Below are 122,157 nucleotides of genomic sequence, written 5' to 3' on the forward strand. Positions count from 1 at the left end.
AGATAATGAGGTAATTTCTCTAAAAAGGATTGAGGTGAGAGTGGAATAATGGACCATCTTCATGCTGTATTCTCTGTGTCCTCAACTACATCAGTTCAGTTCACATGGCAGTGACAAATCACTAAACAGTGGATACTGATATTAAATGACAGCTTTATTATCTGACCACCACTCTGAAAAGTTGCTGGCAAATACATCCTTCCCGCAAAAGCACAGTAAATGCAAACCAGCCAACCATCACACTTTCTGTGTCAGTAATCAGTAAAATGTTAAAATCATTAACAAATGACACATGCCCAACAAGATCACAGTAAGTCAAGTGACACAGCTTGGGATTTATCAAGGTTACTTGACGCACCAGACAAAGGTGTGAACAAGGGCTGAATACTAGAGGTGAAATGAGTTGATGGTCTCAGTCACGGAAACTGCATTTCACTTAATGTGCTACCAGAAAGTGTATGTAAAATGTAGGTCCGTGGTGTGGGGGGGAGGGGAGAGTAAGGTCTCTAATGGGGGTAATCTATTTTGGCAATGCAAAGTATGGTTTGATTAATAAAATATAGTTGCTGGAGGTTAAATAACCTTGACTCTGTTCAGTGGTACACTCTAGGTCTGACGAACTTCCACTACTTAGGTAATTTTTTATTCATTTTTACCCCTTGGCTGAAATTCAAAAATTTTCTTACCAAATATAAACATGGGAGTACATCCATGATTATGGTCTGCAAATGTCTGACTGAGGAGGAAGCTTACTATTGTGCTAGCATTCCCCTTATCGAAAAATTAAGAGGCAAATTGCATTAGATGTTATTTATAGCTGTGGTTCTGTGATTATACCTCTATGTCAAAAGGTTATGTTTTCTAGAGGCTGGAATACAAAATTGTAGGCTAAGCTTCCAGAACAATACAAGAAAGTGATGCACCACGACAGTGCGTAATCACAGAATTGTAGTTCATAGTTCAAGTTTAATTGTTATTCAACCATACATGAATATAACCAAACGAAAGTGTTAATCCAGGGCCAAGCAGCTTGTTAAAGCTAACCAACCTTCTCATCTCCCAATCTCTTTTAAGTTTGTCTCCTCTCACCTTAACTTGTGCCCTTCAATTCAGGATTTCCCTATCCTCGGAAAAGGATGATTTATCATATCTATATGCTCATAATTTTATGAACCTCCATAAGGTCATCCCCTCAACCTCTTACATCCCCCTGAGAATAAGTTGAACTGATCCAAGCTCTCTGTAACTATAGCCCTCCATTTCGGCAGCATACTCTTCAGGGTGTAATCAGACAGACTTTTTTTTTCAAAAGCACAGGAGTTTATTCTTGTTATTATTGTTAAACAAAATTATCTTTAAAAAATATTTGGAATATCCTGAGAAGATGAAGAGAATATTCCCTTTCTTTACAAAGTGATTTTAATATAGAGAACCATGCCATATTCAGAGTATAATTCCAATAAGAAAGTGTAACAAAGTGGGAAATTTTTATTTAGAGATACAGCCACATTCCAAAGACATACTGAATAATTGGTCACATGGGCATAATTGGTTGGAGTAGGTTGTTGCAGTAGATGGGCCTTTAGGATCTTAAATGTGAAAAGAAAGATGGGGGGAGGTTGTAGAGTGAATTCCAGAATATTGACTACAAAATACTATTGATTTTTTAAGAACTCAGAGCTGCCCCACACCATATAGTCCTTATTGGATTAATATATTGCAGGCTACCATGAATCTGAGTTAACTTCTGCAGGCTGCCCTTTGATTGGAATTCAGACCTGTATGTGGCAATAACTCACTTTCCTACCATTCTTTCAACTGGATGTCTGAATAATTAAATCTATCCCTCTAGGAATAATCAAACAGGAAGTTGAATTTGCAATTTATTGAAACTGCAATAATTTAAGTAACTTCTAATGCGTACAAATTTATAGTCTGACAGTTTTTGTTTAAATTCCTTCCTTCCTCCAGTCATGTGCAGATCCAGATCTATTTGCACATTCCTCAATGGAAAACTTGTGAAACTAGACAGAGAAAGTTCTACAGCTGCTGGAAATCCAAGGCAACACACAAATGCTGGAGGAACTCAACAGGCCAGGCAGCATCTATGGAAAAGAGTAAACAGACAATGTTTCGGGCGGAGAGCCTTCATCAGGACTGGAAAAAAGAAAGATGACAAGTTAGAGCAAGAAGTGTGGGTGGGTGGGTGGGGGAGGAGGAAGAAGTGGGATTCCATCACCAACCACAACTTTTCCTCCTACACCCCCCCCCCCCCACCCAGGAATCACTCCTTACCTACACTCCAAACAGTCCTTCCACATGAGGCAACACTTCACCTGTGAGTCTGTTGGAGTCATCTACTATGTCTGGTGTGGCCTCTTGCTGTCAGTGAGACCCGACGTAGATTGGGAGACCATTTCACCAAGCAGTTATGCTCTGTCCATCAGAAAAAGCTGAAACTCCCAGTGGTCACACATTTTAATGCCACTTCCCATTCCTATTCCGGCATGTCAACCCAAGGGCTCCTCTACTGTCGCAATCAGGTTGGAGGAGCAACATCTTATATTCCATCTGGGCAGCCTCCAACTTGATAGCATGAACATGGATTTCTCTAACTTCTGGTAGTTGCCCGCCTTTGCCATTCCTACTCCCGTTTCCCTCTCTCACCTCATCTTACCTGCCCTTGGCTTCTCCTCCCCTTCCCTTTCTTCCATGATCTTCTACCATCTCCTATCAGATTCCCTCTTCTCCAGACATTATTTCTTTCACCAATTGACTTCCCAGCTTTTACCGCTCTCCCACTCCTGATTTCACCTATCACCTACCACCTTGTACTTCTTCCTCCCCTCCACCCACCCCCTTGTTCTAACTTCTCATCTTTTTTTTTTCCAGTCCTGATGAAGGGTCTTGATTGTTCAGTCTTTTCCATAGATGCTGCCAGGCCTGGTGAGTTCTTCCAGCATTTTGTGTGTAGCTTGTAATTCAACTTGAATAAAAATTGCAAACTGTCCTAGGTTCATCCGCAAGAAGTGCAGCTGGAAAATAATCAGTCTGTATAATTCATAGATATTTGATAAATAAAATTCAACAATCTTTGTAATGTTTCTCTAGCAGGATTAGCATAATATTATGTAAGATTTTGTTAATATATTGAAGTTACTTTCTGATAGATGCTCAAATGCATCTTATCTGAAGTCCAGCGAAATGCTGCAGTACCTGGAAAGATGGGAAGTACTGGAACAAAATTGTGCATGTGCTTGCAAATGCAGTTTTCTGCTGCTGGAGTGAACAAAGTTGGTGGAAAAAACGACATCTCTTGGTAATTTGTGGCGTTAATATGATTCTTGCCAGGCTACAGAATGGCTTTGATAGTGGTTTGACTGTTGGTTGTGTTTTTGTCAGGGAAATTCAATAATTCCTTCAAATTCTAAACCACCTTTCTTGGATTGGTGAACTAAAAATTTGGATCATAGTGAATTACTCAATTTGGTTCTTTTTCACTTTTTAATTCTGATTCAGCACAAAGCTTTGAAATAATTTCTGTGTGATGGCTTTCTGAGAGTGCAGAAAATATGCCCTTTCTCTCATTGCTATGCTGAATGCCAAAATATTCTTCACCTGCTTAACCAATTCAGAATTACATCTAGAAATGTAATTTGTATGGCTATGGTAAATACTAAAATTGTTAAATTAATTTTGTTTCAAGACAATATACAGAGATAAATTTTGATTTAAAATGTACAACTTCATGTCTTTCAACAAAGTTCTCAGAAAATTTTTCATAATACTGTACCATATTTTTTTTCTATTTACTTAAATAATGATTCATTAGGGTGTGTTTTTCTTCCACCAATGATAAAACAAATTGGTATATAACTGAATTGCAGTGAAACCTCTGCTAAGATTTTCTTTTGCTTTTAGCTTGCATAGATTCACAAAATAGCTATTGAGAGCTCTTTGATCTCATTGAATAGATGAGAAAATACCTAATGAAGATATGTGATGGCCTGCTAAGTCATTTTTCCTAACTTCACACTCAATTACTATTATGGGTTTATAGTAGTAATTATATTTATCATTGTAATGACAGGCAGGTTTCCAATTACAGTCTTGTCTTAATCATCAGTATCATAATTACTGGAGCAAATTCCATTGAAAAGGATAACACTTGCAAATTTTATTTTGTGGTTAGCCAGATCATTTTAAAAACCAGAATATCAACAATGTGATTCTTTGTCAATTTCTAATTTTGCAATGTTAGTAAACCAGCATGCTACTGTTCCAAATCAGTAAGCTGTTTGGTCAATTAATGGGTTTATCTCAAACACTTTTTTTGTGTGCTCTTTCCTTTCTTCCTTAATTCTTTCAGTATCCACAAATCTGTGACCTCTTTTTTTTTACATGCAACCAGTGTCTGACCCTCCATACTCTCTGGAGTTAAGAGTTCCAAACACTCCTTGCCCCTTGAGTGAAAAAATTTCTCTTTATTACAGTCCTAGATCCCAAACACCTTATTTTCAGATTTTGACCCTAATTTTAGACCCCTTAACTGATGGAAACATCTACTCAGTAATACATTCTAGGAGCTGTGTTTCAAAGCAAAATAATCAATTATTCATAACTACATGTAGAACTTATGAGACATAATTATTCAGTTCATCCCCGTGTGGTACAACATAGATTATTGGATGTTTTCTAAATAGTGTCTCTTGAATTAAATACTTAATTAGGATTAAAAGAAAGTTTTAAAACAACTGTTTAAAGCAGGATTCCCAACCTGTTTTATGCCATGGACCCTTACCATTAATTGAGAGGTCCATAAACCCCAGGTTGGGGACTCCTACTTTAAAGTATGTGTAGAATTTAAGAAAGCCAAATTCAAGAATAGACCTCTCTATGATCTGTGTAAGGTTATAGGTAATATATATATTCTGAAAGTGGCCCATATTTACCTACTCCTATTATGCCACTGGCATTTAGGGCAGCAATGAAGGTTCTCCATCTCTGGCAGTGTTCAGGGCTTCCTTCATCTTGTCAGGAATGATAGAAGATTAGTATGGCCCCTGCACTAGTTTTTCCTCCAAGAGGACTACAACCTTGTCATGATTTGAAGGCTTGTGTGCCTCTAGGACTCGGGGAGCTGTGTGAGCTGGAGTCAGGGCATTGTGCTTTGGCTCTTGGTAGGGTCACCAATACCAAACGGACCAAAGGGTAGAGGCCAGACTAAGAGAGATCCACTGGTCCTCCAGGTTCGGGGGTTCAGCTCAGGGCTGACAATCCTGACTGGTTAAACAAAGTTGTTACAGAAACGGCAATAAAGTAGCCTATGTTAAGTGGTTAACGTTCAGTGCAGTTGTAATAATGAACCCAATCATGTGCCTGAGAGGACATTAAACGTGGCTCAAATAAATTGCCAAAATCAAATGATCAAGCAAAGATTTTATACAGGCACTGTTCACAAAAAAACATTTGAACATAACAAGAAGTAATTATGAATCAAAAAGAAAATGAGCAGAAGTATCTTTTTAAAATGTTTTTCAACATTTAACATAAGAAAAAATTCTATTATTATTTGTGTGTTTTTTCTTATTGAATCATTCAGTGTCAGCAGCTCCAGTAACAACCACTGTAGTACAAATTACATCACACGAAGCATTTCATGTTCCTTATTTATTGCCAGTCTCCTTTTAGACATCCTGGAAATATAAAACTAGTCATAACTTGGACAGTGTCTACAACAGAGGTAGTCTGTATAATGCAATTCCAGTACAATTCATATGATTCCCAGGTGGATTTTCTGAGAAAAAAAATTTAAATTCACCTTATTTTTTGAATTGTTTTTATTTGGTTTGACACAGCGAGCCAATTATAAAGGGCACAAAATCTACTCTAACCAATGTGGAAATACTTCAGTTGGTACCATAGTGGCGGAGTGGAGATACGTCTGAAGATGTGGAATAAGTTCAGAGTTATTCATGACTAATGACTGTAATAGGAAGCTAATTTCAGTAATGATAAATATTAACATGATTGACCAAACAAAATGATAACCAAACAAAAGAAAATAAGGAGTAAGCCACCTGGCTCCTTATGCCTGCCCAACAATTCACTATGAACACTGCTGTTGTACCCCAGCCTATTCTGTGCCATTACCCCACAGTCTGACCTTTCAGAAATGTTTCTATTTCCTCTTTAAATATTTCCATTAATATAGTCTCTACAATCCTCTGGGCAAGAGATTCCAGAAATTCAGTACACTCTGTGAGAATTCCTATGCTGTTCAATTTCAAATAATTGCCCTGACTTTTAACTATCTCTGCTCATTCTAAACTTCTCCACAACATCTAGCTGTTATGGAATCTTGTATTTTTAATTAGATTGCCCCTCATTCCTCTAAACTCCAAAGAATACAGACCCACCTTTAGCCACATAATAGGTTAATACCTGGGCTCAGGGGTTCCCAACCTTTTTATGCCTTGGACCCCAACCATTAAATGAGGGGTATGTGGACCCGTGATTGGGAGCCCCTGCCTGGGATGAACCTCCTCAGGATGTCTCCAGTGCTAGTTTGCTGTTGTTTAAGTTAGGGGACTAAAGATGTGTGCAGTATCCTAGGTGTACTTTCACCAATACCTGGTACAAAACACACATTTCCCATTTCCAAAGACCATCAACCACTGCTTCTTCTATTCTACTCCCTGTTACACCGCTGGCGCTTAGGGCAGCAATGAAGGTCCTCCATCTCTGACGGTGTTCAGGGCTTCCTTCATCATGGCAGCAGCTTCCTCTTGGTTTTCACTACTGTCAGTGATGCAAGTCCCAGGTGGAAACTCAGGAATACCATCGCAATCAAATGGAGGAGGATTCTTCATTGACGTTTCCGTAACTGTTTTGTTTTACCATTCAGGGTTGTTAATCCTGAGAACCGCTGCGTACTTTTTGTGATTTGTGCACAAAAACAATCATCAGTACCCCCACACTAATCTATCCATTGAGATAATAGTCCTGCCTTTTGCTTGCTTTCACTGAAGAGATGGCCTCATAGTTTCTCACATTGAACTCATTTGCCAAATTATTGACTGCTGTATCTGTCTATAGTCTAGTTATCCTCATGCAATATGTCCTCTGCCTATTTGTGTGTCATTGGCAAACTTACACTTTGCCGTTTCCTACAGGAGATTGATATTGTAACAGTTACTTCAAGTCAAGTCCAGTCAAGCCAACTTTATTGTCATTTAACTGCATGCATGTATACTGTCAAATGAGACAACCAGGGTGTAAAGCACTGTAGTACACAGAGTACACAGAACACACAATGACATGAAAGTAACAATAAAATTTACAGATGAATTATGCATAAATAAAGTGCATAAATTTAATATTTTAAAGTACAGAACAGATTAACCAGTGACACTTTAAATGTGATGCGGCAGAGAGTTCAGAAGCCTAATGGCCTGAGGGAAGAAGCTGTTTCTCATTCTGACCGTTCTTGTTTTTATGCATCGAAAGTCAAAGAGGACATTGGATGGATGGGTGGGATCCTTGATAATACTTGAAAAACAAACCAAAACTGCTGAGTGAGGGAATTAACACTTCCAAGTCTAAAAAAAGTACATTCAATTCTTTATTACAAAACCGACAAAGACAAGCAATCAAAATTAGTGATATAAGCAAAGTTAGCATTACCAAATTAGCAGTCAACAAAAAAAAATTCATTCCCTGGCCCACTCCCTCTCTACCTAAACTAACAGCACTAAGGGTGAATACGTGACAACTCATTTACTTCTACCGTGCCCCAACCCATGTGACAAATTACCATAAAGCACGCAGCGCAAAATACAATACAGACAGAAAATAGATACATGGCTCCTTCTGTTACGTACGTAGCCCCCTCCTTTGTGAGAATTGCCAGATCACTGTTGGGTTGAGTCAAAAGGGGGCCCAAGACATGAGGGGGAGATGTGCAGGATGTCACGTTTCTCTCCCCCCCCCCACATAGCGATGTAAAGCTGCAGGACATGGCCATTGTCCCTTGGAGACAGATTTGTGGATTGAGATGCTCTGCTATGTGAATGCTCTCGGGCAAAGTGGGCTGGTTGAGGGAGAGATTGCATCACCCCCAACCTGATTGACATCTACGACCCTGCGAGTCAGAATAAAAGAGGGGCTGTAGGAACAACCCCTCAGACGCACCAGAAGAAACGTTAAGCGACCACATAACAACAGAAGGTCATCGGAAACCAAGCCACGTGCATTCAATTCTGAGGCTGGAATTGGTGGCTGAAACCATGGAAAATGGCTTTTTAGCTAACAACGGGGAAACCCGCTCCCCTGACTCAACGAATTGGCATCATAAAAGACTTGGGCAAGTTTAAACGCCTCCCTCTCTTAAACCCAGAACGCTGCAGCCTGAACGAGCTAATGACTTTTATATTTCCATCGGACAATACATTATCCCCTAGACAACGATAGAGTTATGTTTTATTGGTTATGATCATACCTGCGCTTTAGATTTAGTATTGACGACGTATATTATCTGTATGTTTGCATTAATCTTATTTTTGTGCCCCTTTATCAATAAATACTTTAAAAAATAGTACCATCAGACTTCAACGGACCTCTCTATCTTTGCTGGTAAGTGATCCAGTTACGGGAATTCATAACAAAGTTGGGGTTCTCGTCTCCAGATTTGACACCAAATTGGGAGGCCAGTGAATTGGGATTGTAAGTCCAAAACTTGGATCTGGTTACGCAGGTAGCCAGACGGGAAACCAACAAAGATGGACTTGGGTGAACTTATAGAAAACCCGACTCTGGAGGTGGCCTCCAAATCGGACTTGATAAAATTGGCGAAGGAGTTAAACCTTGCAGGGGTGAGGTTGTCAATGAAAAAGCGGGAGGTGTGAAGGGCAATAACTCAGTATTATATTGGGAAGAATGTGTTTACAGATGAGGTATTGGAAAATATCCCTGAAGAGGCACCCGCTAGTGGGACAGCTCAGTTAGAGTTGGAGAAATTAAAGTTGGAACATGCAATTAAGTTAAAGCAGCTGGAGGCAGCTGAGAGAGAGAAAGGGCCGAGAGAGAGAAAGAGAGGGAGCATGAAATGAAGTTAAAACAGCAGGAAGCAGATGAAAAAGAGAAACAGAGGAAACATGACTTGGAGATGGAGAAGTTACGGCAGGAGCCACGAGTTCCGGGGTCAGACCAAGAGGAGCGTTTCAATGTTAGTGGAGAATTGAGGCGAGTACCTCCGTTCGAGGAAATGGACGTCGATAGTTACTTCTTGCTTTTTGAAAAGGTGGCAGTGAATCAGAAGTGGCCCAAAGGTCAGTGGGTGGCGCTGTTACAAAGTGTGTTAAAGGGGAAGGCACAGCGGGCATATACGGCGTTGGCCATGGAGGAGGAGAGTTATGACAAAGTAAAGGCGGCCATTCTCCAGGGTTATGAGCTAGTACCTGAGGCATATAGACAAAAGTTTAGAAGTTTAAAGAAAGGGTGGAATCAGACGCATATCGAGTTTGCCTATGAGAAGGGTGTGCTCTTGGACCGGTGGTACACCGCAGAGAGAGTGGGAGAAGATTATGGGTGTCTCAGGGAGTTAATTCTGATTGAGGAATTTAAAGGGTGTGTTTTGGAGGATATCCGGACGTATCTGAATGAGAAGCCGGATAAGTCCATCTCAGAATTTGCTAGGTTCGCAGATGAATATGCCCTAACCCACAAGACAAAGTTTTCCTTGAATAAAAGTACCCAGAGAGACCGTGGGAACGATCGAGAAAGTCCGCCGGCTGAGGCAGAGGTCCCGCCTGGAGCTAGTGGTAAGGTCGAGGGGGAAAGGCTAAACGGCCAGAGATTTTCGGGCTTGACCTGTTTTAATTGTGGAAAAGTGGGACATATTGCATCTTGGTGTTTTGCTCCGAGGAAAGAGACAGGAAAAGGGAAAGCAGCAGTCCCTATCGGATGTGCTGTGGTAATCAGTAAATCGACAAGAGAGCCCTGGGTAGAAAGAGTACGAGAAGGGTCTGAGACTTGTCTGTCACACGGAACCGTGTCTGTGAGGGAGGGAGACACACCAGTTCCCGTACGGATCTGGAGAGACATGGGGGCTGAGCTGTCGTTGATCAGCAGTAAGGTACTAGAGTTTGGTCGCAAGACGAGAATGGTAGCTGTGAAGGGAATAAGTAAAGGAACAGAAATGGTGCCCTTATATAAGGTCATTATGGTTTGTGAACTGGTATCTGGACCAGTTGAAATAGGGGTGCGATCAGAATTCCCGAGGAAGGACGCAGACGTCCTTCTCAGTAACGATTTAGCAGGTGGTAAGGTTTAGTCAGCCATGATGCCAACACGCCGGCCGGTGAGCGTTGCGGCCCCACCCCTAGATTCCAAGATCTATCCCGCATGTGCAGTCACTCTCAGCATGTCGAGAGGGGCAGCTGAGAACGAGAGCAGTTTAAATCTGGCCAGTTACAATTTGGCCGAGACGTTTCTACCGACCCTATACCACAAGGGTTTAGAGGGTGGTAAAACGAAGAGTAGTAAAGTAAAAAAGGGTAAGGAAGCAGAGGTAGATCTGCCCTTAGCGAGGAGAAAGGTCCTAGAGGCTAGAAGTAAAGATGAGGAACCGCTAGAGCGGTTAAGAGGTCCAGAGTTGGACAGGGATGATCTGTCTGGTTTGGCAGAACTGTTTGAAGAAGTTGAAAATTCTAAAGGTTTTCCCGATAATGAAATGAGGGCAGTCCTAAAGGAAAAGGATGCCATTACCTCGAAGAAGTCTGCTGGGTTGGCAGATGAGGTTGTTTCAGCCCACGGGGTTGAGTTTACTCCGGAAGGGAGTTGCCCAGAGAGTACCTGGTAGGATCGGGGGAACTTAGAATTTGAAAACGGTATGGGTATTGAAAGCCTGGAAGAGACCAATGTCACGTTTGAGTGAGTCCAAGATGGGGATGCACATGGTACTGAACCTAGTAACGGAACTCAGAAAAAGTCTGAGGTATTTGATTCAGTGGAACGGGACGGCCGTCCTTTTGGGTCAGATAGACTTGGTTCAGTGAGAAAAGGGTTAACCTTGGTAACAGTGGGAAGTGAGAGTTCCCAGGTGTTTGTGCTCGAAGGTGTGTTCAAAGTTAATGCAGAGTTTAAGAATGGGGAGATAAGAATTATCATTGAAGGAAACGGGAAATCTGTAGTTCCCAAATCGAATGAAGAAATTTTAAGCCTTGCAGATCGCTTACGGATTAAGCTGGAATATGAAAGGGTCCCCCACGCTATTGTTATTCCAGCGTGTGGTGTAAAAGGGCAGAATTTGAAATGCTGCTTGAGCAAGGAAGTCGAACTGAAACCACACAGTCTGAAGGGGCCTGACGAGAGGGTTAGCCACCTGTGTAAAATTACAGAGGTGGGTGGAAATTCAGAAGATGGGCTAAATTTGGGACACGGTATTGATAAAATAATTCCTCTGGAACAGGCAGGCGAGGGTTTATCTCGCCACCTTACTGAAATTCCCTGGAAAAGAGGCTACGGTTAATGAGGACGCCATTTTTAAATAGCAAAGCCGGTTGTACGGGATTTTGACAAAGCCTGTGAATAATAAAGACAACCCCCCTTGGAAGCCTGACTGTTCAGTTTGAAAACGACCGAAAGACTAGTATTTACATAAACTTTTGTAGATGCACGTAAGCTAAGAGCACACCTCCTTAGTTTTGTTGCTGAAAAAAAATAATAAAATAGGTGGTTATTAAATTGAAGTTTGATGCTACAAGACGTTAGAACGGTACAAGATGTCAAGATATTAAAGAAAGTGACACTGTAATCGTTAACTGTTTAGATACTGAATTGAATGTATCACTGTATTACTCTGTAGAAGAAAAAACTTTGGTGCTGTGTTAGATTCTAACCCCCTGTAAGACTCTGGTATTATTTCGTTTTTTTTCCCGATGGTAAAAAAACGCGTTGAAGAAAGGGGGTGTTATGTCCGTCGCCCCCTCCTTTGTGAGAATTGCCAGATCACTGTTGGGTTGAGTCAAAAGGGGGCCCAAGACATGAGGGGGAGACGTGCAGGATGTCACGTTTCATCCCCCCCCCCCCCATAGCGATGTAAAGCTGCAGGACATGGCCATTGTCTATTGGAGACAGATTTGTGGATTGAGATGCTCTGCGACGTGAATGCCCTCAGGCAAAGTGGGCTGGTGGAGGGAGAGATTGCATCAGCCCCAACCTGATTGACATCTATGACCCTGTGAGTCAGGATAAAAGAGGGGCTGTAGGAACAACCCCTCAGACGCACCAGAAGAAACGTTAAGCGACCACGTAACAGCAGACGATCATCGGAAACCAAACCACGTGCGTTCAATTCCGTGGCTGGAATTGGTGGCTGAAACCATGGAAAACGGCTTTTTAGCTAACAACGGGGAAACCCGCTCCCCTGACTCAACGGATTGGCATCATAAGAGACTTGGGCAAGTTTAAATGCCTCCCTCTTTTAAACCCAAAATGCTGCAGCCTGAACGAGCTAATGACTTTTATATTTCCATCGGACAATACATTATCCCATAGGCAACGATAGAGTTATGTTTTATTGGTTATGATCATACCTGCGCTTTGGATTTAGTATTGACAACGTATATTATCTGTATGTTTGCATTAATCTTATTTCTGTGCCCCTTTATCAATAAATACTTTAAAAAATAGTACCATCAGACTTCAACGGACCTCTCTATCTTTGCTGGTAAGTGATCCAGTTACGGGAATTCGTAACACTACAAATATAAATAGTAAATAATTGAGAGCCAAGATCTGATCTTCAAGCACCTCACCAGTTACATCCTTCTAGCCTGTAAAAGGCCCCTTCATTTCCAAAGGCCTTAAGATTGAGCAAAGCAATCACAAGTATTAGAATGTTAGTAGCCTCCATTTCAGCTTCATTCCTATGCCTCAATTAACAAAGATCACATCCCTGTACATTCCAATTTTGTGCTTTATAACTTATATTTACTTTTGTTAAATTGCTGCCAGCTGATCTTACCTGTTATAGATTAAATATTCCCTCAGAAGTAACTCTTCTTTTGCCACCAGCATACTTTGCTTAGGTCAGAAGTTAGTCTTGACTCATAAATTTCAAGTTTCTGGTCCATGTTCTGAAAGTTCACTAATCCACTTGGGCTTATGCTGTGTAAGTACTGTCTGGAGCATCCTGCTTATTACACTGAGCATACCTGACCCTTTGAAACTGCTGGCTGAGCCCTTGTTGCAAGGCACCCACCTTTAGGGCTAGTTTGCTTATTTTTATAGTTTTTTTTTCCAGTCAAAATTTTAAATAATGAAACTGAGTAATATTAATTATTTTTATCTTATACTAATACAATTACAATTTTATGCTGAATGTTAGTCCATTAGATACAGGAGCACAATTTGGCAATTTGGTCTGTTCCACCATTCGATCATGGCCGATTTTTTTTTTTGTTTTGCACTCTCAATCCTATTATCTTGTATTCTTTCTGTAACCCTTAAACCCCTTTACCAATCTAGAACCTTTACATGTCTGCCTGCAGTATACCCCATGACTCAGTGAATTCCACAGATTCACCGCCCACCAGCTGAAGAAATTTCTCATCGTCTTTCTAAGGAGATGTCTCTTTGTTCTGAGGATGTATCCTTTGATCTTAGATTCTCCGAGTAATGGAAACACCCTGTTCACATCCACTCTACCCAGTCCTTTCAGTATTTGGTACGTTTCAATGCAATTCCCCCCTTTTCCTTCTGAACTCCAATAAGTACAGGCCCAAAGACATCAAGCGCTCCTCGTATGTAAAGCCTTTCATTCTTGTGAACCTTCTCTGGGCCCCCTCCAGGGTCAGCACACTTTTTTTTAGATACAATGTCCAAAATTGCTCACAATATTCGGAATGCAAACTGACCAATGCCTCAGCAGTACTGCCTTTCTTTTATTTTCTGACTTACTGCCTGTTACATAGCTGGCATTTATGGCAGCTATGAAGGTCCTCCAACTCTGGCAGTGTTCAAGGCTTCCTTCTTCGTGTCAGTAGCTTCCTCTCAGTTTTCACTACTGTCAGTCCCAGGTGGAGACTTGGGAATACCATTGCACTCAGATGTAGGACGATTCTTCATTGTTTGGCCAGTCAGAGTCATTAGCCCCTGAATCTTGAGGACCAGTGGACCACTCTTAGTCTGGCCTCTACCCTTTCACCTGTGTGCCATGGCTGACCCTGCCAACAGACAAAACATGAAGTCCTGACTCCAGTCAGCGTAGCTCTCCGGGTCATTGAGGCACACAAAACTCCGAACCACGGCAAGGTTGTGGTCCCCTTGGAGGTTTTATATTCTAGTTCTCTCAAATAAATGCTAACATTGCATTTTCCTTCCTTAGTACTAATTCAACCAGAAAGTTAACAAATCCTGAACTAGGATTCCTTAAGTCCCCGTGCACCTCTGATTTCTGGATTCTCTCCCAATTTAGAAATAGTTTACACCTTTAATCTTCCTAGGAAAGTGCATAACTCCACTATTCCCACTGCTGTATTTCTTTTGTCACCTCTTTGCTCACTCTTTTAACCTGTCCAAGTCCTTCTGCAAGATCCCTGTCAGTACTTTTGTCAGCATTATTGGCAGACTTCTTTTCTCCAAATACTTAGAGCATTTTAAAATCTGCCCCACTCTAGGTATGCAGTGGTGGAAGAAAGGCAGATAAAAGCAGAAAACACTCAGCGGGTCAAGCAGCATCTCTGGAAAGAGATGTCCCAGGCCTTTGGTCAGAACAGGGAAGGGGAGAAAGTGTAAGAGTGATGAGACCAAGTGACTTAAAAAGGCAGTCAAAAGTGCATTATCCTTCTTTGCCTTTCCTTATTGTTATACTAATTTGTTCAATATGTATGATGGATCTTTCTACAAAAGTGGTTTGCCACTGCCTTCTTCCGGGCAGTGTCTTTACAAGATGGATCACCCCATCAGAGGTTGTCTGCCTGGTGTCAGTGGCCGCACAACAGGATTTGTGACGTGCACCAACTGCTCATAAGATTGTTCGCCACCTTCTCCCATGGCTTCAACGGAGCCTGATCGGTTGGGGGGGGGGGGGTGCGAGGCAGACTAGTGGAGGGAAGGAGCACCTTACACCTCCTTTGTCAGAGACACATCTCCACCCTGGCACCCCATCATTATAGAAACATAAAAAACCTATAGCACAATACAGGCCCTTCGGCCCACAAAGTTGTGCTGAACATGTCCCTAACTTAGAAATTACTAGGCTTATGCATAACCCTCTATTTTTCTAAGGTCTATGTACCTATACAAAAGTCTATTAAAAGACCCTATCGTATCCACCTCCACACTGTCGCTGGTAGCTCATTCCACACACCCAGCACTCTGAGTAAAAAACTTACCCCTGACATCTCCTCTGTACCTACTCCCCAGCACCTTAAACCTGTGTCCTCTTGTGGCAATTATTTCAGCCCTGGCTATCCACACAATCAATGCCTCTCATCATCTTATACACCTCTACCAGGTCACCTCTCATCCTCAGTCGGTCCAAGGAGAAAAGGCCGAGTTCACTCAACCTTTTCTCATAAGGCATGCTCCCCAATCCAGGCAACATCCTTGTAAATCTCCTCTGCACCCTTTCTGTGGCTTCCACATCCTTCCTTTAGTGAGGTGACCAGAACTGAGTACAGTACTCCAAGTGGGGTCTGACCAGGGTCCTATATAGCTGTAACATTACCTCTTGGCTCCTAAATTCAATTCCATGATTAATGAAGTTCAATACACCATATGCCTTCTTTAACCCAGTCAACCTGCGCAGCTGCTTTGAGTGTCCTAAGGACTTGTACCCCAAGATCCCTCCGATCCTCCACACTGCCAGGAGCCTTACCATTAATACTATATTCTGCCATCATATTTGACCTACCAAAATGAACCACTTCACACTTACCTGGGTTGAACTCCATCTGCCACTTCTCAGCCCAGTTTTGCATCCTATCAATGTCCCACTGTAACTTCTGACAGCCCTCCACACTATCCACAACACCTCCAACCTTTGTGTCATCGGCATACTTACTAACCCATCCCTCCACTTCCTCAACCAGGTCATTTATAAAAATCATGAAGAGTAAGGGTCCCAGAAAAGATCCATGAGGCACTCCACTGGTCACCGACCTCCAAGCAGAATATGACTCGTCTACAACCATTCTGCCTTCTGTGGGCAAGCCAGTTCTGGATCCACAAAGCAATGTCCCCTTGGATCCCATGCCTCCTTACTTTTCCAATAAGCCTTGCATGGGGTACCTTATCAAATGCCTTGCTAAAATCCATATACACTACATTTACTGCTCTTCCTTCATCAATGTGTTTAGTCACATCCTCAAAAAAATTCAGTCAGGCTTGAAAGGCAGGATCTGCCCTTGACAAAGCTATGCTGACTATTTCTAATCATATTATACCTCTCCAAATGTTCATAAATCCTGCCTCTCAGGATCTTCTCCATCAACTTAACAACCACTGAAGTAAGACTCATCAGTCTATAATTTCCTTGGCTATCACTACTTCTTTTCTTGAATAATGGAACAACATCCGCAATCCTCCAATCCTCCAGAACCTCTCCTGTCCTAATTGATGATGCAAAGATCATCGCCAGAGGCTCAGCAATCTCATCCCACAGTAGCCTGGGGTACATCTCGTCTGGTCCCGGTGACTTATCCAACTTGATGCTTTCCAAAAGCTCCAGCACATCCTCTTTCTTAATATCTACATGCTGGAGCTTTTCAGTCCACTGCAAGTTATCACTACAATCACCAAGATCCTTTTCAACAGTGAATACTGAAGTAAGTATTAAAGTATATAGAAAGTATTATTTCTAATATACTAATAGAGAAAAACTGAGCCAAAATGATGACAAGCAGAAAGAATGAGTTGCATAACTTGTTAAATTCAAGTATTAAATGTACCCAGAAGGAAGTTGAGGTGTACCTCAGGCTTGTATTAGTGCTATTAAAAAGGACAGGAGGCGACAGCCAGTTAAGTTAGAGTGGGATCATTTTCTACACTGCAAACTAGAAATAGAAAGATTAGGCAGCATCTGCAGACATTTTTAACCAGACAAGATAACCTTTCATCAGAACTGGAAAAAAAAGGTTAACTAGATGAACAACACATTCAAAATGGTGGAGTAATCTGCAAGCTGAGCAGCATCTGTGGAGGCCAATAAACAGTTGATATTTCAGGTGGAAACTTCATCAGATCTAGGTCCAAAATATTAACTGTTTATTCTCCCCATATATACTGCTTGACTTTCTGAGCTCCTCCGGCATTTTGTGTCTGTTGCTCAAGATTTCCAGCATTTGCAGAATCCTTTGCACTGAACTAGATGATATAGGAGGCTCAATAAAGCCAGCTGGCTGAAGGTGCGCTGGACCCGTGGCACTGGGACCACTTCGGCGGTGGAAGGTTGTTTCCCCTCCCACCCAGGGGAGGCGCCAGAGCGGGGGGGATGTACCGGCCGGAAGGTGATCCGGATCTACATCCGGTGCGCTGGGAACGGCGCCGTGGAGTTGGGTGGCTGGCGGACATCTTGGAGCTGCGGCGGCTCTGTAACGGCAGCTCTTTTGATCCTGCGTTTGACACAGCCGGCTGAAGGGGTGAGTGTTTTCCATGCTGGCCACGGCACCTGCTGTCACACCGGGAAACCTTCCCTCTCCTTCAGTACCACTGCCCCCCCCCCCCCCCAAGTCTGCAGGCGGAAGCAGGGATCAGCTGGTTGTTTTCCTGGGGGGTTGCAGTGGAGGAGAGAGGCTACTGTACGGAGGAGGATAACGGGGAGACCACTGAACAAGGGGGCAGGGGGGCTATAACATTGGCGGAAGAGCGGGAGGGTTGCACTACTGGCGGGGGAAGGCTACCGTACTGGGTGAGGGGTGTAGAAGAAGCTACAGAACTGAGAGGGGGCTGGGGAGGCTACAGTCCTGAGGATGGGAGAGGAGCCAGGGGTTCTGGCAAGGTAGCTGCAGTACTGGGGAGGAGAGAGGAGCTAAAGGGTGCGGGGATCTGGGGACAGGCCATCACGAAAGGGGAAGAAGATCTGAGGGTCCGGACATGAGTGAGGGAAGAGAAGCTGGAAGTATTGGTAAAGGTGGTTTGGTGATGATGCAAGAAAGGAGTCTGAACCAATGGAGATTGAGAGCGGGGTACCAAGCAGTATTTGCCAAGTCTAGACATGGAGATGGGGAGAATTAGGTTAGAGGTTTTTAAGCAGGGTTCTGATTGTCATTGCCAAGCTAGGATCTAGTTTGACTGGAACATCTTTGCTGTTACTGAGTGAGGGGCTGCTAATTAGTTAATTAGATCTTTTTGTATACATTGTTTTTTTTTATTCTCAAAATAAACAAAGTGCCCCTCTCTAATTTTAAAGGTGAATATTTAAGTCCCCCTGCTTGAAAATCCTAATCCCCTTTAGGAATGAAACCTGTTTAAGTTTCTCCACAGTCACGTTTTAGCCCCCATTACAGGAAGGGTTGTAAGTTATCACTGCTTTGTGGGCAAGGTGCACAGTAAGTTCATGGCTGATTGATTGTTGGGGGTGGGGTTGTGAGGTAAATGTCAACGGCTCATTGGCTCTTCGTCATTGCAATTTAACTGATATTCAGACACAGGCGAAATTGAAATATATTGATACTTGGAAGCACAAGCTCTGTTGCTCCTGACTAGGTAGTTACTTAAATTTTATAGTCTGCTGTCTCTGCAAGCAGTATTGGATATTAGATTCAATTGGTGCTCATAGTATTCTGCTCTCCCTTGTTTTGGCAATGCATTTTGCTTCGCTTTCAGAAAACTTCTAAATCTTCATTGTGCACTTTTTTTTAAAAAGGCCGGAATTTTAAATGGTTACCATGCACCTTAAAATACTAACATTACTTGTTTATCATTTATTTTTAAAAGTAAAAAAGAATAACAAAGCAAAAGTAGTTTCTTGACTTGATATTATTGGCTGGCTAGTTTTAAAAAAAACTGGAAGAATTAAATTACATTATAGACATTATGAATGTTATATTATTTTATTAAGTGCAGAGGCTCTTACCACTGAGGTGCGGGGGCAGCTATAACAGGAGGTCATGGGTGAAAGGGGAATGTAAGGGGAAACTTTTTCACTCAGAGTGAGAGTGTGGAATGAAAGCACAAGTGGTACATGCGAGTTCAATTTCATTGTTTGAAAGAAGATTGGATAGGTACAATACCAGTAGGGGTATGGAGGGCTATGGTCCCCGTGCAGGTCGATGGGAGTAGGCTGTTTAAATGGTTCGGCATGGGCCAGATGGGCTGAAGGGCCTGTTTCTGTGCTGTATTTTTTCTATGACTTTAAGTAGATCATTCAGCTTGGTGTATGTTATTATTAATTCTGCTTCTGAGTCTCTTCCTAACTTCATCTTAATGCACGAAAATAACTGCTCTTTTCTCTCTTGAGCTATTATCCAACTTTTGTGCTTCTATTCGATGTGCTTCTGTTTCTTGGCTATATGGGGTTACTGTTTTCAACATTCTGCCCTGAAATTGCAGAATTTCCTTCAATGTCCTGCCAGGATTTTGGACTCTTTCCTTGAGTGCAAACATGCATTCTGTATCATTAAACAATTTCACAATTCTAAAGCTTTCAATTAGGTTTCCTCTCTTTTAGGCTTGGTAGTTAAACAAAATTTATAGTCTGCTGACTCTGCAAGCAGTATTGTGCTTCTAAACTCCTGCCTGATCGTTTTTGCACTTTCACTAGTGACTATGAAGTCATGATTACTTGAACACTACATAATATTGCATAAATACTATCTAACCAAGATTGCAACATGATCAAATTGGGAATTCTTTAAAAAAAGTTTCTTGTGCATTATTTTATAATTGTTATTTAAGTATAATAATGTGTAATTGGTACCTTTTGTGTAACTGCATCACTTCGAATCTGCATCTCAGAAGGTTATGTTCTTATTTCTCTGACAACTACTTTCTGCCTATCTGTAATGAACACATCTTCAATCAAGTGTTTCCAACCTGGGTTCCATGGACTCCTTGCTTAATGGTATTGGTCCATGGCATAAAAGTGGTTGGGAACCCTGCCTTGGATGGCATGCATCCACATAAATGTTACAGTAATCGCTCAGTCTGGAAGTCTTTGGAATTTCTCATTATGCTTTGCTTGTAGCTTCATATCCAAAGCATATTCCCTAATCCAAACCTATTTGTTTTCTAAATATCAGGAATATTTTCCTTTTGCAGTTGTTATCTTGATGCAAATATCTCATTTTCTACCCATCCTCTCCTGTTCTAAATATGAAATTTTTAATGAATAACCTTTATACACACGGAGTTCTCATTTCTTTGTATAACCATATAACAATCACAGCACGGAAACAGGCCATCTCGGTCCTCCTAGTCCATGCCGAACTCTTAATCTCACCTAGTCCCACCTACCCGCACTCAGCCCATAACCCTCCACTCCTTTCCTGTCCATATACCTATCCAATTTTACCTTAAATGACACAACTGAACTGGCCTCTACTACTTCTACTGGAAGCTCATTCCACACAGCTATCACTCTCTGTAAAGAAATACCGCCTCGTGTTTCCCTTAAACTTTTGCCCCCTAACTCTCAAATCATGTCCTCTTGATTGAATCTCCCCTACTCTCAATAGAAACAGCCTATTCACGTCAACTCTATCTATCCCTCTCAAAATTTTAAATATCTCGATCAAATCCCCCCTCAACCTTCTACGCTGCAATGAATAGAGACCTCAAGACCTCATAACTCATAGTTTGAGTTCCCTTGGCTATTTTGTACATTGATCTGCTGTTTTATTTTTTATTAATCATACTTTTAAATAATTTATGTTAATGTTCTGTGAACTTGCATTCTCTGACTATGCCCCCGTTATTTTTATTGTTGGTTTGACCTTTATTCTCTTCCTTTGTCTTTAACTTTAGAGATTTCTATTATTTCTTCCCCATCTCTCCACTCTTCCATTTGAAATTCAAGCTATAGCCTTAAGCTCATCATTTCTGTTAACAAGGTCCCATTCCAACCCAATGATGCAGACTCCTTTTATTCAGTGTAGTACCAGTGTACCATGAAATAGGATTTTTCTTTGCTAAATAACTCTCCGTTACACAGTCAGCCTCCTGACTTGACTATTTTCAGCCAGTTAAAACCAGTGGTGATTGAGCATTCTTTATGTTGATGTTATTTTGTAGTCTCTTATCTCACCTGATTCTCCCCACGTTTCTTCCTTAATTTGATCCTGTCAAAGACCACATTCATGGGTTTTCTCGTCTTTCATATTAATTTATTGAGACACAGTGCGGAACAGGCCATTCTGGCCCAACAAGCTGCCTCACCCAGCAACCCACCTGTTTAACGCTAGTCTAATCACAGGCCAATTAACTTACTAACCAGTACATCTTTGGACTGTGAGATGAAATTGAAGCACCCGGAGGGAACCCTCGCATTCCATGCGAAGGACGGACAGGCTCCTTACAGATGGCGTCAGAATTGAACTCCAAACTCTGATGCACTGGGCTGTAATAGAGTTACACTAATCACTGTGGTCACATTAAGAACACCTCTGTTTCTGAATTTTGATGTATACAAGAAAACTAAGTTATATGAACTAGCAATAACAATTATGTTCATGAAAATAGTTGCAAATTGTTAAAGAAATCCTTTAATTGGAAGGGTTGTCTGGTTGCAGAACAAGTTTCACAATGGGTCATACAGCTTAAAGCTGATTAATCAGTAACCTTGTTTTCCTATTTGGAATGCCCGTGTTGCTGGCTCAGCAGGAAATAAACAGTTTTTTTTCTTTTTCAGGAAACCTTGTTCCACACTCACCATGACTGATTCTAAATATTTCACAACAACCAAGAAAGGTAGCTATTTTTTATGTTTTAAAAAAATTGTGGCAACTGTAAAATTGTTGAAGAACTGTGAGTAAACTAACAACTTTTCAACTTACTGTATTTGTTGCAAAAATCAATGTGATTTTCAAATGAGTGAATTAGAATTCTTTGTGTTGTTATACCTTCTAAATATCCAAATTCTATTTTCTCTTGTCCCCTTTTGTTTGGAATGCTTCTCGCACTTAAGTGCAGGTACTTTTACTCATGGGAACTTGCTTTCCTTTACAGCACTGGTGCTTAGGGCAGTGGTGAAGGTCCTCCATCTCTGATGGTGTTCAGGGCTTCCTTCATCATGTCAGTAGCTTCCTGTTGGTTTTCACTACTGTAAGTCATGCAAGTCCCGGGTGGAGACTCAGGAATACCGTTGCACCCAGTGGTAGTAAGATTCTTTATTTCTATTTCCGGAAAAATTTTGTTTCACCTGTCAGGGTTGTTTAGCCCTGAGCTGGACCAGAGGACCACTCTTAGTCTGGCCTCTACACTTTGACCTGTTTGGCATGGGTGACCCTACCAAGAACCAAAGCATAAAGCTCAGACTCCAGCCAACTTAGCTCTCTGGGCCATTGAGGCATACAAGCCTCTAAACCATGATGAGGATGTGGTCCTATTGAAGGAAAAAATTGCGTGTTATCCTTGCACAGGGGCCATGCTGATCGCCTCTTGTGTTGCTCCCAATTTTAGTACGTATACTTCTGATGTGAGCACATGGAAAGGAGTGATAAAAGTTTTATGCTGTCTTCCACTATCAGCTTCTGACATCTTAAGTTCATAACTATTGAACATTAGGTTCAGAAATGGATTATCAGCCCTATATGTTAGCCTGTTCTGCTGGTGACTTAGATAATGGCTGTTCTTCTGCTTTATTTCCAAGTTACTTATCCTTGCAAGATTCTTTATAAAACCTTAGCAAAAATCCTTATTGACTAAAAAATCTTCAGAGTGAGATCATTCTACATTTGCAGTCGCCTTCATGTTCATTTGTGCTTCTTGATTTTACTGATATGATTTAAGCTTACATTTTAAAATTCTGTCTCCATATTTTGGACTTCACATCAGAGGAAATATTTTCTCTCAATGCATTATATTTAATTCCTTTTTAAATTTAGACACCTCTGTCAGGTCCCCTTTTAACTGAGCACAAGACACCCTTTCAAGTTTATGCACGTCATATATATATATACACACACTTATTCAACCATTGGATTAAAAAGTCATTTTAGTGATCCAAGTGTTTGCGATTGCCAAATTATTTGGAAAATTTGCAAGTCTTTGCTTTTGGTAGACAAACATAATGTTCAGAATGAAAGTCATTATTAGAATGAGTTAGCCATTGTTTCATTTAAAAGGTAATTGCTGGGCATTTTTAAAACTATTAATCAATTATAAGATCTCAGAGTCTGTGTTGAGCATTCACATTTGTAATCTTTGTAAGAAAAGCTACACTTTTTAAAGAAGTTTTTAAGACCAAAATTGTACACAGTACTTCAAATGCAACCAACCAAAGTTACAGCTCCAATGTAACTTCCTTACTCCTATGCTTAATGTCCCTGATCAATGAAGCATCCCATATGCCTTCCTTACCACTCTGCCAACTTTCAGGGAGCTGTGGACTCGGACTTCAGGATCCTCTGTACATCAGTGCTGTGCATCAGTACAGTTCTGCCAGTGGCTATATATGTTCCGCTTACATTTGACCTCCCAAGCTACTTCACCTGATTTTTTTCCATCTATATCTGTATCTGATTTATATTGTACTGCATCCCTTGGCAACCTTCACTGTCCACATCTCCAACAATCTGAGTGGTTTGCAAATATATCCATCAACATTTGTTTTTAATCTGACTGAAGGAACCATCACCATTTGTTTTTAATCTGACTGAAGTATTTAATGTGTTCCTTTGGTTAAAGTTCTCGTCTCTAATCCACCTTTGATCTTATGTCTATGCCCTTTTGTTTTTGACCATCCCACCATGGCAAATTTATCTTACCAACACTTTATCCAGAAAAGAGTATTAATTGTAGCTAATAATAAAGGTTTTAAGTGAAATTTTGTAAATCTAAAAGGTTGGAGAAAGTTATTTTGATATTGCATATGCCTTTGGGCTGAGGGTGATGTGTTTGTAATGGCAAAGTTAGATTTGTATCTGGAAGCATCAGTCTCATTGTAGTAATAAAAAAGTCATTTTCTCCTCTTGACAATAGTCCGTTATTTTAAAGTCAAAAGTTTGAACCAGTGTCAGTTTTGGTATTGAATGCTGCAACATAGTTTACATAAGAATTTAATCCCAGTAGTTCCAGATTGAAGCCTTCTGATACTCTTACATCTGGAATACATCTGACCAGTTTCTGCAAATCTCATTTCCTGATGTATAAAGCATTTTTAATTAAAGATCATTTTAATATGACGACTGATAAAATTATAATTAACGGGTGAATTCTATTGAAATGTTTTTAGGCAGTGTGTATCCAGTTATGAATATAAATCTTACATTTTGTAAACATGAAAATGAGGTTCACTGTTAATTCCTGCAAGTTGTTTGCATACACAATAAAAACTTTTGTTTACGTACATACATAAGAACATACAAAATAGGAGCAGGAGTAAGCTATCCGGCCCATTGAGCCTGCCCTGTCATTCGTTAAGATCATGGCTGATCTGTCCGTAAACTCAGCTCCATCTACCTGCCTTTTCCCCATAACCCTTAATTCCCCTACTATGTAAAAATCTAACTAACTGTATCTTAAATATATTTAGTGAAGAAGCCTCAACTGCTTCCCTGGGCAGAGAATTCCACAGATTCACCACTCCCTGGGAAAAACAGTTTCTCCTCAACTCCGTCCTAAGTCTTCTCCCCTGAATCTTAAGGCAATGTCTCCTAGTTCTAGTCTCACCCATCAATGGAAACAACTTTCCTACTTCCATCTTATCTATCCCTTTCAAAATTATGTATGTTTCTATAAGATCCCCTCTCATTCTTCTGAATGTTAAGTGAGTATAGTCCCAGGAGGCTCAATCTCACCTCATAGATTAACCCCTTCATCCCTGGATTCAATCAACCTGGTGGACCTCCTCTGCATTGCCTCCAAAGCTAGTACGTCCTTCCTCAAGTATGGAGACCAGAACTGCACACAGTACTCCAGGTGCCGCCTCACCGGTACCCTGTATAGTTGCAGCATGACCTCCCTGCTCTTGAATTCAATCCCTCTAGCAATGGAGGCCAACATTCTTTTTGCCTTCTTAAAATCCTGTTGTACCTGCAAGCCAACTTTTTGCGATTCATGAACAAGCACTGCCAAGTCCCTCTGCACAACAGCATGCTGCAATCTTTCAGCATTTAAATAATAATCTGCTCTTCTATTATTCCTTCCAAAGTGGATGATCTTACAACCAGTGTTGTATTCTGTCTGCCAGACCTTGGCCAACTCACTTCAGCTATCTATATCCTTCTGCAGACTCTCCACATCCTCTGTACAATTTACTTTTCCACTCAGTTTAGTGTCATCAGCAAATTTTGCTACGCTACTCTCAGTGCCCGCCCCCCCCTTCCAAATTGTCAATGTAAATGGTAAACAGCTGCAGGCCCAGCACCGACCCCTGCAGCACCCCACTCACCACTGACTGCCAACCAGAGAAACACCCATTTTTACCAACTCTCTGCCTTCTATAGGTTAACCAATCCACTATCCATGCCAATACACTTCCTCTGACTCCATGCATCCATATCTTATTTATAAGTCTTTTGTGTGGCACCTTATCGAACACCTTCTGGAAATCCAAGTACATGGCATCCACCTGTTCCCCTCTATCCACTGCACTCATTATGTCCTCAAAGAACTCCAGTAAGTTTATCAAACAGGACCTGCCCTTTCTGAATTCGTGCTGCATCTGTCTAATGGAACCACTCCTTTCTAAATATTTCACTGTTTCTTCCTTAATGACAGCTTCAGGCATTTTCCTGACTACAGATACTAAGCTAACTGGCCTATATTTGCCTGTCTTTTGCCTACATCCTTTTTTAAAAAGTGGCGTGACATTTGCTGTCTTCCAATCTGCCAGGACCTGCCCAGAGTCTAGAGAGTTTTAATAAATGATTACCAATGCATCTACTATAACCTCCATCAATTCTCTCAGCACCCTGGGATGCATCCCATCAGGACCAGGGAACTCATCTACCTTCAGGCTCTCTAGTTTGCTCATTACTATCTCCTTAGTGACAGTGGTTTTATTGAGGTCCTCACCTCCCATTTCATCCATAACATCCTTCTTTGGCATATTAAATGTGTCCTCCACCATGAAGGCCGACACAAAATAGTTGTTCAATGTCTCAGCCATTTCCTTATCACCCAATAACAATTTCCCCTTCTCATCTTCCAAGGGACCTACATTGATTTTAGCTGATGTTCCAAAGGGCTTTACAGCTAATACTGCTTTTGAAGGGGTAGGCACAGTCGAAGTGGTGGAAATATGGCAGCCCCATCGATTTTTTGAATTAGTGGTTGAAGTATAAATACTTTTCAAGAAATCTTTATTACTTTTCCTGGGTCTTATACATATGTCTTGGAGAGCATACCGACTTATTTGCTATCATTTGAATATTGGCACCTTTTCTGTTAGTATTCCACTGACATGGCTGTCTTGAATCTCGCAAGCTTTTGATTTAACTGCTAACTTGTTGCATATCAGTATTGAATTCATGGATTGGTGTATATTTTTCAGGTTCCTTTTCCCACCAAATAGTCTTCTAATATCTATCTCAGAAGTTTATTTATCGTTTTAGCATTACAATGAAAGGTTTACAAGATGGTGTCGGAAAGATGGAGAGTGATCTACAGATTGTCCTGGTACTCTGGTTTTTGCATGCTCTGCCTGCTTTGTGTATTGTAGTACAGCTCTGATTCACAATGTCAACTCTTGACTGGCTGATGGGTACAGAGGTGATATATCTGTTGGCCTGTTTCTTCATAGCAATGGTTTTTGTTTGCGGTTTCCTTCCTCCTCGACTGCTGACAACTTTTCTGCTGTTTACTAGTACTAGTCTTGCAAGAATCAATGGTCAAAGTAAATTCATTATTGAAGCACATATATGTCACCATATAGTATCCTGAGATTCATTTATTTGCAGGGCATTCACAGTAAATACAAAGAAGCACAATAGAGTCAATGAAAACGCACACGAACAAATGTGTATCAGCAAACTGTGCAAGTACAAAAGAAAAGTAGTAGTAATAATATTCATAATAAATAAATAAGCATGAGTTGTAGAGTCCTTAAAAGTACGTCCTTAAGTTGTCCATAGGTTGTGGAATCAGTTCATTGTTGGGGTGATTGAAGTTATCCATGCTGATTCAGGAGCTTGATGGTTGAGGAGTAATAACTCTTCCTGAACCTGGTGGTATGGGACTTGAGGCTCCTACACCACCTCTTCGGCAGCAATGAAAAGAGAGCCCAGCCTGGATGGTGGGGGGCCCTTGATGATGGATGCTGCTTTCCTTTGACAGCACTCCTTGTAAATGTGCTGAATGGTGGGGAAGATTTTACCTGTGATGTAATGGGCTGTGTCTACTACTTTCCTGTTCAAAGTAATTGGTGTTTCCATACCAGGCCGTGATGCAACCCTTCGGTATACTCTATAGAAGTTTGTCAAAATTTTAGATGATGTGCCAAATCTGCAAAAACTACAAAGAAAGTAGAGGTGATGCAGTGCCTTCTGTAATAGTACATTTGTGCTGGACTGAGGACAGATCCTCTGAAATGCTAGTACCGAGGAACTTAAAAGTTGCTAACTGTTTTCAGCTCTGATCCCCTGATGAGGACTGGCTCATGGACCTCAGGTTTCCTCCTCCTGTAGTTAATAATCAGCTTTTTGGTTTTGCTGACATTGAGTTGGTTTTTGTTGTGGTGCCGTTCAGCCAGAATTTCAGTTTTCCTCCTCTATGCTTATTTATCACCACCTTTGATTCAGCAATTCGTCATCAAACTTAAATATGGCATTGGAGCTATCCTTAACCACACAGTCATAAGTGTAAAGCAAGTAGCTAAGCACGCAGCTTTGTGCTGCACCTGTGCTAATGGAGATTGTGGAGGAGATGTTGTTGCCAATCCGAACTAACTGGGATCTACAAGGAAGGAAATTGAGCATCCAGTTGCATGACAAGATTTTGAGGCCAATGTCTCGAAATACATTGACTAGTTTTGATGGATAATTGTTTGGAATACAGAGTTGTAGTCAATGAAGAATGAAGCAGTCAATGAAGGATGGTCAATATTGGTGTTTTTAAGTTGCGTTTAGTTTTATAATTTGGTTTTATAAAGTCGGTGGCATGGTAGCTTAGTGGTTAGCACAATGCTTTACAGTACCAGTGACCTGCCACTGTCTGTAAGGAGATTGTAAATTCTTCTTGTCACTGTGTGTGTTTCCTCTCTCAGTCCAAAGACGTACTGGTTGGTAGCTTAATTGGTCATTGTAAATTGCCCCGTGATTAGACTAGGATTAAGTCAAGGGTTGCTGGTTGGGACAGCTCAGAGAGGGGACTTAAGGACTTATTCCGCATTGCATGTCAATAAATAAAATAATTAATCTCACAGTTGTTGCTCAAAACCAGACTGTGTTTTATTTTCTGTCGGCATAGATTTCCCATTTCAGCAAAACTTTTCTGGATATTGGCTTTGCTTTTCATCCTCTCAATATGAGTTTTACAAGAGAGTACAGTCTATGTTTACCCAGTCATGAAAGAAATGATATGCATGGCCTTGAGTCCTAACTGCTGATCCTATCACCTTTCACCGAGTGTACCCAATGATTGCTAGAACGGATCTAGCTGACCATTCAATTAAGCTGCTCTTCTGTGACCGTTTTCAGTTTCAGTGCATGTTGTCTGGAGATAAGGTTACTCCTTTTATATGGCACTTTTTCCATTGTAAAATGCTTAAACACTTGCTGAGCTATGATGAAGTGTCCAACTTGATTATTTTTTAAGAGTTTCCTTAAAACTGTTAGTTCCATTCCATTAAATTGTAAGGGGGTTGCTTGCCAAATTATTTTCATGACTCAGCTGTGGTTATATTTCCTTATGTACTTAGGCTAATCAACATCTTCACTTACCAGATGTTTATAATATTAAGGAACACAATGAAATTGCAATTGTAAAGTTAACTTTTACATAATTAGATTGTTGGGTTTAACTGTAGTGCACATACTGCTTTTAAATTTGTGAATTCCAGTTCTGTCACTGTTTATTTTCCCATGCTTTACTGTTATTTGGTTATGAACTATGGCAACATTAATCCCTTCAATAGTCTATATCTTATGACTATATTTGCAATTTATCTGCAAGCTTATAGTGCTTTTTATGCTGTAGGCCTACAAGTGTGTTTTTTTAAGAATGCAACCACCACCTCTAATGGGAAATCAAAATCTACCTAAGTGTGGAATTTTCATGATGGATCATAATAAGCAATTAATCATTTTTGGCTGAGAGGACATAAAATATACGAATTGGCTAGCAGTAACACTCCACAAGTAGAAGCAAGCAAATATTCTAATTGATGTTAAACACTAATGTTATAACTAACTCTGGTATCATGATTTTTTTGTGAATTACTGATTGGAATTATAAAATGGAAAGTGGATAGTTGGCAAGCACAATTCCATTTTAATTGTGGTATATTTTTTTCTTGAAATGGTTTAAATAGGTTGGCACAGACTGGATGGGCTAAAGGGCTTTTGTGCTGTACTTTTCTATAACTGTGAATTAAATAGTGCCATCTTTTATCAATTGTAGGAGAAATCTTTGAACTCAAAGCAGAACTCAATAGTGACAAGAAGGAGAAAAAGAAAGAAGCAGTGAAGAAAGTGATTGCATCAATGACCGTTGGCAAAGATGTCAGGTAGTACAATATTATGACTTTTAACAAATCAGCATTATAAAATTGAGCAGGAGAATGTAGATATGTTTTGAAATTTTGCACGTAAGGAAAACTTTTTCTAACAGTTCTTCTGATAAAAGTGTTATTGAATATTCTGCAGTTTTAAAGCTTTTAAGCACTAAAGTTATTCAGAATTGCAGGAATCCTCCTTAAAGCTTTATACCTAGCTGTGACATCTATGTATGTTTTTTGCTGTATGTGCTCTTTTGAGTTTTGTGAACACATACCAATCAAAATGGTAACTATAGTTCATGACTATTTATGAAATTTACGCATAAAAGTTTTTTTCTGTGCTGTAGATTTTATTGTGGCTTTCTTTCAGAGTGGTGGCAGAATTTTCAAGTCTCCTTTTATATTGTATTAGCAACTGGGGATGAGTTTGGCAAATTATTTCTTAATGCACTGGGTGTTTAACTGCAGATGGATGGGGTAGTAGAGTTAGAAATATATTCAGGAAAATAAGTGGCAATATGTAATGGAGGGTAAAAGTGCTGTATTATTATCTGTAAGCATTCCTTTGCTTTTGTTGGCTAACTGGCCTGTAATAGGCTTATTCCTAATCATTTCTTTTATCAAATACTATTTGTATTTTTGAATCTATATAAATGGAATAGGTAAATTTGACACTGGGACTAACTAATTTTCTTAAGTACTTTTTATTTTTATCAAATCCAATTTTTCTAATCTTTTATTGTGATGTTAGCAGCATATTCTTGACATGGACAGTAAGCATTTAATAATACAGAAAAATCCTTTACTCATTGTACAGTACCCCTTTGTAATAGGCCTCATCCTCTACTGAATATACTTTTATTATATGTCTAAGATTTTTAGGTTTCTTTTCAAATTGCCAGATATTCTGAAGAAAATGGCAACATTCTATAGAACTACAGGTAGTCCCCAAGTTACGAACATCCAACTTACGGACAACTTGTATTTACAAACCGAGGAAGGAGAACACTGTCCGCCATTTTAAGTCAGATCATGAAGCCGTCTGCCATTTTAAGTCAGATCGCGATGCTGTCCGCCATTTAAAGTCGTTGCTGTTGACACTGTGTTGAGTGTTTGACTTTGTATTTGGCTTAAATTTTTCTTAGTAAGATTCACCCTGACCCTGTCCTGAGTTCCCAAGTTCGATCCAGGAATATGGTGGAGGATCAAATACCCAAACCCAGCACAGCCCCCACTGGTCCCATTTAGCCTGTCTCAGTGCGGTGGTCCTTAGGACCCAGCAGACCTTGGGACCCACCACCCACAATGTTTCTGTTCCACTGACGGGAAGCGATCGTGATTGAAAATAAAGTGGAAATAATAAAGCGTTTGGAAAGAGGTGAAACGTCATCAGTCATTGGAAAAGTGTTAGGCTACAGTCTGTCAACGATCAAAACAATTTTAAAGGATAAAGTGAGAATAATGGAGCATGTGAAAGGCCCTGCCCCGATGAAAGCTACAGTTATTACTAAGTAACACAGTGGTTTAATTATTGGAATACATATGTTTCTTAAGTGTTTTATATGCATAGAAAGGTAAAATATATACTGAGACAAACGTTTGACTAACTGACGCTAAATAATACCGGATGTACTTGTTCCGACTTACTTACAAATCCGACTTAAAGACGGGCTCAGGAATGGAACTCGTAAGTAACCTGGGGACTGGCTGTATGTCTGATTAAAATGGCCCTCCACTATCTATCTATCAGACCCTCTTCGAACCTGCACGTGTACTATATCATCCCTTGGTCTAATGAATTTTACAGAGTGCATCCCAACCGTAATTTCACAAATACTGAAAAAGCAGTTTTTGTGATATTTTGTGTAGACATCAAAAATATGGTACTGATTATTTTTGATACTAAAAGTATGTTCAGCTCTGGAAAATATGGAAGAGTTTTGTGTATGTCGCTTCACTCTGCATTGTGACAAAATGCTTTAAATCCAATAAACAAAGTGAATAACTTTTGCCAATCAAAGAAAAAGATTGCAGTCTCAAATTAGATAAGTAAGCATGCTAAAGTAATTTGCATTCATATTTTGAAAGCCCTGTTCTCTGTTATTCTTTACTCATTAACATCCATGACTGTAATGCATTCAATGCAATCTAACTTAATCTTAGACATTTTTCAAAAATGATCAAATATGTTTACGTTATCATATTTCATATGATATAACCTTTCATTGAGCAAGAATTAGATACCCTTTCCATACTAACAACTGACAGGAAATTTGTTGTCATTTGATGGATCTGAATTCAGGGGGAGAAAATGAAGTAATTTAAATATGCACCTTGAACTTTGGACTGAAATTTATTGGAACATGTTTCAGTTCTGCACTGAATTACTTCTCAGTATAAGTGCCACAAAATTTGGAGATCATGCAGGATAAAAAAATATCTAAACCTGTTGGCCACTCTTTGCTGATTCTTGACCGACTGTCATTAGAGTCTTCATTGAGTCTGTTTGCAAAGTGCAAATTAGCTACTGTTCACTAGGAGTTATGCTGGGAACTCTGCCCTGGAAGCCAGGCCCTGTGAGAGCTGACACAAGGGAGGAGTGTGTTTACTTATGTAGAATGCTGGGAAATAATTGCAGTGGATCCAGATAAGCATTAGATGAATTAAGCATTTTGAATTAATACAATGTTTTTAAATGTTCTTAATTTGTTTTACTTTCCTCGTTTTTAAATTTGCAGTGATCTTAGTTTTATTTGTTTTGTGATATTGTTTTTTTTTAATACACTTCCAGAAACATTAGTTTTAGTAAGTTGCCTAACCCGGGGGCTATGGTTTAGTCAGCTATCAGTCTGTGATACAAAGGCCAGACTTATGAACACTCCCGGGGTCAGACACAGAGTGAATCTCCCTCCGTACCGTCCCATCACACACTCCCAGGGTCAGACACAGTGAATCTCCCTCCACACCATCCCATCACACACTCCTGGGGTCAGACACAGAGTGAATGAACAGCTCATACCTGCACTTTGGAGACTGCCTGGATGGATTTGCCAGCTGCTTCGAGTTGCGGGCATCTTCTGTAGCCCAGAATATTGGCTTGCAGCTGCTTTTCCAACTTGTGAACTGCCAAGGTTATGAACTGTTCACAGGAGTGAACCTTGCTTTAACCTACAGAGAATTGTGGGTAGGACGGATTCTTGTCTAATCATGTCACTGTATTGAGCACCCATTGCATTGCACCTTCATATTTAGGGTCAGGGTGATTTCTGGTAACAGGTTGACCATTTAGGTCAATAACCTTATTTACTATTGCTTAAGCCATTAAGTACATTTAGATTTCTGATGTATAGACATTTTTCAGATGATTGCATGAGGAACATTCTTGAAGTGTAGTCATATGAATGTACATACATTGCAAGAATATGTAGATTGTTCATTGAATAGATTTTTTATAAATTATTATAAAGTACACTTTTTTTTAACTTTGTCTTTTATTTTGTTCATTGTAGTGCCCTCTTTCCTGATGTTGTAAACTGTATGCAGACAGACAATTTGGAGTTGAAGAAGCTGGTGTATCTCTATCTAATGAACTATGCAAAGAGCCAACCAGATATGGCGATTATGGCTGTCAACACTTTTGTTAAGGTATGCACTTTGATAAAGTGTTAGATAATTTGACAAAATTCTTTTTGGGCCCGAAAGGTAAACAGTCTGGTGGATTGAGTGTTGAAGAAGGGTCTCAGCCCGAAATATCAAGTGTTTACTCTATTCCATAAATAATGCCTAACCTGCATGCATTACTTTAGATTTCCAGCATCTACAGATTTTCTTTTGTTTGTAAACAATCTTGCTACTGTTTGAAAAGAGATCTCAAAAGTAAAAAGGCAGTCAATTATTTTTCTAGATTCCATCTTCCATCTATCATGTCTGCCTGTTCGCTTAACCTGGCTGAAAAGTCTCCTCTTTCTCCCTCACCGAACTATTTGCAACACAGAATTGACAGCAACATGTCCCACACTGTGGTGTACTTCAAGAATGAAATTGCCTTGTGTAAAATTTATTTGGGTAATTGAAAAATGTGCAGTTATTCAAGGTCCCCCCCCCCCCCCCCAAGTATCATGCATTTTGCAGCAGAAGTTGAATCAAATTCTACCCCTGCTTGCTTGTATGAAAGTGAAAATGCATTGCTTCTAAAGATTGGGGGGAGCTTGATAGGGACAAAGCACCATTACAATGCTGCTGAATCTTATGACATTTACCCGGGTATCCATTAGATGTCGTGGAGTGTGGTGATTGTACCAGTATCTTTGCAACCAACTGTTCATGTGTTATTGATTGGATTCTCCACAAGGTCCTGCACAGTAATGGAAGTCTCTCAGCTAGCTGCTTTTGCCAAGTAATTCTTCTGGTTGGAGTTGGTACACAACACTTTTCCAGCTATGTGCAAGTGACTAACAAGCTCCTGGGGATTTGCAGAGAATTGGGACTGTGATGAATAAGTCGATGGGAGTGGAGTCAAGTTGACTGGGCTGTCAGGAAAAGAGCTAGAAAGGAGCGGCTTCCAGAAGGCACAGCTATGATACTTGTTAGTCCAGCTCCACGAGGCAGTGATGTGGGAGGGTGTGGGTTATGGTAAATAAAATAATTTGTCCTAACTTGTAATGAGGAGAAAACAATCCAGTAATCTGTGTAACATGTGTGCTCTGTCAATGTGAACAGACATTCATGTGAATACTGAAAAGACTCTTTCTCTAGTGTCATTATGCTATGGCACAGCATTGTGCAGTCCTGTAAGGTTATTTGGATTGCAGAAATCCAAAAATGCTGCTTTACTAGGAAAAAATCTTCCTGAAGCAAATGTCAAGTTAAATATTAGATGAAAGTAGATGTCAATTAGTTCAAATATGTTAGTGTTTTTACATGACTGTGCATTAATTTTCTATACCAATGATTCCCTGAATTTATTTTTCTTCATGTTCTGCATTTACTAGGTGCTTTTAGAAAATAACTATATGTGGACATCGTGATTATGCATAATCATGGCCTTCATACATTGTGTTCCATGGGCTTTTCACTGAATTAGCTATTTGGGTTCATTTTTCTTGCTGCCTGTGGCATTTAATAATAACTCTTAGAAGAGACCTAATTTCTTTTTAAACTGGTACCCATCAACTCTCTTCACCCAGTTATGTTGCTTTTACAGAGTCATTGTGAATTTAGCGTGTAAGAAGTCAAATGAATACTTGGTTATTCTTTCATTTCACACCTTAATGGCTTTGCAAAAATAGTCCTTTCAATGGCAAAAGTTTGTAGATGATGGAAATACGAAGCAACACACACAAATGCTGTAAGAACTCAGCAAGCCAGGCAGTATCCATGGAACTGAATAACCGTTGAACAATCCTGAAGAAAGGTCTCGACCTGAAATATCGACTGTTTATTTAATTCCATATAGATGCTGCCTGACCTGTTGAGTTCCTGCAGCATTTTGTGTGTATGTTTAGTTGTTTCCTTCTCTTGTCCCTGTCCTTCTGAAAGCAGTGGATGTTGATTTTGTACTGTTCCCCTCTACTTGCATATGATCCAAATGTTCTCCTCACCCAAATATGCTAATTTCAACTAATTTCAAAAAGATTTGTCAAATCACAGCTAGTAGTGGAGACTTTGTCAAATTTATCATCTACTCTCAATTGAAACAACACTTAACGCAGCCAGGATTTCTGGGATGTTAGGGGTCAAGGCATTTCAATAAATGTATGCATTTTCAAAGGCGCATTTGAAAATGTTCAATTCTCCTCCCAGTCATTTTGTGTTGAACTCTTTCCTTTATTAAAAAAGTGTTAGTGGTGTTTGTTTAACTTTAGGACTGTGAAGATCCCAATCCACTTATCAGAGCGCTGGCCGTAAGAACAATGGGCTGCATCCGTGTGGATAAAATTACTGAGTATTTGTGTGAGCCCCTGCGAAAATGTCTGAAGGATGAAGACCCTTATGTACGAAAAACTGCTGCTGTCTGTGTAGCCAAACTACATGACATCAATGCACAGCTGGTAGAAGATCAGGGATTTCTGGACACTTTGAAGGATCTGATATCTGACTCCAATCCAATGGTAAATAAAGTATTAATATTACTCCTGACATTTGTTGTCGCGGATATGATTATAACTGGTAAAGTTGGAAAAACATTGCAGAACAATGTGGCCAGTAGTTGAACGAGTTAGAACTTTCAACTTATAAACGTCAATATTTTGCGAAAGAAACTATTTGCTCTCCATTGGAATGGAGAATATTAATTTGGAAGACATATTTGTAGAGAAGAAAACAGTTTATGATTTAGTTCATGTTCTCTGATGAGGGTTCAGCCAAAAATGTTAAGCTGTTATTCCTGTCTTTACAAATGCAAGAATGTCTGTTTGCAACATTTTGTTTTTATTCCCCAGACTTTTAGCACTGGGGCTTTTTGGGGTTTTTTTTGTGTTGTGCTTGATTTGGGTCTATTCTGTTCAATTGACCATCCAGCTTGGCAAGTTTTCTTTTATATCACCCCTTCAGTTGGTGGACTAGTAATTTGATTCCACTCCAATTCAATCCAATTTACTACCTCATCTTGAATGCTGAGTAACTGAATCTTCTTGACCAGATGTCAATCGATGTTAAGTTATTTGCCATTGCAGTATATGAAAATTCATTGCTCATTTTATAAGGTTTGTTAGTTGATGGCATTAAGAGGAAGATATGGTGTATCACAAATCTAGTATATGTATTTGTAAACTGATTTAAAATTAGGCACTGAGAAGATCTTGCATAGTTCTATATTCCTTGTGGTGCAGTTGAAAATATCAGGAATCACACTTATTGACCTGGAACTTGACAAAATTTGGTCTGACAGTAATGGTGTTATATTGAGGAAATGCTGCATTATCAGAAATAGATTCCTGTGGAAGATGAATTGTGGCCTGACAGGCCTTTAGGGGTATGTAAGAACATCCTTTGCATTATTCAAAGGGTAGACTCTGCCATGAGTATAGTTGTATTACTTGTTCAGTTCTGTTTCTCATACAATGGGTTACATGTGAAGAGTCATAGAAAGTACAGCACAAAAACAGGCCTTTCAGCCCATCTCACCCGTGCCAAACTATTTGAGATGCCTAATCCATTGACCTGCACTGGGACCATATCCCTCCTTACCCCTGTCATCCATTTATCTATCCAAACTTCTCTTCAATGTTACAGAGTCATGGAAAAAAAGTTTTTAAAAATGTTACCTGCGTAATCAGCAAAGACTGGGAATATTCAGCAATCATTATAAAGCATTACTTGTGAAGAATGAAACAATTGAAAATATTTCCTGCAGGCTGATGACATTTCATTAATATTTTCTTTTTGGAATGTTTTCCTAACTTACCTGGAGTTTGGAAAAAATTTATTGGCTTCAAAACAGTGCCAAGGCTTTATACTAATGAGGCTGTTCATTTTGCATGGATGACAAATGGGTGATATTTCTGATATTCAGATTGGAATAGAAACTGGTTGGATAGTTGGTATTTTAATTCTTGAGGCAGTTATCATGTCAGATAAATTATACTAACTAAATCACTCACCTTTTCAAAATTGTCTTTGCAGATTTGAGTGTTGAAAGGTAATTCTTAGTATATGTGGCTACATTGAATGACATAATGATATTTTAGGTAATAATAAGCAGTTCAATTCCAGTTTGATGTAATTGTTTTACACATATAGTCATAGAGTAGTTCAGCTTAGATTCAGGTCCTTCAGCCCAACTGGTCTATACTTACCACAACATCTTCCCTGATAACCAGCGTTGCCCCCATTTGGCCCGTAACCCTCCAAGCCCTTCCCCTCCATTGACCTATCCAAATATTTCTTAAATGTGCAATTCCTTCACCTCAACCACTTCCAGGATATATAAATTGTTTGATTACTTAAGTTATTGCATAAATAAAGTGAAATTGACAATTTCAAAATGTACAAGCGATAGATAATGCAACACAGTAAGCTTTGTAACAGAATCCAATCTACGGAGTTTTGGTGGTTCTTGTTTTAGAATGCTTTAGTTGTTCTTTCTTTATATTTGACCCATATGGAAGTATGTCCTTAAATGTTTAAAGTAAGAAACCACTAAAATATGTCTTTAATTAGGCATTTTATAGCTTTCTAGGTTCAAACAGCAATACTTTTGGAAGTGACCTACCTTCACGTAAATCAAAAAGAAACAGCATAAGTTCAATTTTTAATCTTTTCCCTACAAATATCAAGAAACATCATGCATTTTAATTAAGTGTTTTATATACACTGGATGCTATGTTTGATTTCCAAGGCTAGACTAGAAGACATAGGAGCAGAATTAAGCTACTTGGACCTTCAAGTCTGCTGTGCCATTCCATCACGGCTGATTTATTATCCCTCTCAACTCCATTCTCCTGCCTTCTCCTTTGACGTTCTTGCTAAACAAGAACCTATCCAATGACCTGCTTCCATAGCTGTCTGTGGCAATGAATTCTAAAGATTCACCACCTTCTAAATAAACAAATTCCTCTTCATCTCCATTCTAAGGAGACGCCCTTCAATTCTGAGGATGTTCCCTCTGGGCCTAGATTAGTCCACTGAAGGGAACATTCTTACCTCGCCCACTTTATCTAGGCCTTTCAGTGTTCAATAGGTTTCAGTGAGATGTCCCCTTATTCTTCTAAATTCCAGTGAGTACAGGCCCAGAGCCATCACGCACTCCTCATATATTAACCTTTTCATTCCTGGGATTATTCTCGTAAGCTTCCACTGGACCCTCTCCAATGCCAGCTCTTCCTTTCTTAGATAAGGGGCCCAAAATTGTTCATAATACTCCCAGTGTAGTTAGCATTGGATGGGCTTATGCCTCTTGCTTGGAACCCAAATCTCTTCTATACTTTAACAACTCCAAGAGTACAACAAAGCTAGCAGCTGGTGATGAGACAGTGGTCTGCCATTTGCAACCATGCCTCAGTCAGTGGATACTGAGATCCAGCTCTGTACCTTCCAATGACTTTTTAACAGTTTATACTGTCAACTGCACTTTCATCTGTTTCTAAATGTCCAGAAGTAGATTTAGAAAGATGTAAAATGTATTTCAATTTAAATGTTTATTTAAGAGCAAATTTAACTGCTGTCAGTCGATTAAAAGCAATTAAGCTTAAAAAAAAACCAAAATGAATCACTTGTGTTCAACTCAGATCAGTGACTTGGAGTTGCACTAGATTATGCAGCATTAAAGGCTAAGTACCTAGTTTAAGAGTGAACACATCCCCTCAGGTCAGCACAACTAAACTTTGCCTCTGGATTCAATGCAGAATACAGCAGCAGAACAGGTCAAATCTGCAAATCTGAGTTTGTAACTTTCTTTGTCCATGCTTCTGCATAGGAGTTGATCTGTGCAACGTTGGTACTGTGTGGGTTTTCTCTGGATCTGCCAGCTGAAGAGGAGCATGATCTGAACCATTGATGCCAATATTTTAAGATCATAACTAATGTTTTCTTCCTTCATGTCAGAATGACTTTGGTATTCACATTTACACATCCACTAGGCCCATACTGTTTCTATTCCTGTGCAAAACACACAAAATACTGGTCAGCAAGTCTGGCAGCATTTATGGAGGGGAACAGCCAATATTTCGGGCTGAGACCCTTCATCAGGGCTGCTTCTATTCCTTTTTGCCTCTCCCCCATTATCACTTTTGTCAGTTAATCTATCTTGCACTCTATAATGGATATTTATTCACCAATCCTTGTCTCAAAACTTCAAAAGTGGTTGCTTTTTTTCTAATTCTGACAAGGTATTTATTCCACAGATGTACCGAACGCCTAAATTTTTCCACCATTTTTGTTTTTGGTTTTGTTTCGGTTTTCTGTTTTGTTCATTACGCTAAGCCTTTGTGCTGATGTCTACAAATGTTATGCTTCATTTAAGTGAATGCTGAACCCAAAGTGTGTCTGGAGTGGTTTTATAAAGAGGTATCATTTGGGTATGGTATAGACTCAGAGTTATAGCACAGAAACGGGCTCTTCAGTCACCATGTTCACTTTTTTGTCCATCTACATGAATTTCATTTTCCAATGCCAGGTACTTATTAAAGTGCCTATCTGAATATCCCTTTAAATTTAATGTTTATGTCTTACTAATGTCAACTCTCTTCACACTGTAAAGAAGAACTTACTTCTCAAATTCCCTTTAGAACTTCCTCCTCTCGTGTGAACCAAACACACAGCACTATCGAGTGCCCTGACCAGCTGCATCACCGTCAGATTCAGGAACTGCAAGGCATCTTGACTGCAAGTCCCTACAGAGCATTACAAGGCTTACTGAGAGAAACTGCGACTTTCTTCCACGCTTTCGAGATATTTATCTGGAGCACTTTGTACACAGGGCCCTTAGCATTTTCATTTATCCCTCCCATCCAACTAACAATGTCTTTGCCCTCCTACCATCAGGCAGAAGATACCATAGCACTAGGTTGGGAAACAGCTTCTGACCCCAGGCAGTAACACTGCTAAACTTCCTGCCACCATGTAAAAATCTCATCATATGGTCTGAAGTACCAGTAGCATTATACTTTTTAACTTGCATATGCTGCTTATTATTTGCTTATTTATGGTAATATTACTTTATGTGTGTGCTGTGCACCTTAGTCCAGGGGAATGCTGTTTCTTTTGGCGATATACATGTGTACAGTTGAATGACGGTAAACTGAACTTGAACCGTTAACATTTTTATGCCCCTACAATGTGAAAGATTGTGACTGTCTACCCTTTCTGCCCTATTTTGAAAACTGTATCATATCAACCCAGCCTGCTTTGCTTGAGGGAAAACTAGCCAGTTGCCCTCTAATTCAGACAACATTATGGTGAATCTCCACTGCTCTGTCAACTACCCTTACCCTAAATCTTTAATCTGCAGGTCGTTGCAAATGCTGTGGCTGCTCTGTCGGAGATTGCAGAATCTCATCCAAACAGCAACTTGTTAGATCTCAATTTTCAGACAATCAACAAGCTTTTAACAGCCTTAAATGAATGTACTGAATGGGGCCAGATATTTATCCTTGATTGCTTAGCCAATTACAGCCCAAAGGATGACCGTGAAGCTCAAAGGTAATATTGTCAGAATCGATAATATGAAATATTTATTTAGCTAGGAAAACATTCCTGACTACAAATGTTAATTTATTTTTAAGATTGGTATAAGTGATTTTATTTTTCTGTAATGTACTTGAGTTAGTTTAAAGATGTATTTAATTTTGAATTTATTGAGTCTGTAACAGTCGTGTTAATATTGTACCTAATAATTTTATTTTTAATTTTGTAGCAATGTTGAAAGTTTTTATTCCTATATATCAAGGTGATGCAGTATATGCCAGGTGTACATTCTGAGGTACGAAGTATATTAAATGTAATTTAATTAAAATGTTTTGCCCAATAGCATCTGTGAGCGTGTGACACCACGTTTATCTCACGCCAACTCAGCTGTTGTCCTGTCGGCTGTTAAGGTTCTGATGAAATTCATGGAAATGCTTTCAAAGGACTTGGATTACTATGGCACTTTGTTGAAGAAACTGGCTCCCCCGCTGGTAACGCTGTTGTCTGCAGAACCAGAGCTCCAATATGTTGCCCTCCGGAATATCAACCTCATTGTACAGAAAAGGTATATTAAACTACATGATTGTATAATCCTGATGAAGGGTCTTGGCCTGAAACATCGACTGTTACTCTTTTCCATCAATGCTGCCTGACCTGCTGAGTTCTTCCAGCATTTTGTGTGTGTTGCTTGGATTTCCAGCATCGGCAGATTTTCTCTTGTTTGTTATTGTAGGTCTGGTAGAAAAAGTATCATTTCTACAGTAATGTTAATAAGCAGCAAGGAACATTTATTTTCTATAAAATGTCCTTGTCTCACGAAATATTTCTTGTATTGCCTGTAATAATTCTTTATGGAATAATATAGCACAGAAGCAGGCCCATCTGATACAGGCTGACAATGATCCCAATTTAATCTTGTCGCATTTGACCCCTATCCCACTAAAACAGGGGGTCCCAAACTTTTTTATGCCTTGGATCAATGCCATTAAGCAAGGGATCCGTGGACCCCAGTTTGGAAACTCCTGCTTTAAACCTTTCCAATTACCTGTCTAATAATCCTTTGTTATTGTACCCACCTCAACTGTATAAAGTGACATGCAAAAGTTTGGGCACCCTTGGTCAAAATTTCTTTTACTGTGAGTAGCTAAATGAGTAAAAGATGACCTGATTTCCAAAAGGCATATAAAGTTAAAGATGACACATTTCTTTAATATTTTAAGCAAGATTACTTTTTTATTTCCATCTTTTACACTTTCAAAATAACAAAAAAGGAAAAGGGACTAAAGCAAAAGTTGGTCAGTACTTAGTAACACCCCCTTTGACAAGTATAACAGCTTGTAAATGCTTTCTGTAGCCAGCTAAGAGTCTTTCAGTTCATGTTTGGAGGATTTTCGCCCATTCTTCCTTGTAAAAAGCTTCTAGTTCTGTGAGATTCTTGGGCCGTCTTGCATGCACTGCTCTTTTTAGGTCTATCCACAGATTTTCGATGATGTTTAGGTCAGGGGACTGCGAGGGCCATGGCATAAGGTAGTCCATTGCGGATTTTGAGGTGTGTTTAGGATCATTATCCTGTTGTAGAAGCAATCCTCTTTTCATCTTCAGCTTTTTTACAGATGGTGTGATGTTTGCTTCCAGAATTTGCTGGTATTTAATTGAATTCATTCTTTCCTCTATCAGTAAAATGGTCCCTATGCCACTGGCCGCAACACAAGCCATGATCGATCCACCCCCGTGCTTAACAGTTGGAGAGGTGTTCTTTTCATTGAAATTCTGCACCCTTTTTTCTCCAAACATACCTTTGCTCATTGCGGCCAAAAAGTTCTATTTTAACTTCATCAGTTCACAGGACTTGTCCAAAATGCATCAGGCTTGTTTAGATGTTCCTTTGCAAATTTCTGAGGCTGAATTTTGTGGTAAGGACGTAGGAAAGGTTTTCTTCTGATGATTCTTCCATGAAGGTCATATTTGTGCAGATGTCACTGTACGGTAGAACAGTACACCACCACTCCAGAGTCAGCTAAATCTTCCTGAAGGTCTTTTGCAGTCAAACGGGGGTTTTGATTTGCCTTTCTAGCAATCCTACGAGCAGTTTTCTCAGAAAGTTTTCTTCGTCTTCCAGTCTTCAACTTGACCTCCGCCATTCCTGTTAACTGCCATTTCTTAATCACATTATGAACTGAGGAAATGGCTACCTGAAAGTGCTTTGCTATCTTCTTATAGCCTTCTCCTGCTTTGTAGGCATCATTTATTTTAATTTTCTGTACCAGGCAGCTGCTTCAAAGAGCCCATGGCTGCTGATTGTTGGGACAAGGTTTGAGGAGTCAGTGTATTTATAAAGCTTTGAAATTTGCATCACCTGGCCTTTCCTAACGATGACTGTAAAAAAGCCATTGCCCTAACAAGCTAATTAAGGTCTGAGACCTTGGTAAAAGTTATCTGAAAGCTCAAATCTCTTGCGGTGCCCAAACTTTTGCATGGAGCTCCTTCCCTTTTTTTCCACTCTAAAATTGTACAAAACAAAAACAATACACTAATCTTGCTTAAAATGTTGAAAAGAATGTCTTATCTTTAACTTTATGACTTTTGGAGATCAGTTCACTTTCTACTCACTTAACTATTCACAGTAACAGAAATTTTGACCAGGGGTGCCCAAACTACCTTAAACCAGGACTCTAGTTCTTATTCCCTAATCCCAGGAAAATGACTGTGTATCCAACCTATCTTTTTCCTTCATAATTTTTATAAGATCAATGTTTAGTCTTCTACACTTCTGGAAACAAAGTCCTAACCTGCTCATTTTCTCTATGTGGCAAAGTCACTCAAGTTCTGGCAAGATCCTCATAAACCCTTTCTACATTCTTTGCAGTATCTGGCGTCTTTCTTATAGCAGGTTGACCGTAACTGACACAGCCTTTTCAACCAAGTGCAGCCTCACCAACATTTTGTGCACTTTGTGTCTTGTGTTAGCATCCTGAATTCTTGATATTAGGGCTTATGGCAAAAGCATTCCTCATGGTATGGAGCCACATGATAATCTGCCTACCATCCCAGTATGTTGCAAAACAGAGATATTGTATTTGTTTAACTAAATCCTTTCCTAGTTCCTTCATCTTCAACATTAGCTCCAAGGAATTAATTTGTCACACCTAATGTTGATTAGAGACTTTTCAATCAGCTGACTCTGCTTCTGAGCTGACTCTTTTACCTGCTTTACGTGCTTACCTTGCCATCACCCTACCCATTTTAATGTTCCTTCAGTTTTATTTTTCCTTTTGTCTTTTCAAAATTCTGAGGTGCCTCTCTAGATTACATTGTGGCTTGCCATCTTTATACCAGTTCCACATTTAACTCACTAAAAAATCTGACCTGCACTTGTATAGGTTAATCTATAAATTTCATGAACATCTCCCTTCCTCCCTCAATCTCTGATAAGAATTTACATGCCAGGCACAAGCTTGGTAAATCTATCTGGAGGTTTATCATACATACTGGAAACACCTAGCAGTTCAGACAGCACCTGTGGAATTAGAAAGAGTTCATGTGGAGGACTTTTAAAAGTGGGAAAGAGAAAGTGAGCTAATTTTAAGTTGTAAAAAGAGTTAGGGAAAGTTTGGATGGGACAAAGGGAATATTTGATGGGGTGAAACCAGGGTTGCTGGGGAGATGAGCCATGGATAAAATCATCATATTGATCAGTTAATGAGGGAAGTTATAGGGACCATGCATAAAGGAAAATGAAGGCTATGAAGTAGAGCAGTTAGAGATACAGACAATACAAGTAAAGCATACTAAAGTGAATATTTGGTAGTGATTTTCAGAAGTATTAGTTTAAAAGTAAATTTACAATTTTACTTTTACTCCTATATTACGGATTTCTCTTTACTTTTTAGGTCTGAGATTCTTAAGCATGAAATGAAGGTTTTCTTTGTAAAATACAATGATCCAATATATGTGAAACTGGAAAAACTGGATATTATGATTCGATTGGCTTCTCAAGCCAACATTGCACAGGTTAGTGACTAAATGGCACTCAGCTCAGGTTTGTACCTTTTTGGTACACCTTGAGTAACTCGGTTGTAATCGGCCTGTAAATGGAATACAAAGTTTTCAAATTATGAAGTAATTACTTACGTTTAAATGCTTGTCACCAAAAGATGATTTTCAGGCACATGAATGTTTGGTGTATAATTATTAGAAACTTTGCTAATGTACCCTCATTTGATTTGGATTATAAAGGTTGTTTATTTCAAATACTGAATATCACTCAATGTTTTAGGAACAGCTTCTTCTTCTCCACTATCAGATTTCTGAATGGTCCATGAATACCCCGTTCCAATTTTGTTCTTTTTTTGCACTATTTATTTACTTCTTAAAATATACTCTTATTTATAGTCATTTTACGGCTATATGTGTATGTCAGTGATTAACCTAATTCTGATACATCAAGTTATTGGAGAACAATAAACGTTAAAGCTACTGGGGACTGTTACTTCATCTCATTGGCTCTACGATTATCATTCCTAAAATATTCAATGTGGGGTGATTATAGGTGTGTCTCGGTTTCTCAGTGAAATTGCCTTGCAACAGATAGTTATTTTTGAGAGTTTTCTAATTATATGTAGTAATTTTGACTAGGAAGTCTGTATAGAATTAGAGCCAACTCATTACATATACGTAGATTTCCTAAAGCCTGGTAGGTCTGTCAGGATAAATTTATTAGGCACATTATTTGCTCCAATGCCATTTCCCAATATTTGAAACTAACAGAGAAAGATTAAGTTAAAGCTATATGATTGAATTGTATATTTCCCTGGGGTACTGAGTTTATTTGAATGTAACTGGCTAATCTTCCTTTTTTATTTTCTCATTGAAACTATTCATATCCATTATACTGTTGACTTGAAGCATTTTTCCACCCTGCTAAAGTTTGCAGGTATTGAAATTTATTCAGAGTGTGCAGTATTTAACTGAGAATGTCTGGAGCTTTATGTCTAGAATGGCATTAATTTTTAAACTATGCATCATAAATCTGACACCTTCTCCTTGGATCCTGAATTAACCATTATTGAGTACATTCCTTCAACAAAAGCAATGGAAAACTACAGGTTCCATATGTTGTAAACCATAGTATTTCAATATATCTTTCTGTGGCAGCTGAGTTTTATCAAATGAATTCTTGTTGGTCCTCAGCTTGATCTGTTTCAATTATTTCGTAGCAAAAGCAAAAATGTTCAGATTCTTAAATTAATGCAATATAAGCTTGATATTTCATAAGATGTCTGTTCTAAAGAATTTTAACTAAAATGTGAGGCCGTGTTGCTTTTATCTGTTAAGAAAAAACACTTATAGGTGATGGACAGTAGAAATGGAAGCAAGTGTGTGGGTGAGGTTAAAAAATATATATTAAGAACTAGTTATCCTGTATGTTTTTATAAAAAAAACAATATAACTGGGAAGCTGTGATGACAGGTGAGTGATATGATTGTCAATTAAGTGTAATGAAATGCTGAGTACAGCTATTTGGTCTTTCATCAAATATAGTTTTGGAGGTAGTATCCCTCTTCAAAATGGACAAAATAAAATTTATGACTTCGGTCACAAAACAACACAATTATAATCAAGTTTGCCAAACTGTAAATATTGCTGAATTAGTACTGTGTCCAATTTTTAATCTGTTTATTTTGCTTCCTCATCCCGATGTGAAGGTTTTGGCAGAATTGAAGGAGTATGCCACTGAAGTAGATGTTGACTTTGTGCGAAAAGCTGTGCGTGCAATTGGACGATGTGCAATTAAAGTTGAGGTGAGAATTGAAATTTAGATTATTGCTGGTACAAGAAATTTTCAGTGGAGTTTGTAAGTTTCACAGGGTTACTGGCTTACTATGGCATTAACAACCAAGGATGATTTTCTGTGGCTCACTAAAATCATGATAATGTATAGTAAGACTCCAATAAAGCAGCATTTTCAGGATTTGTACTAGCAAATTTTCCTGATAATTCTTTAAAGCCCCAATACACTTTGAATTTTTTTTCCCGATGTTACATAATAAAGTAATTTTTTCCATTAGACTTGGTATGCTGAAGAGAAGTACATGAATTGAGGGCTGTTCGTAAGCTGAAGCTGATCCAGTTGGGTTTCTGATCAGTCAATGGCAGATTATTGATTTTTACTGGTTCAGTTAACAGGGTTAATAAATAATTTATCTGCACACTTTAAGTATTAATTGAATTCTGTTCATGCTGTGGGTTGGCAAAAACTGTCCTTATAAATCAGAGCTAATATTATCTATGCCAGAACTGGTTGTTAGAGTTTAACTCCATTTTAAGCCTGTTTGGTGAATTCAAGATTCTTCTTAGTTGTCTTTAGTAAAAGAATCATTGCAATTGAAGTGAAAATGTTTGTCATAAACTTGATGGTTTTTGTTGCAGCAATCAGCAGAACGCTGCGTGAGTACGCTACTTGATCTCATTCAGACAAAAGTAAACTACGTCGTCCAAGAAGCTATTGTAGTAATAAAGGACATTTTCCGTAAATACCCAAACAAGTAGGTTCACTTCTGCTTTCTGTTCTGATTTATCTGCTTTGTCCTTCAATTTAGGTTAGAATCAGAATCAGGTTTATTACCACTGGCATGTGACGTGAAATTTGTTAACTTAGCAGCAGCAGTTCAATGCAATACATAATCTAGCAGAGAGAGAAAAGAATAATAAATAAATAAAATAAAACATCATAAACACATAAATCAATTACATATATTGAATAGATTTTTTAAAAATGTGCAAAAACAGAAATACTGTATATTATAAAATGTGAGGTAGTATCCAAAGCTCTAATGTCCATTTAGAAATCGGATGGTAGTGGGGAAGAAGCTGTTCCTGAATCGCTGAGTGCCTTCAGGCTTCTGTATCTCTTACCTGATGGTAATGGTGCACAAAGGGCATGTCTTGGGTGCTGGAGGTCCTTAATAATGGACGCTGCCTAATCAGTTTTTTTATACACGATTGTAAAGCTTTTATGACATTTGCAGTTATTCAGAAAGTAACATCTCTTCTGAAGAAAATATTTAAAGCTTTTGCATTTATATTCAGTTCTGAAGTTTGACACATTATAGCTGCTTCATAAACTAAAACTTGAGTGCCTGCTTCAATCTTATTACCAATGGCTGTAATTTAACCATAATCATTTGCGGTTATAAATGTCAAAGGTTATGTTTCCATTTCAGGTGAATCTTGTTGTAAATTTATTCAGATTTTTGCCACTTGCAAAGCTTAATTTCCTCCTTTGTTTTGCCATGTTGTAGTACCAGTGAAATCATAGAGACCTCATTCTGCTACTCTACCAAAACAAAGATGAAAGGAAAAGGTTGCTCATATTGAGTGCTTACAGAATAATAAATGTTACAATTAAGTAGTTTTTACAATTTTATTTCACTTCTTAAGTCTTTTTTTTCAACCCTATTTCAATCCCAAATTTGGCTACTTTTGTACCATTTCTTTGAATCCTTCTCTCTTTATGTGTCAGGTAGCTTGTTCAATCAAGCTAAGTCTGTGCTGTTGATGCTGTCATTGGTTAATGTTATGGCATTAGCTCAAGTCTGCATAATTAAATGAACACACACTGAATACATTTCTATGCATTAGTATATTTGAGAATGCTTGTCTGCATAAGTACTTACAACTACTGCTTCTTACTGTCTAATATGCTGCTGGCGTTTAGGGTAACAATGAAGGTCCTCCATCTCTGGTGGTGGTCAGTGCTCCCTTCATCTTGTCAGTAGCTTCCTCTCAGTTTTCACTACTGCCAGTCATGCAAGTCCCAAGTGGAGACTCAGGAATGCCATTGCACTCAGATATAAAAGGATTCTTTATTGCTATTTCTGTAACCATTTTGTTTTACCAGTCAGGGTCATTGGCCCTGAGCTGAACCCCCAAGCCTGGAGGACCGGTGGACCACTCTTAGTCTGGCCTCTACCCTTTGACCTGTTTGACATGGGTTACCATACCAAGAGCCAAAGTTTAAAGCCCCTACTCCAGCCAACATCACTCTCTGGGTCATTGAGGCACACAAGCCTCCAAATTGCAACAAGGTTGTGGTCCTCTCTGAGGGACTGCATAAGTGGATTTACATCATGGAGATGATAAATTGCTTTATAAATTCAGAGCCTTGAACCCACAAACTGAAACATGATTTTCTGAAGTTATGGTCAAATTCACTCTAAAGTTTAGCTTTCTTCACATTTACAGTAGTTTGTTGAATGCATTGATTTAAAAATGTTCTGCAAAATTGGCTAATATATTTTTTGGGGATATTAGGTATGTTAAAATTTTATCCCTGGTTGCCATCTTAATGTCTTGCTTATTGTTAAGGTATGAAAGTGTTATTGCAACACTTTGTGAAAATCTGGACTCATTGGATGAACCAGAAGCAAGAGCGGCGATGATATGGATAGTTGGAGAGTATGCAGAAAGAATTGACAATGCTGATGAGCTATTAGAGAGCTTCCTGGAAGGATTCCATGATGAGAGCACACAGGTAAGAAGTAAAGCTTAAATTTTCCAAGAGAGACTCGAAAATAATTGTTTCATGGAGACCTTTCTTATGCGGTCATTTAGCCCTAATGGCATGTACGCAAATGCAACAATTGGAAAAACTACTTAAGTATGGGGCAATTAAAAGTTCAAGGAACATAAATTTATTATCAAAAGTACATGTATGTCACCACATACAACTCTGAGGTTCATTTTCTTGACTGGTAAAATGGAGCAGAAACAATAAAACAGAGTTATGGTGAACTAACAGTTCTGAAATGTTTTGGAAAATGTGCTATGACAATTTAATGGACCTGCATTCCAAACCGTAGACTAACCAAAGAAAGCAATTAAAATCCCACAATGTCAGTTGAAAACTTGAATTCAGTTCCATGATAGAAATTTTTGTTAAGCTATAAAATGAAGCTGCTGGTTGTCCTAAAAGTTCATGCGGTTTTTTTGTGTCTGTAGGTGGACAGGTCTTGCTTGTACTCAATCACATTACGTTGACATTCTGCCTTTTCTCACACAGTAACAGTTAACCTGCAACATTTGTTGTTACGTCTGAGGAAGCATGTATTATTGACCACATTTTAAATATGTAATTAGTCCAGGTCCTTTGGTGAATTGGTATTTCTACCAATATTTGTCTGTCTGCCAGGTGGATAGACAAACCACACTTACATTCTTCCATGCATTATCATCCCTTAGCAACATATCAGATATTGGCAAACTATGAATTTTGCAGGGGAAGAGTGAGGGAAAATTGTTAGAAAGTTTTCCAAGAACCATATCAATAGCCAAAAGTCAGGTTGATTGCTATACCCTTTGAAAATGAATTTCATTTGAACAAATTCTTTGATGTCAATTTCAGAAGCATTATAAGGAAAAGTTATCCAGAAAGTGATGTGTAAAGGAATTCTCAGCCTGCCTCTTTGAGAAACAGAGTTGTTTATACTATAACTACATCAAATAATTCACTTGATGCAGATGTGGATTGGCAAGTTCCTTCACTTCCAACAGTGCTGTATGATTTCCCATAATTTAGTGAAATCCAATAGACGATGCAGACTTTGGTATTTAATAGAATTGTATTATATGTTGGTATTAAATGATTCTGAGGAAAATAGAGGAGGAAAAAGCCTGGGAATTGCACCTCTGAGGATTACAAAGCAATCTATGTAAACCTATATATAAGGAAATACATACCTAAAACCTGGCAATTACTGACCAGTAAGTTTATAGAAACATAGAAAACCTACTGCTCAATATAGGACCTTCGGCCCACCAAGTTGTGCCAAACATGTCCCTACCTTAAAAATTACTAGGCTTACCTATAACCCTCTATTTTTCTAAGCTCCATGTACCTATCCAAAATTCTCTTAAAAGACACTATCGTATCCACCTACCGCCGTTGCCCGCAGCCCATTCCACGCACTCAGCACTCTCTGAGTAAAAAACTTACATCTGACATTTCCTCTGTGCCTACTCCCCAGCACCTTAAACCTGTGTCCTCGTGGCAACCATTTCAGCCCTGGGAAAAAGCCTCTGACTATCCACACAATCAATGCCTCTCATCATCTTATACACCTCTTATCAGGTCACCTCTCATCCTCCATCGCTCCAAGGAGAAAAGGCCGAGTTCACTCAACCTATTCTTTTTAAGACATGCTCCTCAATCCAGGCTTCCACATCCTTCCTGCAGTGAGGCAACCAGAACTGAGCACAGTACTCCAAGTGGGGTCTGACCAGGATCCTATATAGCTGCAACTTACCTCTCAGCTCCAAAATTCAATTCCACAATTGATGAAGGCCAATACACCATATGCCTTCTTAACCACAGAGTCAACCTGAGCAGCTGCTTTGAGTGACGGACCCCAAGATCCCTCTGATCCTCCACACTTCCAAAAGTCTTACTTTTAATACTATATTCTGCCATCATATTTGACCTACCAGAATGAACCGCTTCACACTTATCTAGGTTGAACTCTATCTGCAACTTCTCAGCCCAGTTTTACATCCTATCATTGTCCCTCTGTAACCTCTGACAGCCCTCCACACTATCCACAACACCCCCAACCATCAGCAAACTTACTAACCCACCCCTCCACTTCCTCATCGAGGTCATTTATTAAGTTAGCGAATTTTGGAATGTTGTTGATAGAAATAATTTTTAAAAATAAAATGTTGGTCTGCTCTGTTTCCTTGGGAATCCCAATGGTTCAGCGTCTGGCTTGATGATTTATTTTCTTTGCCCAAGGAAATACCTGAGTCTCTGTTAATATGGTGTCTTCATTAATTGCATAATCTCTTTTAGGTTGAACACACCCACTAGAATGTGCAGAATATTACTAAAGTTCCCAAGGAAATAATAGTAATGTTGATGACTATGTTGATGTTTGCATTTTCTGTGTTAGGAATGCTTCTGTGCAAGAAATGATGTTTAGACATTGAAGGTAGATTATGAATTTGAAGTTTTCAAAGAAGTTGAATTTGTGGTTTTAAATACTTGTTTTTATTGGAAAATTTAGCTTTTGTTACTTAATGGCAGTTTTATCTTTTGTAACAGGTTCAACTGCAACTTTTGACTGCTATTGTGAAACTGTTCTTAAAAAAACCTACTGAGACGCAAGAGCTGGTGCAGCAAGTTCTAAGCTTGGCGACACAGGTTTGATACATTGTTTTCCTATGTTTGGAAGGTTAAACAGCTGAAAGTGCACGATTGCAGAGATTGCAACTTTGCTATAAATTACAGACAAGTAATACTTGGTCTTAAAATGTCTAAAAATAACATGAGTTCTTAAAGAAACCCTGAGTAATTAAATGTGCTTTTTAATTAAAAAATAATTAAAGTAAGCTTATTTTAAAAAGACATTGGTTGCCTTATGCTTGTGTCCATCACAGCTCACAGCTCTTCCTTCATCAAGACTAACCTGTGAATGGTCAGTGGACAGTTTCCCCAGTGTCTGAGCGAATTACAGGAATTTGGCACTTGGATGCTAGGCTTCACGCCCTGGAGTGTGGTTGGCAAGATTCCAGTGATTGCTTATCAGCAAATTTTAAGACTTCCATGTCATCTGCTGACTTTTCTCAGGAAAAGTTTGACCGTTATTCAATAACTGCACCTGCCAGATTTCTTTAGTTTCCACTTATTTCTAAAAATTTGAGTAAGAATGTTGACTAGAATATTTTGAAAATTAAGTTTGTTACATATCTTTAAATAGAAAGAGGCACGCTTAATTGGTATTTCTTTGCTTATTTGCCCCTGCTCGTAAAGTACCTATCTGCTTATGCTTCGAGAATGATTTAACTCTTGGTTTTAGAGTCAGAGAAATGTACAGTGCAGAAACAGACCCTTATGGACCACTTCATTAATGCCAACAATGTTGTCTATTAGTGCTAAGTCTGCTTGCATGAGGCTTGTTTATTTCTACTACTTTCCTATCTGAATACTTGCCCAAGTGTTTGGTTACTTAACATTAGGCAAAATAACAATACCTAAAATTAAAAAAAATATAGTTCCATCTGCAAAGGGAAGTTACATTTATCTCAGTCCAGTTATAATCTATTTAGGTATTCAAATTCTTTCTTTGTGACATGATTGCTGATCTAATGTGAACAGTGCAACAAGAAATTTTCCATTGTCGATGTAATTATGTTGAAATAAATTATTGAATGCATACGCTTGACATAGCAAATTGCTGTGATACTGCAGGATAGAGATCACCATTGCTGCCCCCACTCCTAGCCTTAATGAGAGGATAGATCTTCTTTTAACTTCAGTTGCTCCAACCTCAGTCTGGCACCTTTTCAGTAGAATACCATGAGTGAATTAAAGGAACACTACCCTTGCTTTGGATGGTACATTCAGGAATCATTAAAGGCACCTCAAAATTCGATCATAGAAGTCATGAAGGATCTATAATTGAATTAATGAACAAATTACTTTGGTTTGTGTAGTATTTTAATTACCAAACATTTCGTGCTGGAGCCATTTATGATAAAACTGTACCTTGGTGTTCCTCTAGAACACATTATTTATTGTGATATAGTGCAGAATTGGCCCTTCCGGCTCATTGAGCTGTGCCACCCAGCAATACCCCAATTTAATCCCAGCTTAATCACAGGACTTAACGTGCCAACTGGGACGTCTTTGGACTGTGGGAGGAAACCAGGGCACCGGACGAAACCCACACGGTCACGGGGAAAACGTACAAACTCCTCCCAGGCAAGGGCAGGAATTGAACCCGGGTCGCTGGTACTGTAAAGCATTGTGCTAACCACTACACTATCATATTCAGTGTTTGTTAACCAGATGTTGCTAACAATTGTGTGTGCTATTCTAATGTATGACTTGAAAATAATTTATGGAGTTTCTCTAATATTGCAGGATTCTGACAACCCTGACTTGAGAGACCGTGGCTATATATATTGGCGTCTGCTTTCTACAGATCCAGTGGCAGCAAAAGAAGTTGTATTGGCAGAAAAACCTTTAATTTCAGAAGAAACTGATCTTATTGAGCCAACGCTCCTTGATGAATTAATTTGCCATATTGGAACCCTGGCCTCTGTGTACCATAAGCCACCCAGTGCATTTGTGGAAGGCAGCAGAGGTGTTCAACATAAGAGGCTACCACCACGATCTGGATCGTAAGTAAAAACTGCAAAAGCTATTAAATTTTACTATTTTCTTCCAACCTTACCAAGGAAAGAAATATCAAAAACAAGGCTGCAACTTTCAGGGTATTTGTTCTTGTTTTCTCAAAAGTGATAGATCTTCAAAGCTGGAGATACATTGCAAGTTTAGCTTAATATTATATTGAAACATCAGTGACAAAAGTATGCCCCCTGTTACCTTACGAAATAAACCGATTTAAAAAAACAAAAGTGCCACGTTTATTTTCCTGGGGATCATAAAAGGTTTTTAGCTGGAAAAATTGATAGGTTATGGTGTATAGGTTCTGTCATTTATTTTCAAACCCAATTTCCATATTTCCTCATTCCTTGAACTTCACTAATATGAGGTTGGTGAATATTTATTGTACCTCATACTTACTCAAACTAGTTTACAGAAAATGCTGTAAGTTACCTCAAACTTTACTTGTTAATTTCTGCTTTCTCTTGCCACACTATTGCATTCTGCTATTCATAAACAGTTGGATTAAGATCAGAAAATTGTGAAATACCTTGTGTCTCCAAGGATCATTAATGTTGACTTTGTGATCACATTTCCTCATCCACTACATTTACACCTTTTGCTATCCCCATCCTTTATATCCCTATTTGAATTTTTTCCTCCTGGCATTCAAATTTATCCGTACTTTTTGCCTTGTGCCTCCTCTTTTGAGGAAGTGCTGTATAGATGCAAGTTTCTATATTCACTGATTTGTTCTCCAGTTATGTGATACAATCAAAACAATGTTTAATCCTAGTATTTAATGTTTGGCATTTTCTCCATTCTGTTAGAAATGAAAGTACTGAGAGTCCTGAAGTTGCTGCATCTGCTGCACCCCAGCCTACTGAGCAACAACCTGCTGTTATTCCATCCCAGGGAGATCTTCTGGGTGATCTTTTGAATCTTGACCTTGGCCCTCCCGTCAATGTACCCATCCCCTCTTCAACAGTTCAGATGGGAGCCATGGACCTTCTTGGTGGCGGGTTGGACAGTTTGGTAGGCAAAGAGCCAAAGGCCTTTTCAGTAATCAAACCTATTTTGAAATTATGAATGCGCTTGTCAGATTTTGGTTTAAAGTGTTATCATTTAGATTTTACCCCCTGAATTGCTGGCATGTATATTTGTATAGAGCTTAAAAGCAGAATAACTTTCTTTTAAACTTTGCGAAACAAGTTTAAGATTTTTTGTATGAGAGATTAGAAGACTCAAATTTAACTTTGTTCAGTTGATTGTGTAGCATGGTCTTATTTTCCTGCATTACTTTGTAATGAGTAACAGATTATAATGCATTTTATGATAACAGGCTTTTTGAACAACTTACAGAATTTTAATAATTCAACATCGCACTAAAATAGTGAACAGTTAGTTAATTTTGAGTTAAACTATTTCTTTTTAGTGATGTGTTTTATCTGCAGTTAATGTACATACTCTAATAATGCTGTTTTCTCTTCAAATTTATGCTGGTTTTTTTTCACTCCACTTCTGCTTGCATGTGACTGTCCTTGCATTGCCTCTGTCTTTGCATATTCGTCTCTGGAGATGGGCGATGAAACTGAAGGGGTATGATTCTGTCCTTTTGTGTGTTAATATTTGCTTTCAAGTAAATCTGAAGGCTAATAGTTTTATAGTTATAATACCTGAATTACTCTAGTTCCAAGTGCCTCTAAGGTTTATGGTGGATAATTAACATTTTGGTTGTTGTAAGGATAAAATTTGAACTTAACATTTATGTTAACATTTACTTTTCCATCTTTAACTTGTAACCTAATTTTTGTTTCTTTTAAAGCTTGCTGGTGATCTAGGCGGAAGTCCAGCAGTAAGTAGCGGATCTACTTCATAGATAGAGGGGGTGGGGGATGAAACTTTTAAAGAGATGAAGTAATTCTATTGCAATGCTGTTCGCTTCTCTCACAAGGGTGAAACTGACATTCCGTCCATCCATGCAGTCCGCTGACTCAAAACAATTCATCTTTCTTTTTAAACACTACCTTTAATCCTTCACAGTTGGATATAATTTGTGAATGATATTTGTTGTAAAGTGACATGATTTTAATGCATGAGGAAACCTGTTAATCTAAAATGCCAATTACAGCAGAATTAGTGATTTTATTCTTTAACTATAAACTTTAGGCGTAAATGTAATATTTTTTAAATGTTGTGATACTGAGTGAAAATCATAGGCCTCGTACAATAAAGTTCAGGGCCCTTGATCCATAGACATGAATTAAAATCCCACAGTGGCAGCAGAGAAATGTAAATTCAAGCTGTCAGCTGGAACAGGAAATTAAAATAAAAATCATCTCAGCAGTGGTAAAGCTGCCATATAATTATTAAAAACTCATCTGGTTTATTGAAGTTATTCAAAAAGAGATCTGCTATTCCTCCCCAGTCTCGCCTGTATGTGACTCCAGACCCACCAATGTGGTTATACACAATGCCTCTTGAGTTTAGAAAAAAGTAGGAATTGATAAGAAATGCCATGTCCACATTTCATATAGAAATAGGAAAACCACTTCTTTTTAAGTGCTTTTTAATAAAACTGTTTTTAGCTTTTATATCACAATATATTCAATATAAATTACTTGTATGCACTGCTCTTTATGGACTGATCACATAAAATTCTCCTCTAAAACTATAAGCATATAACAGCAATTAAGCAAGTAGTTTGACAAAGTGAAATGCAAAATGTAAGACTTTTGCAGCTTGGGGTGTCAGAATTTGGAGTTTGGTTCTGATGTCCTCTGTAAGGAGTCTCTAGGTCCTCCCCATGGAATAAATGGGCTTTCCCTGGGTGCTTCTGTTTCCTCCCTTGGTCCAAAGCCATACCGGGTAGGTTAATTGGTCAATGTGAATTGTCCCATGATTAGTTAGGGTTAAATCGGGGTGGCCAGGGATACCTGAGGTGGCAAGGCTCGAAAGGCCACAAGGGCCCACTCCGAGCAGCATTGCTAAATAAATGAACGAATGAATAAGTAAATAAATAAATAAACAAAGCTTATCTTTTGCTGTTCATTTAGATAGGCGCTGGTTATGGGACCCCAGCAGTGATGCCGACATCCTTGAATGCAACGGTAGGAGGCGGCTTAGGTGATCTGTTTGATCTTGCCGGTGGTATAGGCGTTTCTTCTGGTTCCTACGTGGCTCCTAAAACTGTAAGCACCATTTAACTGTACTAATATTTTTTCCAAAGCTTAGATTATCCCACCACCTGACTACTGTCCTACATTTCTCCCTGCTGAGATTAGTAGGACTCCTGTTCCACCTCCACACCTACAGCCTGTATCTATTCATAAAGAACAAAGAAAAAATACCTGCTCAGATGTCGTTTCCTTTCTGATTTTTTTTTAATTCACTATGCAAGGAGATGTCAGTCTTCACTAGTTATATTTCCAGTTAATATGGCTCTTATCAGGACCTTGGTAAAGCAAGAGTCAAATTAGACTTATTCCTCACTCGGTGTCTCTGAGTGTTCATAGTACAACACTGTAAATCTCTATTTTCATTATAAATTCTAAATTTCGTATAAGAACTGTTCTGAATTAACACTGATGCATACACAATGAGAATCTAGCTTCTTTGCATTAAGAAAATTTAATAGAATCATGATGACAAGATTGAAAAGTACAATTTGTCGTATTGAAAATATTCAAAGTATTTAGTTTAGAGGATGTGCACAGCACTTGGTGCTGCTTCATTGCAGCTCCAGCAGTCTGAGCTTACTTCAGGTTTTATGGATTGTCAAGTTTGCATGTTCTTCCTGTGACTGAAAGTGTTTCCTCACAAGATGTGCTGGCAGGTTGATAGACTATGGTGAATTACTCTGGTGGAGGTGGCAAAGTGAAGATAGGCCTTTACCAAAGGACATTTCTTCCCCCCGCTAGCCTGCAGGTTACGTTTGTGCGAAGTGTAGCACCTGCTTAGCCCCTCTTTCCCTTACCTCAACGATCCAGGGTCACCTGAAGCCATGGAAACAGATGGTGGATGGTCGTATGATCAGCTGGTGCATATCACAAGGCCTGGTTATGCGACTACTGATGCCAGAAAGTCAATCTCTGAAGAGTATTGATAATAGCTGGGGTCACCCATCTTACAAAGACTCTACCTGCAAGAAGGCAATGGCAAACCACTTCCGTGGAAAAAAATTACCAAGGACAATTATGATCATGGAAAGACCATAATCAAGAGAAAATCTGCAGATGTTGGAAATCCAAAAAACCCACATAAAGTACAGTTGACGTTTTGGCCTGAAACACTGAATGTACTTCTTTCCATAGATGCTGCCTGGCCTGCTGAATTCCTCCAGTGTTTTGTGCATGTTGCTTGGAAAGACTGTGATCACCTACGTCATACAACATGGCACATAATGCTGCTGATGATGGTAGATAAGTGGCAAAGAACATTTGATGTGTAGGTGGAAGAGAATATATTGTAGGGTTATAGAGAATGGAGTTGATGGGATTGCTCTTCTGGAAGCAGGCCAAATGGTGGAAATGCCATAATAGGCAAGTTAGCTACTATAATTATGCAAATACTTGTTCATTTATGCCTTGTTAGTCTTGGTTTTACACTGCCCAATAGGTAAATCGGTTAAAATTGTTAACCAGCTTGGAAATACATTGTCATTCCTTTATTGTCACTAGCATAATGTTCTGCATCTCTAACTTGATAGCATAATGTAGTGTTTTTTTGCCCAGAGTTGTAAAAGCACATCATTACCACCATCTTGGCATTTGGAATTATCAGCAACACCCTTATCCTATGGAAGAATATAACACTTGACAAGTACACTTATGCATGCAGGACAAGGGAATGCCTATCAGAAACGAGATTTAGAACTGCTGTAGCATCACTGTAACAGGTGTCATTTGCCACTCTTTAGCTGTACATACATCCATGTGATGTATTAAAGCCAACCTTCTGCTTGGCCATTGAAGACAGTAAATTAATTTGAATCTCAACAAACCCAACCTATTTCTAACTGTTTCTTAGTTAGGAAAACCATTGAACAATTCAGATTATTTATGTGTGCCTTATTTTGAGGATGTTTTGTTACTTTTGTGAGCCACGAGGGTGTATGTCTGCTGACGAGTTTTGGGAAGCCTTAAGCAGAAATTTCCATTCCGGTGTGTATATTGTGTCCTTATTTTATCCAGACAGGGGTTCCAACCTGGGTTCCATGGACCCCTCAGTTTGTCGTAGGGGTCCATGGCATAAAAAAGATTGGGAACCCCAGATATATACAGTATACTCACACCAAATGATTGAGGATGGTTGGCAAAGGACAACTATTGGATTAATAGGTATCCTAGCTTAAATAAAAATATCTTTAAAAAAATTCTCACTTTAAATTTATGTTTTTGATATCCGGTCAGTAATGCAGCAGTCCAATTCAACTTGAAGCTCCTGTTCTAGCTCTCTTTTAAACAAAAGTACACTTTCAATTTTATTGCAAATATTTTAAGGTTTGACAATCTCTGTCTTAAGTTGATGATTTATAAAGTAGCTTATAAATGTAAAGGAAATCAGTATTTTAGAAATACAGTGGATTCTGGTTAATTAGGACACATCAGGCCCAATTAGCCAAAGTTTCATGGAAGTAGTTGAAAGGAATAATAAAGACAAGCTACCTTTTAACTAAGTAACAAATAATGTATTTAAATGAATAACAGAACAAATTAGAAAAGTGTCTATCCTACTACAGTACTATAAAACTGTTATCAACAGAGGAATTAATCCAGTGTATGATGCCATGTTCTTTTGATTGACTGTAAATCAGGAAAATCAGCGCAGGCACCTAGTGTAGATAATCGATTGCCTTCCTACAATCCTTTCAAAGACTGTGTCTTCCAAATCTTCAGTTTTATTGTAACATTCAAGATGATTGTCAATACTTTTAAATTCTTCGCTGTTCCTAACTTGCTAAAGTATTGAAATTGTTTCAATTTAACTCCCAGCCATTTTTGGCATCTCTAAACCTGAATGCTTGAAACTGCAATATGCAAACAAGTTCTGAATGTCTTGGTGCTTATTTTCTCCCTGAATATCAGTGACAATAATCACTGTTTTTGAACGCAAACACATGCAAGTGACACTATTAAAATCTGTTTGTTCTTAGTACGATGTAATGTCTAGTGGCCACACAAGTGAGCACGACTGACGCTAGTTAGAAACTTCGGCAACAGTCCCCTGCCCTAATTAAGTGCAATAGTGTCCCAAATAAACAAAGGAAATTCCAGCATTTTCTTGATTTATTTTTGTTTTTTAACAGTTGGCCCAAATAACTGGCTGCATGATTGACCGATGGCCCAATTAGCCAGTATCCATTGTACTGATATTTTTAATTGGTAAACCATCATGCTGCATAATGAAGTGTTACTGACCTGTGCTGTGTGTATTGTGTGACTGAGTTTTATTGATATTTTCTGAAATGAATCCTGTTCTGATTCACAGAAATATATTTTATGTTGCTTGTTTAGTTGCTGAAGAAATTTAGTTTCGGCCCTTTACACATATGAATGTAATAAATTTTTTAACATACTGTGTAATTTCATAGTTAGGTTAAATTTTCTGGGAAACAGCAATGTAATTATGGGTTTATTTTAAAATACAGCCTTTTTTTGTTTGTGTTAGAAATATCATGAGGCCATATGAACACTTTAAATTCTTTTTGTTGCACTAGGTTTGGTTGCCTGCTGCAAAGGCCAAAGGTCTTGAAATTTCTGGCACATTTTCACGTCGCATAGGTCATATTTATATGGATCTCTCCCTGACAAACAAAGCCATGCAAGTAATGACTGACTTTGCAATCCAGTTTAACAAAAATAGGTGAGTATTATATTTGGCCTGACTTAAGGCAGTACTTTTGTATCTGGCAGGTCAGTTACCATAGAATTGCTTTAAATCCTTCTATGCAAAATACTTTAAAATTTCCTATTAGATCTTTTCTTCAAATTGCACTAATTCTTAAACTGCTTTGTAGTAATCTAGCATTTTCTAGAGGGAATGGGCAAGTGAGTCAATAATTAAGTAGATTGAGTCAAGTAGACTCATTTTGAAATGTGTAATACTCATTTGCAGATAAATCCTACATGTTGAATAATATGTGGTTAGTATCTGAAATGAATTTGATGCTTGTAGGAAACCGAAACAATGTCAGCTCGTCTTAACTCGTAGCTAGTGAAGTAATGGAGTATATTACCTAATGAGTATATTTCTAATATATTCATTATTTTGGGTGGGTAGTCTGTTGGGAGCTACTATACCATTTCACAATTAACATGTTAAAATTAATACCATCTTGTTACCTTCCAGAAGATATGTCCGCTGTCTATCAATAATCTGGATCTGGTGCAGTGGGAGATGTGCTAGAAATTGTAGTTGATATTATATATGAGATGTAATTAATTCCTTAGAAGCCCTTTTTGGATGCTACAAAGTGATATTAGTAAAGCCATTATTCTGTACATAAAGTGCTCTGTTTGCTTCCGGGCAGAACACTTTTATACACACCCATCTGTGTCACTGATTCAGGGAAAGGAATTTGATTCCCATCAGGGTTGATAAAAAATTTAAATTCAAAATTAAATTAACATGGGACTTAGCAAAAAACAAAATGTAGTCACACCAATAGTAATTGTGAAACTACCAGACTCAAAAAAGCTGATCTACTTTACTCATGTCCTTCAGGATAGACAAGCTGTCATCCTTATCCAGCAGGACCTTTGTAAGCCTAGGTCATGGTTGTAATGAGAAGAGGGCATATTCTGGATGGTGAAGATACTTGGTGATGGATGCTGCCTTCTTGAGACACCACCTCTCGACAATGTCCTCAAAGGTGGGGAGGATGGGTTGTCGTCGTGATGGAGCTGGCTGAGCCTACAGCCAGACACTTTCATTCCTGTGCATTTGAGCCTCCAAACCAGACGGTGATGCAACCAGTCAGAATGCTCTCTACCTTGCGTTTGTAGAAAATTCTTTGACATGCCGCAGCTGCTCAAACTCCTGATGAAATACAGTTGCTGACTTGTCTCCTCCATGATGCATTAATGTGTTGTGTCCAGGATAGGTCTTCTGAGATGTTGATACCCATGAACTTGAAGCTGCTCGTCCTTTCCCTCAGTGAATATTGGTGTGTGTTCTACCAACTTCCCTCCTGAAGTCCATGATCAATTCCGTGGTGCTGACATTCAGTGCAAGATTATTTTTGCAACATCACTCAACCAGACTCCTTGTTGCGTTATTTGAGATTCTACCAACGATATTGGTGTCTTTGATGAATTTCTTTCTTTTTTTTCAATCTTTTTATTAATATCAAAATAGTGGATATACATAGTATTGTTACACTATTGTTGGGATTACAGTGTTAATAGATAACATATATAGTTATATATTCAGTTTGTACAAAGGTAATAAACCTAAAAATGTTCAAAATACAAATGTAAAGTTCACGAAAGGATTAACATATTCAAAAAGAAAAAAAAACAAAAATATATATATACCCCCCCAAAAAAAACTAAACTAACCAATACTAGCTTAACAGAAAAGAAAAGAAAAGAACATGGGCTGTTTATAGCATCAAAAAAAAAGGACCATTAGTGTCACCCGCTCCGAACCTCCCTACATATATTAACACAAAAATAGGTTGGAAAGAGGTCAAATCACATCATATGAAAGTATTGAGTAAAAGACCTCCAAGTCTGATCAAATTTAATAGAAGGGTCATATATAACACTTCTGATTTTTTCTAAGTTTAAACATAATATAGTTTTTGAGCGAACCAATGAAATGTGGTGGGAGGATTAATCTCCTTCCAATTCAGCAAAATCGATCTTTTAGCCATTAATGTGAGAAATACAATCATCCGACACGCTGAAGAGGTTAAATGATGTGGTAAATTGCCGTAATAGGATGAGGTTGTAAATCAATATTCAAAACATTTGAAATAATATCGAAGATATCTTCCCAATATTTTTTCAGAGCAGAGCATGACCAAAACATATGAGTTAAAGAAGCGGTTTCAGAATGACATCTGTCACATACTGGACTTGTATGAGAACAATAACGAGCTAATTTATCCTTAGACATATGGGCACTATGAACTACTTTGAACTGTATGAACGAATGTTTAGCACATATAGAGGATGAATTAACTAATTGAAAAAAATTTTCCCATTTCTCGATAGGTAAAGTAAGCTTAAGTTCCCTTTCCCAATCATTTTTAATTTTATTAAATGCATCTGAACGAATTTTCATAATTGTGTTGTAGATAAATGCTATTGCACCTTTCTGAGAAGGATTTAAATCTAAGATTTTTTTTCAAACTATCCGTAGAGTATAAGTTCAGGAAAGTAAGAAAGACAGTATTTAAAAAGCTTCTAACCTGTAAATATCTAAAGAAATGAAATCTAGGTAAATTATATTTGTTAGATAATTGTTCAAATGACATGAAACAATTATCCAAAAATAAATCACAAAATCGTGAAATATCTTTAGTTTTCCAAATCAAATAGGCTTGATCTATAATAGAAGGATAGAAAAAATAGTTAAATATAATAGGACTTGCTAAAATAAATTGATTTAACCCAAAAAATCTCCAAAATTGAAACCATATTCGTGAAGTATATTTAACTATTGGATCATCTAATTTTTTATACAATTTAGGAGGAGCAAAAGGAAGTGAAGTCCTTAGAATAGAACCCAGTGAAAACTCTTGTACTGAGCTACATTCAAGGTTTACCCAATGAGGGCTTAAAGTTATATCCAAGTCCCATAACCAAAATTTCAAATAGTGAATATTAATTGCCCAATAATAAAATCTAAAATTCGGCAGCGCCAGACCACCCTCTTTTTTTCAGACTTCTGTGAGTATTTTTACCTAGCCTTGGATTTTTATTCTGCCAAATATAAGAAGTGATTTTAGAATCAACACTATCAAAAAAAATTCAATTCCCGTAAGAAGTCATACATAGAATTAGGATCATTGGGAAAATCAGAATTATATAAAGCAGTATAAAAATCTTGAAAAGATGTGTTTATTTCATCATGATTAACTGTCGAATTATCGTTTTGTTTATGAATCTTCATGATTTGGCATTTAACCGAGGCAGTTTTCAATTGATTAGCTAATAATTACCCGATTTATCACTATGTGTTTAAAACTCACTTCTGGTTTTCATTAATTGGTTTTCAATCGAGGATGTAAGTAATAAATTATATTCCATTTGAAGCTCGACTCTCTGTTTATAAAGCTCCTTACTAGGAGCAATGGAATATTTATCAATTTCTTTGATCTTATCAGCCAATAATAACGCTTCTTTTTTAATACGTTTCCTCATACCAACAGAATAGGAAATAACCTGACCTCAGATATATGCCTGAAAAGTGTCCCATTGGAAATTTCTTTAAAATTAGTTGGAAAAAAAGGAATCAATTTGTTCCTTCATAAACTCAACAAAATCTGAGTCTTGAAGTAAATTGGAGTTAAATCGCCGTTGTCTAATGCTAAGAACTGTATCCATTAATTTAATAAAAAGTTTAATTGGAGCATGATCGAAAATGGCAATAATATCATAATTACAGTCAATCACAGGTGGGATGAGTTGAGAATCGATAGAAATGTAATCAATTCTAGAGTAAGAATGATACACATGCGAAAAAAATGAAAACACTTTGTCCTTGGGGTGTAGAAATATCCAAAATTCCAGAATCATTCATGAAGGAATTGACAAGAGTAGCCGACTTGTTTAGTAAGTCTTGAGTAGATATGGATCTATCCATCGAAGGGTTCAAACAACAATTAAAATCACCACCCATTATCAACATAAATTCATTTAGATCAGGAAAAGCAGTAAATTAATTCTTAAAAAATTCGGGATAATCCACATTCGGAGCATGAACATTAGCCATGACCACTTTTTTATTGAAAGATAACCCATTAATAAATAAAAATCTGCCATTCAGATTGGAAACAGTATCATGATGAACAAATGTAATTGAGGGATTAATAAAAATTAAAAAATAAAAGTTCTCAACCAAAGCCCCAGAAAAAGTTCAAGAATAAGAGTCTTCTAGTGTAGATAAAAATAGGTTAAATAAGGGTGATCCTGGGTTAAAAAGAATAACGGTAATGGAGAGAAGCCAGATCTAACCTCACTCCATGAGCGCCTAGTGGAGAATCCTTTAGCAAATTTATAGATGGTGTTTGACCTATGCCTGGCTGCAGAGAGTAGAGCAGTGGCTAAGCACACATCCTAGAGATCATCAGTAAGAAGATCTGCATGAGTTCCTCCAGCAGGATGTGCATGTTGCTTAGATTTCCGGCATTTGCAGATTTTCTCGTTTGTGTTACTGACTGGCGTATTGTCTTTCCACTGATTGACCTGGCCTTTCAAGCACTTTATGTTTTTATTTAAGATTTCCAGCATCTACATTTTTTAAAAAGTTTTAGTTTGGACTGCTAACAAGTTTGAATGCATTTTCAGCAGTCTCTGATGATGATTTATCAATAGATGACAATTGCATGATATTTCAAATCTCTAAGAAGTTGACTGAAGAGACTGCCAATTTTTTTGTAGTTTAAAAGTTGAGTAAGGAGAAACTCAAGTATACAAGAAATATGGTAACTGAATGAGAATGAATCAAAACAACTTTTAAAAGGGAACACAGCTGGTTAGGCAGCATCCATGGAGAGGAATAAACAGGCACCATTTCAGGCCTAGAAACATCAAGTTCTTCACATGAAAGGGTCTTCACATGAAACTTTGATTGTTTATTCCTCTCAGTAGGTCAAACAACATCGATGGAGTTCCTCTAACATTTCAGCACAACAGGATCTGTAGAATCACTTATTTTTTAAAAGGATATTAGGGAGAATTATGAGTTATGGAGGAAGTGCCAGCAAGTAGGTTTACTTTTCCAAAAAAAAAGTAAGATATAAGCAGGGTTGGTGTGCTGAATGGTCTCCTATGTGCAAAGTTCTGTGAGCCTACACAACTTTTAAATGGTTCAGTTAACATTTTGGTCCGAATCATTTCCAGTTTTAATCTGCAGCATTTTATCGGTGGCCAACATATCCCATCTTAAGTAAACTGTAGGTTTATGTAAGTGTGGGTCTTAAAATATGATTTGTTTCTAACATGGCTTTTTCTAATCATATATAAATAGTGCCTTAAGCCTAGAAGGCTGCTGATATGATGTCATTGTTTTAAAATGGATTAAGTGTTTCACTAGATAATTACAAACAAAATGCTAATTGTGAGCAAAGTATTGGGGGAAAATGTTCTGTTTAACAATAGGAGGCAGTATTTTGGAAGGAATTTCATGGTCTGATTTGGAGCTGCAAGGGCAACACACACACGATGCGGGATGATTTTAGCAGGTCAGACAGCATCTACGGAGAGCATTGAATAGTTGGTGTTTCAGGCAACTTCTGCTAACCACTTCCCCACCCCTCCGGATCAGAATTCTTCTCCATCCCTTTACCTCTATAATCTATCATCTCCTAGCTTCTCACATCATTTCCTTTCATCCCCCTTCACCCACCTTCCTACCTTGCCCCTCATCTATCACCCTCCTCTTCGCCCCCTCTTTTTATTCTGTCTTCTGCCCCTTTCAAAGTTTAAAATTTCAAAGCAAGTTGATTATCAAAGTACATGTATGTCACCGTATACTACCCTGAGATAAAATTTCTTGCAGGCTTACTCAGTAAGTTGATAGAAACGAAATAGAATCAATGGAAACAGCACGACAGATGAACGAATGGCCAATGTGTAAAAAAAAAAGACCAACTGTGCAAATAAAAAAAGAGAAATAAATAAATAGATAAATAAACAAGCAAGCAATAAATATCAAGAGTTATTAAAAGTGGTCCATAGCTTGTGGAATAGGTTCAATATTGGGCTGAGTGAAATTATTTCTTCTGATTTAAGAGCCTTATGATTGAGGGGGTAATAACTGTTCCTGAAACTGGTGGTGTGGGAGTTGACTCCAGGACCTCCTTCCTGATGGCAGAGCTTGGCCCAGATGATGGCGGTCCTTGATGATAGATCCTGCTTTCCTTCACAAGGAAAGCAGCATCCTTGTAAATGTGCTCAATCAGAGATGGCCTGGGCTGTATCTACTGCTTTTTGTAGTTTTTTTTCATTCAAGATCATTGGTGTTTCCTGACCAGTCAGCATGCATCTGTAGAAGCTTGCCCAAGTTTTAGTTGACATGCTGAATATGTGCAGACCTCTAAGAAAGTAGAAGCACTGCCGTACTTTCTTGGTAAGGGCAATTACTTGTTGGACCTAGGACAGATCCTCTGAGCTGGTAATGCCAAGTAATTTAAAGCTGCTAACTCTCCCCACTTCTGATCCCCGATGAGGACTCGCTCATGGATGTCCGGATTTCTCCACCTGTAGTCAGTAAGTTCTGATGAAGGGTCTTGGCTTGAAACATCAACCGTTCATTTCTCACTGTAGATACTGAGTTCTTCCAGCATTATTTGTATATTGCTCAGGAATTCTGGCACCTGCATAATCTCTTGTGTCTTGGAGATGCAAGAATTATATTCTGTCCAGAGGCTAGTGGGTATCTGAAGCTTACAACAGCAAAAAAACATTGAATGCAGAAATCCTTAATGCATTTAAAATTATACTTGGATAAACAATTGATGTGGGCTAACATACAGGTTCTAGAACCAAAAAATGATTGGGCTGGAGAATTTCTTTTCGATTTGATCCAGATGTAGTGAGCTGAATGGTGGCCATGCATACCCTCATTTAGCTGGGAGTTATTTATTTCAGCTTAAAACTGGGCTGGAAGAAAATCCTTGATGACTATAAGATAATTCTTAAGTTCATGAAAGTGAACTACAAATGTTTTAACCTTATTTTTTTCCCCCTCTGGTTTATAGCTTTGGAATAATACCAGCTGCTCCCCTGCAGGTCAATGCACCACTTACACCCAATCAGACAATTGAGGCTTCTCTCCTTTTGCACACAGTTGGTCCGGTTATGAAGATGGATCCACTCACCAACCTACAGGTCTGAACTAAATCAAACCAATTTTTTGCTCACTCAGGTTATTGCTAGTCTCTTTATAATACCTCAAGCAGCAGTATTTCAATAAGAATAGAAGGGGATAGAAAAAATAAGGGAAACCTCATCTTTAATGCAAAATAAGGAAACAGTGAGTAAGTACTGTGCCTTGTAAAAGTATTCATCCCCCAGCCCTTTGTTCATATAAATGAATAAGGTCGGCCCTCCTTAACTGCGAGGGATTGGTTCTGGGACCCCTCGCAGATACCAAAATTCCCTTATTCAACCTGTCTCAATGTGGTGGACCTCAGGACCCAGCGGCAGAGATCTGAACCTGCAGTGTTTCTGTTCCCTAAAATAATCATGATAACGATAGAAAATAAAGTGGAAATAATAAAGCGATCAGAAATAAATGCCATCGGTCATTGGAAAAGCGTTAGGCTACTTCGGTCAACAATTGGAAAAATTTTGAAGTATAAAGTGAGAAAGGCTCTGCCCCGATGAAAGCTACAATTATTACTAAGGAACACAGTGGTTTAATTATTGAGTTTTGGGGTTTTGATCCTCCACATCAACCCGGCATGGTGGAGAGCGCACTCCATAACGATCTGTCACTAGATCGAACTCAGGAACTTCCCGAGCTCGCCGCTGAAACATACATTCTTAAGTGTTTTATATGCATAAAAAGGTAAAATAATACTTTATACGAATGCAAACATTTGACTAACTGACACTAAATAATACCGGATGTACCTGTTCCAACTTACTTAGTAAGAGAACTTCGATTTTTTTTCAATCCCGATCCACGATAACCCACGCACATCCTCCCTTTAAATCATCTCTAGATTACTTATAATACCTAATACAATGTAAATGCTATGTAAAATACTGTTATACTGCATTATTTACAGAATAATGACAAGAAAAAAAAGACTGTACATGCTCGAACAACAAGTGCTGGAAGGGCACTTCCGAGTTTTCGCGATTCATGGTTGGTTGAATTCGCGGATGCAGAATTCGTGGATAAGGAGGGCCGACTGTATTACAACCAGGGATTTTGATCAGTTTTACTGAGAATTTTTATTTGTGAATGGCATGCCCTCTTTTTTCACAGTAGAACCCAAAAAACAGGGAGAATTGTAAAGCATGAAAAACTAAAAATTCAAAAACAAACATCAGTAGTTCAAAAGTATTTGTTTCTCCTCTCCCCCCCCCCCCCTTTTTTGCTCACTACCTAGTTGAACCACTTCTCACAACTATTACAGCCAGTAGTCTTTTTGGATAAGTTCTTTTAGCTTTGCACAATGTGATGGAGCAAGATTTGCCCATTCCTCCTGCAAAATTGCTCAAGCTGTGCTAGGTTAGTTGGGACTTGGCAGTAGACAGCAATCTTGAGGTCTTGCCAGAGATGGGTTGTCAAGACTCTTCAATTTTCTTCATTTGGAGTGCTCCTTAGTTGCTCTAGCAGTATGCTTTGAGGAGTTGTCCTACTAAAAGACAAACTTCCTCCCCAGTTTAAGCTTTCTGGCAGAGGCAAGCAGGTTTTTATCCAGGATCTCTTTGTATTTAGCAGCATTCATCTTCACATCAATCCTGACCAGATTAACAATCCATGTTGCTGAAAAGCATCCCCATAGCATGATGCTACCTTCACCATACTTTACATAGCAATGCTGTTTTCTGGCTGATGCATAGTAATAGATTTATGCCAAATGTACAGCTTAGTGTTGAAGCCAAAGAGCTCCATTTAGTCTTATCTAATCACAAGAGATTCTTCCACACCTTTACAGTTTCTTCTAAGAGACACTTTGTAAAGTCTTTACGGGCAAGGATATGCTTTTGTTTTAGCCAGGGCTGCTTCCTTGCCACACTTCCACAAATACGCTTCTTGTGCAAAGCCTTGGTGCCATGAACTTCATCTCCAGTTGCAGCCACTGACCTGCAGCTCACTCCAGAGTGATTGTTGTTGTAGCCTCTCTTACAAGTGCCATTCTTATGAATTCATTGAAAACAGGTGATCCTACAATTTTCTACATCAACAAATTGGCTGAGTTGGTAAGGTACTAAGTGTATTGTACCTGAGAAATGTTAGTGTAGTAATTATAAAAGGCGTGAATACTTTTTCAACCCCACAATTTTGGTGTTTAATTTCCAGTAAATGGTTGACAGATGTAGTAATTTTTCTTTTGATTTGATGTGATGCATAATTAGATTAGATTCAACTTTATTGTCATTGTGCCGAGTACAGATACAAAGCCAGTGAAATGCAATTAGCATCTAACCAGAAGTGCAAAAGAATAGCTTGTAGATTAGCTCAAAAAATCCTACTTCAATATATTTTAACTTTAGAAAATGCGACAGTAAAATGCGAAAATAGTTGTAGGGGCGGATTACTTTTTCAGGGCACTGCATCAAACTAAATCAAATAACAATTTAAATGAAATCATTTTGCCAGCAAAAACATATTGAGTACTAAAGGAATTTTTTTGTGTGGAGTGGTGGGCAGTCAGTCACATGGCAAAAGATTTGGGTCTTGAGATGTTAAATGTTTCCTCTTTTCACAGGTGCTGCCTGACTCTAATCAGTTATGCAACCCCATTAATTTTACCTTAATTATTTATAAACTGTTCCTCGAATGGCTTAATTGTGAGGAAAAGGGTGAAATGCAGTCATGTAATTTTGAAGTGGAAAGCATTTATCTATGCAAGTACTTTTCAGGAACTTTATACTGGATGAGGAAAGATGCTGTTTCTAGATCACTCTTAGATTTTGTGAAGTTTAATGTGCATGCTGGTGTTGCAGCTGGTGGCCAGCAGCAAACATTACGGTGATGTTGTCTTTTTTAATATTAACCGTGATGTTTTTGCCATATTCAGGAACCAGCTATAAACTTTTACCAGCAACTTTGCTGCAGGTCTCAGTGAACTCATACCTTTATTCTCCTAGGTAAAAAATTTTTTTTAAAAGGCAAGAAAAGGCCAAGGGGCTCTTCCTAAGAGATAGATAATGGCCTGAGTTTGTTAAAGCAGAACATATAGTATCCTTTGACATTACTTACTCTTGTCCTTGCTGAATTTGAATTTTAAATATTGTTATGGTTGTTACTGAAATGAGAACTGCTAACATCTTGGTTAGGAAAAGAGAAGAAATGGGAAACGGCCATTCGCAGGGCTATGGTGGTGAATTCAATGTTAAATCGGGTGCAGAACAAGAAATGAGAGGAAACTAAGGTGGAATAAGAGGCCATCTTATTTATTTTAATCCAATTTCTTTAAATGCTGCAGGTGAATTTTCAGCACCAGAGACATTGACTGTTGAATCAAATTGTTCAGTTATTGAATTGATGCTACATTTCCTTGAAAAGGTGCATGTACTTAGCAAGGCAACATTTTTTTGCATGCTTAGTTTGTATCTGTCATGTAGATACATTCTCACAGCATTAGATGCCTCCAAAGAATGAGGTTAGTATTGAGATACTGTTTTGCAAAGTTAATGACTGACTGCTACACAGAAGCATTGTCTTTTGAACATCCTCCCCTTGGTTGAAATGGAGTGCTATTTGCATGAAAGTATGAGCAAGAGCAATTGGTTTTGTTATTTTTCAATGCAAATATCTAACCCATTATTTGTCATTCCATTCTCCCACCTAATAATGCTGCCTCCTGGCAGAGACAAATGAAATTCTGTCCAACTATACACTGATTATGTCAGCTGCTCAAGATCTCAATTTCCTATTGGGCAATGGAAGCTAAAGAGTACTCAGCAATTCAGGCCATCAGTCATTCTAAATGACGCCTTAATGAGATTTCTGGTGATTGAAGTAACTTTGCACTAGATTTATATTATAATATTTATTTACAAGGACAGAATTGGGATGTTGCATGAGAGCTAAAACTAATTAATCTTTTTTTTCTTTTGTGAGTAGGTTGCGGTGAAAAATAATATTGATGTCTTCTACTTCAGCTGCCTGTACCCAATTAATATCTTGTTTCTGGAAGAAGGAAAACTAGGTAAGTTGATATTCTTAATGCTTATGCCTGGGGTGGTTGAACTAAGGTTCTAATGACTTGTGTTAGACAAATGACACATGTGACGTATGAAACCATCCTCCAAAGATGAGGATAAAACTAGAAGATTTATGATCGAATGTGCACTCCACTTCTCAGTGAATCTTTAATAGAATAGAGATTTCTGGAATAGAGCTAATTCAGAATCAGGTTTATTATCACTGGCATATGACGTGAAATTTGTTAACTTAGCAGTTTGATGCAATACATAACCTAGCAGAGAAAACAAATAATAATAAATAATAATTAACTTACAAGTAAATTAATTACATATATTGAATAGATTTTTTTTTAACCGTGCAAAAACTGAAATACTGTATTTTCTTTTTAAGTGAGGTAGTGTCCAAAGATTCAATGTCCATTTAGGAATCAGATGGCAGAGGGAAAGAAGCTGTTCCTGAATCTTTGAGTGTGTGCCTTCAGGCTTCTGTACCTCCTACCTGATGATAACAGTGAGAAAAGGGCATGCCCTGGGAGCTAGAGATCCTTAATAATAGACGCTGCTCCCTGAAGGTGTCCTGGGTACTTTGTAGGCTAGTACCCAAGATGGAGCTGACTAGATTTACAACCTTCTGCAGCTTCTTTCGGTCCTGTGCAGTAGCCCCTCCAGACCAGACAGTGATGCAGCCTGTCAGAATGTTCTCCATGGTACGACTATAGAAGTTTTTGAGTGTATTTGTTGACATGCCAAATCTCTTCAAGCTCCTGATAAAGTACAGCCGCTGTCTTGCCTTCTTTATAACTACATCAATACGTTGGGACCAGGTTAGATCCTCAGAGATCTTGACATCCAAGAACTTGAAGCTGCTCTCTCTCTCTCTCTCTCTCTCTCTCTCTCTCTCCCTCTCCCTCTCCCTCTCCCTCTCCCTCTCCCTCTCCCTCTCCCTCTCCCTCTCCCTCTCCCTCTCCCTCTCCCTCTCCCTCTCCCTCTCCCTCTCCCTCTCCCTCTCCCTCTCCCTCTCCCTCTCCCTCTCCCTCTCCCTCTCCCTCTCCCTCTCCCTCTCCCTCTCCCTCTCCCTCTCCCTCTCCCTCTCCCTCTCCCTCTCCCTCTCCCTCTCCCTCTCCCTCTCCCTCTCCCTCTCCCTCTCCCTCTCCCTCTCCCTCTCCCTCTCCCTCTCCCTCTCCCTCTCCCTCTCCCTCTCCCTCTCCCTCTCCCTCTCCCTCTCCCTCTCCCTCTCCCTCTCCCTCTCCCTCTCCCTCTCCCTCTCCCTCTCCCTCTCCCTCTCCCTCTCCCTCTCCCTCTCCCTCTCCCTCTCCCTCTCCCTCTCCCTCTCCCTCTCCCTCTCCCTCTCCCTCTCCCTCTCCCTCTCCCTCTCCCTCTCCCTCTCCCTCTCCCTCTCCCTCTCCCTCTCCCTCTCTCTCCCCCTCTCTCCCCCTCTCTCCCCCTCTCTCCCCCTCTCTCCCCCTCTCTCCCCCTCTCTCTCCCCCTCTCTCTCCCCCTCTCTCTCCCCCTCTCTCTCCCCCTCTCTCTCCCCCTCTCTCTCCCCCTCTCTCTCCCCCTCTCTCTCCCCCTCTCTCTCCCCCTCTCTCTCCCCCTCCCTCTCTCTCTCCACTTCTGATCCCTCTGAAGATTGGTATGTGTTCCTTCATCTTGCCCTTCGTGAAGTCCACAATCAGCTCTTTTGTCTTACTGACATTGAGTGCCAGATTGTTGCTGTGGCACCACTCCACTAGTTGGCATTTCTCACTCCTGTACACCCTCTCGTCACCACCTAAGATTCTACCAACAATGATAGAATCAGCAAATTTATAGATGGTATTTGAGCTATGCCTAGACTCACAGTCATGTGAATATAGAGAGTAGAGCAGTGGGCTAAGCACACACCTCTATGGTACACCAGTGTTGATAAACAGCGAGGAGGATATGTTATCATCAATCCACACAGATTGTGGTTAGGAAATTTAGGATCCAATTGCAGAGGGAGGTACAGAGGCCCAGGTTCTGCAACTTCTCAATCAGGATTGTGGGAATGATGGTATTAAATGCTGAGCTATAGTTGAGGAACAGCATCCTGACGTAGGTGTTTGTGTTGTCCAGGTGGTCTAAAGCCATGAGGAGAGCCATTGAGAATGTGTCTGCCGTTGACCTATTGTAGCAATAGGTAATTGCAATGGGTCCAGATCCTTGCTGAGGCAGGAGTTCACTCTAGTCATGACCAACCTCTAAAATTCTGAAGTCTTATGCTTTTCCTATACAGTAATTGAACTATATCTCCAATTTTTTTGTTACAAAGATGAAAATAGACCTTGTATGATACACTCAGTGACCACCTTATTGGGTACCTCTTGTACCTAATACAGTGGCCACTGGCTCTGGGCTCGTGTTCTTCTTCTGTTATGGCCCATCCACTTCAAGGTTTGAGCTGGTGTGCATTAAGAGATATTCCTATGTAAACCTCTGTTGTAACACGTGGTTATTTGAGTTACTGTCACCTTTCTGTCAGCTTCAACCAGTCTAGCAACTCTCCTCTGACCTCTTTCATTAGCAAGGTGTTTTTGCTCACAAAAATGTCGCTCTGAATTTTTTTTTTGTTTGTTTTTCGCACCATTGTCTGTAAACTCAAGAGACCAGGCATGAAAATCCCAGGAGTTCAGCAGTTTCTGAGATATTCAAACCACCCCGTCTGGCACCAACAATCATTCCACAGTCAAGGTCACTTAGATCACATTTCTTCCCCATTCTGAAGTTTTGGTTTGGATATTTGCATTAATGAGCAGGTGGACCTAACAAGGTGGCCACCATCTGTACTTAACTATTATCTATTGTCTGCATTCCATACTCAGAAAAATATTCTGCTATTTCGCTTTTAGTTTTTAATGTTTTTGTAAATATATTAATCATAAATCCTCTATCCTTTATTGGATTTTAAATTTTGTTAGAATCAGTAAATTTATTTAACAGATAATTTGTATCTGTAATAGGTATGAATTATTCTTTGGAGTGGTACAATAGTGTAGCATCAATGCATAATTCAATCACAGTGCCTCTGACCCAGGTTCAAATTTCACTACTGGCAGTAAGTTTGTGCGTTCTCCCCGTGACCACGTGGGTTTCCCTCAGGGTTTCCTCCCACATTCCAAAGTCGTACTGATCATTAGGTTAATTGGTCACACAGATGTAATTGGACAGCACAGGAACGTTAGTCCAGAAGGGTCTGTTACCGTGCTTTATCTCTAAATTAAAATTTTAATAAAACAGGAAAAAAATGGTCCATTGGACAATCTTATTTGTGTCCCATTTTTTAAAAATGAAATGCTTCTATTTTCCTTTAAAAGCTATTGAATATTCTGTTTCCAGTATCCTTTATAGATACTCCGGTTTGGAAAAAATATTTTGTTTTTTTTTGTTTTGAATTTTTGACTTTCAATAATTGATTCACTGACCAGTATAAATGTTCTCAAAATAAATAATGAACTGAACTAAGTTTGTGCCAGTCTCTACATTTAACCTTAATAAGTTGATCTTTCCTTGTAATCCTGGAGAGTTTCTGATTCTCTGTGGACTTAAGCAGATCACGTTAGTGATCATAGTGTCTTTCTTGTGTTCAGTGATTTCGGCTGTGAGGATAAAATTCAAGAACATGTCAAATAGCTGGCGGAGTAGTCAACGATATATATTTTTAAGGCATTCCTTGTGGATTTGTTTGCATAGATAGTCCACCCACCGATTGTATATTGCCAACAGTTGGATTATTTACCAAACAGCAAAGTATACTGGTGAAATTTCAAATTCCTATAAATCTCTAATGTATATTTCAGATGTCTAATTATCGACTTGTTTAGCAATTGAAAATGGATTGACTTTTTCTTTCCCATGTGTTGACTGAAACGCTTAAGACATAATATCAACTAATAACCTTGTGTAGATGTACAAAATAAACTTTTGGAGGGGAAATGTTTGCTTGCAGTTTTCAATTTCTTTGATGTTTACTAGTGTAAATAAACATAGAGGCAGAGATGGGGCTTTTGGGCAGTCATTAGCACACATGACCAAGGGTGAATGGCCCTTCAGTATTTTTAGGGTATTAAATTTTGACAGTAAAACAGTAACTAAGTTGTGCCAATTAATGTTGTGTTTCCTCTTTCACCTATTGGACTTCCTCATTTCATTTCTGGAAGAAGTCATGGATATCAAAACATCCAATCTTCATACACAAATGTAAAATATGTCAGCAGGAAAAGCAGATGTGAATTGCATTAAAGCACATTTATACATCTCATTTTGTTTAGGTATGTTACTGCTAAATGATCACGGGAAATTTAATCTTTAGTTCAGCACCTGCTCGCTGACCTAGTAATTTAAATACTAAAGATCACATCTCTAGTGTAAGATTTGAATCCGCAGTAACAATTATTTTGTTCTCCTTTACACTTGTATACTGGAAATGACATTAAACAATCTTCAATCTCAAAGACAAAAATACTACCAAGTGAGCCCATTGCATCTTGGGTACTTTAGCTGCGTAGGTTATACTTCGTAAGCAACCTACTGTAAAATTTTATATATTCCTGAACTCAGATTGACAAACATATTCAGATTGTGTTTTGTGCCTGTTTGTAAGGAAAAGCCAACACCTGTATAATCTAAAGCACTTTTTTTTTTGCAGATCGACAGATATTTTTAGCAACATGGAAGGACATTCCAAATGAAAATGAAGTACAGTTTCAAATCAAAGACTGTCATCTCAATGCAGGTAAAATGCTTGATATATTTTGATCTTTGTGTTAATTCAGGGATTTGGCCTTTCTAAGTTGTAAAGTTTAAACTCTTAAAAAATTATGGAATATTTGGAACATTTATGTCACTTGGTTTGCAGAACATCCAAAGCTGACTACTGTTAACTCATTATTATGAGATAGGTAGTGTGTCTACTGCTTAGGAACTCGGTACATAATTACATTCCCTTTGAAAGTCTTCCAAGATGAAGTAGAGGTTTCAACAGTGAGCTTGAATCTCAACTTTATTGCTAGAGATATGAAAAAGTAGGTTTACTGTGTCATAAATGAGTATGCCATTTTCATACTATTTATACTCAAAGTATATGCTTTATATTATTAATTAACCTCCTGTGGCCATAAAACTCTGTCTTTTGTGCATCTCCTGAGAGCTGGTTAAGCGCATGATGGGGATAGAGTACAAAGTCCTCTTACTGTTCTGGATAAATTACAATCAGGATGCATGATGATCCTTGTCTGTCACTGTTTATATAACTTCATTGGTTTACAGGAGGCAGTCTACCATGAGATTGAATTGAGCGGGTGCTCTTATCAGAATAGTTTTTCTAAGATGCTCCTGGATATCTGACTATTTTCTGTGAATAGTGAATTCATTTCTGCTTCAGTTGATCCAGTGACGTTTCTAGTTAATGATCACTCCCATGTTAATGGTGGATGACTCTGTGGTGGTACTTCTAAGGCTAGGTGATTAACGCTGTCATTAGAGATGGTATTTGTTTGGCACTCCCTGCTTATCAGCCCATTCCAAACGGTACATCTTTGGACTGTGGGAGGAAATCGGAACATCTTGACGAAACCCACAATCATGGGCAGAGCAGCAGCAGGAATTGAACCCTGGTCGCCTGTATTGTAAAGTGTTATGCTAACCACTACTGTACCACCCCAAAATCCATTTAAAATCACCCCCTCTCTTTTGGCTCCATGCATAGATTACCACTGTGATCTTCCAGAGAACAAACCTTTGTCCTGATGAAGGGTCTCGACCCAAATCCGATCTACCCGATCTATAGGGTACTTCTCCCTATAGATGCGGCCTGGCCTGCTGCATTCCACCAACATTTTGTGTGTGTTGCTTTGTCCTTGGCTATCTTTTTGCTCCTAATAAATCTGCAGAAGCCCTTAGGATTCTCCTTCAGCGTGTCTGCTAGAGCAGCCTCGTGTTTTTTTTCTGCCCTCCTTGTTTCTTTGTGTTCTCTTGCATTTCTTATATTCCTCAAGTACCATATTTGTTCCTACCTGCCTGTCCTTGCTATGCAGCTCTCTTTAACCAGAGCCTCAATGTCTTTCAAAACCAAAGTTCCTAAATCTGTTATCCTTGCCTTTTATTCTGATGGGAACATAAGAACACAGTACTCTCAAAATTTCACTTTAAGGTTTCCCCCTTCCCTATTACACCTTTTGCCAAAAAACAACTTGTCCCAGTCCACACATGCCAATTCCTTTCTGATACCGTTAAAATTGGCCTTTTTCCAATTTAGAATCACAACCCGAGAACCAGACCTATCCTTTTCCATAATTGCCAATGACGTTATGATAATGTGGAAGGAAACTGGAGCACCTGGACAAAACCCAGTCAAGGGGAGAACTGACAGACTCCTTATAGAGAGTGGAGGGAATTGAATCGCAATATTACAGCTGGCACTGTAATAGTGTTACACTAACCGCTACAGTACCATACTGCCCTAATGAAGATATCTTCATCTTCACTGTCTCCACTAGCTGTTGTTCAGTGAGAAGGAACACATAATCCTGAGCAGAGGGAGGGCAGTGACCTGATGTCAAGAGTCCTCATCGAGTCTATGTGTCAATATTGAGGACTCCGTGAGTGGCTATGTCCTGCTTGGATTACCACTCTACTGTCATCTTCAGTGGCTTTGTCCTGCAGGTAGATCAGGATATGCACAGTAACTTTGACATGTTTACTATAGGGTAGGTTTCTGCGACTGCCAAATTGTTGCTTGATTAAAGTGTGGGTTTTGCTGTTTTAATTTAGACACTTGTCCCCAGATGTTTGTGAGGACTTTGCAAGGTCATTTTCTGTTCATTCTCTGAAAACTTTAAATGGGAGCATTTCAAGTCAATTGACATGTATGGCAGCATCTGTTTTGGCAGTTGACCAAGTGTGGTATAGCACAAAGACATGCAGCAATTCTTTTTATCTTTCCCTGCAAAATGATGCAACTAAATTCCTCAGTCCCATCAATATTGTGGCTGAATTCAGTATTACTTTAAGCAGATCATATTCCTGAAATGACTCATTCTGCAGAGACCACAGTTCTTCAACAGTATGTGCCATCTTCTGAATTTGAATCTTATTCCTTCTATTTGTCCATGACATTCATCCTTGAAAACTTTCTGGGCTTGTTTGTTTGAAGCCCCTGACCTTAATTTGTAAAAGCTCTTTATGAAGCAGCAAAGGAAACAGTGGGAGTTTTGTAACTACTTAATAAATATTAAAACTTGATTCATTTGCTTTCATACTAAAACATTCTCAATTAAAAATCTACATGGATTGCACTGTCGGTGTGTTTGAACTTTAATGATGCTGGATCAAATATTGTCCATGGATTTGATATTTTTTGATTTTTATTTTTATCTGTCTAGAAAGCATCACAACGTCTGTTTATTGCCTTTAAAGTGTTTGTCATTATTCACAATAATAGTTATTGTAATCAGTGCTGTTACATGATGACATTTTAGGGGTGTCGTGGTAAAGCTGGGTATTAAAAATATATAAAACAGTAAAATTAAATGAATGTATATGGAGGCCTAATTACCATATCAACAGTTTATGAATTGTTTGAAATTAAATTTCTGTATCTTCCAGCTGTTAGTACTTAATAAGTAATGTTATTGTTTGATTGGGACAGACAACATAGAATCTGGTACAATCTTCTTCTTGTACAAAGCATTGTAATTGTTTGCCATTAGCAAGTAAAGAGCAATTACAATAACGTAGTGGTTAGCAAAACGCTTTACAGTATAATCGACCCCACAGCCGAAAGGCAAACCAATTGGTATGGTTAATTGGCCATTGTAAATTGCCCCGTGATTAGGGTATGGTTAAATTGGGGATTGCTGGGCAGCCTGGCTCAAAGTGCCAACTCCATGCAGTGGAGGGCTTAACGAGGCCATTTGAAACTTCAGCTCAGTTGTCAAATAACTTTGTTTTCTGTGTTATCAAATGTATTTATAGTGCATTGGTATCACCTTGAATCAAATTTAATAGTATTGTATTTATAGGTTTAAGTTTTGAATTGTATTTAATTGCATTCCACTTTGAATTTTGTGACTTTAGTGTCAATCTTCTGTAAGTAAAGGAGCATGCAAATGTCATGTTTTGAAATTGATTGCTAAGAACTGTTGAGAACCAAACTTTGCTGGCTTGAAGTGCATTTTCCATCATCTCTGTTGAAAATATTATCAATATGTCCTAACGTTTGGTGATTTGACTAAATGTGTTCTCAATGTTTCATTAAATTACAGATGCTGTCACTGATAAGCTCTTTAACAATAACATATTTACTGTTGCAAAGAGAAATGTTGAAGGGCAAGATATGTTGTATCAGTCCCTAAAACTAAGCAATGGGATCTGGGTTTTAGCAGAGCTAAGAATCCAACCTGGCAACCCTAATTACACGGTAAGTGCTAAACAGTCTAATGTCCCTCCTTTATTGCCTCCATTTAAATCTTAAGTTTTATTTTAATATTTAAATTCCTTATCTTTCTGTAGTATAGTGTTATTGGGACTGGAAGGAGAAGTGATGCGTTTATCGTTTAACAGTGTGGATATGCTTTTACTGCACTTCAGATGCCATGATTTTTAGCATTCATTTAACAAGCCAGTATAAATATGGGAAAAGCCTTCACATAAACCTGTCCTTATTGACAGCATTACAAGCAGTCTCTTGAAAATTTTGTATTTCAGCATTTGATATAAAATCAAGATGATAACTGTTTCCTGCTAGTAGTTTTTGCACAATATTCAGAAAGATGTTCCATCTCTAAATGTTATAGTTGTCAAATAAGTGAAGAATTAAATTATAACTTACTGATTGTTTTGTTTAGATGTGAGTTTAATTCCTTTAAGTACTAAATTTAGTCTTGCAGTGAAATAACTTTACAGTTTGAGTTTTTTGTTGCATTCTCTACTAAATGTTATTGTGTAGTCTTCCCAATGTGTGTGTTAATGTTTTGCAGCGTTATTTCCCTACCTGCCATTTCTATATATAAATCAAGATTAGACTTCTATATTTCTGTTGGGGAAAAGCTGTAGTATTTTATAGTTATGTTTTTTTCCTTTGTTGCATGCCTGCCGTGATGGTTTTGTCCTACCGGTCAGGATTTGGAGGTTAGCAATTCATTTCATTTTAGTCAGTTGCAAAAGTTGCCACTTCCATTCTTTGCCCTATGCTTATGCAGTGTCTTTGATGCTATGCTTTGCTGGCTGACTTTCACTGGAGCCTTTTTCTATTGTCACTGACCCATGATCTTGTGATTGAACCAATTTTTCATCATCAGCTTCCCAACTAAACTGCTGGTTAGAACTTTTAATCATAAACTCGGGCTTTGACTTGATTTACATGATGATATAAGTTAATTTCTATCATTCATTCACTGTATAAGAGAAATTAGGAATATTATGAATTGTGCAAGAGCCTAACTGAACTAAACATAATTTAAAATGTTTGCACTCAGAATATTATAGTCTGGCTTGCGATTCTTGTGGAAATTATTTGTCATCATAGATAGCAAATATTGTTGAACTAAACTGGGAAAGAGGTCATGAAGGTTGTAGAAAGAGTAATTACAAACTTTTCAACTACAATTCCATTACTATCAGGTAGATGGTTTATTTTTTCCTAAACTAGAGATATCTGTTATGTTTTGTGTAACATATTTTGCTCCCAGTAGTTAATGATTAATTTCGGAGAGTGGAAAACTCAAACTCAAGAGAAGTTGAATTTCTTACATGTTAACAGCACCATTATATCAGCATTAGGAACAGACTATCAAATACGACTTGACTTAATAGCATGTTATATACCTTTTTGTTAGATATGCATACATAATTTTACGTCAGCCAGTCAGTAGAGTAGTGGTATTCGCATCAGACTTTGAGGTGAATGGTCCTGGGTTCGAATCTGGCCGGCTCCTTGCATGTTTTCCATCCGTGCTGGGTTATACATCAAGCTAACAACTCAGCTTTATAAAAAAACAGACAAAAATGCTGAAGTAACGGCTAGGCAATGCGCCACAAGGCAGGGAAAGGATCAAAAATTTTATGTAACTGTAATTCAGAATCCATCAGGTAAGGTATGAGTATTTAGAAATGTTTGTACCAATAAAGGAACAGAGCCACTATAAGCTACCCATGGTACTTATCCTTCAGCAGTGTCTTGTAAGTTATCTGTATATATAGGAATGAACATTTTATTCATAAACTTATTCATTTTAAGTTTACATCTCTTTTCTGCTTACTAATTTAAAAACCACTGTGTTACATTTATTGTGTGAATAAATTGTGAGGGAAGATATCAGACGTTGCTTCCCCAGGAGGGTTTCTATAAAGTGTAAATTAAGCATTTGCTTCTTCCCTGAAAAAGATTTATTGCACCAAAGGCAGTGCCTTTCACCAATATCTTCCTGCTATTCCCTATGCATATTGCTCAGTGAACCTGTGCCTGTGACCTTTACTGATTACAAATTGGATTATTCATGCAGTTTAATGAAATAGAGTGGTTTTTGCCTTCATTGCTATTCAGTGGAGCCCTATGTTTGAAGAGGCTGTTTCATTACTTGCTATTTTTGTACTTGCCTGCTTCTATGAATGAACAGGATATGGCCAGCCAGTGATTTCCTGTGCAGTGCTCTGCTAATTTGATCAATGTTAATTTCACAAAGTGCTAGTAGTTTGTTTCCTTAAAGTCCAAATATGTTCTTCAACCTAAGTTCATGGTAAATAAGCCTGTTATCTGTAATATTCCAGTAATTGGCTGTATTTTCATAAAATTTATTATTATTGAGATATGACCTTACCAAAATGGATACACTCTATTTTTCTAATATGATCATCAGACATGAGATGTTTATTCAACACCATGTATTTGGGAGACCTAAAGTCATGAGAAGCTTTATAAATCTTTCTTCTACTGTAATATAATATAAAACAGCCTTGCGCTGTTGTATAATTGACTTTGTTTTTTTGTTGCAGTTATCGTTGAAGTGCAGAGCCCCAGGGGTAACCCAACATGTTTTCCAAGCATATGAAATAATTTTGAAGAATTAAGCTATTTGATCACCTGTCTGGCAGAAGATCTCAGCATCTTATGTGTTAAATTTTCTTTATTTCAGAAGCCTATAAGCACTGATATGGACAGAATTTATAAAATGTGACACCTTGGTGCCACTGAAGTTACATTATTGTGAAGGGTATTTATTGTATACTCAAGATCTGAGTATATTAACCCATTGACACTAAAGTCTATTGTACAATCTTAGTATATCTAAATCCATTATTCTGCTAATAACTAGCTTTAAATACAAGATTCATATATTTACAATGTTGATTTGTCTCAGAAACCAGTCACATGAATATAATGTACTATCATGACATGGTGAATTGCCGGGTATGTGAAGAGGCTGTGCTCAATACGCACCATTCCAGCTATTGGGTAATTGTCCTTGTTTAAATTTGTATCTTCCTCATGATGTGTGATGTAACTTTGAAATTTTGTGGTATGACATTTTGTGTATTTGTACACTAGTAATATTGGTTCATGCTGATAATATGTTGCTTTGGGCCCCAACATTGCCAATACGGTGTTGATAAGTAGTCATATCAGAAATAAACTGGAACTTGTGGGGAAAAAGTATCCAGGTGGCTGATTTGAATGTGTAATAAAATGTCATTTTTAATCTTTATTTTATATCATGATTACCTGATGATGCATCAAACTTGGAAAGAATTCTCAATCTTGTTGCAAGCAAGCATTCATTTTGGGCTCATTGTTCTTATTTTAAGATGTCTTGCGCAGTAATGTACATTCTAATTACAAAGTTAATTATATTATTGGAATGTAAACTTGAGTAAACCTAAACCTAAATCCAGCAACATCAATTGGAAAATACACTGAGTTGCTGTTAAAACTGCCATGTCACATTACTCTCAACTTGGTTGCCTCGTTTCCTTTATTATTATTGTGCAAAATAACATATTGCCCATTGGGAACATTATTTCTTCTGCTATTCATTTGAACATAGAAGGTACTGAAAATATTTTGTTTAAGAATTCTGCAGAACTTTTTTTTTCCAATCACAAGAATCTTTCAGAGGTATTTAACAAGTTTAGAGTATCCATGGCCTAACTATTGGAGATAAAGACTGGGCAGAGGATTATTAAACATAAATCTCAAAAATCTGTACAAGGTCAGCTTTTGTGTGTGATGTGGAACAGCAAATTGTTCTGAAATTCATATGTATTACTTTGGCTCTACACCATTATAAATCAGGGAGATAAATTTTTTCTTGAAGTGCTAAAGTAGAGGAAATTGTGTGCCTTGGAAAATAGGGGTGAAAAGTGGGTTTGGGTTTAGGGCTGGAATTGTGTTGGGACTGGGACTTAGCTGTGATTAGAATATACATTAATGCTCACTTTTAATTTTTGTGAGGTAGAACCTTCAGTTAATGAACAAATAAATGATAAAGCTATCCGGCTTTGAATTATTCATTAACCACTTCAAGGTGTTCAAAATCATATAAATCCAAGAGAAAATATTGGATGCCATAGTACAAGGGAAGAGTTAGAATTTCTCTGGATGAATGGATCAAGTGGACCAAATGACATTCCTCTCATTAACTTGTCAGTGTAAAATTTCAACCATACAATATTGAATGGAAATATGGGTAATACAGTAGAAAAACAAAAGCCTGGCCTGCAACGAGGCCTCCTTTCAGAGGAAGGGCAGTGGGAAGAAAACAATTTCAAGGAAGAATAATATTTATGTCTTAATTTAGTTTCAGAGGGATATTTTTGTAAAAGTATGTCAGTTTTCATGGCTAACAATATTTTTTTACATAGACCAAATTAATTGAAAAGTATATTATAAATTTTGAAAATGAACAATTGTTGATCAATCCCTATATATGCTTGTTATACCAAAACTAGCATTTGGAAGGTAGGTGGGAAGGAAAATTAATCTGGTGAAAAATATAAATTGCAAATATTTTATATCAACCAAGTGACTAGTCTTCACAAACTGCAAATGTGCTTGGTCGGAACTAGTCTACTCTGAGCCTGTTATTTACCTAGATTATAGCTTGATATTTTTCCGCAAGGGCATGGTGGGCCTTTGGAACTGGTTATTGGCTCCTGCGAGAATGCTAATTTGTTGAACTACTTTAATGATAGGATGTTTCATACTAGGGTTGAGGTGACATCATAAAGCTGGATTCTGTATGACATTGTTGGCTAAGATGAACCAAGATGAAGTATCAAGATTTTTATCCTTAACTGACCTGGGTTTTATTTTTTAACCAAGGTGTATTAAATGTTCTTTGCAAGGAGCATGGTGTGTATTTTGTGATGCACAGGCATTATAGTTCTGTGAGACCAATTGCATGGATAGTCTACCTTTGTTCGTGTGTGTATATTTGCTGCTGATCATCCTTGAATCTTGTTCTATCTACAACATTCTCTAATGACTTTCAAAGATTCAAAGTATATATGCAGCATACGACCCTAAGATTTGTCTTCTCACAGACAGCCATGAAACAAAGAAACCTATGGAACCTGTTGACAGAAAAAAACATCAAATCCCCAACACACAAAAAAAAGGACAAATCACACCAGAATAAATGAGCAATAAACACAGAGTAATAAACACCAAAGTCATCAAAAGAGTCCAGGCATGTTCAGTTCAGCCCAACCCAGCACTGTGTCTTTGTAATCTGCAGGCTGCCCCGATCCAAATAGTGACAATAAAAAGAAGCGACCAGAAACACATCATAACATGAATTACTGACCCTGAGCCCAATCCACAAACTCTGGGAGGAGAGAGAGATCAGTCATACACACAGGCCCTTCCTCTGGCAGCAGCATTCAAGAGGGAGAGAGACCCCATTGCTTGCAGTCACCTTCTTCTGGGAGCAGTGAGCGAGAGGAAAAGGCACAGGTAGTCAGCACTGAACACCCTCATGCCTTCTGCTCTCATCCTTGTTGATTTCAAGCTTCCTTGATGCTTTAATTGGCGAGAAATGGAGTCAATCGTTGGCTTGTGCCCCACCTCTGGGCTGCCATACACTTCACCGAGCTCCCTCAGAGATAGTAAAGTGCAAGGGCACTCAATTGGCCCAAAAACACATCACCAAAATGTAGATAACAGGAACCACACTTGAAAGAAAATGAATTGAAAGTCATTTTGTGAACTATATGGAGGACTTCCTTTATTAATTTTAGCCCTCCCTCCATCCTACTCCTCTATATATTTAATTATAACCAAATCATTTCAAGCAATGCCTTCCTCAAAGTTAGCTCCAAAGTTTTCCCAATGATCTATTCCTGATGCATTTTACCCTTCTCTCAACTGCAACTGAGCTTATGGGTCCATCTTCCATGTAAAGGGTAACAAAGCAAGTCTACTTTCCTGTCTTTAACAGCTCACAAGCTTTTTTTTCTATATACTTACAGTAGGTTTGTTTTCTTAATGTGAACATTGGGAAGACCAAAGTCAAATTCTGCATGCTCAGGTCCACCTTCATGAATTCCCGATGTACCTAACTGAGATTGCAACCCAGTTATCCTTCAATAAAGTCTGCTTACATGCTTAGTTCTTCCTCAGTCCATCTGCTCATATCAGGAACAGTTGTTGCACATCCCTCCCTTCTGCTACCTCAGTTTCACTTTGTACCGTTCTACAGTATCCTATGCCACACTAAGTATTACTATCCTTGATGTATTGCAGCAGCATTCTGATATCTGGAACCAATGCTGTAAAATTTCTTAAATTCTTACCTATCTCCCCTCCATTTAAGGTCCTCCTCAGCACCCATCTATTTTTACAAGTTCATTTAATATTTCCTTTGACTTAGTGTCATTCTTTTGAATTCCTTTGAAATTCCCCTGCTCATAGACATGCACTAATTTTTCAGACTGTGAATTCTTTTTCAGGGTTACTATATTAAATCATTTCTACAGAGATGATTATAATGTAAAATATGATTGATCAGAAATTGGGTAAATTAGTGATTTTGACGAAGCTGAAAGAGGCAAGGAAATCTCTTACTTGACTGCCAAATTACACAGTAAATGGATAATAAAGTGGAAACAGCAGGAGCACCTCATTTATGAAGTTGAAAGATTAAGAGTAGCCTAAGGAAGTAGAAATTCTGGATAATGTTTATCCTTATGAACTTTATTAAGAACGGGGAAGTTGTGCTTGAAGTATTCAACACAGTGAATTGGGAATGTAGTTAGGATGCATTTTGTTAAGTTGCAAAAAAAGTTTGTGAAGCCTTTGCAATTAACTGATTTTCTGCATTAATTACTCATAAAATGTGGTCTAATCTTCATCTAAGTCATAATAATAGACAAACACAATCTGCCTAAACACACAAACAATGGTACTCCTCATCAATACTGAGTACACCATTTAAACAATCACAGCCTAGGTTCAAAAAAGTTTGAGAACCTCTGTGGTAATGCCTTCTGCAAAAGCTATTTGGAGTCAGGTATTCCAATCAATGAGATGAGATTGAAGGTGTGAGTTGTAGAGGTGCCCTACCCTATTTTAAAAAAAGACACTAAGTCCGGTTACTGACAGAGCCTGCTCTTCTCAAAAAAGATACATTTTTGCGCACCATGCCTCGATCAAAACAACTTTCAGAGAACTTTAGAGGAATTGTAGAGATGTATGAAGCTGGAAAAGGCTATAAAAGCATTTCTGAACACTTGAGTGTTCATCAGTCCACAGTAAGAGAAATTAGAGAATTGGAGGAAATTCAGTACTGTTGCTAATCTCCTTAATGCGTTTTGTGAAAAGATCACACCAAGAGCACACATGGAATTGTGAAGGAGGTGAGAAAGATCCCAAGGGTAACAGCTAATGACCTGCAGAAATCTCTAGAACTTGCTACAGTCTCTGTTCATGTATCCACTATAAGAAAAACACTGAACATTGGAGGATATCACTGCTCTCCAAAAAAAAATCATTGCTGCATGTCCAGACTTTAACCCAATTGAGATCTTGTGACACAAACAAAATGCTGGTGAAACGCAGCAGGCCAGGCAGCATCTATAGGAAGATGCACGTGACGAAGGGTCTCGGCCCGAAATGTCAACTGTGCTTCTCCCTATAGATGCTGCATTCCACCTGTATTTTGTGTGTGTTGTTTGAATTTCCAGCATCTGCAGATTTCCTCATGTTTGAGATGTTGTGACATGACTTGAAGGGGCTGTTCATGCAAGGTATCCCAGAAATATTCCTCTACTCAAAACTGTTTCAGTTCATCAATATTTCTGGGATACCTTGCCTGAACAGCCCCTTCAAGTCATGCCACAACATCTCAATTAGGTTAAAGTCTGGACTCTGACTTGGCCATTCCAAAACATGATTGGCAGCTACAGGAAACATTTGGAGGAGGTTATTGCTGCTAAAGGAGGTTCTACCAGTTATTAAATACAAAGGTTCACATATTTTTCCAACCTGAACCGTGAATGATTAAACAATGTGTTCAATAAAAACATGAAAAGTACAATTATTTGTGTGTTATTAATTTGGACAGATTGTGCTTGTCTATTATTGTGACTTGATGAAGATCAGACCAGATTTAATGAGTAATTTATGCAGAAACCAGGTAATTGTGAAGAATTCACAAACTCTTTCTTGCAATTGTATGTATATTTTAGACCAAGTGTAAGTAGCAAATCTACTTTCTATAAAAACTATTGCTGATTACAGGTCCTCTCCAGTTTACAACAAGGTTCTCTGCTCATAACCTGAACAGTTTGCAAGTTGGAAAAGAAGCCTTTATCTGAGTTGCCACACAGCAGAAGATCCCTGCAGCTCCATAGCCAACAGCACATGCATCTTACCAGCCTCTCACTCGTGTGTAGGGGTTGTAGTCAGGCATTTGTAAGCAGGGAAAGACCTTTGTCCATATTTTGCCAGTTATCTGTTTGATTTAGTATTTTTGCCCTGAACTAAATAATTTAAATTTCTGTCTATGTACCCAAGTAGACTTTGATTTTTCAATGCCTTATCTGCTTCAGCCACTGCTTTCCATTGATTTTTTTTTACTGAACTGGCTTAGCCTTCAGCTTTTCATTGCTATTTTTGTCATTTTTCTGCTATTAAATGAACACTACTGTTCTCTATTTGCTAGGGTCACTCATCCTTCTAAAGTCTTCTATTAAACTTTACAGGAGAGGGTTAAATGGGTTCTTTCTAGCATTGTTGCCATTCTTCTTGGATATATTTGATTGACTCCCTGCCTCTTGCTGCTTTTAGTCTTCTGGACTCCCTTCTCCATGGATCTCAGTTGATATATCAGAGCTGATGGTGTTTATGGATGACATTTAAAATCGCCTTCACTGTCCAACTGGATGAACTAGTATGGCCATCCTTCCATCACCAGAGATGCTTCCATTAATGTTCTACGTCTCCCTTAGTTCCTGTTCCCACTCACTACAGTCTCTGTATCAGGGCAGTAGTTCGTCAGTACTCAAATATGACTCTACCCCATCATCTTTTATCTCAGTAATTTCATCTACTTCTCACCTGCTTCGGCCCATTTTCAGCACAAGTGTTAATCCTGCCATAAAAAGGTAACTGTCCCATTACTTTCCTGCCCAGTCTCCCATTACAAATACACAAAGGAGCAGTTGGCCACTTGAATATGTTCTGCAATAACCTCACATTTTTATTCTAATTTAGCTCCACAATCTAAACTATCAGCTCACCTTGCAAGTGAATATCCTCATGGTATCTTGGTGGTATACTCAGTATGATACCATTGAAAACCTAGAGACGAGAGACTGACAATCCAGAGAAGTGTATTTATAACTCATTATAGCAGGAGTGGGATTTTAAATTCAGTTGATCTGTTTTTTAAAGAAACTATTTCCAGAAATGTTGAGTACAAAATCACTGGTTGGATTAAGTCCATCCTACTCACCTATTTTCTTCAGGGGCTGGCTGAAATCTCACTTCTTTTCCTAATTTGGCTCCACATCTGACAGGGTCGTGGTAGAGGAGGTTTCTGAGATAGGGACATGGATAATAGAAAGATGGAGGGCTACATTGGAGGGAAGGGTTAGATTGATCTTAAGAGTTAGTTAAAACATCGTGGGCCAAAGAACCTGTTCTATGCTGTCGTGTTCTATGTTGAATGTGTTGACTCTTTCCTCGCAAGTAGACTAGCAAGCCATTTGGTTTTGTCATAAGCCACTGCTAAAACTGCCCAAGCCAAATCAAAGTTGATTCCAGCTTAGCTCTCAAATATCTGGGTTTTAGTCTAAACTGTGAGAGTTTCCTAGAGACTGATAAAGTGGTTGCTTGGCACGGCTATCTTATTAGAATCCTACTTTATAGGCAAAGGATATCATCTCCAACTGCCCAACTAGAGTGGTCAGCACCTCAGACTGGGAGTCCTCGGCATTCGCTCATGACCATTTGTAACAGGTCAAATATGGGCAAGGTAAACTAATCATTATCATCTACCATTCTCTTGCTGGTGAATCAGTGCCCTTGCTGTTTTCAGTACTTCCTCCAAGATCCCCACAAAGACAAACAATATTCTTCAGCCAATTTGATCCACAGTACAGGGTAAAAGGAAACTTGGAGCAGAATGCAGCATGGTCTATGAGACCATCCTGGCTGTTCCAGTGGAGACCTTTTATTTTTACTGTAGTTACATCACAGGCATCTGCCTGACAATTTGGGAAATTGTTTCAGAGTCCTGCCAAAAAGCAGAACAAATCCAGTCAGGCAGGCTGGATGCTACTTTCAACATCAAGTGGTAAGTGTTGCCAACATAGTTGCCACACCTGAAACTTGCTCTTCAGAGCCCAGTTTGGGTGTTGTTTACAGATTTCAACAGAGTCTTCCTTCAAACAATGAGTTTGATTATGAGCGGCTGCCCTTAGCATCAAAGCAGCACTTGGCCCAGGGAAGCTAAAAGCAGCTGCTGTTCGCTCTAAGCTGCGCGGGTTCATCCCATGCCATCATTCTTGTTGCCACGCAGCTGGAATTTTCCTGTATATATTAATGTAATTTTGAAATAATTGTGAAATACCTTGTAATGATGTATTAACGGATATAATCCATAAATTTTCTAAACAATAAACATATCACAACATTTGAAACAGTTCAGAGCTTCAGTGTATTTACTCTGTCAGTTTCAAGTTACAACACTGTCACAAATTGTAACAATATACACAAAATGTAAGTCAGTAGCACATTGTAAAGAACCACTGAAAACCGACGCTTGGTTCTTTTAAGATTTTTGAAATATCCTTTTATTACTTCTTTAATAATGGATTCCAGCATATTTCTGGGGTCTGGAAAAATGGATTCCTGCTTTTAGTCTCTCTCTTTCTTTGAATAATAGCATCATCTTTGCGATTTTCCAATCCACTCAGGTTGTTGGAAGTTGAGGGATAATTGTCATGTCCAAAGGGCAGCTCCTTCGGACCACTATCCAGGCTGATAGGTGTGGTAAGCCATGTATACCGGTCTGGACATGCCGCTCTGCTGACTGCTCCTGTGACTCCTCCAACAGACCCCTGTACAGAGGTGATTGGGGCACTGCTCCTCCCACAGTCATCCAACATGGTCGTGCTCCCTTTTCACTGTTAATAAAAGCCTGTCGTTATTCACTCTTCTTCCAGTGTCCTAGAGTTATTGATAGAGCATCAATAGTTCGGTAAATTACAGGCAACAGTCACAATCTGCAGCTATTTCCTTTACTTCCCACAGATACTGTTCATCCTCAGCTCTAGATATTTATTTTGAGATATAGCACAGAACAGGCATTTCAAGCCACACTGCCCAGCAAACCCCGGCAACCAGATTTAACCTTCTGTCTTTGGACCGTCCTTGGGAGAAAACCGGACGTTCCAAGGGCAGGATGTCAGTTTGAACTCTGAACTCTTTGTCTATTACCTTTTCTTCCTCCCTTCAGTCCCTTGGTTATCCATATTCAAATAAGTAATTAATTCATCATTTATGAGATTTGAATCAATTTAATATTTCATGGCTTTCTACTGGATGAGGATTTTGTGCGATTTCCATACCCTGCAGGCCTGTGATAACGTGGCACAATTTTGTCCATCGAAACTTTCCCTCTTTTTAATTCCCTCTGGATTTAACAAGCACAGAGAAGATGGAAGAGTTCAGACAGTAAAATAGTATTTATGGAAAGAAACCAGTCAATGTTTCTGATCAGGAAACCTTCCTCAGAACTGGGGGAAGAGCAGAGGACTAACAGTTTTCAAACCAGGCTGCAGGGAGGTAAAGGAGATAGATAATTTAATTCAGAGATACAAAACAGCAACAGGCCCTTCCAGCTCGAAAAGTTTACACTGCCCAATTACACTACACCCACTTGATCAATTGACCTACCAAGCCGTAGTGCTATGGTTTAGCAACTTAATTGGTCTCCCTGTAATGTACAGTTTATCTTCGGGACGTGGGAGGAAAGCTGTGCATTCACATATAATTCCTCACATACCGCGGCAGGAATTGAACCCTGGCTGCCGGCGCAATAAAGCCATGCGCTACCGTGCGGCCTTCTGCCAAAGACGGTTCTTTGGTGAAGACCACTGAGAAGGTACGGTGTAGAAATGAGGTGAGAAGGATGATGAAAGTTCAGCTCAGGCCGGCACCAGCAATCGGAAGATTGTGGTTCAGTTCCCAGTCACACTGTGACTGTGTGGGTTTCTACCAGTACTCTACCAGTACCAGTACTCCGCATTTCACACATAAAAATTAGGATTAGTAAATTCTGGATTACTAAATTGACGTTGGTAGAGACACTCACATCTGCCCCAGGGCATCCTTCGACTGCACTGGTCATCACAGTTTCACATGTGACAAATCTTTACTTGAAGTTGGAAGACACAGCAGAAGTTTGAAAAGTGAGTGGAAGATGAGATTTATTTATTGATTGATTGAAGGTGATACAGGGTGAAATTAGCCCTTCTGACCATGCTGATTTACTTCTCAAATGACCACAGGACAATTTACAATGACCAATTAACCCACCAACAGGCAGGTCTTTGGCCTGTGGGAAATCTATGCGATCTCAGGGAGAATACACAGCATCCTTACAGGCAGCGGCGAGAATTGAACCCAGCTCACCTGTACGGTAAAGCACTGTGCTAACCACTACGCTACCGCGAAGACATTGCTCCTCTGAGGATGTGTAAGTCAGATAGATAGGCAGGCAGTAGAAGAGGCTAGGATAGGATTGGGGTTGAGAATTAAAGCGGCATGCACATTAAATTTCCCATTATCCTTTTGGGCTGAACGTAGTTGCTCTGCGTAGTGATCATCCAATTTATGTTCATTTTCTCCAGTGTGACAGAAGGTCACGCTAATCCTTTGCAATGATTCCACTAACTCATTTAGTCTCTTGATTCTACAGTTAGCAAAGTTACAACACAGGGCACTTAATTCAGAGCAACCTTGCTGATGCCAACTCTACAATTAGTGCCATCGCTTTACACCCCATTCTGGGCCTTTTTCAATTTACTTTTGAATGTCATAACCGCTGTGGTTGCTGAGGCCTCCGTCAGTCAGAGTCGACCATGGATGTTGCGTCCTAGCTGTCTAGATACCCAAGCCTGGGCAGTGCGATCTGGAGAGCAAGCTGTTGCCCCTGTAGCAAGCTCCCCCTCTCCATGCAGGTGATAAACCGAAAGGAACGGCAGAGACCGATACGGCTTGCTACCAGCAGCGTCGCGGGAGTTGCCAGTCAGCGTTGAATTCAATGTAGGACTGCCTTAGGGACTCCAGCTCCAGGTTTTTCCCTCAGGGTTTACTCCCAACGCCTTCCCCCATGAGTGGGTATAGTTAGCCGCAAGACAGCGGAGGTTTGAGATCAGAGTTTTCCTTCGCCTAGGTAAGGTGCCAACAACGGCTGATGAGCTCCATCTGCTCGAAGCAACTGGTTTTAAGGCGCTAGTAACCCGCCTTTGCTCCTTCTCCTGTCAGGAGAAATGGTTTAATAGCTAAGCCACATGTGTAGGCTTTAGTTGTCAGAGGCTATTTGAGGCGCACGCCGCTGGGAGCATTTAATAGATTATGTGAGCCTGTCCCCATTACCACCCCCGGCCATAACAACCATAGGCAATGATAATCACCTGTGAAAGAGCATTGTGTCTGCTGCCCAGAGGAAGGAGATTCAATAATTTTGGCAATTTAATTACACGCATTTTGCAGCTTTCGGGTAGTTTTGTGCATCAGCTCAACCATATTTTTCATGTACATCAGCACTATATCCATTGCAAAGTTTATTCCCGGGTTTTGGTAACGATATAATATTCTTCGAATTTCCACTTTTGTTAATTATTCGGAAAATTCTGCAGCTGAATTTCTAAACATCATACAATACCCATTTTGTTATAATAAATTCAAGGAATTTAAGTATATTTTTTCCAGTTACTGTTAAAATGAATCAAATCTGAGAACTTTACTTGAATCATGAATCCAAGTTTTTGTAAGCTATGTCCATGTGCCCAATAAAGCTCAGTATTTTAGGAGCATGCACAGCAGTAATAGAATATAATAATGGAAAAACACATTTACTGTATGAATTTGTAATATCATCTAGATTGAAATGCTTGAAAGAGAAAATCAAAATTAAAATAGAATTGATGAAATGGTCTTTAAAAATGAGGATCTTTCATACATAAATTCCATCCACACATATCAACACACAAGCTTCTGAGATGCATTTTAGGATTAATGTCCATAATTTTCGTTATTCCAAATTAAGCTCTTTGGACAGAAAGAAAACCTGTGCTTTTCCAGAGCTGTGAAGCAGCAGCCTATACTGAGAAAAGCCTCTAAATAAAGTATGTCAGGAAAATGGTACAAATGAATTGTGCAATGGCTTAAAGACCTAATTAAAATCTATTTTGGCAAAAGATGCTATTGGAGTGCGGTTTTTATAGGCCATAAATAGTCAGCTGTTGAGCAAGAAGCAGCTTCAACAATTCCAGATTCAGGATTGTCTGATGTCATTCCAGTACACAAGTGTAAAGGAGAACATAATTGTTACTTTGGATCTGATGTAGCACAAAAAAAAACACACAGTAAGATAAAGAACACAATAAAAAACACAATAAATACAAATACTTATAGCTTATATACATAGATTGATTGTACGTCCATAAAGTGATGCTAGGTAGCGGAGAGTCTGGTGTCTGTACTTCGGTGACTAGAAGGAAATGACAAGGTAGTGGTGGTGGGGTGGGTTGGTGGATGGAAGTGCTGATCAGCCTTACTGTTTGAGAAAAGCAACAGTTTTTGGGTCTGGTGGTACTGCCGTGGATGCTATGTAGCCTCCTCCCTGATTGGTGTGGGACAAACAGACCTTGAGCAGGATGGGTAGGATCCTTCATGATATTGTGCTGGGCTTTTTCCGGCAGCTTTCAGTATATATGTTCTTGATGGCAGCAGGCTGTTGCCGGTGATGTGTTCGGCTGTTTTGACTACCCGCTGTAGAGCCTTCCTGTGCAATTTCTGTACCACGCAGAGATGCAGCTTGTTAGGATGCTCTCCACTGCGCATCTAATGTATTGATGAGCATAGTCCATTCTGCCTCCTCAGAATGTTACGGCGTTGCTTAGCTTTCTTGATTGTGTAGAATGTGTTCTGGGGCCAGGAGATATAGAGCGAGAAGTTCACTCCCAGGAGTATGCAGCTGATCACAGCCTCCTCTGCTGTGCAGCTGATGTAGATGAAGGTGTGAGTGGTGGAAGTTCCCTTGAAGTCGACAACCATCTCCTTTGTCTTGTTGACATTGTGGAGGAGGTTATTTGTCCTGCACCAGTCCCCAAGCCCTTCCACCTCCTCTCTGTAGGCTGTTGTAGATGATGAGCCCCACCAGTGTCGTGTCATCGGCGAACTTGCCAATGTGATTACTCGGGTGCTTGGCTGCGCAGTCGCTTGTGAGCAAAGTGTATAGCAAAGGGCTCAACACACAGCCCTGGGGAGCATGATGGGGAGAGAGGAGCAGTTGTGCATCCTGACTATCTGAAGTCCAATACCCATTTGCGCTGGGGTGTGGTAAATCCAAGGAGGAAGATTTTGTTCACCAAGGTCTGTGGGAGAATAGTGCCAAATGCCAAAATGAAATCTAGAAACAGCACTCTGACAAAGTTTTCTAAGTGCATCAGGACCAGATGCATGACAGGCGCTATGGCATCTGTCATAGAGTAGTTTTCTCGTAAGCACGTTGGTACGCGTCCAGTGTGGGAGGAATAGAGTTTTTGATATGTGCCACTACCAGCTGTTAATGGTTCAGATTAATGGCCTTCCATTACCATCTTTGATGAATACTCCCTGATCTACAGAGTACTTCCAGCATATCACACAAAATGCTGGAGGAACTCAGCAGGCCAGGCAACATCTATGGAAAAGAGTGAACAGCCAATGTTTCGGGCTGAAACCTGATCAAGGTTTACTCTTTTCCACAGGTGCTGCCTGGCCTGCTGAGTTCCTCCAGCATTTTGTGTCTGTTTCTCTGGTTTTCCAGCATCTACAGATTTTCTTGTCTTTGTACTTACAGCATATTCTATTTTTACCTCAGGTTTTCACCATCTGCATTATTTCGCTTTTGCTTATCTGCATCAAAGTCTTCGCTTGCCTTTCACAAATTGAGGATTGGATTGAACAGGAAGCAAAAGGTATGAAGCTAAGAAGATCCCAGAAGCTTTTAGAAAACAGCCTCACTAGCCTTAGCTTGAGGGCGGTGGTGAAAAGCTTTCCTTGGTTCTTTGAGACTGTGGACTCTAAATGGGTGTATTCATTTGGTTGTAGTCATGTATGGTTGAATGACACCTGAACTTAAACTTGAAACATACAATGAAAACATTGGATCCTGGGAGGCAGCAGGTGCAGGGAATCAATGTCATCTTAGGTTTTTGGAATTCCATAAACTGGTTGAGATATAGGTGATAGCCAGAGCCCCACCATATGCATAAGATTATGAATTCAATAAGAAATGAGCACATAATTTTGTCTGTCATTTTGTACGACTAACTGTGGTCTATCTGAAGGGTGCTGCATTTCAGCTGAATGCAAAGCTGAGGTTCAATCTGCCTCTCAGATATAATGAAACCTATTTCAGTCTGGTGCCCTTGCCAATGTCATTCATCCCTTGGTAACATCACATACATACAGCACATCTAAGCTACCTCACTAACTTGTTGCAATTAGTGCAAAAGTCTAGTGGCCAATTATCCTAGTCTATAATCGTGGCAACACTTCAAGGGTTTTAATTGGCAGTAAAGTATTTTGGAATATCCTATGATCATGAAAATGACTTTTCTGAAATGCAAATTTGTTTTACACGCAGAGATAAAACAAGCTTGCAAAATCCTACAAAATGCAGTGGATATGCCCCAGTCTATTATGCATAAAGCCCTCCCAATCATTGAGCACATTTACATGAAGTGCTGTCGCAGGAAAGCAACATCTATCATCAGGAGCCCCCACCAACCACTCTTCCCACTGCTGCCTTCAGGACGAAGGTAGAAGAGTCTCAGGACTCGCACCACCAGGTTCAGGAACAGTTACGACCCCTCAACCATCAGGCTCTTGAACCAATAATTACATTTTCCAGTAGCCATGGGCCAGAGTTTATAGGTAAACTACAGCAAACCGTTATTAATTTTTATTGAAATACTGCACAGCCCTTTGAGCCACACTGCCCAGCAATCTCCTGATTTAATCCTAGCCTAATTACCGGACAATTTATAATAACCAGTTTGGGAGGAAACCTACACAGTCACTGGGAGAGTTTACAGGCAGTGGTGGGAATTGAATCTGGGTCGCCTGCACTGAAAAGCATTGTGCTAGCCACTACACTACTGTGCCACCCTCCACTTGCTGGCAGATCCCTGGCAGCGCGTTCCACTGTGCTGAGCTACGGGAGTGGTGGCAGAAGCCCGGTTTGCTGAGATTCCTCTGATTGTGCCGAAGAATCTGAACCAAGAAAGCCAAATGCCAGGAGCTCTTGCAAATCCCAGTGGCAGAGGCAGGGGTGGAGGTCACGAGGCGAGCCCATAGAGGTGGCATGTAGAGATTTTGCCGGCTCTGCAGGACCTACTCTTTCCTTGGCTTTTCGGGGGGAGGGTGGGAGGGATGTTCTGCAAAGAGAAGACAGACGGACAGACATACTTTATTAATCCCGAGAGAAATTGGTTTTCGTTACAGACTCACCAATCAAGAATAGTGTAGAAATACAGCAATATAAAACCAAAAATAATTAAATAATAATAAGTAAATTATTCTAAGTGGAAATAAGTCCAGGACCAGCCTATTGGCTCAGGGTGTCTGACACTCTGAGTGAGGAGTTGTAAAGTTTGATGGCCACAGGCAGGAATGACTTCCTATGACGCTCAGTGTTGCATCTCAGTGGAATGAGTCTCTGGCTGAATGTACTCCTGTGCCTAACCAGTACATTATTAAGTGTATGGGAGACATTGTCCAAGATGGCATGCAACATGGACAGCATCCTCTTTACAGACGCCACCGTCAGAGAGTCCAGTTCCACCCCCACAACATCACTGGCCTTATGAATGAGTTTGTTGATTCTGTTGGTGTCTGCTACCCTCAGCCTGCTGCCCCAGCACACAACAGCAAACATGATAGCACTGGCCACTACAGACTCGTAGAACATCCTCAGCATCATCCGGCAGATGTTAAAGGACCTCAGTCTCCTCAGGAAATAGAGACAGCTCTGACCCTTCTTGTAGACAGCCTCAGTGTTCTTTGACCAGTCCAGTTTATTGTCAATTCGTATTCCCAGGTATTTGTAATCCTCCACCATGTCCACACTGACCCCTTGGATGGAAACAGGTTTCACTGGTGCCTTAGCCCTCCTCGGGTCCACCACCAGCTCCTTAGTCTTTTTCACATTAAGCTGCAGATAATTCTGCTCATACCATGTGACAAAGTTTCCCACCATAGCCCTGTACTCAGCCTCATCTCCCTTGCTGATGCATCCAACTATGGCAGAGTCATCAGATAACTTCTGAAGATGGCAAGACTCTGTGCAGTAGTTGAAGTTTGAGGGGTAGATGGTGAAGAGAAAGGGAGACAGGACAGTCCCCGGTGGAGCCCCAGTGCTGCTGACCACTCTGCCTGACACACAGTGTTGCAAGCGCACATGCTGTGGTCTGCCAGTCAGGTAATCAATAATCCATGACACCAGGGAAGCATCCACCTGCATCACTGTCAGCTTCTCACCCAGCAGAGCAGGGCGGATGGTGTTGAACGCACTGGCCAACAGCCATCAGGACTGTCACAGAGGCTGCAGAGTGAGCCTCCAGATGACTACAGGTGAAGATATGTGGCCCATGGACCAGTGCTGTAGGGCCTGATCAACCCTGGCTGGGTTGCCTGGGTGAGAGTACCTGATGTTGACAGTCCTAAGACACCTAATGGCCCCAGGTTACATCACTGATGATGACGTGTCCCAGACCATCCTAACTTGTATCTCAGCCTTGAAAGTTGATGGCCTTAAAAGATAAAGCTTCAAACTTAAATATGATGAATTATAAATTCCTGATTTCCCCCGCTCCTAAGTTGTTAAGTTCTTGATTCTTGCATTTGGTACTGATCTAAGGGATGTTTCTCTAACCACAGCGGCTGAGGTATCCAAATGTGCCACAGTTATCTAGAGACATGGCTGCTGTCTGATGTCTTCCGAGCTGCTTCACGACAGGACTTGGTTTGGCCCACCAGTGTGACCTGCGGAAAGTCCAGCAACCCAGAGGCTGTTGGCCAGCAGCTTTCTCTTTGCAGATATTTACAACTGGAGTTCATTTGCGCAGCTCAGCTGCAACCCTTTAATCCTGTATTTCAAATCAGTTTGCAGAGCCAGGGTGGGGGGGACTTCAGCAGAGTAGCCACTCTCTCTCTGAATTTTGAAAATAAGTCCTTTTTTTTCATTTTTCAATCTTTTCTTATTGATTTTCAAATAAAGAATATACAAATACAAATCAAAAGAGGAGTTTAACAAGTAGATAATATAAAAGACATTAACAGCAATAGTAAAGACAAAAAGCATATAATATCAAATTCAAATAGGTAATATATTATGCTGTTATATATACAATGGTCAGAGAGAAATTACAACTCCTCATAGCAATCGTAAAAAAAAATTGGAAATTTTATTGATAGAGAAAGAAAAACCCCACTAGCTGAACTAAAACAAAAAAGAGAGAAAGAAAAAAAAGAAAGAAAAAGAAAGATTGGGCAGTCCAAATGAGGATAAACTTAAAAAAGAGAGAGAAGAAAAAACACATCCTTCCAATCATCGCCGAAACTTCATGGACAAGGATATTCTCCAAAGGGAATAAAGAGAAATAAATAAAGATAAATTAAATCATGTGAAAATATTGAATAAAAGGTCACCAGACTTGTTCAAAATCAAAAGATGTATCAAATGTCCGGCTTCTAATTTTCTCCAAGCTTAAACATGACATGATGGAGGAGAGCCAATAGCAAACAGTGGGTGAGTTAGATTCTTTCCAGTGTAGCAAAATAGCTCTCCTAGCCAGTAAAGTTGAAAAAGCTGTCACATGTTGGGCGGAAGCAGACACTTTGTTTGCTTCCTCTGGGAAAATCCCAAAAATTGCTGTAAGTGGATTAGGTTGAACATCCATATCTATAACTTTAGATAATATTCCAAACACATCCCTCCAAAAATTATTTAAACTTACACATGACCAAAACATATGGGTTAGAGTAGCCTCTTCTGCGTTACATCTATCACAAATAGAGCATATATTAGGAAAAATATGCACCGATTTATCTTTGGACATATGGGCCCTGTGTACTATCTTAAACTGAATTAAAATATGGCATGTGCAGATAGATGAATTATTGACTAAATAATAAATTTTACTCCATTGGTTATCTGAGAGTGAATCTTGAAGTTCTACTTCCCAGGAGTGTTGAACCCTATCATTAGGTGATGTGCGAGCATTCATTAACTGTTTATAAATGATAACTATTAATCGTTTTTGAAAAGGTTTAAACTGAAAAATAACATAAGCCAAATTTGAAGAGCAGATCAAGGGGTAATTCGGTAAAAAATCACGTAAGAAATTCCTAACCTGTAAATACCTGAAAAAATGTGTATTGGAGATATCATATTTATCCATTAACTGTGAAAAAGACATTAAACAGTCTTGTAAAAACAAATCTAAAAAAGTTTTTATTCCCTTAATTTGCCATGTTAGAAAAGCCTTATCCAAAGTTGATGGTTTAAAAAAGAAATTAGAATAAATATTACTGGAAAGTAAAAAATCATTTAATTCAAAAAATCTACGAAATTGAAACCAAATTTTTAAAGTATGTTTAACAATAGGTTTAAGATCTTGTTTATCTATTCTGAAGAACGAAAAGGGAAGAGGAGCTCCTAATAAAGAAGCTAATGAAAACCCCGCTACTGAATTTTCCTCCAGCTGTAACCATGAAGGGCGATCTTGGTCGTCTATATCATAAATCCAAAAAATAATATAGTGAATATTAATTGCCAAATAATAAAATCTAAAGTTTGGTAAAGCCAGTCCTCCATCTTTTTTTGATTTTTGTAATAAAAGTTTATTCACTCTAGAGCTTTTATTATTCCAAACATAAGACAAAATCAGAGTCTATTTTATCAAAAACTGTTTTGGAACAAAAGAGGAAACTGCTTGAAATACATAAAAATGTTGGTAGAATAACCATTTTTATAGCATTTATTCGACCTATCAATGACATCGACATAGGTGACCATTTGGAAAGTGCCTGTTGAGTATATTCAACTAAACGGAAGAAATTATACCTATATAGGTCTTTAAAAATTTTTGTAATTTTGATACCAAGGTAAGTAAAATTGTTTTTGGCAATATTAAAAGGTATTTGATCATAATAATCAAAATGATTATTAATAGGAAATAATTCACTTTATATAAATTAAGTTTATATCCAGAAAAAGTACCAAATTCCATAAATATAGATAACATAGAAGGAATAGATTTCTTAGGATTTGAAATGTAAACTAATAAATCATCCACGTATAACGAAACTTTATGTAATTTATCCCCTCTCCTAACACCCTGCACAGAATTAGAATCACTAAGAGCAATAGCAAGTGGTTCTAAAGCCAAATTAAAAAATAAAGGGCTAAGGGGCAGCACTGACAGGTACCTCTATATAATCTAAAGTAAGGAGACTTTTGGTTATTAGTGAGAACCGCAGCTACCGGGCCATGATAAATCAATTTAATCCAGGAGATAAATTCTGGACCAAAATTGAACCTCTTCAAAACCTGAAATAGATAAGGCCACTCCACCCTATCAAAGGCTTTCTCTGTATCCAAAGATACAATGCATTCAGTTTCTTTGGTTGAGGGGGAATAAATGATATTTAATAACCTTTGAATATTAAAATGTGAGTACCTATTTTTAATCAATCCTGTTTGATCGTTTGAGATAACATTAGGCAAGATACTCTCAAGCCTATTTGCTAGAATCTTAGAGAGGATTTTAAAATCTACATTCAGTAAAGAAATATGTCTATAGGATACACATTCCAGTGGGTCTTTCCGTTTTTATGGAATCAATGAAATTAGTGCTTCGTAAAAAGTTTTAGTAAGGTTCCCAGAAGATGTAGAATCAGTGAACGTTTGATGAAGATGTGGTGTAAGCGTTTCATGAAAGGCTGCTGAATATGAGATTATCTGTCCCCTAAGAAAAGATTTCAAGGTGTCCCATATAACCAGATTTGACATTCCTTCAGTTGTATTAAATTCAAAAAATATAGAAATTTGCTCCTTAATAAAATTAACAGAAGCTGGATCCTGTAACAAAACTGGGTTCAATCTCCACTGTGAGATTTTCAAAAATCTGTCCGGGAGTTTAAGGGTTAACTTTAAAGGCGCGTGATCTGAAAGCGCAATGATGTCATACGTGCATTCAACAACGGAGTTTAACAGACGTGTATCTAAAAATAAGTAATCAGTTCGAGAATATTTCTGATGGACGTGTGAAAAGAAGGCGAAATCTTTATCATTGGGGTGTTTATATCTCCAAATATCGACAAGGCCATATTCTAATAAGAAAGAGTTAATACAAGCTGCCGCTTTATTAGGAAGCGACGGATTGGTTGATGACCTGTCAATCGCCGGATTTAAGCAACAGTTAAAGTCACCACCCATGATCAGTTTATATTCATTGAGATTCAGTAACTCTGAAAAAAATTTCTTTAAAAAATCAGAATTATCTACATTAGGTGCGTATACACACACCAGAGCTACCTTTTGCTCGCAGAATAAACCAGTAATATCTTACAATCAAATCAGTAGTATTAAGGTGAACAAAAGGGGTTTTGGGACTAAGAAATATAGAAACGCCTCTTGTTTTACTATCCGACAGTGAGTGAAAAAGAGAACCTTTCCAAAAGCGAAAAAATCTATTCGTTTATGATTTTCTTGCGCAAAAATAATATCAGCATTAAGTGTTTTTAATTTCTAAAAAACTTTTTACGCTTAATGGGATGATTGACACCGTTCCAATTCGAAGATAGTATATTAATTTTATTAACATCTATGTTTAAAATTGAGTTTAATATTATATAAAAGAAATTTTACTCAAGTACAGATTAAACCAAAAGGCGCGGGTACAAAAGGAAGGGGTGACGCATTTACGAAAGAGAAATCCATCAAAAGAACTGCCCAATCAAGAAAAACACCGACTGTAATAGACCCCTCCCCCTCCCCCCGCCCAATAGATAGAAAGGAAGAAGCCAATAGGCTGGTTCCATGCTAACTAATCACCTTTGACCCTGTTCTCCAACTTGCAGCTCCATATATTAAAAAGCAAAAATCCCACGGAAAATAGCCATAATAAAGGGCACAAACAGAATTCAACTACTATAATGTTGTGTCTAACATTAATAAAAACATAATCAATAATGGCCATCTTAGAATCAGCTAAAGTAGCTTAAACACATATTCAAAAGAAAGAATAATTCCGAGTAAATAATGTTACAAAGAATGTTCTTTCTCTCGAAAAATAAAAATAAATTAATATATTATTATAACAGACCTAAAACTATAAGTATTGAAACAAATAAAAAAATAGAAAGATTAATACACAAAAGGGCCTACAAGGATCACTAAAGTACAATACTATAAAGGTTCCCTACAAAACAGTTATATATGTATTAATTATTAATAAGGTAAAAAAAATTAAATCGACCACGTCCCATACCAGAGAGTGAAAAGGTATAACATGTACTTAACTCAAAAGCTCCATAAACAACTCATACAGCAGGTACTTCAAAATTGGCTATTGAATAATCGATGCAACTTTAATATTTTATTCAGTAGGCTTGTGGTGAACTACATACACCTGTCTGGACACGCTCCTGTGGCTCCTCCCACTGACCCTGGTATAAAGGCGATTGAGGTCAGTGTCTCTCTGTCTCCAGGATGTAGTATGGTGGTCAATCACTGCTTGTTCCATCTTCTAGTCAATAAAAGCCGATATCTCGCCTTTGCGTCTCAGAATGAGTTATTGATGGTGCATCAAGGCTTAACTTTAACGTTTTTAATATACTCCCATCCCTCGTGAGGAGAGTAGATTCTCAATGGTTGAGATTTTTTAGGAAAAATTATCAGCTTTGCTGGAAAGCGAAGGGAGGGATTTAAATCTAATTTATACATTTCACTCAACTTCTCGATATTTCTTTTTTTCGGCAAAGATTTCGGGGGGATAATCTTCAACTATACGAATGTGTGCTGAATTAAAGAGTAATTTCTGTTTCTCTCTGGCTTCTCGAAGAATAGCTTCTTTAGTCGTGTAAAAATGCTAAGAAAGTACAACTGCTCGAGGATGTAATTCGGCTGAACAGCGACAGAATGGAATTCTGTGGGCTCTGTCGAATAAGGGGCTAGTTTCGAAGGTCTCATTGAAAAGTGAGTACAGCATATTGTGGTGAACTATGTGCCTGTCGGGACACGCCCCTGCTGACTGCTCCTGTGGCTCCTCCCACAGGCCCCTGTATAAAGGAGACCTGCGGCCTGAAGATCGGCCTCAGTCTCCAGGACCTTGTATGATAGACACTCACTCCTGGTTCCTTCTTCCAGTCAATAAAAGCCGATATCTCGCCTACGTCTCAGTGTGAGTTATTGATGGTGCATCACATATCTGAAAAGAATTTTAACAGATCGCCAGCTTCAGTATTTTAAGGCAGTCCCAGAATACGCAGATTCCTCCCACCCCCTCTACTATCTAAATCAACCTTTCTTTTCGTTTTAGATAGTTCCGAGGTAATTTCATTGATTTTCTTTTCCATCGAAGATATCTTCATTCCTTGATCTTTAGTAGTTTGCTTGAACAAATCATCCTCGCTCTCGATTCGGGTTGTAGTCTGCGGAAGTGTTTGAAGTTGAGAATCCAAGTTTTCCAGCGAGTCTTGAATCGTAGAAATAGCTTTCTCGAGCTTGCCGTTTGAACCGGTCAGCTTATCAATTTTAATATTCAGCGATCCGAATTCCGACTTCATGTCTTGTATTGAAGAAAATATTTCCGCTAGTGTAACAGGTTCCTCCGTTTGCTTGGTTTGTTCTGTTTGCTCCATTTCGGGGAAACTCTTGCCACTTCTTAATTCCATACCAGAACGACTTTTTTCGACCATTGTAATTAAGTCGTAAAATCCTTCAGTAGAAATAATAAATCCTTGTGCCTCTCATGTCAGCCATTTCAGCCCTGGGAAAAGTCCTCTGACTACCCACACAATCAATGCGTCTCATCATCTTATACACATCTATCAGGTCACATCTCATTCTCCATCGCTCCAAGGAGAAAAGGCCAAGTTCTCTCAACCTATTCTCATAAAGCACACTCCCCAATCCAGGCAACATCCTTGTAAATCTCCTCTGCATCCTTTCTATAGTTTCCACATCCTTCCTGTAGTGAGGTGACCAGGACTGAGCACAGTACTCCAAGTGGGGTCTGATGATGGTGCTATATCACTGCAACATTACCTCTCAGCTCCTAACTCAATCCCACGATTGATGAAGGCCAGTGCACCGTATGCCTTCTTAACCACACAGTCAAACTGTGTAGCAACTTTTAGTGTCCTATGGACTCAGACCTCAAGATCCCTCTGATCCTCCACACTGCCAAGAGTCTTACCATTAGTACTATATGCTGCCATCATATTTGATCTACCAAAATGAACCACTTCACACTTATTTGGGTTGAACTCCATCTGCCACTTCTCAGCCCAGTTTTGCATCCTATCGATATCCCGCTGTAACCTCTGACAACCCTCCACACTATCCACAACACCCCCAACCTTTGTGTCATCAGCAAATTTACTAACCCATCCCTCCACTTCCTCATCCAGGTCATTTATAAAAATCACAAAGAGTAGGGTCCCAGAACAGATGCCTGAGGAACTCCACTGGTCACCAAACTCCATGCAGAATATGACCCGTCTACAACCACCCTTTGCCTTCTGTGGGCAAGCCAGTTCTGGATCCACAAAGCAATGTCCCCTTGGATCCCATGTATCTTTACTTTCTCAAAAAGCCTTGCACGGGGTACGTTATCAAATGCCTTGCTGAAATCCATATTCACTACCCTACATCTACTACTCCACCTTTATCAATGTGTTTAGTCATATTCTCAAAAAATTCAATCAGGCTTGTAAGGCACAAGCTTGTAAGGCTCGAGCACATCCTCTTTCTTAATATCCATATGCTCAAGCTTTTCAGTCCGCTGTAAATCATCACTATAATCGCCAAGATCCTATTCCGTAGTGAATACTGAAACAAAATATTCCTTAAGTGCCTCTGCTATCTCCTCCAGTTCCATACTCCTACTCTCTCATGTCTTATCCTCTTGCTCTTCACATACTTGTAGAATGCCGTGGGGTTTTCCTTAATTCCCATCCACCAAGGCCTTCTCATGGCCCCTTCTGGCTCTCCTAATTTCATTCTTAAGCTCTTTCCTGCTAGCCTTATAATTTTCTATATCATTACCTAGTTTCTTGAACCTTTTGTAAGCTTTTCTTTTCTTTTTGACTAGATTTTCAACAGCCTTTGTACACCATGGTTCCTGTACCCTACCACCCTTTCCCTGTCTCATTGGAACATACCTATGCAGAACTCCACACTAATATCCCCTGAACATTTGCCACATTTCTGCCATACTTTCCTTGAGAACATCTGCTCCCAATGAGCTTCACATTTCCCCTTACGCCAATTAAACGCTTTCCTAACTTGTCTGTTGCTATCCCTTTCCAATGCTGTGGTAAAGGAGATTGAATTGTGATCACTATCTCCAAAATGCTCTCTCTCTGAGAGACCTGACACCTGACCAGGTTCATTTCCCAATACCAGATCAAGTACAACCTCTCCTCTTGCAGGCTTATCTACATATTCTGTTAGGAAACCTTCCTAAACACACCTAACTACCTCCACCCCACCTAAACACCTTGCTCTAAGGAGATGCCAATCAATATGGGGGAAGTTAAAATCTCCCACCACGACAACCCTGTTATCATTGCACCTTTGCAGAATCTGTCTCCCTTTCTGTTCCTCAATGTCCTAGGTACTATTGGGTGTTCTATTAAAAACACCCAGTAAAGTTACTGACCCCTCCCTGTTCCTAACTTCCACCCACAGAGACTCAGTAGACAATCCCTCCTGGATTTTCTCCTTTTCTGCAGCCATGACACTATCTCTGATCAGCAATGCCACGCACCAACCTCTTTTGCCTCCCTCCCTGTCTTTTCTGAAACATCTACAGCCTGGCACTCTAAGTAGCTATTCCTGCCCCTAAGCCATCCTAGTCTCTGTAATGGCCACAACATCATAGCTCCAAGTACTCGTCCATGCTCTAAGCTCATCTGCTTTGTTCATAATACTCCTCGCATTAAAATAGACACATCTCAAACCATCAGTCTGAGTGCGTCCCTTCTCTATCATCACATCACACCAATTTGGGTGTTCAACAAGTGTGCAAAATACAACAATCTGCAAATGCAAGAAGAAAAAAATAATAATACTTGATCGTTCTTGAACCAGAGGGGTAACTTCACTTAAGTTCAGTTGCCCTGTTATTGAAATGTTCCCACATCCAATGGACTCACTTTCAAGGACTCTTCATCCCTCTTCATCCCATGTTGAGGGATAGAAACTGTTCCTGAACCTGGTGGTGTGGGTCTTGAGGCTCCTTTACCTTCATGTCCTGGGTGGTGGGGGTCTCTGATGATGGATGCTGCTTTCCTGCCACAGCATTTCATGTAGATGTACTCAGTGGTGGGGAGGACTAGGCTGTACCCACTACTTTTGCAAGGATTTTCTGTTCAAGGGCATTGATGTTTGCATACCAGACTATGATGCAGTCAGTCAACGTACTCTCCACTGCACATCTATAGAAGTTTGTCAAAGTTTGTCAAATTTCTGGGTAATACTTGTTGTAGGTGACTGCATTGCCCAAAGTTTTGATGCCACCCATACAGGAGCCAAGTGTGACATGGACTCTGATCTAGTCAGCTCATAATTGCACATTTGTTTAATTGTGTGACAATGTGTATTTTAGTTCAGGTGACAACCAAACCAAATGTTCCAGTTGAAAATCTTCTCCTCTGTCTACTGATACTGGCTGAAAAGGAATTCTTGTCTTTAGTTCTGCAACACTGCTACTGCTTTGGCTAAGGATAGTGATGAGCACTAAAACCTTTGCTCTGTATGGTTGAATACTAAAAGACACTGTAATGAACTGAGCCATTTGGAAAAGAATTGCAGAGCGCCATTACCATTTAAAGAAATAAAAGTCAGTTGTATTGAGAGAAGTATTTGTAATGTGAGAAACCAAAAGGTTTGATTTTAAGGTTAGATCATGTAGGAAAGCGGGTTTTGTAAAAGGATAATTCCTTTAATTATTGAATATTCAAAAACTACAATGTTCCAAATGAAGCATACCCGTATGAACATCCTCTATTTACTGTCTCTTACACTGGCCAAGTAATGGGCAGGGCAAATATTTGAATGGCATTTTAATTGTGGGCACTAGTGCTATTAGGGAATCACTCATATCCAGCTATGTTCATTCTGCTTTATGTTTTCAATATTGATCTTTTGTACCTTTAACTTTTAATGCATTGAATTTGGAATTAAAGTATACTTTGCCAGCTGTGATGTGTCAAAAATATTAATTGCAAAGACTCCAGAATCTCTTGATTATTAGTTTTTAATTTTATGGGACTCAGAAGCAGTAATCATTTGTTAGAAGACTGACCCCTTTGTCACAACACAGTGTAATTGTCCCTAAATTTGCAATTCAGATCTGAAGGGTGCTTAAAACTTGCATTCATTGCAATATGAGCTCTTCTGTGTTCCAGTCACTGGATTATTTGGTCAATATGTTATGTAAGGATTGTCAGAATGAGGGTGTAATGTTATATACGCTCAGTGGCCACTTTATTAGGTGCAGAAGTGGAACCCGGTGTGGGTTTCTGCTGCTGTAGCCTATCCACAGGAACAGAGAGTTCTATGTGTAATATATGGATCTATTTCTTTTATATCCCCTTAGCATTATGTATTGATCTGTTATCGACACTGTTGTCTCCACATGAACATTGTCTGTCTCTCTCGCTGCAACGGGAATACACCAGGTAAAGCCATCTCCCGCATGCATGCTTTTAGTTAGTTGGGATGTAGTTGTGCACAGACACAACAAATTGGAGACATGGATGAACCTGAATGTGAGAAGATATCATGAACTGCACCGACAGTTACGGAACAAAACAGCGAGAGTTAAAGAACACAAGAAGGCCGAAGGACCCATGAAGAATAGTGAAAGATGCACTGAATTTAAAGTGAAAACAATGTGGAGGTGGTTTCAGTTGGGAAAGCTGGTGAATTTGATAGCAGTAATGAAGGCCGGTAGACACATATCAAGAGAGTTGAAATGTATTGTAACACAAACAACGTGGAGGAGCAAAAGAAAGCCCCTACACTTCATAGCTTAATGGGCGTAAGGATGTACAGTTTCGTATGAAACCTAGTAAACCCGGAAAAGCCAGCATGCAAGACGTTCAATGAAATTGTTACAATTTTACAAAATCACTTAAGCCCTAAACCGTTGGTAATATCTGAAAGATATAGATTTTACAAAAGGAACCAGTCAAAAGATGAAAGCCTTTCTGTATACATTGCAGAACTGTGCAAACTTTCCCACTACTGTGACTTTAGAGAAGGACTTTCTGATGCATTAAGGGACAGGCTTGTATATGGCATGCATAGTCAAAGCACGCAAAAGGGGCTACTATCCGAAAGAGACCTAACCTTAGAATGGACATTGATCATTGCAATATCACTAGAAATTGTGGCAAAACTACAGAAAAGGAGGTTAGAATGTAAAATGCACAAAACTTCCTTGAATGGCACAAAAAAAAACAAAAATCTTATAGATGTGGCAAATCCTCCCATGAAGCAAATGACTGTTGGTTCAAAGAAAAAGTTTGGAGGAAGTGTCACAGACAAGGTTCAATATACAATGCGGACAAAAAGCACAACTCAAAACTAAGCAAATGCACAAAGTTACCAAATGTAAAACAGAATCAGACAACACAGAATCTGATAAAGGAGAACTGTCATGCCTAGAATTGCATAGTATAATTGAAGCAGGTCACAAAATCATCAAGATCACAATAGATGTGTCTGGTGTAAAACTGAAACTGAAGTGGATACAGGGTCATCTTTGTCCATAATTCCAGAGACTGATTACAACAGACTGTTTTCTAAGATACCATTAGCGAAGACCTTAGTGATGCTAAAGACTTATACAGGTGAAAAAGTGTCTCCCAAAGGCAAACTGAACAACAGTTTGAGCTTCATGTACTGAAAAGTGGAGGGCCAGCGTTTTTTGAATGTCAATGATGGAGAAAAATCCAACTAGACTGACACTCAATCAAAGCTCTCAGTGTGACATCAACAGACAATGGTAGCACTAACCAGAGACTGGGAATAGATAACAGATTGAAGACTTGGCCAAAAGCTGTTCAGGATGCCAAAAAGTTCAAAATACACACCCACAGACCCTGTTACAACCCTGTCTTCACCACAGCAAAGAGTGCATATTGATATTGCTGGGCAGTTCATGGACTCCATGTTTCTGATTGCTGTGGATGCTCATTCAAAGTGGCTGGAGGCCATTCCAATGAAGTCAACCACCTCAGCAAAGACTGTACCAGCTCTGAGGACTACCTTCACCAGAAATGGCTTACCAAAACAAATAGTGAGTGACAATGGACCACAATACACATCTGGAGAATTCATGAAGAAAAATGGCATCGGACATCTCAAGTCAACTCCTCAACACCCAGCAATGAATGGGTTGGCCGAAAGGTTTATCCAAACCTTAAAGAAATCCATTAAAGAGATGAAGGAGGACATTCCTCTACAGCACAAGTTGGACAACTTCCCTTTCGTGTATCGGACCTCTGTGTTCATACAATGACAAATCAAATACCTGCAATGACGTTCATGAGCAGGAATCTGAGATCTCGCGTAGACCTCCTGAAACCAGATCTCTGGAGGGGAGTACAGAATAAACAGTCCAGCCAGTTGCCAAGTGAAGCAGCAAAAAGCTTCGAGATTGGATAGAAAGTCCTAGCGCATGATTACTGAGAAGACAAATGGACACCCGGTAGGAGAGCTCCAAGAACTGGACTGTGTACACAGTGAATGTTGGAACTTGGACATGGAGATGTCATGTGGACCAGATACTTAATGCTCAACCAAATGCTGTATTTTTTTTGTTTTTTGCACCATTCTCCGTAAACTCTAGAGACTGTTGTGTGTGAAAATCCCAGGGATCAGCAGTTTCTGAGATACTCAAACCACCCTGTCTGACACCAACAACCATTCCATGGTCAAAATCATTTAGTAACATTTCTTCCCCATTCTGATGTTTGGTCTGAACAGCAACTGAACTTCTTGACCATCTCTGCATGCTCGTCTGCATTGAGTTGCTGCCACATGATTGTCTGATTAGATATCAGTATTAATGAGCAGATGCACCTAACAAAGTGGTCACTGAGTGTATATTGTGAGAAAAGATTTAATGCTTAGGTTTCTTTTGAAACCGCTCCTTGCACGCTTTGCATATCGTTATTCAAAACCTGCTGGACTGTACTCAATGGCAATGCAAAGATGATGTTGGAGAAGTGCTGGAAATGCAAGGAAAACAATGATTATCGCTGGACAGAGAAGCTTTACAACTGGAACATTAATCTTCCAAGCAGGATTGGTTTGATTGTCACTTGCACTTGCTGCTAAAACACACACGGTCACACGCCGAAACAAACATGCAATCATGAACTTACTACTTGAGAATCCATGGCTATACTTCATTTGGAGTTTGAGGAGAATTGGTTTATCACCTAAAACACTCAAAAACTTTTACAGATAAATTGTGGAGAGCATTCTGACAGGCTGCATCACTGTCTGGTATGGGGTAGGGTTGTGGGGGGGGGGGGGTCATTGCCGCTACTGCACAGGATCGAAAGAAGCTACAGAAAGTTGTAAAATTACTCAGCTCCATCTTGGGTGCTAGCCTTCATAGTATCCAAGACATCTTCAAGAAGCAGTGCCTCAGAAAGGTAGTGTCTATTCTTAAGGACCCCCATCACCCAGAACATGCCTTCCTCTCATTGCTACCATCAGGGAGAAGGTACAGAAGCCTGAACGCACACACTCAGTGATTCAGGAACAGCTTCTTCCCCTCCGCCATCCGATTTCTGAATGGACATCGAACCATAAACATTACTTCACTTTTTAAAATTTTATTTCTGTTTCTGCACTACATTTAATTTAATATATAATTTAATATACTTACTGTAAGTGATTTTTTTCTACATTATCATGTATTGCAATGTACTGCTGCCATTAACAAACATTAACAAAGTCCACGACATATGCTGGTGATATTAAACCAGATTCTGATTCTGATGGCACACTTGGACCTGTATGACATCAAGACCTTGGACAATGCAGTCTGGTTACATAAGCCAGAACAAGTATTACCCACAAGTTTTCTTATAGGAATCCATATTATGTCTTCAACTTGTTATTCGAAGGTCTCTCATGTTTCAGAAATATTTTTTAAAAATGTATTAGAAATTATTTTAAAATATCAGTTAAAACCATTGTAATTAATTAAAAAGCTTTCAGCAAATGTAAAATCAGTATTCAAAATTTCAAATCATGGGCTCACACGTTTCAGGCCTAAGCTGGAAAGGGATCTGCAAGCAGACTCCACGTTTACTGGCCAATGTCAGAAAGTTTGGGTTCTTCTACCAGTGCTTGGCCGGTCATTTCTGGACCCGTCATATCACAGGGAAGTTAAAACCCAGCTGGTGTTTCTGCTGAAAAATGGCCAGGGTCCCAGACAGAGCTGCTGACATCTAACTCTTAGTTAGGCAATTGGTTGGAAGACTGTCTGTGTGTATGAGAGAGAGAGGGAGAAAGGGGCTTGCTTTGCTGCACTGTTTTTTTGCTGTTGTACTGTTGTTGTTGCTTGTGTTGTTCTGCTGAATATTGTAGGCATGCTCTGTGGCGCCAAAATGCATAGCAACACTTGCAGGCTGGCGGCAGCACATACTTAGGTTGTGTTGGTTAACACAAGTGACGCATTTCACTGAATGGTTCAGTGTACCCAAGATAAACAAATGAATCTGAATCCAGCTGCAACTTTGAATCCATTCCTACATCTTAAGATTTCAGGAAATTATTTAAAGTTGCTGTTACATTTTCCCTTGTATGCAGAAAACTCTAATACAATAATGAACCAAAAATCTTCCCATCAATTTAGCTGTTGCCTTGTGAAACTATTGTAGAAAGCTGGAATGCATGACCAGCCTGTGCAGTCGATAAAATATGCTGTTGGACTGACAAATTCCAGTGTTGAAATACATATCATTGACTTTGAGATTGGTCTTGACAAGGTTATTTTCCAAAATAGAAATTATGTTGTCTGGAACTAGTGGGTAATACATGATCTATCATTTTCCTACTCTAAGTAAAAGCTTTAATGGTGAATCTATTTATATGCCAAAAATATCTCAAAATGTGGGATCAATGACAAAGTAACGGTCAATTGTCTTTGACATTGAAGCAAGCCAATCCACAAAGAGCCACAATCTTTATGATGAATGCTTCCCTTTTCCTTAAATTCTTAGGTTCATCTCTTGATGGAATGTGAATGAACAATAAAAGACTAAGCAGCCAATCACGTTATAGAGTTCCACACACAAAATGCTGGAGGGGCTCTGCAGGCCAGATGGCATCCATGGAAAAGAATAAACCATCGATGTTTCGTGCTGAGAACCCTCCTTCAGGACTGGAAAGGAAGGGGGGAAGGTGCCAGAATGAAAAGGGAGGGAAGGGGGAAGGAGAACTAGCCAGAAGGTGACAGATGAAGCCAGGAGGGCGGGAAAGGTTATGGACTGGAGAGGAAAGAATCTGATCGGAGAGGAGAGTGGACCATAGGAGAAAGGGAAGTAGAAGGAGGATCACGGGGAGGAGATAGGTGGATGAGAAGACATAAGAGGCATAAGTAGGGAATAGAAGAAGGGCAGAGGGAATGATACCTTTTTACTGGAAGGAGAGATCAATATCTGCGCCTTGAGGTAGCAGGCTACACCTTATACAGAATATAAGGTGTTGCTCCTCCACCCTGAGGGTGGAGTTCTCACTGCCCATCTGAAAGTTAAAAGTGACTTTTAAGATCAGTATGTAAGTGGTGAATAGAGATTGAAACACGTGTATGATTGAACCAGAAGTTGAGATATTCTAAAAACGCATTTCATAAGCAAGTGCCCAGAGATCATGCAAGCAACAATAAGGTTTTTGGGTTTAAGTAACCAAAGGCTTTGGAAATATTTGTATTCATGTTGAATCAATTAATTACCCTTGGTGTTGGAGAAAGCTGCAATCGTGCAGTCTGTGAAAGAACACCGACAGTAATCACTGACGGCAGCTTCTTTAAATTAAGCTTGAGCTGAAATCACAATGTAGCTGTCACTTTGCAGAGTAACAGGGAGCACAGGCTAATCTGTTCATCATTAGTAATTCCCCACAATCTGGGTGCATATGTTAAAAGCCAGTTGTAAAACACTGGTACTATTATTGAACCTATTTAATGAAAATGTGGGGAAATAGTACAGTTAATTCCTTGTTTTAATAGTGTAGCTGGGATACAGATGAAGAATGCTGAGCTGGAGAGTAAACTTGGAGTGATATTGATCATGATAATTAAGCTGTGTGTTTGCTTTAGTGCTCTGTACTTTTCCTGAGGATGCTCATTGCTAACTTAACGTTAATTTGCTTTGCACTGCTGTATAAATTGCTTCTGGTGCTCACTGGTCTTATTACATGCCAGATGAAGACAGTGTCAATGTTTCATGAGACTGTTCTGTGTTTTTCTGGACAAACAGTTCTATCTCTAGACAACCATCTTCTGAAATATTGCCATAATACAGTTCAGATTTGACTGAGAAAATGAAAAAGATTAGAGTGTATTTAATGATTTAAAGAGAAATCATGTTTAATCTAAACTTTGAGATTTGCACGGTCCAGTTTACATTATATGTGATTATCATCCTATAGTCCTGGTAAATATGATACAGAGATCCTGCCATTGGTGTGTATAACAATGAATTGCCCTGAATCATCTCAAGCGTGAGACTCCATCTTCAACAACCTGGAACAAAGTCAAGAGGAGGGAGACAGCTTCGTCAAGCACTTTCACTCCGTTCACCACAAAAAGCGGGCCTCCCAGTGGCCACCCACTTCAGTTCTGCTTCCCATTCCCATTCTCACGTGTCAGCCCACGGCCTCCTCAGCTGCCACAATGAGGCCACACTCAGGCTGGAGGAGCAACACCTTATATTCTGTGTGGGTAGCCTCCAACCTGATGGCATGAAGGTCAATTTCTTGAACTTCCGGTAATTGACCCCTCCCCATTCCCCATTCTTGTTTCCTGCTCACACCTTCTCTCCTTAGCTGCCCATTACCTACCTCCTTCTGGTGTTCCTCCCCCTTCCCTTTCTCCCATGGTCTTCTGTCCTCCCCAGTCAGATTTCCCCTTCTCCAGCCCTGTATCTCTTTCACCAATCAACTTCCCGGCTCCTTACTTCACCCTTCCCCCTGTCCTGGCTTCACCTGCCACCTGCCACCTTGTACTTCTTCCTCCCCTCCCCCACTTCTCCCCTTTCCTTTCCAGTCCTGATGAAGGTCTCGGCTGAAACATCAACTGGTTGTTCTTTTGCACAGATGCTGCCTGGCTCGCTGCGTTCGTCCAGCATTTTGTGTGTGTTGAACAGTAGACAGTAATTTGTTGTGAAACACCTTCTGACTTAGTCATGTCTTCCTCACAATTTCCAATCCTTTTAAGTTCAGTGTCATCAGAAATTTGAAATAACACATTGATATCCCATTCACTGGTATATTTTGTGAACACCTGACACCCAAGTATTGACGGAAGGAACTAATGTTTCCTTTGGAATGCTTAAAGGAAGATGTACAGTAACATGAATCCTTGAGACTTTGATCTCTACCCTCACTGGGAGAAACCTCATCCTTGTATCCAACCCTGTAGAAAGAGTTTAGGAAAAGGCAGAAATGTTCTGGAGAGACTGTTTCCATTGCCTCAGTCTGCTTTTCCATATTCATCAATAAGTCACTCATTTTCACGACACCTTCACACAAAACTGCTAATCGTCTTTACTGTTCTCTCATCTGTTCCTGTTTATATGCTTTCCTGAAACATACACAATTTTTCCAAGATCGTAAAATGGGTGAAGTGAATAGAAACGCCTACAAAAGGTAATGGATACAGTCCAGTTCGTTGCAGAAAAAGCCTTCCCCTCCACTGAGCACTTCTACAAAGGATGCTGTCACATGAAGAGAGCATCCATCATCAAGGGCCCCCACCATCTAGGCTATGACCTCACTGCTACCATCAGGAAAGAGGTATAGGAGCCTTATGTCCCACACCACCATTTTTTTTCTTGCATTTGCAGTTTGGCTTTTGCACATTGGTCGCTGTCAGTCTTTGTGTGTAGTTTTTCATTGATTCTATTGTATTTCTTTGTTCTACTGTGAATGCCTGTAAGAAAATTAATCAGTGTAGTATTTAGTGACATATACATACTTTGATAATAAATCTACTTCAAACTTTGACTATTATGTTTTTATTTGCACAGATGCTGCCTGATTTAATGGATGTTTCCAATATTCTCTGTTTTTCTTCCAAGAAGTAAGGTTTTCTGAGTCCCATATCTAAGAAAGGATGCAAGCTTTGGATAGCGTCCATAGGAGGTTTATGAGCATTAGTAGGCTAATAAATGAGGTGCAGTTCATGGCTCTGGCCTGTACTTATTGGAGTTTAGAAGTCTCAGAGGAGATCCAATTGAAACGCACTGAATGTTGAAACATCTAGAAAAAATTAATTTGGAGAGGATGTTGACATGTCAGGACTCTGGTTCAGGGATCCAATTGCAGACCCAGTACTGTGCACACATTAATTGAGTAACAAATCCCGAGGTGAGAACAAAGTCGGTGGCAGAGATCAAAACAGCCAGAGAAATCCAAAAACCAGAATCAGGAAACAGGCAGAGTCAATATTCAAACAGACAGAGTACAGATATGAATGCTAGAAAGGCTCAGGAAAACTCAGTGGCACAATCTGGCGACAAACAGGTAAAAACACAGGACTGAAATACACTGAGCAATAAACAGAGAGGCAGATGATAGGTGGAGCACAATGAGACACAGGTGGCAGCAACACAGGTAATAATGAGAAACAGATGAGAGATGGAGTACTCAGTGATACAGGGGCCGGAGTAGAGCAGGAGTGGGGACAGGAGCACATGGCAATACTAAACCACAAACTGACAGCTAGGGGGAAAACACACAAAAAGACAGAGTTCAACTGGAGGTACTGACACTATAATAGTGGGAGAGACTAGGACAGGGGTACGCAACGAGGATACAAGGACATCCTGTTAGAACAGAGATGAGGAGGAATTTCCTTAGCCAGAGGGTGGTCGTTCTGTGGAATTCATCGCCACAGGTGGCTGTGGAGGCCAAGACATCGGGAATATTTAAAGCGGAGGTTGATAGGTTCTTGATAGGTGTCAAAACTTATGCGGACAAGACAAGGGAGTGTGGTTGAAAGGAAGAATGAATCAGCCATGATGGAATGGCAGAGCGGACTCAGTGGGTCACATGACATAATTCTGCATCTATGTCTTAAGGCCTGAAGAATCAAAATAGTAAAAAGTGTTAATAAATGAGCAGAAATTGAAGTCGACTAAAAATGGGAGTAACTAAGTCTGAACGTGCCCTCACTTGCAAACCTGGTGGTGATTTAGGAAGTAGAAAGTAGCATAGAGTAGGAAGGCTTTGGTGAGCAGAGGCTGAGGACGAGCTCGCTCCCAGTGAGGCAAGGTCAGGTAAGCTCCTTTAATAACTCTAATTACCTTAGGTGTAGGTAATGGAGGCAGCAGTTAGGGCAGTTGAGTGCTTCATTTGCAGTATGTGGGAAGTCAGGGTGAGCACAGCTGTCCCTGATGACTACACCTGCAAAAGGTGCATCCAGCTGCAGCTCCTGACAAACCGTGTTCGGGAACTGGAGCTGGAGCTGGATGAACTTCTGATCATTCGGGAGGCAGAGGCAGAAATAGACAGGAGTTTCAGGGAGATAGTCACCCCTAGGAGTCAGGAGACAGGTAGTTGGGTGACTGTCAGGAGAAGAAAGGAGATTAGACCGAATGAGCAGAGCACCCATGTGGCCGTTTCCATCAATAATAAGTATACCATTTTGGATACTGTTGGTGGGGACAACCTACCAGGTATAAGTTTCAGTGGTTGCGTCTCTAGCATCGAGGCTGGACCCTCAGCTCAGAAGGAAAGGAGGGAAAAGAGGAGAGCAGTAGTGATAGGGGATTCGATAGTTAGGGGGACAGATAAGAGGTTCTGTGGAAGAGATCAAGAATCCCAGATGGTCTGTTGCCTCCCTGGTACCAGAGTCCGCGGTGTCTTGGATTGAGTTCTCAGTATTCTCAAGAGGGAGGGTGAGCAGCCAGATGTCGTGGTCCATGTAGGGACCAATGACGTGGGTAGGAAGAGTGAGGAGGTCCTGAAAGGTGAGTTTAGTGAGTTAGGTGCCAAGTTAAAGGACAGGACCTCCAGGATAGCAATCTCAGGATTGCTACCAGTGCCACATGCAGGTGGGTTTAGAAATAGTAAGATAGCGCAGATCAACACGTGGCTGAAGACATGGTGCAGGAGGGAGGGCTTCAGTTTTATAGATAATTGGGTAGTTTTCCAGGGAATGTGGGACCTGTTCCGGCAGGACGGTTTACATCTGAACTGGAGGGGGACAAATATTCTTGCAGGTAGGTTTGCTAGAGAGGCTCCAGTGGATTTAAACTAGATACAAGGGGGGGGGGGAGGGGAACCAGAGTGTAGGAACATATGTATGGGAGAAGGAAGAAAAAGAAGATAGTAAAGTTGTTTGCACCGTTAGTTGTAAACAGAGAGCAAGAGATGGAGATTTTCTTAAATGAATTTATTTTAATGCTAGGAGCTTTGTAAGAAAGGTGGATGGGCTTAGGGCTGGAAATATGATGTTGTAGCTATTAGTGAAACATGCTTGCAGGAGGGGTGTGATTGGCAACTAAATATTCAAGGATTTCATTGCTTCAGGTGTGATAGAATTGGAAGGACAAGAGGGGGAGGTGTTGTATTGCTTGTCAGAGAAATTATTACAGCGGTGCTCTGGCAGGATAGATTAGAGGACTTGTCTAGGGAGACTATTTGGGTGGAGTTGAGGAAGGGGAAAGGTGTAGTAACATTTATAGGTGTGTATTATTGACCACCTAATGGGGAGTGAGAATTGGAGGAGCAAATTTGTAAGGAGATAGCAGATATTTGTAGTAAGCACAGGGTTGTGATTGTGGGAGATTTTAATTTTCCACACATAGACTGGGAAGCCCATACTATAAAAGGGATGAATGGTTTGGAGTTTGTAAAATGTGTGCAGGATAGTTCTTTGCAGCAATACATAGAAGTACCAACTAGAGAAGGGGCAGTGTTGTATCTCCTGTTAGGGAATGAGATAGGTCAGGTGATGGAGGTATGTGTTGGAGAGCACTTCGGGTCCAGTGATCACAATGCCATTAGTTTCAATATAATTCTGGAGAAGAATAGGACTGGACCCAGGGTTGAGATTTTTGATTGGAGAAAGGCTAACTTTGAGGAGATGCAAAAGGATTTACAAGGAGTGGATTGGGACAATTTGTTTTATGGGAAGGATGTAATAGAGAAATGGAGGTCATTTAAAGGTGAAATTTTGAGAGTACAAAATCTTTATGTTCCTGTTGGGTTGAAAGGAAAGGTTAAAAGTTTGAGAGAGCCATGGTTTTCAAGGGACATTGGAAACTTGGTTTGGAAAAAGAGAGATATCTACAATAAATATAGGCAGCATGGAGTAAATGAGGTGCTCAAGGAATATAAAGAATGTAAAAATAATCTTAAGGAAATTAGAAAAGCTAAAAGAAGATACGAGGTTGCTTTGGCAAGTAAGGTGAAAATAAATCCAAAGGGTTTCTACAGTTATATTAATAGCAAAAGGATAGTGAGGGATAAAATTGGTCCCTCAGAGAATCAGAGAGGACAGCTATGTGTGGAGCCAAAAGAGATGGGGGAGATTTTGAACAATTTCTTTTCTTCGGTATTCACTAAGGAGAAGGATATTGAATTGTGTAAGGTAAGGGAAACAAGTAGGGAAGTTATGGAAACTATGATGATTAAACAGAGGAAATTACTGGTGCTTTTTAGGAATATAAAATTGGATAAATCTCCAGGTCATGACAGGACTTTGAGCTAAGTTAGTGTAGAAATAGCAGGGGCTCTGACAGAAATATTTCAAATGTCATTAGTAATAGGGTTGGTGCTGGAGGATTGGTGTATTGCTCATGTTGTTCCATTGTTTAAAAAGGTTTCTAAGAGTAAACCTAGCAAATATAGGCCTTTAAGTTTGACATCAGTGGTGGGTAAATTAATGGAAAGTATTCTTAGAGATAGTATATATAATTATCTGGGTAGACAGGGTCTGATTAGGAACAATCAACATGGATTTGTGTGTGGAAGGTCATGTTTGACAAATCTTATTGAATTTTTTGAAGAGGTTACCAGGAAAGTTGACGAGGGCAATGCAGTGGATGTTGTCTATATGGACTTCAGTAAGGCCTTTGACAAGGTTCCACACAGAAAGTTAGTTAGGAAGGTTCAATCATTAGGTATTAATATTGAAGTAGTAAAATGGATTCGACAGTGGCTGGATGGGAGATGCCAGAGAGTAGTGGTGGATAACTGTCAGGTTGGAGGCCGGTGACTAGTAGTGTGCCTCAGGGATCTGTACTGTGTCCGACGTTGTTTGTCATATACATTAATGATCTGGATGATGGGGTGGTAAATTGGATTAGTAAGTATGCAGATGATACTAAGATAGGTGGTGTCGTGGATAATGAAGTAGGTTTTCAAACTTTGCAGAGAGATTTAGACCAGTTAGAAGAGTGGGCTGAAAGATGGCAGATGGAGTTTAATGCTGATAAGTATGAGGTGCTACATTTTGGTAGGACTAATCAAAATAGGACATACATGGTAAATGGTAGGGCATTGAAGAATGCAGTAGAACAGAGTGATCTAGGAACAATGGTGCATAGTTCCCTGAAGGTGGAATCTCATGTGGATAGGGTGGCGAAGAAAGCTTTTGGTATGCTGGCCTTTATAAATCAGAGCATTGAGTATAGGAGTTGGGATGTCATGTTAAAATTGTACAAGGCATTGGTAAGGCCAAATTTGGAGTATTGTGTG

General features: G+C 39.2%; 1 protein-coding gene across 2 annotated transcripts; it reads left to right on the forward strand.

Moving 5' to 3' along the window:
• The first annotated feature begins 17,490 nt into the window (after positions 1-17,490).
• ap1b1 (adaptor related protein complex 1 subunit beta 1) lies at positions 17,491-85,533 on the forward strand. Of its 2 annotated transcripts, XM_059988067.1 has the most exons (23): positions 17,491-17,645; positions 21,854-21,912; positions 29,725-29,830; positions 33,331-33,466; positions 35,686-35,931; positions 40,770-40,960; positions 41,289-41,510; positions 44,836-44,956; positions 46,651-46,746; positions 47,375-47,490; positions 49,313-49,478; positions 52,044-52,142; positions 53,865-54,124; positions 54,941-55,145; positions 55,689-55,709; positions 55,936-55,965; positions 57,167-57,301; positions 60,829-60,974; positions 68,044-68,173; positions 72,093-72,177; positions 76,842-76,928; positions 80,458-80,612; positions 83,186-85,533. In XM_059988067.1, exons 2-23 carry the CDS (start codon positions 21,876-21,878, stop codon positions 83,258-83,260), a joined length of 2,865 nt encoding a protein of 954 aa, XP_059844050.1. In that variant the 5' UTR covers positions 17,491-17,645; positions 21,854-21,875; the 3' UTR covers positions 83,261-85,533. The 2 variants fall into 2 exon arrangements, with proteins under 2 accessions (XP_059844050.1, XP_059844051.1); XM_059988068.1 differs by lacking the exon at positions 55,689-55,709.
• The last annotated feature ends 36,624 nt before the right edge of the window (positions 85,534-122,157 follow it).

The sequence above is a fragment of the Hypanus sabinus genome, chromosome 13 (assembly GCF_030144855.1).
Source record: "Hypanus sabinus isolate sHypSab1 chromosome 13, sHypSab1.hap1, whole genome shotgun sequence".
NCBI lineage: Eukaryota > Metazoa > Chordata > Chondrichthyes > Myliobatiformes > Dasyatidae > Hypanus > Hypanus sabinus.

Coding starts and splice junctions, on each gene's coding strand:
- ap1b1 (XM_059988067.1), top strand. CDS start 21,876: ATGACTGATTCTAAATATTTCACAACAACCAAGAAAG. Junction 57,302..60,828: donor CCTACGTGGCTCCTAAAACT/GTAAGCACCATT, acceptor TTGTTGCACTAG/GTTTGGTTGCCTGCTGCAAA. Junction 72,178..76,841: donor TCTGGAAGAAGGAAAACTAG/GTAAGTTGATAT, acceptor TTTTTTTTGCAG/ATCGACAGATATTTTTAGCA.